General features: G+C 43.8%; 2 protein-coding genes and 1 long non-coding RNA gene across 3 annotated transcripts; 2 read left to right on the plus strand and 1 right to left on the minus strand.

Moving 5' to 3' along the window:
• The first annotated feature begins 5,457 nt into the window (after positions 1–5,457).
• LOC146189922 (putative sodium-dependent multivitamin transporter) lies at positions 5,458–100,222 on the plus strand. Its single transcript, XM_084605383.1, has 23 exons — positions 5,458–5,568; positions 7,024–7,287; positions 8,031–8,096; positions 11,438–11,489; positions 13,631–13,698; positions 15,038–15,195; positions 17,705–17,845; positions 17,962–18,091; positions 21,532–21,620; positions 26,073–26,182; positions 27,277–27,344; positions 27,481–27,567; positions 29,856–30,012; positions 33,886–34,017; positions 34,787–34,881; positions 38,038–38,134; positions 75,095–75,186; positions 77,082–77,201; positions 77,675–77,713; positions 83,676–83,730; positions 83,814–83,866; positions 86,342–86,586; positions 99,769–100,222. Exons 1-23 carry the CDS (start codon positions 5,458–5,460, stop codon positions 100,220–100,222), a joined length of 2,883 nt encoding a protein of 960 aa, XP_084461509.1.
• Positions 100,223–106,109: 5,887 nt separating this feature from the next.
• LOC146189923 (uncharacterized) lies at positions 106,110–109,101 on the minus strand. Its single transcript, XM_084603346.1, has 2 exons — positions 108,835–109,101; positions 106,110–106,438 (listed from the first exon to the last, which is right to left on the minus strand). Exons 1-2 carry the CDS (start codon positions 109,094–109,096, stop codon positions 106,164–106,166), a joined length of 537 nt encoding a protein of 178 aa, XP_084459472.1. The 5' UTR covers positions 109,097–109,101; the 3' UTR covers positions 106,110–106,163.
• A 19,029-nt stretch (positions 109,102–128,130) lies between these two features.
• LOC146189924 (uncharacterized) lies at positions 128,131–133,406 on the plus strand. The gene is made up of 3 exons (XR_014707323.1): positions 128,131–128,291; positions 131,124–131,178; positions 133,147–133,406. It is a non-coding gene; the product is annotated as an uncharacterized LOC146189924 (long non-coding RNA).
• The last annotated feature ends 10,773 nt before the right edge of the window (positions 133,407–144,179 follow it).

Raw genomic sequence — 144,179 nt, forward strand, 5'->3', positions numbered from 1 at the left:
AGTTGTGTGATTTACAACACCCCTTGAAAACTGCCTCATGGTCTTGTTTTTTTCTACAATTCAGTACTCAACACCTGTGGACCGAGAGAAATTTTTGGCTGTGGAAGCCCAGATCTTTACTGCGGAGAAAAGAGGTGCGATGATTTCCTTTTCCCTAGAAGACCTCCATGCAAGAAGAAATGCGTGAAGAAATGTTGGTGCAAAGTGGGGTTCTACCGACAGCACGACGACAAAAGTTGCGTACCTTTCAAGAAATGCGCCGTCGAAATAGAGCTCGGCAAAAAATAAAAATGAAATATTTTCTTTTTACCTCAGACGTGCTTCTATTTGTTTCACGCGCACAGAGGGGGCTATCTACTTTTAAGGATCGTCTGTACACACGCCGCAAGACTAAATGAAGCCTGAAAGAATATTGCGACGTAGCTTTGCACTGCTTGTTCAAGCTCAACACCATCGGGATGAGGGTTTGCCACTTCTCTTCCTGCGCAGGATGAGATGAGGTTTTTTATTTGATTTAATAACTTTTTCTCAGAGAGCAATAGGAGGAAGAGCAAATGGCAGAATAATGCTATACACAGTTTGGCATGACAGTCATTGCATAGATAACAATAGTTTTCACATTACCAGCAGGCACGCTTCACTGCTTTATTCATGCAGATTGTTGCAGAAGCCTGCGTTGTCTTTATCATGATGTTTGTTTAGCTGCCTAAATAAAATGCGGCTCGAAGGAGCAGGTATTCTGTTCAACGAGAACTATCGATACCTTTGTTGCTGTCACTGCCATTAAATCCTACGGTTCTGTGAGGGCTGAAGCAATGATGAAGGCAGCCAAATGAAACATTTGATTCACAATGTTTTTCATGATTTACTGAGTATCGAACTGCCGGCACCAAATATTAGGTACCTGGTCGAGGCTTAATGCGCTCCAGGGACAGACTCTGGCTTTGAATGTGGCCAAGAAGACAGCCAAGCTCTAAACAATCGTCATCTTCTAGAATTCTTGTCGGAGTACGGGTTTGTAAATAAATTCTCTCGGCTTAAACAGGAAGGCACATATACATTCATGACCAAATATTCTGTACCCAGTGCTGCAATTGTCATGCAGCCTTGGGTACACCATAAAATTAACGGTTATTTTGGGGCCGCCCCAGGGAAGTGGTTAAATAATTTAGACCGTGTGGCCATTTTCAACATCTTGGACAATAGCAAGAAACTACGCAAAGTTTTCTCTTCCATGAATGGATATGCAAGATTCTGGTATTTAAACCAGCAGCCCGGCCGAACGGTCCTGAAAACAATTCAGCGACAGTTAGGGAAGACGTTCCCGAGTATTGTGTGCTAGGAGAAGGTGGCGCTACTTTGGCGCGGGCGCGTTTAACAGCCCAGCGTCCTTCACAGTTTAAACTGAACCAATGAAAATTCTGCTTAGGTACCCTGACCCTTGACATGTCGTAGAAAAAATGAAGTAAGGCTGTTTATGCAAATAATCTAGAAGCAACAGCTTGCTGGCCACGTCCGCAACCCTCCATAAATAATTACTTTAAGAAGTGGCGACTGTAGGATAGATTCTCGACGCCCGAGTCCACCAACATAACCGCCCTGTCAGTTCCTGTTATCCAACGTATAGGAAGTCTCCGAGCAGGCAGAACTTGAGGGACGTTATTCGTGGGGTGTTCCACGAAGAAGAGTGCCGATGACTGCCATTTTGAACAAAACGTGAAATGGCCCCACTCTCTGACACCACTATAGATTGTTCAATACAAGGAAATAGATAATTATACGGCAACAACCGTTAAGATATTTGACATAAAACGAATTAGGCATTGAATTTAATCTTGTTAAGGTTTATGATACACGCGGTGGAAGATCGAGAAGCTCAAAATTATTTAGGTTAGTTGAAACAGGTTGTTGTCCATAAGCCTTTTGCGGAAATGGTTACTTGTAATAGTTAGTCTGGTTTGTGTCCCTTAGCACTGAAGAACGGATGTAAAATAAGTGGCTTACTTTTCTCGTTACGTTAAGTAGGTGAATCTTCCCCGCTGAGAATATCATAAACAACACGCATTGCCGCCATGAAAACAATCACACACCTGCCAAAAGATATTTCACCGCGTCGTGCTGTGGAATCCTACCGTTCGTGTAACAAATGACCACCGTCGCTCAATCTGCTTCTATTGCTGTGAATGCGGTAACATCTCCCGGCATTCTCAATGCCGAAAAGAGAGCTACTTTGACTTTCTATATGAAGAACTATGGTTATAACTATGTATCGACCTAGACTTTTAGTTGCGAAGGAAACCTCCAACACATACTCTTTCCAGCCTTGCCTTCTCGTCGGTGTTGTGTTGTGAAGTCACTTAACGATATTTAGGTACTTACCTTTTCGTTCTGTTTTAGGTGATCGGTAATTGTTCATATTCTTCACGTTATTTTCTGCAGCGTTTCTAAAAATATAGAGTGACGAGAAGTCAAATCTGAGATGTAACCTATACATTGCGTTCGGTTAAAGTGCGACACCTGTGTTTTCCCTAGTAGGGGATGTTGATCATCCACAAGTATCCAGTCAAATATAACCACTGTATGTTGTAAGTAACCGTATTCTGTAAAGAGACAGGGTGAGCCCCACAACTCATGCAAAACTCATTTGAGCTGTACAGATGTGATTCCTGAAAACGCATCTATTTAAAGTGCCCTTGCGGAAGCAACATTTATAAAAAATTATGAAAATAAGTGCAGGCCTTCCATAGTTAGGGACACAATCATTTACGAATAATATTTATAGACCAGCTATTGACTTAAAGATACCTTTAGCTTTCTTTGCTACCAGGTTGCACATCCTTGGTGGTGAATTTTCAGTTACAGTTTCGCTTGAAGTTAGTTTCTACGGTAGCAATCAAAATATGTCTGATTCCACTCCTTGAGGCTCTATAACTTGACATTGATTTCAGAAGTTGAATTGAAATGAATAGGTGCGAGAACTGCTCGGTATGCAAGACTGGAAGGAAAGCACATTTTACCCTACTATAATGACCGTAGTTAAATACTGACGGCTAGCGTGGTCTTGCACATACGACGGAGTTGCTCGTCTTCCTCGATGGCTAGAAAAAATTCGTGTAACAGCGCTCGAACCATGTATTTTCGAAAAAAACAACAACAAAACAACAACTCTGAAAGCAGTGATAGATTATGCCAGCGATGCAGTGCAATGCATAAAACGACATGGTTATTTGCGCGCTTCTTTAAGGCTAGTTAGCAACCCTGCTCTTGCACGGTTTTCATTAATCTCACCAATAGGCTCAGGCGCATACGAACGGAGCCACCAGACAATAAAACCAATGAATGCATGGGGTAGTTTGGCGGTGTTAATCCATGTGAAATAATACTGTTCTCATTGAAAACAATTGGTTAGAACTTACGACAACAAAAACAAAACAATCACACACCCGAACAAAATACCTCCGAATATCGCGTCCGCAAGTGATTGAAGGCGACAGCTGCCCAGGTTTCTACTTTTTGTTGGCATTCATGTTGTGCGTGACTCGTCATTGACAGTGTTCATCATGAGAGGAGTGCAAGCAGTCGGCCTTAGTCTTCACTGACGTATGGCGAAGCCACGTATCGCGTGTCGCGAAGCCATGGTTACACATGTCCGAAGCCCTCATCTGTAGTGCACAACAAAGTGGAAATTGTTGCTTCCGCTCACAATATACCAATAGGTCTTAGCAACTTTCTGGTACGTGGGCTCCACCTGTCCTTTCAAGGAATAATTACGAAAGGGCATTTTAAGGTGTAGCGATGATAATATACGAGTGATTAGTTTTTGCGCTTTTTGGATAGGATCGTGAGAACGTAGAAATATTGACAAGTGTACTCCCTACTATTACGCTCACCTACACTTTCGATGGCATGGCTTCAGCACGCTAGCAATATGCAAGAAAAAGAAATGGGCGATGAATAAGTGAACCGAAATAGGTCCTATAGCAGGGAACGCACTCTCCTGCGTAGGAAGGTCTCCCATTTTGGTTTCTGAGAATCACCGTGTTATTTCCAATGATGCTATCGGCGAAAAGGCATTGCGCCGCCACCGCCAGCCCATTAGTAAAATGTTTCATCACGCAGCGATGTATATAAAATGGGATGGAGCCTTTATATACTGCCGTAGAAATTATCTAGGTGACAGCTGTTATTTCCGGTTGTTATCATTTCCGGTGTGACAGCTGTTATCCTCCTAGCATATGCGACAAATATCACGCCTGTCTGCAACATCACTATCAGCCGGACTATACCCACCGCAGGGCGAAGGCCTCTTCATATTGGGCCACTGTAACGTAGTTAAAAACCGCTTAGCGGCCTTTATATTTATGAATTACTGATTTATTTTGAAAACTAGGGTTCAGTACAAGCAACAGTTGGATGGGCATGCCGTCCTTGACACTGGGAAGGGGGTTGTTTGCAACAAGCGAATCAACGACCTGCTATACAAACAACGCGCTTAGTCTTAAGCAGCGCTACTCACCTGAAGAGAGAAAACCACTTCCGGAAACCATTTTAGTTTTCATAGCCAATGTCTCTGCAATGAATACTTCTCACTATTTTCAGCGCACGAGTTGATGAGCAAAGGAAGCCTGTTAACTGCATATCCATGGTAACGTCATGACAGAGAGATCCAGATGCCAAAACAACTCGGCCCAAAGCCGCCGCCGTCGACGTAACTGGCTGGCAAACGCACCTGGAAGCAGTTTCGCTACAGAAGCGCGGAGGTGTAACGTCAGCCGCTAGGCGACGAACATAATGTATGTTTATAATTTCCTTCCTCTAATGGCGCAGCTGCTTTAGCGATAAGCCTGCCTCGCGGCGCACATGAGACTAGTTCAGTAAAAAGGGGCAGTTAGCTAGCGCATAAGGGCTCAAAGTGTCACAACAGACGTCAGCAACGGAATGATGCTCGTACTCGAGAAACGCTGACTTCGGTAGAGTAAAACGTAGAGAGCCCAAACTCTCTCTAATGAGAGACAGACCGAGGACAAAATGACTTATCACAGAATGTAAGTACGAAGTTCTTCCGAGGAAGATAAGTTTTGCAGTATTGATCAAATATTTTAAGGGAATACTTTAGGGAAAATTGTATAGCTCTCCTTTGTAGCCGTATGGCTACACTTTTGTGGGTGTCAATCAGTAATTACTCTCGTATTATAATTTTTGTAGTCAATCCATCCAAACCTTCATCATAATTTCACTTAACAACTGCATTTCTCTTAGCAAGAGATCTACTTTGATAAGCCAGCCGTTAAATTTTGATCCCAATTTCCTGAAAGGGGGACCTACCTGCCATACATTTTGAAGTAGTTAGTGGGGTTAAACGGGAAGCCTAAAATTTATGCTTAGTGAACTTACAGGAGGGATCACCGTGAAATACAGTCACCTGGAGAGGAGTTGTAGGAAAACCGCGAAGAGGATATGTCTTCATCCAAGAGCCTTGAGTTCGCCGACAGCGTCGTCTTCGGTATTCTCACTCTTCTGGGATACCTGGTGGGCCTGTACGTTTCTTTTGATCACCGACGTAAACAGGTGCGTCACTGAGCTCTGTGCTATTGTTTTAAACAATGTAATCATTTTCTAAATTTTTTGACTAATGGCTAAGTGGTATTGGCGCTTGCCTATTTGTGCTAAGGCTGGAGGGAGCGGGGGCAGCGGAGAGCATATCGATTGCAGCATGTCGAATTTCTATAAACGCTAAGCTTTCAACTGCAGCCGTGTGTTGTGTGATGTCAGCGCGTTACAAGGAAGGAACCCAAAATGTTTCATTCAAAAGTGGCTGTCTGCGCAAAATTACTACTAGTTCGTTAAAAAACCTAATCACTTCAGCCCACTTCAATGATAGATGCCACGTGCTACTAGTTCAGCATTTCTCAGTGGCTATTGTTGGTATATCATTTACGTGCTATTTAAAGCCATCGTGAACACCTAATTGGCTTTATAAAGTTGAAGATACAGGCAAAACGTCGAAAAAATAACTATACAAGTGAGCACTTATTTATAGAAGCGTTAATAGTATTGGTGTTTCTTCAATCCTAATGCAAGTACTTTGTTGAAAACGCTCCTTGAAATGAATGGACACATCTTTGTTATTATACTGCACAGTTTAACGCGCACATAAAAATTTTGCTTGCAGTTATGTTATCTTAAAATCGTGCATGTCATATTGCTGTTTATGTGACATATACTACACTTAGCGGCGGGGCCAAATACGCTTCTGTGCATAGGACTCTTTATTAAAAAAAAAGTGTTTAGCCCCCGCCTTCAATTACCTACTCACCCTTGAAATTAAGAACCACACAATAATGGGAAAACATAGGTGAAAAGGAGAGAGTGTATACATTTTAATTCTTCTTGGTGATAAGAAAAAATAAAGTGTGGCACTTTGGACCACTAAAGTGCGATAAGACGAAAGCCTTTGTTTGAAACTTCGCTGATTCGTGGTTGTACTGCATCTGCAGGCTGTGTGGTGCGGCGTTCGAGAAAACATCAAATGAAAGGCTCCACACGACACGCCTGAATTGGTATGACTAAATAGCGTAAGCTACCAGCCAACATATAATGCCGTGCTTTGACCAAGCCGTATGAGCGTGTCTGCGCGGCCTAGGGATAACTTGAATGCAAGGATCTTGACAGGCTGATTTTGATATCATCCTCTCATGTGAAATAAGAGACCCGAGTTGGCAGCGCCTGTCAAACGATAGTGCCCTGTGATTGGTCGATACCTCTATGATGTCATCCTCACCTCCGCCAATCAGAGCGGCGCAAAAGCGTGACGCTTTTTCTAACGACAACGATGAGCCAATAAAGGCTTTCGCCTTAAAAGCGTTGTTTGCTCTTACTCTGAGAACACGCTGCCCTTACGTCGAACCATAGCACATTTAGCAGATTCCGTAAGACGTAGTCTGCCTATTTTTATTAAGCATATATGTATATTTCAAGAATAATTTTACCATTGCGTCGCATCCATCATTTTAGGCGAAGCAGGTGCCCACTGGTGATCCCAACAGTGATTCTAAAGCACTCCTGGAGGCGTTTCTCGGCAGCCGAAGCCTTCCGGCCAGCGCTCTCACGGTATCCGTTCTAGCCTCCCTTGCCAATGGTATGTCCATCGTGGGCTTTGTGGGGCATCACTACGCCTACGGCTTCCACGTGGTCTGGGTACTTGCGTTGTGCCCAGTTGTGATTGTGGTGACTTCTGGCGTGGTGGTCCCGCTGCTGTACGAATTGCAGGCAACGTCTATCTTTGAGGTAAGCCGCTCAGGGGCTCGGGATATTACACGCACATTATCTTAGGGGTCGAATAAGGAAATAAAGTTCTGCCTTTTCTAGGAATATAATTCTAACTGAACACATTATCGCAGAGCTCAACGTGGGCGATGCTTAAAGTTTGGTGCCACTCGCTGAGGACGAAGTATAAAATTAAAGTACATCTGCCGCTTATGAGAACTATCAAGCAATAGTACTTGGTGAATCGTAAAACATTTTTCGCTAATTTTCGTCCCACTATAAAGAAAATAAATTTTACAGGCTTAGGCATGGCTTGAACCTAGTTATAGAGCGAAAGCTGCGAGTGTTGCAGCGATAGCCTCGTAACACCTGCTTTTCTTTGAATTAGAGTCGAAAACGAATGCGTTCCGTGGGCAGTGTCAACACCGCGCCATACGCTACAGTTAGGAACAACTACTACCATTTCTATGTATTTGCGTAAAGAGTTGAGGGTTATGGTAGTGAAACATCAGCGTGGAAAATAAAAATAATGGAAGTCAATTAATAACTCTTATTGTATAAAATTGTATTACGAAGAGCGGAAATCAGTGCTAGGCCTGTCACATTTTATTTATTTACGAAGATTTTTCTAGGAAGATCAGGATATTTAACTATGCAGATTGCTAGCGCACACTACTTTAGTGGACTTTAGTGGTGTAAGGCATGAATGAACAATTTCACATATACGATGATGCGAGTCTGTATCCCCTTTCTCCAATTTTCAGTACCTTCGTATGCGCTTCGACAACAAGGTTGGGATTGCGGCCTGCCTCATCTACTTCTTGCTGAGTGTAAGAACGTCGTTTTTTTTTTTATCAATTCTATGCTACTGAAGTATTCAATGTGCAAACTGCAAAGTGTGGGTCGAAATTGTAAAGACAAGAAAGTTCAATTACAAAGCAGATTTGCCAAGCTTACTGCATGCCGTTGATAATTTGTCTCAAACAGAATATCACAACATAATTAAAAAAGGTAAAACTTCCCGTCATATATATTGCCTTGTTTGTAAACTGTTTCGCACAGTAGTATTGCAAATCGTTCTGAAATCTAGCTTTTGATGCCGTTTTTGTTTGATTTATATATTTGATACTCCCCTATCTTCAACTATAATATGCAAGATGAACTGAGAACTTGATCTTTAGAACGGTTCTTTATACGCAGCCCCCGCAGGAGAGAATGCAAGACACACGTTGAATTTCAAATGAACTTTTACTGGACGTTGACGCTGCAATAATGCCGTTCAGTCAACACATGCAATGCAGGCACCTCGTCTCTGTACCGGGTTTGACTACTACCGGTCCCCCCTTTCTAAGTGACACCCCAAATGTCTCTGCATCTGAAAAAACAACGATAAAATTAATTCTTATTGCCTCGCCGCTATGGTTCAGTGATTGGGGCACTCGACCGCTGTGTCTAAGGAAGCGGAACAGAATTCCAGCAGCGGCGGCCGCTTTTCGATGAAGATATCAAAGCGACTCATGCTATACGAGACGCCGTAGTGAAGGGCTCTGGAAATTCAGACCACCTGCTGTTCCTTAACGTGCACTGATTTAACGTGCACGGACCACCTGCTGTTCTTTAACGTGCACACGGGCGCCCTGCTTTTCGGTGGATGCAAAAACAGGGAGCCCTTGTGCTGTGCACTGTCGGTGCACGTTAAAGAACCACAGGTGGTCCGAATTTCAAGAGCCCTTTATTACAGCGTCTCTTATAGCTTGAGTCGCTTTGACACATTAGGCACCACAAACCAAATTAAATGAATTTAAGAAGCCAGTGTGACTCGTCGTCTTAATGCATATAAGAGAAGTGAACGGTGTCTTCCGGAGTTTATGTCGAGGTCGCTGAATAAGTTATCGGTCAGAGGGTTGCAATGTCAAGTGGCCAGTTGGCATGGTCTACTCGAAATAAGCAGTCAGTATGGGCAAGCTCACTTTTGTATACGATTGCATGAGTTGGGAATTGAAATACACAGAGACTCTTTATTACTTCCGGTTTAATAGTCGCAGCCTCGCCACATCACAAGCACGTCTCAGGGAGATGACTGAGGCGTGTGGATATGCTGATCATTAGACTATGTGTGTCCCGTTGAGCTCTACATTTTTGACTAGCAAAAGCATGCGATTACTGGGCATCTTCTTGTCAACGGTAAATTATTCAGAAATGAGTATTTATGTCTGCGTAATGTTGTTGACAAAGGGGGAAACATAGTCATGTAGCATGTTATAGGAAAATAACGCACAGACGTATCTGCCACATTACTCCTAACTATCAGAATCAGTAGGGCGGCCATTTCAATGCACGGTGATTATGAGTGCGATGGGCCATTTTCCAGTGCTAGCCGAAAGAGAAACTCTTGTGATTTTTCGAGGCTGCGAGACTTTGAACGGGAGTCGCAGAAGTACCTGTGTACTCGATTCCCATCTGACTCTTGTATAATACAGGGGAAGCTCAGGTGCGCAGCTCCTTAAAATTCGGCTATGCTCTGTAGTCTTGTGACGTCACGTACCTCAGCAACTAATCTAGTCCTGGCAATGTCAACTGCCAACTACCAACTGCTAAAGGCATGCCCGCCACTTTTCGAGGCTTCAAATTTGGTTTGAAAAGGTGCCGGCATGTGCCACCTTATTGCGTTCCGGGGGCATTTCCGTATGCCTTCGCGGCCGCGAAGCTAGAAATATTCAATGCCACCAGACCTTTTTTTTTTCTGACGTAGTATACGAAAGGTGTCGCGTTAAAATTCTGCAAAAGACAAGCCCCTTATTTTAATTGCGTAAAGTCATTTTTTGCTGGTTTCTCGTCCGTTTCTCCTTCGCTCTGAGATTCAATACGGTGGCAAAGCCACGTGACCATAACTACAGCATTGCAAACATTGTTTTAGCTACCAAGTGACGACCCATAAAATGGACTCCATCACCCTGGTCCTCCCTTTGTGACATCATGATTTCCCAATGACACGTGGCCGAGGCGTCGCAACAGCCGTCCTACTCCACCGAAACGGTAGCGGGTGTAATGCCGGCCTACAACAGATAAAAATATGGGGGCAGTCTAGCCCCTGCCGCAATTGGCAGTGACCTACCAGTCCCAGTCCGGTAGGACCAGGAGCAGTCACCCCACCGTCCCCCTACTTATTATCGACCGGCCTTACGCATTCTCCACCTGATAGTGGGTGTGTGTGTGTCGCCACTTAAAAACACCATTGGTGGCAAAATTATAGTGTAACGGCTCAAGCTACAGGACTCTGAATGGTGTCAAACGAAGTAGCCGTATATGGCGCAGAGAACTGTTTTTCGATCTGAATCCTTCGCACAGAAAATTTTTGGCCTTCGAAATTGTGATGAGTGCGACGTTCGGGGGTCGTGGTGGGCGAGCCAGCGGCCTTGGAGAGGTGCGGGTGGTACCAAACGAATCGTTGTTTTCTAATGTACAAGCTGGGTTTGTAGAGCTCGAGCTTGTTTTCTTAGTTGTACACTCGCGGCGGAGCTGGCCTGAGAAGCTTCGAACAATTAATGCCGAGACCGAAGGGATTTTTTACGACATAAAAGTATTTCAAGTCAAGTGAAGTCAGGTTTATTTTCTTTCCTGCAGGGAAAGGAGGAGCCAGGACTAAAAGCTGTGGAAACAGCTTGACGGGGCCCTGGCCCCTTACGATTATTGGCAGGACAACAAAGAGGAAGCTAGTTGGTCTACAACCTGTACAGCAAATCTATACATAAAATTAAATGTAACATAACTTTTTACATAACAAAATAAGACACTCAATTCAACACAACACGCTCTCGGGCTAAATAACTCATTAGTCTTTTACTGACAGACTAACGGTGGGGCATATTAAATATATTGGGGACTCTTAAACATCCTTGAGGGTATGAACTGAGAGGGTTAATGGTTCCCGTCTAAGGATGCGCTTTTGGTTCTTCGTTCACGTTCATGTAGTTGCTGTTTGTTAATACCAATCGCTTAACCTATGCCTCTAATATCTGGTACATTCTTATCGCATAGCGTCTTACGCAGCCACATTATACAATAGCTACCTCCTGAAAACGTGACTCTGTAGCCCTCTTGTTCTTCGTTTTCAAAAATTTGCTTTTAAATTATAGTCGCCTATTTAACTTTACTTTCTCTTTATCTACAGCAAATTCTGGGTGCAGTGGGAATATACAGCGCTGCTATCGGGATTTCAACAAGTACGTATTTGCGTGTCTGTGTTATTTTCAATGCGAGAAATCAATGATTTGGTGACGTTTCTCTGCAAAGCGCATAACAAGCAGACTGAAAAGAAAAAGACAATCTTTTTGCTTATAAATTTACCATTAAAGACATAATGAAAACGATTTTTTTAGTCCTCCATGTGTTTACTCTGCGCAAAGAACATTCAAGATCACTGATTGAAATTAAAAAACCTATTAAGATCTTGCGCTGTTTTAATTTAGCACACAGAAGAGCTTCCCGCGAATGATGGCTGCATGAACAAGCGATAGTACACGCGGCAATAACTCACGAAAAAAACAACAAAAAAGCCATCGTTTTTCAGACGGGATAACTATATAAAATTTACAAATTACTACCACTTTGCCCAGTACAACATCACTCACCGAACGCTAATTAGTACAAAAACCAATATATAATAGCTTTCCTGTTTAGGCTCTCACTGTTGAAAGCCGACAACTGAAAAATAAAACCAATAAGGTGTTTTGTTATATCTCTTCAGATATGACACATGACGTTACCAAGGTCACGTAACAGATGACTCAAGCAGACAGGAGCTCCTGTTCCTCAGGGGCAGACGCCGACTTCAAGGCATAGCTGCGTAGTTTCGATTTACTTATTCATTAATAGAAAAGGAGTGCAAGAATGACAGAAATGGCATCGTTTGCGCTCTTCTGGGAGATAGTGCCCATTTGTTCAAGCGGTTGTTCTGCAGGAAATCTGGTGTTGGCATTGTGAGCGAAAATTCTGTGCATGCATCAGGAAAGGAATACACAGAAGTCAGGCAATATGGCCTAGCGCTGATTGGTTCTTCGGTTGTGTGACGTCATCAGAACACTGTCGATGACAAAACTAGCAGAAGCTGCCACTCGGGTGCCTCCTTTGAGATGAGAGGATGAGATGCGCATCCAATCTAAGACCCTCCAATGCTGACCCAGATAGATGACTTCCAGGCCGCGCAGGCACGTTCGTATGGTTTGGTTGAGGTGACCTTTACATGAGATGGCACTTTACACGTTGTGTGATGTATGCTATACATTCATGATGTTACAGCAATGAGAATTGTGAGATAGTAGTGACCCAAATAAGTGATTTAGAAAGTACAGTTGCTCACCCTCTCTGTATCAAGAGTAGATGTAAGTATGAAACTATAATGGGCAAGGAACCGTAGCGCCATTCTTGGTGTCCGCGTGTTAGCCGCTGTTTTCTGCAGCGCCTTTCAGCCTTGAGTGTTCTTACCCTTCAGCAACTCTCTTTAAACTACCCTGATAGCCGACGGATGATGTTGAAGTGTCTAGTGTCATGCGTCTGCCTTTTTCGTGGAGTTATTAGAAATGACAAATTATAATTCAGCATATTGAATATACCCAGATAAATAATGTTAAGGCGAATACAAAGAAGAAATTAGAAGCAATAATTTTTGAAATTTGTTTGGGCCGCATCTAGCCTTTCTAAGCCGGTTCTGCGCCAGAGTAGCAAACTCTGCTCGGTTAAACTTTTTCCGTTCCCGACTGTTGTCGTTTTGGTGCCCGGATGACGTCTTTCGATTTCGGCTCTATGTGATCTCAAAGTCGCCGACTGCAGGACCTAAACGCAGTTTATGCTTAAAGCTGCATATATGAAAACGATTATCCGCATGGAGCGTATGCGAACGGTGGCCTTTAATACTATTGCGTCATACACTTAAGTGTGGAGCTAAAGTCTCCTGCATATTTTCATGATATTAATTAATTGGCCCGTAATGCAAGTCTGATGTAGAGTAATTCTAAAACTCCAAGTAATAACTTCGTAGAAATCGATTACTAATCCTAGGATGCTGGCGAAGATAAGGTGGACGTTCGCCGTTGACACATGGAAAAGCCAGATGGGCATATTGTTGCATCAACGCATTTATTACATCGCTAGGTAAAGTCCTCAGTCCATAGAAGTTCATAGACAATGGCGTCCAGCGTACGCTGGCAGTTCACGGCGGTGCTGACAAGGGCGACTTCTCACTACTGCTTTCTCACCGTGCTTCAAATCACAATGGGCCACGTATAATGGAGTAGTTTTGAAACTTGGAAGTTTTATAATACCCATGTCGCTAATATTTGTATGAAATTCGAATCCACCTTTTCAGTGTATTCCGTCCCACTGCTCTACTCAAACATCGCTATTGGCCTGGCGGGCACAACATACACGACACTGGTAAGGCAAATACCTTCTACTTTGTGTATGGCAGAATGCACATTTGATGTGGTTACAATAGTGACTCCTTATAAGCAAGAAAACATTGTGCAAACGAAATTGGGGTCAAGGCAGGAGCGCGGGAATGCAAACGCGGACGTCCTAATCTACGATCTACTGGAGCGCCTCCCTCTTTGCGGATGTCGGGCTGGTATTCAAATTGAATCATGTGTTGGCTGCATGTCTGCACATATAAAATTTTGCACATACGACATAGCAGGTATTCACAAACAAAGGAAAATATCTGCTCTACCTACGGCTTGAAGGAGCAAAAAAAAGTTGGCACAAGAAACCGGATCTGACTGGTATCTTTTCCAGACAGTTTAGGCTCAATGAGGTGAAGAGCAAAAAAAATAAAATAAAATAATATAAAAAAGGCAATAATTTGTCGCCTCCATGCACAGGAATGCCTTTCAGGTGGACCTTTGTGGGGAGCTAAGGGGAGCAGAATTAACTGCAATTTATATTAGTCGAAGACCTTCGATATCAAGTCACTTGCCTTCCAAGCAAAATAAAATAATATTGTGACGTCTCTAAGTTCATCTTCGCGCATTCTGTGATTTGGACATCGAGAAACTTTTAGGCACTAAGTAATGGAGGATGTAAGTATTTGTGTGGAGGTGCGGCAAGGAAAACGCATCCTGGTGTACGAGATTTACTAAGCTATAAAATGACCGATAAAGCAGGAGATGCCATTCGATCTTACAGACAATTCGCGAGCTGGGTTTTTGCCGAAACCGCAACTGTGCAAAAAAAAAAAAAAAATGCTTCAGTTTCTCAATTCGCTCTAAATGTAATTGTTCAGGGCAAAAATCCCCCTCAAGTGGATCATACACGTTTAAGTTTTAAATAGACTTGTATAAGGTACCGAATTAGGAATTACTCTTACCTTAACGACATTTGGCAGGCAGTGATGACATTCAATATCTGCAAGACTGATCACATCGACATGAAGAAGCAAAATGTTCAGTCTTCCCAGTGCAGCATCAGTGATCCTGTATAACAAGTTCGCCTTTAACTTTTTTCATACCGCTCACAGCCATTTACCTCAAAGGCGCGAATTAATCTTGGGGCACATCATGATGCCAATCGATACAATCAGCCACTTTTAATTAAAGCTACCCAAAAGAGATTTATTACCTTGTTTGTTTTGTGTAACGTCACCAGTAGGTTTTGTATGGACAGATTCCCTGTACACATAAAGATATAAAATGTCATTATAAGAAGCAGTTGATAAAGCCTTCTTTCCCTTTAGAATTTGTTGCCGCATGTTTGAGAGCCTTTTATTATTCATTTAAAGGGAGGACTCCGAAGCGTCGTATGGGCAGACTGTGTTCAAACATTGGTCATGCTGGCGGCGCCATTCACCATCATTGGGAAAGTCCTCTACGACAGCACCCGAGTTTTCCCACCACTCAGGCCTCTGAGCCATGTTAACCTTACGGATCTTGCATTTCGGTGAGAATTGTTGTCTTCTAGCGACGATCCTTAGCTTCGATAAAACGAAGTTTTCTAGTTGCTTCTCTATAGACTCAATGAAATTCAACCACGTGGGGACTGTCCGAAACGTATTTGATGTAGTACTGAGAAATGACCTTTCTTTTAAGAAGTACAGCAAATAGAGATTTGAACGAGCTATCAATGAACATTTAGTTAGGCTCATGGCCGCAATGTTGTTTTCTGCGTGATTCTTTATTTAATCACAAGACGTAGTAAAGGAATACGGGCGAGCCCTTATAGTAAACGCTAATAACATTATGCCTTCATTCACGTTAATGTCAATGTTTGGGAGCGCAACAAAATGAAAAGAAAAAGTCGAGAAAGTGCTTTAACATTTTCCTTCCCGCTTACGTCACTTGGGAGCGTCTAATGAATGGCTGATGACTGCAATTCCTGATGACGTCATCGGAAATGTTTGTAAGCGGGGATATGTCGCCCAATCGTTTGAGAGCGTACTGGTTTAAATTTATGCATGAATTAGGAGCTCTACGCAAAGCTTTTGAACATGACTTTAATACTCACAAATACCGTGTTTGTGGATCTCTTGCGTTAGAATATTACAGCAAGTACTTTTCGTGGGTCATTTGAGTGTTTCTCCAGTTGACATAGGCAACTCACTTTGCGGTTCGTCGAACTCCTTTGTTCAATCCTAAACGCAATGAATACATTTTACTGGTATATAATCATTAAGACAACCAGCAATGTTCTAGGCTCAAAGTTTGTTTTAGGCTCAATTGTTTAGGCTCAAGAGTTAGGGTACTTCGAATTTTCGATATTTTTGCAATGTTTATTGACTGCGTTATTACCGGCACTAAGACGTTTCCTGTGTATACAATTAGCGGTAGCCACCTGGTGGGGTAGCTTTAGTAGCTTTTTCACTCGGTCACTAATCCAAAAGACGTGGCTTCCACACGGGCAGCGGCTGGTGTTTTTTAACCAATGTGGTACTTTAGGACTCGACAATCGGTAATTTGTGAGGCTTTGTAATATTAAAATTCCCTAAGAATTTCCAACGGTTCCACCCGTGGGACGAATTCTGGTATACATTACTGCATTTTAAGTTCCTCCAAAGGTCTCTTTTCCCCCAACCGAAAATACATGCACTTTGAAAGCAAAACAGCGCACTTCAAAACACAGACACAGACAGATGATTTACCAACTAGCCCGTTCCTTCACCCTTGCAAATACATGCGCTCAGGCCATGAATCGGGGTCGCAGTAATAACCTGTTATTCAGTAATAACCCCACGCAACGTTAAATTCCTTTCCTTCTAAATATGCTTTTACCGCAAAAACGTCTGTGCGCAGATTAAAGAAAAAAGGTTCTTGCTGAAGGCTGTACTTTCATTCTTTTAACCCTCTTTAATACGTCATCGGTGGGGCCTTTATTGTACAAGGACCTGTACATAGAAGCTGGAAAGACAAGATCACATAAGTTCGTTCTAAGCCCACTTCTGATCCCTTTTTCCTTCATTCAAATCTTTGCTTGAGAATCGTACAAATTGTTATTGAACACTGTCAGGAACTTCTCTTACAAGCTTACGCAGTCTTCAGGACATGCCTTCTGTTCCTACAAATAAGCCTTGGAAAGTTGTTAATGCCACGTGCAATAGAGGGGTACCTATAGGGAGCGCGTTGCGCTGCGTATAACAGAAAAATAAAAATAAAACAAATTCAACAACTTTGCTTGAACTGTTAGTGGAAGCATAAGCTTCTCCGAAGTTTTCAACTAACTCAGGCGAATAGCTGTTCTGATCTTCGTGACTGAGAATAGAATGCCACACATATACTACACAGGGTTACAGTACCGAGGACTACAGAAGGACTATGTACGTGTTTGCGTAGAGGTAGGTCAAATATATTACAGAGCGTGCTTCCGCTTGCACATTTTTTGCACACTTTTCAAAGCAAAAAAAAATATTCTTAGACGCCACAGCAAGAGGACCTGTATCACATGTTCATTAGGTCAGGCCTGTACCACATGGTATGAACCTGCCAAAACAATACATCTAGTGATCTAAACTCAGCGCAAACTATTGAGGGTGGAAGCCTATCTTATCCATCCCCAAACTCGAGGCCAAAAAAGCCCTTGTGACACTCGCACGGATAGCAACGGCAGCAGCTGGAGTCCCGGACTAGAGACCCAACCACGCATCCCCCACCCATTTACTGTCAATAAATTTTATTGGTGAGTCATGTAAGATGTGAGAACTGTTTGATCACCGAAGCATGCTAGGTATCATTATGAATATATACGAAGAGGTCCACGAAACCCTAATATTTTGTTTTAATGTCGTAAATGTTTTGTTTCAAAGTCGATAAGAGTAGGAACTTAATATACTTTACCTTCATGATGACGTCTATCTTCGTATGGGCAGTGGTGTGTGCGAGACACCAGTTTAGAACAACACATTTATGCTTCTTTAAGATATGGAGCTCCAAGAGAATAATTCGTATTTGACATGCAGGGCGAGCTTCGACGTGTCCAGTGACGAGAACTTATTTAGTGTCCTGATAGCTGCACTGCCTTATGCCCTGGTTCGCTCGGGGATTGACCAGATGGCAGTCCAGCGATTCATGGCAGCCAGATCACTGAGAGACGCCAAAAGGTACAAATGATTTCTCATTTTCAGCGCTGTACCAAAAAGCAGCGCAAAAAGTCAGAAACACACGTAAGCATTGAAACCACTTTGGGTTACATAAAACTCGATCATTGGCATTTCAGAATTGCTGCTGGCGGCGTGATGTCCATGGTTGTTTTTTTCCTAATTGTGGCGATGTCGTCTGCATCCATTATTTATTGGTACAGAGACTGCGACCCTGTTCTTCGCGGTGAAATCAAAAGCTACGATCAGGTGAGTACCTCAGCGAGATAGTCTATTGTCAGATTGCAAGACAAGTGTTCAGAAACTAAAATAAAAAATTCCGAGAGCACTGTGGAGTCTGCACTGCAGAAATGCTAAAGCCGGAGCATTGCTGCTGCACAGAGTGCCAAAGGTTTGCTCCGTTTATCATTATCAACTAAATGCACCATCATTATCATTACTACTATCATCATTGCCATTATCACTGATTGTAGTGTCATTCTCATAGCTACTATTATCCTCATGGTAGACAAGAATTATGATATGCGTTTTACACTAAACCCGGGCGTGAAGCAGTTGGTTAAAGCGCTTGGCTGGGGATCTGAGGGATGAAGGTTGGATTCCAGGTGGAGACAAGGTTATTAGCAAGTGGCACATCAGCGCACAGATCCCATGCACAGATACGACGCACAGATAACGCGCAAAACTATCGCGCATGAGGTTTCGCCTTAAATAAGGAATGTTTCTAAATGGCATAGAGAACAATGTGAGCAAGGCTGGGTGGAGTACTGGCTATGTTTCTCAGAACTATTAGATCCTGCTCAAGTTCGAAAACCATCAAAGGTACTGGCAGTATAGCTAAACTTCATAGCTTTAACACAGAAATATCAGGAAATAGCTCCTCTGTTTAGGTAGAACTTAATAATAAAAATTACCTGGTGGTTTACCTTTGGTTAAGCCTGTAGGCAACGAAAGCTTTATGTTCATGGCTAAGATTATTGCCAAGCTTAGATTAAACATATCTTGTTTTTCTCTATGTGTAAAGCCCGTTCTTGATCGGTCTCTTCGGCACGCCGCCTTTCCTCATTCCGATGTGCCTTCGCTTTTCGACGTGCTTACTGTAGCAGGGTGTTCGGCCTCCTTCATCTTGAGTAATGTTTTTACCTAGGCAGAAACCCGGGGGCTTCTATTTATGCAAGTTTCGCCCCTCTACTTCCACGTCACATTGACATAACCTCATGTGACATTGACCTTGACAGTGGTCACGGGCCACTTGGTGGCCTACGTGCATGCCCCAAAGTCCATGGCGACCAGCAGGCGTAACACAGAAGTTCGACCTCTAAATATTCCTCAAGTTGAAAACCGTGCATACGAGACGGCATCTCTCGTGACCTTGACCTTGAGAGTGGTCACAGACTGTTTTGGCCTATGTGACTCCGCTCCGAAGTTACATGGCGGCTACCAGGTCACGTTATCTTGACATTGACCTAGACAGTAGTTACTGGCCACTGGGTGGCCTACGTGACTGCCCCAAAGTTGCATAGGGACCTCCAGGCTTAGCAGACATTTGATCTCTAAATCTCCCTGAAGGTGAAAAAAGTGCATAATCGACGACATTTGTTGTGACCTTGACTTTGACTGTGACCACGGGCCACTTGGCGGCCTATGTGACTACTAAAACGTCACATGGTGGCACCAGGCTTAACACAGAAGTTTGACCTATAAATCTCCCTCAAGGTGAAACCGTGCATACCCGACGGCTCTAGCTACCTGGTGTAGTGAATTAAGCTTTCGCTTGAACTATAATAATTGGTTCACTGTATCTGTCACACTTGTTTCTGTGGACACATGAACCGCGCCTTAAGGGAAGAGAGGAAGGTGGCAGTGAAAGTGGAAAGAGACCCAGGGGCCGTTGTGGAGGACTTTGGAGTAGTTTAGACCACCTGGGGATGTTTACCGTGCACTGACATCGCACAGCACACGAACGCCTCTTTGTTTCACCTCCAGCGAAACGCAGCCGTCGGCGGTCGGGATCGAACCAGGCTACTGATGCACAGTAGTCGGGCATCTTAACCACTGCACATCTGCGGCGGAGCTAGGTAGAACTTCTCGATGTAGTATTTCGTTTATCATGTTTTGCTCGCTTATTATGTCGAGACAGAAAAAGGAAATGTCTTTATCCTTTCGATTCATTTCTTGCTAACAATTTTACGATTGAATATTCGGGCTTAAAAGTGTGGCAACTAATCCTAAGTGGTCTTCATTGGTGCTGGGATTAGCAGTGCGAGGTGATTCTCTTTTAGAAAAGGAAAGTATGGGATTAGCAGTGCAAGGTGATTCTCTTTTAGAAAAGGAAAGTACAGAAGTTTACAAAAGAAAATGTGCGCGCGTGGCAAGTGCAATCATGAAAAGAGGTAGAGGTTCTTTGGCATATTTCTCTTTGAGCTTATTTTATAGGCTGACGCAGCACCGCACCGTTTTATTTTCGCATGCGGCCATTTGCTTCTGGCTGAAAGAAAGTCGGGTGATGGTAGTGATTTGTTGCGCTCGGCTGTCGGCTGTTCCTTCAGACTCTTTTGAAGCAAAATTGCAAAATTAAGAGAATAGTTTTCTTTCATGCGGCCAATAAAGGCTGTGTTCAGAGTTTTGAATAGTGTGTAGCTTTCCAAGTGCAAATTGTGCGTGAGATGATCTGCATGGCGCATATGTTTACATGACATACCAAGCCACTGAAAGCGCACTATTAGCTCTTATGCCCTAGCAAAATCCTGGTTTGCATAGCATCTTCGCCTTTGTTGCTGTCTGCGTTGTTTCACGAGTGTGTGGCACGTCTTACACCACTTGACTAGGCAGCGTAATTGACTGTCAGCAGTAAACATACTGGGGAAAATGATGCAAAATGGTAATTCAGTCATATTTGGCTAAGGAATCATAACTAGGTAGAAATAATGTGTGCGTCGCAGGGAGAGAATCAATCGCACCGAAAGCAAGAAAAAGGAGAGCAAAACAGAGTAATGCTACGGAAGGGGAGGGGAGGGGGGCTGTTATTCGGTAGGACAAACTTGTCCGATACATGACTCTGAACGGAGCAGTGCTTGGCAGATTTGCATCGCGATCATTACAGCTTCCACACTCCGAGAAGGTTGATTTCGGTTAGCGGGCGTGGATCAAGACGCTGTGGCGGACTGCTTAAGGACTGCCTCTTGACACTGTATGCAAGGACTTCGCAAACTTTGTGTTCAATAGCCTCGTCCTATTTGCAGATGTCACTTACTCGGTTATTAACCAGCCGATAAAAAAGGTATACTGAACTGTAAACATTAAAGTTATCCGCTCTACTGAAGCTTCGCGATCAGTTGCGCTAACGCAGGCTCTGAATCTACGCGTGAGTTGTCTTTCCGTTTGGCATCATTGAGCGTTGCTCAGCGTCGCCTGTCCCAAATCAATGAACAGGCTGAATTCACCACTATAATGGATCCATGTCCGCTTGAACTGGTTTCTCAAACCATTTCTGGCTTTATTTTTCCGGGGACTGCGTTAATTGCAGCAGTAGCCAAAGTTATGAAATTGCAATGCTGACGATGCACTTACACCCAATCGTCTTAGAAAAGTGCTGTTTAAAAGAAGCGATTACTGGTATTGTGAAACGGAATGCTGACTCCGAGACGTCAGCTGCCACTGCTTCCATGAAATTTCTTGTTGCTTTCCAGATTCTCCCATTATACATAAGAGATAGCCTGTCCGATGTTACGACGCTACGAGGGTTATTTCTTGCTGGACTCCTCGGCGCGTCCACAAGGTGAGAGATAAGATAGGAAGGGCATATGTATAATAAATTGTGAAAGCCAAATAGTCCTGAGTTGGTCTAGATGTGAAGGTAAATGTTTTAACACAGCTGGTTTGCTGCAGAAATTGCAGGTTTTTCAATAACTCGATGAATAAAGTTGGAGTAAACAAAACCTTATCTCAATTTTTTTACTTCCTTATCTGTAGATGAGCCATTATAGACAACGGCGTGTGTACAAAGCCAACGACGAGGTTTTAGGTACTGCAGTGCTCGTATAGTGGAGTAAATATACCAGAGCTCTAGCGTCTTAATGTGCTTCCAGCGAGAGGTAGTGGGCATGATAAATATATAAAGGGGCTTGGGAAGACGATGAAGAGTATATAAAATATTTGTCTTAGGAAAAAAGCGCTGTGTTGTCATTTCTCTCTTTGTCCGTGTGTCACGAGAGCGCTGTTTTGTTTTCCTAAGATGAACTACCAATTAGCCCGTTCTTACACCCTTGCGAGACATAATAGTTGAAGGCGAAGGACATTAGCTCTAATGCCTGTCGTTGCGATGTCATTGCCATGCTAGAATCCCCCACGCTGTACCATCCAATTAGCACAAATCTGAAAACTCCTGGCCTCTTTTGAAGAACCAACATTCTTTTTTATTACTAGCTCTGCACTTACAAGTAACACTGCCCCTTCGGGCACTATCTGATGAAAAGCAAAAGAAGGAGCCTCATCATACTAGTAAAGAAGCTGCCGCAGCAGCTCCGGAAAACAATGTTTGCCCCAAGAGCTGTTAAGTTATGTTGAAGCATAGTTTAGAATAAGTCTGCACTCATATATTTTCTATTCCTGATAGGCTTAAGTCAGGCTACGCTGGCTTGTTCATCCTACAAACTCTTCACCATCCGGAGATATCTTACTGCTTGGAGCAAATTATATTTATAGGAATACGTGAAGCAAATAGCCAAATTATTTCCACCGACGTGACACAAGACAGATACAATTCAACGCTTGCGTTAAAGGAATACAGGTGACGGTGACTACAAGACAATATTGCAGCAATGCTATCACTTTCCTCCTTGAGCCCAAGGAAGCTGAAAGTTTTTAAATTTGAATTAGCACAGTTATCAATTTCAGAACCCACAACGAGCGTGATAGGGATTCAAGTGGTGAAGGCTCTGATGCACATATTATATATTGCACAAAATATGCCGGTGGTTTAAAGCGAGTTCCTCGAATAGCAATCTGCTCTTGCGCGCGATACCTGAAAACTAAGAACATTTATTTTACATCCACCATCCCTTGACATCCCCGTATATTAAAGTGAAAACTAAGCTAATATCACATCTAAACCAAATTCTCTACCTAGATGACATGTGGGTATTTAAAGAAATCAATAAAGCCACCTGAGAATTCCGTACGGTGTAGACACTGTAATCATGTTTCTGCGAACAAAACGTGCATTCCTCACTATCCTGAAATGTTATGAAATATAGTGTGGCTAGTGGTAGGATAATCTTTAAGACATTACAAGGCTCAAAGGGCGGAAACAGGCGGCAGCAAAATGCTTCTACACCTGACAAGCGTGTACTTACATACTGTACTTTTTCACACAAAAATCTTGAATTTTTGTCAGCTTGACATTCGTTTGAGTGTGTATTGCTGCAGCATCATGTTCAACTAAAGTCCCCACCCCGTATAGTGTGAGGAAGATATCACCTCCCGTTTTCATCAAACTGTGTCCTTGCTCTGGAAATCGCCGTTTACCAATAAAAAAAACAAATTTTGTAAGCTCTATTTCCACTATGACATCAACTGAGGGAAGCATAACTCAAAACACATATTTCCCACACGGCGCCACTTACTCCACTTGTGCACAATAAATCGCCTAGTCTATTAGTGTCTGCCCAGCCTTGGCTCACAGGTGTTGCCACATATTTTATTTATTAAACCACCTGCTGGCATCACTATCTGCGTGGCGTGACAAGGTATATCCCCTTTTTTCGTGTAGTATGGGAACCATTTGGCTAAGAACACAGCCCGAAAATTTCAACCAAAAGCAGAAGCAAATGCGGTGTTCAAGGAATGCGCTGCACGAAACTCGAGACCACTGCTAAGCAAATTAAGCAGTCAAGCAGACGCGAAAAATTACCACACCATTTTCCAGCTAATCTCTCAAGCGAGAACAAAGTAAATAATTTCCGGTTTGATATCTGTACACCTGCATTTGCTCAAAATATATAAAAAAAGATAAGTAGCTACGAGAAACTGAACTGTCTGAACACGGTGGAAGATGCATACAGCCTCATTGCCGCCTTTATGCCAGGTGTGCTTGGTATGAGAAGGTATGCCCCCTTTTTAAACGTAGTATGGAACCCATCTGGTATGGAACACCGCCTCTACATTCCAGCCACACGCCGTGGCACATGTGGTCTTCACGATATGCGCAGTACGAAAAACAAGCCCACGGTTAGGCCACTCATGCAGTCAAGTTCCTGTGGAAAATTTCCACACATATTTTCTAGCGACCCTGTCACGAGAGAACAGAGTAAAATATTTGATAATGATGTGTGTACACCTGAAAATGCCCAAACAGGAAAGTAAACTCTGGCAACAGCGGAACGTAAGTACAGCCTCATTTCCCGCCTGTGTGCCAGGTGTGAAAACCCTAAGCGCGAGGCAACTAAACCACTCAGAGAGTAAATGCCGCGAGTGTCCCAAATTTTCGCTTAGCAACACATCAAATTCCTATTTGCAAAACGCCCCTTCCTGTTAGAGGAAGACATAAATTCCGAGAGCGCTGTGGAATGCGAAAACCTGAGAGTTGCTGCTGAACACGGTGCATCAGGTTTGCTCTCATTATGCTTATCAACTAAATGTAGCGCCATTATCATCGCTACTATCATCCTCACGGCACAGCAGGAGAATTATAACGTGCATTTCATGATTCCAGAAGTAGCACGGGTGGTTAAAGCGCTCGGCTAGGGATCCGATGGATGGAGGTTCGCTTCCAGGTGGAGACAGGATTACTATTAGCATCAGCATACAGAACCCAAGCACAGATCTGACGCACAGATCCAGAGAGCAGAATTTCGTTTTATGAGCCTAGAAAGACTTTGCCTTAAAATTCCTCGCCGGGAAAACGCGCTTATACCCTGCACCGAAAATGCTGGGCACATAGCCGAGTGTTCTGAATAGGAGCCGATGCTATTATGGTGAAAGCCTTTAATGGCTCATACTCGCGGCCATGACCCTGTTCGTCCGGCGACGAGAAGCGTCACTGTTATTCGCGAGATTCCACAGGATATAGCGAGATTGTGAATTCATAAGACAACCCATGATGCCGTGAGCTTCCATTCCTTGGATGCCCAGCTGAGCGCTTTAACGAACTGCACTCGCCTTCGATCGTGAAACGCACGTCACATTTCTCCTCGTCTACCGTGAAGATAATAGCAGCGATGACAATTACGCTTCAATAAGTGCTGATAATGATGATATTATTAATAATAATGAGAGTCCATTTGGCTGATAATGATATTGAGAGCGAAAGTGATACACCGTGTGCATCAAGAAGGCTTAGGCTTTCGCCTTTCTGCAGCGTAGATTCCACAACGCTTAGGCTCTCGCATTTCTGCAGGGTAGATTCAACACTGCCCTCGAAATATTTTTAGCTCGAGTTGAGCATTCGAAGACTGGAAGTCAAAATGCATGAGTACGCATGGCACTTCGCGGCACCTGTTTTGTGTATTATATGGTAATAAATCCCTCAACTCCGAAAAAGTTGAACATGCATGGGAGCACATTATAATTTCGTTTCATTCGCCGTTTGTTGCTTCCAAAATCAAAATGCGATTAAGTATGACTTCCACTATTGCTTGTTTTGTTTTAGAAAGCAATGAGTCCTAGTGCTCAATTTGGTATCTCGGTAGAGCAGGTGCGAGATTTAAGCTGCATGTAGCTAAGGGAGATTTCTCCCATTCGCATAGTCTAGGACAACAGAAATGTAAAGTGAACTGCTTTTTTGGGTCCACAATCAGGTCGAGTGGCCCGAATATGGTTTAAAGAGCAGGCTTTAGTCGGGCAACATTGTGAACTGTGAGTTTGCGCACTATGAAATAGAATTCAGTGCAGTTCTGCCTCATTGTTGAGTCGTCTGTGAAAACCATGCCTATTTCTTAATTCTTACACGCAATTTTGGCGTTCAGCATGCGTTACCGTACCACATAAAACTTCCTGTACGACTTAATGCCTTACGAAGGCTTGCTGGCGATGGTGCATTTATGTATTGAAATATCTATAGTAACTATACGGTGTAGACAAAAAAAACAACAACGTTGCCGTGGATATGTCCACTGATTTCCGGGTGTAATAGGCACATTGCCGTGACGAGTACGTGGTCACCACTCGTTGCAAACTCAAAAAACAATAGTGAAGAAGACGTTAATCTGTTTGGTATTCACGTTTTTGGCAGCACCGTGTCATCTGTCGTAAACTCGAACACGGCCACTATTTACGTCGACATTATTGCTCCTTACGTGAAGATGAGCGAGAAAAGAGCTGTGACTGCGATGCGCCTGCTTGGTAAGTACAACTGCACTCGGTGAACGCCGAATGCAACTGCACTTGCATGCGTTACTTGACCAGCCATTTGCAAGCAGTATGCGTAAAGGTCTGAGAAATAGCGCGCATTGCCGGGTCTTGAAATGTGGAATATGATTCCTTCTGGACTCTGCTCTGAAAAACAATTTCTGCACCATCTCTTTATCAGAGCATAGCAGTTCATATTTTTACAGAATAGAAGCTTGAAAATATTGCTTGCTAGAACGTGGTAATAAGACTGACGCGGTGTATTACGATCCTCTAAAAATTATTTCTTTTTCACTTTGCAAAATTTCTAAGTGTATTTTAATTTCATTTCTTAATTGTGAGAGACATGCATTTCCTATTGCTCCAAAACATCTAGTTTTGTAACGCCTCTCCCCGCTTCCAGCCTGCTATTTGATACAGCAAACGTTCTTAGAAAAGTTTAAATGTTGCATTCTTTTGTTGACAGTAAAAAAAAAAAATAGCTATAGTCTTCTATTATCAAACACGCAGTATTTTATACTTCTCCGCGCTCTTTGCCCTGACTGGAAGTATTAACGGAGCCATATTTAGCTTCAATAATCAGAGTGTAAACATAACGGCACCGGCTGAACTTTGCAGGCAAGTACAGTGACTAAATACCCCATGAAGCTTCCAAATTAATATTCTGGTTTATGGCTGCTACTTGAATAATTTGTGGTCTTCGATCAGTGGTGTACCAGTTTATACGTTAGGTAGGCATTCTCAGAGTGCTTCCCCTGAAGGTGCGATCGTAAAAGTCGATGATTTTCCTTGAGCTGCCATCAAGCTTCTTCTACCTTCTTCAACTGTGGGTTACCCCCTGTAGATGCAATGGGTTCAACTCAAAGCCTGCTTACTACTGAGCTAGTTGTGCAGTTTAATAGGTTTGTCCTTGCAGATGAACTTGAACGTCGGTTCAGGCAGTGGTTCAGGCGGGGGGGGGGGGGGGGGGGGAGTGTAAAGAATGGACAGACAACAATAAAAGCGCGAGGTTGAATACATTGACATTGACACTCAGTCTTTTAGTTTGTGATTTAAAAATGATTTTGTGAATCACAACTTTATTTCAGCGGTAGCCAGCGGCACAACAATGACGTTGTTTGCCATTGCCGTTCCAATGCTGGGAACAGCCACGAAAGTATGTATTGTCTCTTGCTGCAGCACAAAGTTTCGCTTTCGATCTCTACTTTCTCACCTGTTGAATAATTGTGCCGTAGTTTCACTTCAAGGCTTTCTTACTAATGGAGCAACTAGCTTATCGACTTTCTGCGCAGCTGTTCCTCTCTCTGTATTCATCCGCTTCTGGACCATTCATCGGACTCGTCCTTCTCGCTGTATCGTCACCGTGGGTCAACGCAAAGGTATACGCAGCCCTCCTCTGACTTTAAAGCTTAAAGGCCTAAGTAACGCCGCCTACAGTATGTGCCGATAAAATACGCACCTTGACACATTCATCAGAGCCTACGTTACAATACAGGAGGAAAACACAAGGAACCTCACGGACGAATGAAACCAGACAAAAAGAGAAAGCGAAATTGGCCAACTGGTAGGGCACTTTGTTAAAGCGCAATATGAGAGCGGCTGTTCGGTTATTTCAGGTTTTCGATACGCTGAGTTAAAAATTTGAGACATGTTTCTATGTATTCGAAAAACTTTACCAGCGCTGCCTACTCCATATTAGCCCTCCATAAACATCGTTCAACTGGCACGCTGTTATTTACCAGTCTTCGATTTTTATAAAGGAAGTGCTTTCACGATACCTGCCCGCGGCGCTGCGTATTTCCACTATCTCGCCTCGAGTTACGCGCGTGCGATGTCGACATGTTTTTCTCCTGCTCAAAAGAATTTCAGCGCGAATAGTTTGCGCATACCTTAAGCTCCGCCTTTTATTATTATTATTATTATTATTATTATTATTATTATTATTATTATTATTATTATTATTATTATTATTATTGCAGCGTTATTATGACTGACGGCTGCTGCTCCACTCTCTAATTTACTGCGCCTTTCATCCGCTGTGCTTTCTGCTAAATCACAACTCTATTAATTTCTGGCCTTAGGATGTCACACGTCATTTCAAATAAAAAGCATACATTCTTAAGCTGCCACATTATCTGAGGGGACATACTACGCCGACATATATGTGAAGTCCGCTTTAACCCAAGCCGTCCGAACGCCCTGCGTAGCCTAGGTTTTGCGTATCGTATTCTGAATCCAATAGTCCGGCTGGGGTCTATTTACATGTCGCCATCACAACTGACGACTGTCGAGCTGTCGATCTGGCAACTGGGTACTCGGATACTCGTGAGCGGTATAGTGTGACCACGGCATGGAGGAGAATACCGCTGCTATAGAAGGTCAAGATGGCATGCGTGCCTAGGCAAAGATGTTTATCGAGCATCACTCTGACAACTCTCTACACAGCGCGAACAGATCGAGATAGGAGAGGAGCCGTACATGCGGCGCTGAATTATGAAATGAATTTACAGCGCAGAGGCCTCCTTATATTAAATGCAATCACACTATTCACCAAAACAGCGTTTGTAGATGCCCCAAAATAATGAAATAAAGCAATGAAAGAAGCTTATCGTGGAGCGACTTTGAAATTTCTCCGAAATTTCTAACCACGTTTAGCATCGACCCTAGAAAGTAACAACTGAAACTGAGAACATTGAGGAAAAAGCTCCATCTGTGAGGTAACCCTCCCCTGCGGTCTCACCCTATGCTCATTGGAAGTTCCGGGTCGGGATTGCCCCCACTTCTGTCGTCACTCGGACTTGACCTCTTTTGCGGCCTTTATATCACCGCCTAGGGTGTCCCATAGGCAAATGCGAGAACATTGAAGCCGACATTCACAATTTTGCTCTGGGACTAAGTAGCACTGAGACGGACAAGAATGAGCCACCAATGGTAGTGGGTATTTCATCTAGGGATCATGCTGTATATATGGCCTGGACTAAGATGCTAGATCATCACTCAATCATGGACTTCATGAAATCAGCAAACTTCTTTCCATTTGTTTATCATTTCATCAGCATTCATTACATAACCCTCTTATGTCACGAGGAAATAAATATCATTCATAAAAAACAATCTGCTATATTTGGGAAAAGTGCTGCAAATACATTGCGCAAACGAGCAGGTACCTAAAAATACGGCTGTGCCTGCACAGAAAACTAAAAAAAAACGGTTTGAAAACCAATTGGGAGGTCACGGCAGAAATTACTGGCAGGTAATGGCGGCGAGGTTTTCAGCAACGCAATTAATCCTCACGAAGATGGCGTGAGAATAGAATTGGCCGTAGGATGACATAAAATATCAGATAAAGGCAAGCATGCGTATCAACTATCGATGCTTCTGTCTTGCAAAATACTCGTTCTTATCTTTACTAGGATAACCACTCCTCACGAAATGTATTTTAAATTTGCCTATTCCTTTCTCTGCTGTTGCTTTCACTATTGTTTTTTTAAGTACCTGGATATAAAAGCAGGTATTTGAGCAATAAGAGTAATCGCAATTCAACGCTCAAAAAATACTGTTCCTGTTTACCCTCTTCCTTGTCCTGTTACGACTGGGTCAATAATGATTTATGAGCAACTTGCCCGAGTTAAACGCTGGCCAAGACACTGACGTCTTCAATTCACAGGGTGCTGCCTGGGCAAGCCTGCTGGTTTGTGCGCTGCAGCTATGGCATGCTGTGGGGAGAATCGTCTCTGGCGACGGCCCACCACCTTACCTGCCTAAGACACTGGACCGTTGTCCTGCACACTCCAATAGCACCGCTGTTGCATCTGACCCTGCAGGTGCACTGTACGCACTGCGCCATCACAGTTTGGACTGATATGTATATTAGGGGTTTTGTAAACATTGCACAAATATATAAATTGCAATGATAAAACATAAAACAAGACAGGCATATAAAACATATATACGAGATCAAACTTATGCGGACGTTGCTACTTTCGACTCCCCTTTTTCCAGCACTATCATTTACCTATCAGTTACAAGAGATTATTACAATATATACATTATGTGCATTTTCTCCATCATTAGTTACCACACTGCGTTGAAGGAGCGGCAGCCACATAATTTTTCACTGTATGCATTTGCTTTTTTACATGCTTTTAATCCAATTTTCTTCTAAGTGGTAACACATTAGCCAAAAGTCCTTCACTATGGTCGGAATTGTTTGGGATTTGTTGTTATTTAGAAAAAAAGTCAGTTGTTTTGCCACAGTTCAGATAATTAAATCCTCAAAAGCTCTAAGAATAGCGTTTTTCAGTCTAACAGCGCAAATGGCTGAAACAGACATAGCAAAATTGCTGCCACTCATTGAGAAATGGTTTTGTTGGTATTTTTTTGTTGATAATTTTTTGATAATTTTTGTTAGTCTTGTTTGTACAATGTGCTACACAGTTTCAAATGTACGCTGAGGAGCAATTTTTGTGGTGGTCTCGCCGCTTGTTTTTATGATGACGTATCTATCTGCGCATTATTTAAGTCTCCTTAAAAAATAACTATACAATTATTCCAGCAGTGTTCAAAGCCTTCCTCGAGAATTCTCCCGCTAGTACTTGCCCGAGTGACGCGTTCGCGACTCTTGTGGGTGTACACTGGCTAGGAAAACAATTTGAGCAATATAAGTTGTAATAGGTAATAACTGAACATGAAAATGTAACCTCTAGATGTTGCTTAAGAAGGCAGTTTGAAATATGGAGACACTTCGTAATGATCAGCTTACTTGAGAACAACGTGGTAGCGATTCCTTAGAAGCGCACGCACATTTCAGAGCACATGTAGGCTATGTATAACTGAGGTGGTTTATCAGCTCGCCAACCAAACATATTCACTTCTCCGGTTTCCCTTCGTGGGCTTCACCTATCTTGGGTTTGAATAAATAAGCAATAAAAAAAGAAAAGCCCTCGTTCTAAAGGAACTGAGCAACCTTCCTTAACGAGTAATGAACTCTTGAGGGATACCTGAATTACACTTGATAATAATTCGTGTACCCATGAAATAAGTGCGAAATATAGTATATGTGATAAATCTGAGAGGAAGAGTTTTGATAACTCCTTGCGTTAGAGGTTCTGTTCACTTTTAAGAACATTTAACAGCGATCTTGTAGGTGTACTTGAGCGTGTAATAAGTACAATTTAGAACTTTCTGCTCAAAAGGTGAATTGCTTTTTACTATTATGTGATTTAGCTTTTGCATCGCGGCTTTTGCCATCGAAGCCACTTCGTGCGTCGCAAAAAAGAAAAATAAAAGGCTTTAAATATCAGGTAAAATAAGCTAGACTGAAGAATAACCGTTTATATAGTAGTGTATCTTCACATTGTCCGAAGAAGTATTGCTGACCTTTTGGGTTCAGAGCGCTTACGTGTGTGTTCCGTGTCCTCTTTTCTTTTTGTCGTATATTTTTAGTGCTTTCTGCAAGAATTTCGAGCCAACTCGCCCACCAGTATATGCTTAGAAGCTTTCTATTAAAACATTTCTATCATCAAACTTGTGGAATGGCGATTACATTTACTTATATTCCAGCCCAGAAGCAAGGCAATGAAGCTCTGCAGATGTATAAGAATTACGTAGCAGCTTGTGGCTTTAATTAAACCTCACTGTTCCTTCAGATTGGTATCACAAGCAATATTCCTAATCTTTTTCTCAGCCTTTCTTCTCACTAGAAGAAGTAAACGTTAATCATCGATGAGCAAAATAAGTATAACCTAATAATTTGGTGTTGCTAAACTTTTTGTGCATAATCATACATTTCTGTCCCCATACAGCGAGTTGAATGTTATGTTTTTCATCTCCTTTAAATATGATTGACTGCGAGGTGAAGAAACCTCTCCCACATAGGAATTACACGATTGAAAGGAAACATCCGGACAAATCACCGTCGCCTATACTCTTATTATTCTTAGCCCAAACCTATGACGCAGATTTATACCAGAAAATGAGAGAATGGTATTTCAAACAATCATATTTCATCATAAGGCCTACCTGCGTGTTCGAAGGTTTTTCCAAGTCTTTTAATCAAACCGCCGCTGTGGATGCATGTGGCGTTTTATAATTTTGGCTAGTCTAAAGAAGAGAGAATACAGATGTCTTCGATCCTTCTTGCTCAACATCTTTGGCTGACGAAATGTCATCGACACAGCCTTGCGAAGTATTCACAAATTTGACGCTTGTCATTCTCGTTTTTTACATGAAGCTGTGTGGATTATGTCGGATGGCATTAGTGTGAATTAGCGGAATTAGTGTGGTAGACGGAGCGCGGAATTGATAGGACTCTTGCCATTGTCCAGAACAGCAACCTGGTGCAACTCTGAAACCTGAAAGGAATGGTTTTCCTTATTTGAGCAGCGCGTGATGCTCAAGCATCGCCCCTTTTTTCAGAAAAAAATTGAAGTTTTTGAAGGCTGTGTGACCACGTGGAAAGGGGCCTCTTGTATTAGCAAACTATTCGTTTTCTAATTTAGCCAAGATATGTACGAGCCATTCTTTATCCAGTTTTTGTCAAAAAACACATTTTCTTAATTCATGATGGCGAAATTTAGTGCTTTTGGTTTCGAATTTGTCTTCATGATGTCTTCTCTTGTATTTATGTGCTCGCACCACAACTGTATTCAGTTCTAGCATGCCAACGCTTGTGTGTGTCCGTTCACCTGTACCCGTTATTTAAAAAAATTCGAGGACACTTTGGCGACTAAAGTGATGAAAGGCGAAAGCCTGAGTGCTGCATTCTGCTACGCGACTGTTGCACATGTAGCGATCAATGCTGCTACGAGTGAAGTTGAGCGACTACTGTTTCACATTTTGTGTGTGCACGTAAGTGAATTCTGCTTGGCAACGACGGGATCACGCTCCTTGCATCTTCACAGTTGCTCTACGTTTACTGTTGTGTGGTTGATTTTACCGGGTCCGCGGCCTTAATTAGTAACTAATCATTATTTTGCGCAGCAGCCACAAATAAGTAATATTTAAGTATGCAATAAATAATAATTAGTAAATAATTGGGGATTGTTTAGACACAAATTAGTAATAATTATTGATTAGTAATTGCTTACTAAGTCAATAATCAGTAATTAATCATAGATTGGCATATGGAGATATAAGGCACGCATTCGCGCATACTGTGGTGGTGCTCTGTGATTGGTCGAGACCTTCGTGAAGTCATCCCTTCTCGACCAATCAGAGCCGCCGCAAAATTGTTACACTTTTGCTGATGACAACGATGAGGCAATAAAGGCTTTCGCCTTAAAAGCAGCTTTTCATGCCCATGCTACAACTGTATAAAGTATTAGTCACTGCATGTGTGCTTGTTTGCCTGTCTTAGTGAAACGCACAGCAATTTTCCAGAAAGTTGAAAAGTTATAGGCGAACATTTCCAAACACATTGGAGACCCTCTATGTTTTCCAAAAAATATGCACGATCTGATGGATATAAATATTAATTATTTCATATTAAAAAAATAGTAGCCAGACAAAGTCCATATATCTTTGCACTAACTAGACTAAGCTATATTAATTAACACACTGCTACAATGTTCTTCATGTGCTGCTCGTCTTTTGTTCTTGCGATCTCTATAATTCATGATCGTCTGCATCCTCTACTACCATATTCAATTTTGGGCGCTTTTTGCCTTTTAAAGTATGCTGATAAAGAATCATGATAGCGGCATGCTTTGACTTGAGAACCTCATGCAGCCCAGGTGTGTTCCCACTGTATCGGCTGTCTTTCTTCTGGATTTCTTTCATTGGAGCCTTCCTGACCATCGTGCTCGGAACCATACTAAGCTTCTCTACAGGTAAGTACAGTGACGTTTATATTAGAAGTTTCTTGTGATGATATTTTACATTTCGGTTTAACGTGCGCTGAAGGTAGACTGACACTTTTTCAATACACAAAGCCAATATTAGTAGGGGAAGGCTTGGAAATTTGTTCCTTTGTTGAGAAATAAAAAATATGATTTAGTCAACTCCTCACTCGGACCTGTTCGCAGGTACCAGGTCTGCTTATGTTGCGTGTTGCGTTTATTGTACATGTTGTATATGTGTGTTGTATATAGAGAAATGTTACGTGTTGTATATATTGTAGACGACTGAACTCATTTTAGAGTTGCAGCCTGTGTTATGGCGCCTGTATTGTTTCCGATTGTCAAATACGTCAATCATAAATATTAACTCTTTTTAAGGTCAAATGAAAAAAAGGTTTCGGTTGCCTATTTTGTGCAACCTGCGCAGAAGCGCTCAGATTCCAAAATTGGGCTGTGGCCATTTGTTTATAGCATGTAATATAAGAAAAAATACGTTCAACAACAAAATGGGCATTCACAAGTCTCGCATGCTGTAGAAAACTTGCCAAGGTAATTTTATCTTCAGCACCACAAGTTACCTTTAACGTTGTCAATTTGGCTCTAAACATTTATTGACAGTTTTTATGAAAAACTGTGTGTAAATTGCATGGAAAGTTAGACCGCCTGACGCATCTGAATCTCTTTCTATGTTCAAAAAATTCGGAATAGTCTGATTTTCTCTGCACAACTCTGCACTAACTGTTTCGACTTCTGTCGTAAGGTGGCATTCGTCAGTCCAGAAGAAACCTCCGCCTCACCAGCCCCAAGTTCGTGAACTTCTGGAGCCGGTTCAAGAACCTGCATAATTTGCTGCAAGTGAGTGTAAACAGGAACAATACGAGTAGACAAAGTAACTAAAACTGCCTAGAGATCAATCTATTCAATAGATACCTGTTCGTGATGAAAAAAAAAATGCGGGTGGATTGCTGCATTTATTTGGCATTACTAGAATATTCATGGGAGAAGTACCTTCGTGTCCCCGTGTGCATGTCAACTGGTCGGCCGTAGTGACGAGAGCGAATGAATTCATTGAAAACTTGGCCCCAGGATAAGCGAAAATGTAAGCGCTTCAATATATAAAGATTCCTTTTCCTGCAATAAAATTTACTTTGTGCGCAAGATGACGATGGTGATATCCTGGTTTTTATGTGCTGGTTTTCTTGTGTTCGTAGGATCTCTGCAAGCAGGAACGACAGCGATTTCAGGCGTCGTAAAAGAAAGTTTTATCGCTCCTTTACAGTACGTTGTACCGCATTCATAGGATTTCCCGGCCTTCAAAAGCCGATACGGGTGCACCTGGCCGCTCGGAATCATTCGTGCACTTGCTATTAGCGCATGGTGGCAGCACACGGTACCGCTGCGCATAATCCCTTTTATGCCAGGTAAATTTCGAGCTTAAGGTAATCTGGTTCTATTTTGTAATATGAGGCATTGACAAATAGAACAAGGTGTCAAAGCGTGTAGGCCTCTGCGAAGCTCTTAAAGCGACAAGTAAAGGTCTCCTTAAGTAGAAGGCTTAGCGTCGCCTTTGGTGTAGTGAAAATCCAGATTCGCACGCAGGGTCGTTACGTCAAATCTACATGACCTCGTACAAGTAATTCAAGTAATCGACAATAAAGAAACAGTATAACAGCAATGACGCCACCGTGAAATTTCTGACCGTCACGCAAAGTTGTCCCGTCATTCGACCACCATTAAGTAGTGCGTTTAAGACAAAAAATGTAAATCATCATGCTGAAAGCTAAACGTCCTGTCAGTGCCTTGAACCGCTAACCCTCGGCCACATAAAAAAGGGCGTTGGGTTCTATAGTTCAGGGACATTATGCGAACGCTTCATACTGCATTGTTACCAAAAACTAAAAAAAGAGGAAAATAAAACTTGAAAAAGTAAAAGAAATAGCATGCGTGCTCAGACACAAGTTATATGCAGAGCTGAACTTTAGGCAGCTCGAGGGAGGATCTAATGTGTGCCCAGAATTTACGCTATTGCTTCCGAATTTAATGTTAAGCATATTCCTTGAAGGCACATCTATAGTAGTTAGGAACCGGCACATGCGGCGGAAATCTACATCGCCGTCGAATTCTTTTATGGTGAATGCTTACGGATATATGCTTTGGGTACACATGTCAAAACTAGCATTCGAATAACACCGAGCCCGCGGCCGCGTACTCTGGGTACGAGTGCAGGGGACGGTGAGATGTCCAAGGCGTACCGTTTCAGAGAACTAGCAGAGTCCTTTAGACAAATCGCTCTGTCTCCGAGGACAAGTGCTTCCCTATACACCACTGTACTGCTCACCGGTACCGCCTTGCAGCTTTCAGTGTTTGTCAAAAAATGAGCAGATTTACACGCTTCATACATGCCAAGAATACTTATCAACCGGTGATGATCTCTGCGTCCGGCAGGATGCGTGTACAGAATTGCAAAGAATTAGGCTTAACCTCAATTTCATCTCCGATTTGTCACGGAATCGCCACTCTCACCTGATGCTATTGCATTGGAAGACTATTGAATGTCACTGTCACTGCTAATGATCTCCAAATGCGCTAGGCTGCAAGGCACAGAACGAGGACGCATCGGATGAATACAGGGTATCAGCCCGAAATTCGTACTCAGGGGCTGAACTCTCCCTTTTAAACGGAAAATTTATGCACGTGTCATGATCACTAGCACAACCTTTGCTCCCAACTGGCACCATACACTCTTATTAGAGAATTTTACCAGTCGACAGCTACACGCCAAACGCCTGTGCAAATGGATACCGGTGTTCTCCAACCATCCCATGGACTCACCTTGAAACCTTTACCTCGACGTAGGCCTTCTTACAGTCAGCCAAATACTGTTGGAATGCGCGATTGATTCCCATACCCTGCACCCCCTCACCCTCTTACCAGCCTCGACTCAAAACGAGGACCAGCTTCGATGATGATGATGATGTCCTGAGACAAATTGGCACGTACCCACGGCGGGGAATTGGCCAGGGTGCATTGTAGTTTGTAAATAATTATGTTCAAGGACTGGAGTATTCAGATAAATATGGATCTTTAACTAGAATTTTGAAAAAATAAAAATGAAAAGAAAAATTGAAATCGTATCTAGCATAGGAATCTACCTGTTGAAATTATGTAATCATGAATGAAATTGCAAACTGGTTTTAAGGCATATCCCTTGACCCTTCTTCCCTTTTTGCGTCGTACCGCATTCCATAAACGTTTTCGCCTTAAAATTCCGAGAGCATCGCAGAATCTATTGGGATACCACCAAGTGCAACATTGTCACAAAACATTTACAGGCTACGTGTTCTATAACAAGAACGGGTTAATTGGAGGAAAATGGGAGAGGCCTTCGCGCTGCAGTGGCTTTAGTCCGGCTGAAAATTATGATGATGATGATTTTCTACGGAAAAAATTGTTGTAGCGCTGCTGTCTACTAGTTCCCCCTTTAATTTTATCAATGGGTAGAGTACCCATATCTGTTATATATTCATAGAGTTTGAAGCTGTAGTCTATGTCCGCACGGCATAATTGATTTTTACGCTTGCTCATATCCCTTAAACTTTGGTTCCCAGCAGTAAATCCTAATGCTGCCATTTGTCTTAAGAGAAGGTGGTTGGAAAATTTGAGTGATATTATGAAAGGAGCATATGCGTAACAAATTAGGCTGGTGCTACTTTTAGTTTTAATGACAAAAGACGGTTAAGGCACCACAGAAGGATTGCATCATACAGAAAGAAGCTCTCAAAATTTGCGTGTAGAATTTTCCTACTATGTACATTTATATACTGCTGTACATTCTTATTGCATACAAAATGATACCAATATGGAAACATATTTTGGAACTCTATACCCACATTTTCTTCCTAAATTTTATTTATATGAAATTTGCTACCTAGTTAGTTTCTGGCAAGCGGTTATAAGGCTATAAGTTTAACTACACAATGCAGCAAATCCAGTTTTTCTCTACAATTACAGCTGGACAAAGTGAAGGGCATGCACGTCGTGAGCACATCAAAGGAAGTTGGAGGCGACGACGACGACGACGACGATGTCGGTGCAGCTCCCGATGCCGGTCGGTCCTGTGACGGTGAAAGCCTTCACCTTCTCTCTGGTTCATTCGGAGGAGGGCTTAAACGTTTTTGCTTAGAAAGGCGGACTCAGTACGGGAAAACATTAAAAAAATATGAGAATCATGATCACACTCTTCTCAAGATGAAACACCAGTTATCAGTTAATGCGATTTTTTCATAAGGGGTATATATACTTAAAAGTGGCATTGTAATACATTGCGATCAGTTCCTCTTATCACATCAATATGTAATGTAGAAGGGGAGGAGGCTGGGAGAGGGGAGAAGGGTGACCAGAGCCGTATATCAAGTTACTGGAAGACATATATAGTGACTGCAGGACCGTCATATTCTACCGCAAAGACAGCAATATAATATCGAAATGGAAGTTTCTTAGAAAAGAGAGCACTGCCTCTCCAGCGCTGTTCACTGTCATTTTGACAAAAGGTATTCAAAAGTCTGGATCATTAAGGTTTTGTTTAACAAGTAACCGGGAATACCCTATTAAGCATCGAATCACTGAAGGCATTCCTGTGCTAAGTCAATCAGGGGATGACGTTTGAAGTATTATGAACAATACGAATGTAGTTAAGCTCTGAATGCGACAAAGGAATAATCCTAATGGTAGCGAAGGCGAGTTTAATGATATTGCAGTAGAAATCGACAAGAAGAAATGGCTAGAACAGAGCATATATTTTAAGTCAAGATAAGAGGTGGTGGCTAAAGGTGACAGACGTGATTCCGTGAGTGGGCATGCTTGGAAAGGGTGGATGAGATTACGATGTCTGTGGGAACCAAGTAGATGCAGCTAGCAGAGAGGGCTGGGTTGCAATAGGACAATATGAGAGATGGGAGAGACATTGGCCTTGGAATTTGCTTAGCTAGCCTGATGATAACGAAGACCTAATGCAAAGCTGTTCGCCATTCGCACAAAAGATTTACAGACAAGTCAAATGATAATGCGTTGTTGAAGCATCATAATATAGGTAGTTTAGGAGTTGGTTCGATAATGAGATGCTAGTCCTAAGCGTCTAACACTGTGGCTTTGATCGCCTAAGATTTTTTTCTACGCGATCAGTTTCTTTGTATTTTAAAGATCCTCCATCCATCTGTCTGTGTTTGCATATTTACCATCTCGTTCCCTTCTTTTTTGCAGAACCTCTGCATGTGCTTCGACATTAAGATGTGGATAGCGGTCTGCCTCAAATATATGTACTGAGTCTGAGAACATCACTTCCCTCTGGCCGATAAGGTCAGATGGGAAATAAATGTGTGATTGAGATTGATGGGACCAGATTTTTACCATACTGCGAGGCCAGGCGAAAGGATTGTCACTCGCCTGATGGTACGCGTTGCCAGATCCTATGTCATGGTTGACGCTGAGGAGACGCGGGTGTAGGCGGAGCACAGAGGAGTGGAGGTCTACTCTTGCATGTCCCTACACTCGGAACTCGGGGACAGGTAACATAGGACAATCCTCGAGCAATGCAGACTAGGAAAGTTTAATAAAACTTGGGTAGTAAACAGTTGTCATTTCGCGCATCGTCTTATATCTCTTCAGCTTTTTTCTGCATTGTGAAAATTTAGCACCACATCTTCGGCGCGTTTATAACGTGCTCATTGTCAGGACATTCGCCATCCGGCTGAATAGAGAACAAAATGCTAAATATAGATCAAATAGTGGAGACCCGTAAGCGTTCGTCTTATCTTCCTGACTTTTTTGTATAGTTTTTATGTGATGGTTCTGCAAATTAGGTGAAATAATGAATATAGAGTTATTTATGCGGAGGATGTGAAAATGTCGAGCTTAAAAACACTTACAGATGCAGAATCTTTTTCTCAAAGAGCCAACGTCCGTACAGGCCTTAGTGATCACTCTATGATAATTTGTCTCACGAAATTCATCGTCGGATGACTCTAAAGAACTTGCCACCAAATTATGTACGCGTTATAAATGATGGTCATCATGAATCTTTCAGACATTTTAACAGCCAGCAAACATGCATGCATGCATGCATGCATGCATGCATGCATACATACATACATACATACATACATACATACATACATACATACATACATACATACATACATACATACATACATACATACATACATACATACATACATACATACATACATACATACATACATACATACATACATACATACATACATACATACATACATACATACATACATACATACATACATACATACATACATACATACATACATACATACATACATACATACATACATACATACATGACGAACAAACAATGGGGAAAAAGTTTTCTGTAATTTCATTCGCATCTGTAAGGGTACATTTGACGGCCACTTCCAGAAGCAAGAAGTGTAACGGACGACCAAAGCCCGAATGCCCACGATGACGAATCGTTTTATCAAAATGATCGGATAGAAAATGCACTGCTTGCTCACTTTGTGCCCAGTAAAGATAAGGTTGCGTTTGCTTAATTTACGTAATTGAGTAGCAAAAGTACAAGTCCACTAAGAAAGAATAAAAATAATTGCTTTACGAGCCTTTTCTATGCCGAAAATATGAAGTGTTCCGATGTGGGCTGGAAGGAATTGAATTCTTTACTAAACCTGTTCGCACAGCAGACTGCCACTAATAATTTACTATATAAAGGGCACCTGCTCAAAGCAACTTCCCTTGGAGGCGCCTTTGATAGATTTTTATAGGGCTGCCTGATGAACGCAATGGCTCACACGATAATGTTGACTTCGACTGTAAAAGCAGTCAGTGCCGGATATTTCTGGCCAGTCCATGCTTCTTCTGCCACGTACCATTCTGAGGTATTCACTACTACTAACATGGTAAAAAAATTGTAGTTCTGAAGATCCAGACGGCATGAAGTTCAACCGTTAAACATGTCCTTGATATCATATGCGCCAGCTGGCATACACATACATAAATATGAATTCTTACCATAAGAACGTTTTCGAAGTCGATCAAATTGCACTTATTATGCTTGTTTCGAAACACGGCGATAACAAAATTTTCACCAGTTATTCTACGTTTTAGATTCCCATCCTATATTTTCCAAAGTTAAAGAAAATATTGTACACGCAAGAATTGCGTAGTTTTTCAAGAGGCGTGGGCTGTTTGACCAGTTCCAGCACGAATAGAGAAAGTTCTGTTCAGCGGAATCTGCTCTTGCAACTCAAACAAAGATCACAAGCATTTAGCGAGAAGAAAATGATGGAGATGTACACAGATTTCTCACTCGTAAATAATAAAATTTTTGATGATTCATTGTTAAATCAATATTGTGTCTGTGGAGCAGCTTTAAACATATTACATCCTATTGGGAAAATAGGCTACACTATGTGGATATCGGTGGTACAGGGCATTCAGAACAAGCTATTATTATCGGTGCGCCATAATGCATTATTCTTGGACCACTGGTATTCAAAATTTATGTGAATTATATTGTTGCGAAGAAGAAGATCGGCAGTGGCGCGAGAGGAGACCATGCGCTACACCAGTCATTCAATCAACCTTCACCCTGTCGCCGTGTTGTGCCGTCTTCTTGCTTGTCGCCGCGTACCATTTTGATTAGAAGTGCGGGGTACGTCATCCACATCCTCACCTCAGAGCCTTGATGTCATCCATAAGCCGGGACCATCGACCGAGAGGCCGTGGACATCGCCGCGCGGCTTCACCCCAGCCCTTTCTGCCCATACCCGACCAGCCGCAACTACCGCCACCCCGCCCTTAGAGAGAGAGATAGAGAGAGAGAGAGGGAGGAAGAGAGAGAGAGTAATTTAATGAAACGAAAGGTGGAGAGGTCGGCTGGCGGTTCAGAGATCCTGGCCTGCTACTACACACTGGGGAAGGGGGGACCAGATCTGAAGACAAGGCGTGCAGACGAACTGACCAGAGACGAGAAAAGAGCAAAGACCAAAAGGACCCAAAGGAACCGAAGGACCCATAGGAATCGAAGGAACCGAAGGACACGAAGGAACCGAAGGAACCGAAGGACAAGAACACGCAGCCCCCGCCCAGCCACCCGACGCAACCTCAAGCCATCGGTAGCATGGATGCTTTGGTGGCGGATGGCTGAAGGAGTCCAGGGGAGCCAGATCACCCAAGAATCACCATGAACATCATCATCGTGGCGGCAAGCAAATCATTTTCTTTTATTGTTTCTTCAACATCCTCACCGTCATGTCACCACCGAATTCAACGAACCGGGGGACGATCGCTCGGCGGCCCCGGGAAGTGTTGTGAAGAAGATCGGCAGTGGCGCGGGAGGAGCCCTAGTTCTAGGCCAGCCAATAAATCACCCTTCACCCTTTCGCCATGTTGTGCCGTCTTCTAGCTTGCCGCCACGTAGCAATATATTGCATGTGGAGAAGTCATGTGTTTGGGGTCTTATGCTGTGGACACTACATTGTTTGTGACAGGGAATAAATGATCCGTAACTGAGCAAAAAGATTATTTTAAGCCATTTGTCTTTTTGGGTAAAACTAATCACTTGAGAAATAAATGAAATGAATCGAAGGCAGCTTTATATGTGCCAAGATTGAAGCAACAATTATGAAGTATTATCATAAGTGTTGAAACGGCACTTATTGAATTGGTTTACTGCTTAACGGTGCTTGGTGTAGTTCATAGATTTTGCAGCGCGTAGCCGGACAAGGACGAAGACGGAGGAACACGTAAGACGCATAGGCGCTGAGTGCGTCTTACGTGTTCCTCCGTCTTCGTCCTTTTCCGGCTACGCACTGCAGAAACTATGGAAAACCAACTAGCCCGACAGCTTGTCCTCTTGGGGTAGTTGTTTTCCAAAAGCATGACTTGGAATAAAAGTGTAAAGGGCCTTACATCAAAGCTATGATCACTTGTTTGTAGAACGATGCACATGTTGGTACCAAAAGGTGAACTCTGGATTTATAAGGCATTAGAGCTTTCGCTTTTAGAGATGTAATTTTATCTTGTTTACCACAGTTCTTGCTAACCTGTCCGAATTATATTTTCTGCAGCTGATGTACCCTATTGCAATCTAACTAGTGCTTTGCTATTAAAATTTGATATTTTTCCAGTGTTTTATTTATGTACTTATCATGGAATGTTTATTAAGGACGAAGCTTTTTAAAAGATAAAATATTGTTATCTCTTTGGCCAAACTCCGGGAAAATCCTTCTCTCCCGCAAACACGACTAGAGGAAATTGATTTCATGCTTACGCCTCGAGCGCAATACAACTCACAGTTTTCATAATTAGGTTGACTGTTTTGTTAAACAGGTTTACAGAGGAATACTCTGACCCGGGGACGTCAACCTAACAAGTATGTTAGGCGTTTTTGTCTAATATTATTCCTGTAACCAATGTACGATGCCATTGAAAACATATTACTTTTCTGTGCACCTTAGAGGCTGTTCGATTTTGTTCATTGCCTTTTATAGTACGCTTTGACGTGAGAGTTTTGTAATGGCTGCTTTGGCCTTCGGTCTCGTTGCATTTTAAAATCGTCCTAGGTGCCAGGGCTCTCATCACGCTGTACAAAATTGTTTTCAAGCCCTGGCTCCTTCTTTGTAGAAAAGAAATAAACAAACCGATATTGAAACTGAAAAAGCCAAAACATATCTACGCATCGCGCAGTTGACGTCAATGACTCTGAAACACACCTGCAAAAGCTAAGGTTAGCATGTAGAAAGGTGATGGCGACTATAGCCCTTGGGCCACGGATACATGTAGCCTAGTTTCGTCTTGTTTTAAAGGCGCAGCTGCTGTAGGAATAACCTTGGCTAAGTAAGCTCACGAACGTTAGTTTAACCAACAGGGGAGAGCAAACCGTCGCATAGGTGTACCAGATGCGGCAACAAACCTCAGCAAATGATTAGTGCTCCCGTACGGGAAAAGTAGACTGCGGTGGAGTAAAAAGAGTGTAGCCGAATACAAGTCCTGCTTGATAGCCTGTCCGTTTTGAAGAGTGCAGTTTAGTGAGTGGAGCTAAATGAATAAAATAAATTTATAATTCTAGCGGATCAAAGAGTAGTGACCTCTAAACCCAGATAGTTCCAGAGATTTAAAAAATAAAAACCGTCGCCAAAGTGATATGTCTTCATCCAAGAGTATGGGCGTCATCGACAGCGCTGGTTTTGCGGTTCTCACTGCAATAGGATACCTGGTGGGCCTGTACTTTTTTTTTTGTTCGTCGCCGCAACCAGGTATGCGACCGAGCTGATTCCTTTTCTTTTTTAAGGACGAAATAGTTTAGTGCTCTTCGTGATTATTCACTTGCGGTGGTGGCTTATTGATTTCGCACTTGTACACTGGTCCCAAGGCTTCAGCAGAGAAAATGCCGGTTTCTGCGACTGAATTTGTTCAGGAATGAAGCGAAAAAACTCGGTTGTATGTTGTTTGATATCCGCGCACTGTAAAAAACTCCAGTGGGGTATATTTACACAGACCTCATCTACGGTGCATCTCTAAGTGCGCGTGCCACTTCGTAACATTGAAGAGTACTGCATGTGATTCAATACTCATGATGTACTACTACTAATTACGGTGCACAATATGCAAAATATAGTGTTTCCAGTTGAACGTCTTTAGAGTAAAATTTTACTGTCACGTTGTGACTTATAACAGTATCCACGGAGGCATAAAAGAATAACAAGACTTGCAATTATTTAGGGTATTTTCACCTCATATTCGCTTTCTTAAAAGCGCGATTTCTAAATCATCTGCCACCGTGACCGATGTATACTCCTACGGTTGGCAATATACGGCAATATACGGATATACAAAGGAAGTTCTATACGTATGACGTAGTAACGTAATAGGGGTGACATTCAATAGGTAAAAAGTAAGACACAGACAAAGCACGTACTCTTGTGCTGGAGTATGGAGAGAGTTGGAGCTAATCAAGGGAAAGCTATACCGTTCTGAGACAACGTGCACGTATGCTTTTTAGCACGCCCGACGGACGGTCACATATGCAGGCTCCGTGAACATATGAGGTTTACAGAACAACAATTCAGTGGTTGCAATTAATGCAACGTGGGCATATAAAATATTCCACCTATTCTATGACAAAGTCGTGCATGAAATTATTATCAGGGTACGACGCATAGTGTATCAAGGACAATCTAGCGCGATGCATGCAAATGGCATTTCGACAGTGTATGCAGGGCGTTCACACATAAGCCCAGTGCTCTGGTCGGGCCCGCAGTTGGGACATGCAGCGTTATAAGCGATGTCAATAAGGAGGGAGTAGTGACTCGTTAACATGAAATCTTCACGCACCACTAAGGCTTCATGGTCTTATCTAACGCACACGCTGAGTCTTTATATTGTATACGCGCGAGTGTTGTATTTCCTTCTGAGACACTTCTTGTGAAGGTTTAAGTCTCTTTGATCAATGAAATAACTGGACCAAAGTGCCACTTTAATGAGTGCAGTTTTCATTTGAAGTAAATTTAAGTAAAGTATGTGTCTTGTTTTTTCAGTTGGATTCATTATTTAAGGCTGAATGCTTTGCTATTCATGCTATTGACGCACTAATGCTGCTCGCTCTTCAGAGGTCGAATTTAAAAAGGAAACGATTGCTGACATTAGAGATCTTTAGCATTGCGTAATCCGCGATACGTTGCCTTAAATTGTCATCGTGCGTTCTACTGCGCATGCCGAGACCACTTGACGGAGCTCGATGTCACAAAATATATGAGCTGGATGTTCGCACGCAAGTCTGTCGTGACGGGACCATTCACCGCGTACGGATTGGCAGCGCGCGGTAGCGGTTTAAGGTGGCGGATTGCGGATTGCGCTAGGCTAAAACTCTATTGTAGAACAAACCACTTACGCCAACAAGCCTGATGTCACTGCTTTCCTCCATTTTTTCTTGTACTGCAGGTTATCCCTTTGTATATAAGGGACAGCCTTTCTGATATTAAAATGCTAAGGGGGTTATTTCTTGCTGGTCTCCTCGGGGCTTCGACAAGGTGAGAGAAAATAAGGAGCACAAATGAAAGGCGGCGGTAAACTGTACGAATGACCAGGCCTCCGTTGCAGAAACAAATGCTTTTCTCATCTGCTAGCTATATACCTAGAAGGATAACTGAACCATGGAACAAAAAGCCGGAAAAAAAGAAAAGAAAGGAACCCCGCCTTACGAGCAAAGAACCTCCCGCTTCTCCCAAATTTAAGGCACATGCCCCAACAACAATGTTGAAGCATGCTTTATTAAGTCAGGTGTAATATTCGTTTTTATCTTTAATGCGACATAACTTTGTATCCTTCGCGTAGAAAAGTTCTCACCATGCTGTGATTTCATTTTACTTGAAGCAACCAACTGTGCTCAGTATATTTATGAAAAAAGCAAAGTTATCGTTCCTAATGTTAAAATCAGAAAGGAAGATTACAATAGCTTATAGTGGAAACAGATAAAACATAATTGCGGGCTTGGTTTCACAAGCACAACCGCTTACTTTCTTAATCCCCACGAAAGAACAAATTTCGTGAAAGTTTTTAATTTGAATTATCGCCGTAGACAAGTTCGTAGGGCAGAATGAGGAGTGGTTATTGTTGACGTGACAAAGAATATGCTGAACTTTTTTTTTTCGACAAGAATATGCTGCCGCCTCAGAACAATTGCCTCAAAGTACTATGTTGTTTTTACAAGCTATACGTTAAAATCAACATCACTTAGTGGTCGTAGTTATTTCGGAGGCCCCCCCCTACCACATATCTTCGTTCGCTTCCAGCTTCCTCTCTTCCCTTAAGGCATGGTTGAAGTGTCCATAGAGAAGTTTGGCAGATGCTCTGCCTTTCATTTCCCAATAACCAATTTACATTCACATGCAATGTTAGTGTTGGGGTGTGCTTATTTAACATCGCTACAGTTTCGAGGTCGTTCAACCTGAGCCAGCAAAAGTTGTCGGTTGTGCTTAGAAGGGTAGAGATTTCGCAACAAACACGTAAGATGGTACAACTATATGCCAGTCGTAGGATGACTTAACTACAAAAAAATTACAAAAACAATGGATGTAGGCAGGATCCAGCTCATTGCTTCTACACATGATATGCGCATATATGCCATGAGTTTGCACATATAAATGTTCACAATTTTTGTCAGCTCGATTTTCGTTCTACTGTGTAATACTTCTTATCGTCTTCACCTAGAGTTAAGTCACCTATTATACCTGGATAACGCCTCCATTCAACACAAACGAGGCCCTCAGTAGTTCTCCATGCTTGTTGACTGCAAGTGGCAAGCTCTTCGCAATAATGCATGAAGCGCCGTGAACATAACTAAAAGCACACGTCACCCTGTGCTCAACAATCGGGACTTCAGCGCAGAATGCCTCCGCTAGTTGATCAGTGTCAGCACAAACTTCACCGACCGGAGTGAATCGTCAGCCGTACTCAAGATTCATTTACATCGCTAGCTGTGCGCCGTGGGAATGCGTATGCCATTGACTGGAAACATTGTACGGAGCCAATTTGGCTACGGAACCCCACCTGCGCACAATAACAACACGGAGAAGCACATGAGGTCCTCCCGCATTGCACACCACGAACGCATGTCCACTGATAAGCGCTTCATACATTCAAGCTGCCATGCAAAATTATCATATGCCTCTAGACTACCCTGAAAAACAAGCCAAACGAAAATATTTCTGGGTTGATATGCACATGCCATGCATATGCATATCAACCCATATGCATGTGCATATGCATATGGGTTGATATGATATGCATATGCACATGATATGCACGAAAAAGCATTTGACTCAGTTGAAACCTCGGCGGTGATGCAGGCATTGCGAAATCAGGGGGTAGACGAGCCGTACGTGAAAGTACTGGAAGATATATATAGTGGCTGCACAGCAACCATAGTTCTACATAAAGAAAGCAATAAAATTCCCATAAAGAAAGGTGTTAGGCAAGGAGACACAATCTCCCCAGTACTATTCACAGCTTGTTTAGAGGAAGTATTTAGAGACTTGGAATGGGAGCAGTTAGGGATAAGGGTAGATGGAGAATACCTCAGTAATCTGCGATTTGCTGATGACATTGCCTTGCTAAGCAACTCGGGGGATGAACTGCAAATAATGATTGATGACCTAGACAGAAAAAGTAGAATGGTAGGCTTGAAAATCAATATGCAGAAGACTAAGGTAATGTTCAACAGCCTCGGGAAGGAACAGCAGTTTACATTAGGTAGCGAAATACTGGAAATAGTAGGCGAATATGTCTACTTAGGACAGGTAGTAACCGCAGATCCAGACCATGAAAAGGAAATATCATGAAGAATAAGATTGGGATGGAGCGCATTTGGCAAGCACTCGCAGATTATGACTAGCAGCTTACCGGTATCGCTCAAGAGGAAAGTGTACAACAGTTGCATCTTGCCTGTACTCACCTATGGGGCTGAAACGTGGAGGCTAACCAAGAGAGTTCTACTTAAGTTGAGGACAACCCAGAGGACTATGGAACGAAAAATGGTAGGGGTAACATTAAGAGATAGAAAGCGTGCAGAGTGGGTCAGAGAAATAACTCAAGTTAATGACATTCTAGTGGAAATTAAGAAGAAGAAATGGACATGGGCAGGTCATGTAGTGCGAAGAGAGGATAACCGATGGTCGCTGAGGGTAACAAACTGGATTCCAAGGGAAGGAAAGCGTAGCAGGGGGAGGCAGAAAGTTAGGTGGGCGGATGAGATTAAGAAGTTCGCAGGGGTCAAGTGGATGCAGCTAGCACAGAACCGGGTTAAGTGGAGAAATATGGGAGAGGCCTTCGCCCTGCAGTGGGTATAATCAGGCTGATGATGATGATGATGATGATGATGCACATGCCCGACTTGGAGCATATAGCAGGGAAAAGAATAGCAGGTGTAGGAACGTACACAATGAGGTCGTCGCGGAATGCAGGTTCATATGCCGCCTTTGGGGCAGGTGTGCAGAGTCGCGATTGCAGAGGCAACTAGGCGCCTAGGAAATAAATTCAGAGTACATATAACATCTGCCTCAGCTTTCGCTTCGCAGCACATACGACGGCAACGTTATTTCCTCACTTCCGGAAGGGAAAAATGTTGTTTCGAGATAGCGGTCCTACACATTTTATTGACAATACCGAACACATCGAATAGCTGTAACTACAGGCAGATGAAATTCCGGGTTTAGTAGCGCAAATAGTAAAAGTTGTACATGGCACGCAGCTCATCCTCCTTCAACTGCTGCACCCCACTTAAGTTAATATGTAGCAAACAGTTGTATGGAGATTGAGAGGCTCGTTATGCGATACACACGAAGGGAGTCAGCAGAAACTGACACTGCGGAAGGCTTAGGAGAAAGGAATATATCATGCTACTGTAGACAGCATAACGAACCCAGGCTACACAAAACAACGTTGAACTTTTATGCACGGACCAGGTAATTGGGTCGTATGTGATTTCTCTTTGTTAAACGACAAGGGAAATATTTTCATGCACGTACCACATTTGCGAACCATATTCAGGACAGTATATATATATATATATATATATATATATATATATATATATATATATATATATATATATATATATATATATATATATATATATATATATATATATATATATATATATATATATATATATATATTATATATATATATATATATATATACAAGATGCTTATATATGACAAGATGTTTTTCCAAGAACTTACATACCAAAATATTGAGCGCCGATAGTGTTCCTCTTTAACAATAATTGAGCCTACTGTACTTGCTCCTAGGCCAAGCAGTATTATTTTCTTTACATTGGTGTTCGTCCACATTACTTTAACAGAACATTACTCGATGCTTATATATTTGAATAACATTACTGAGCCAAACATCACATGAATGACCATTAAAATGTTTGTAAATTCACAATCGGGTTCAGTATTTAAATACCATTTCAGCAGTTGCCAGTGGAACAACGACGCTCTTTGCCATCGCTGTTCCAATGCTGGGAACAGCCGCGCGAGTATGTTTTATTTCTTGCTGCAATACAAAATTTCGATTTTGTAGTGAGTCCGCTTGTTTCTAAAGCGTTATTGTGCAATAGTTACTCGTCATTGCTCCTTCAATAACGGCAAAAGATGGCTCACCAACTTGTTGTGCAAAGGTTCCTTGCTCTGTATTCTTCTGCTTCTGGGCCATTCCTCGGACTCTTCCTTCTCACTACATCGTCACCGTGGGTGAACGCTAAGGTACGTTGTTCTCCTATGATGTCTGTACCTGGAACTTCGCAAATAACCCTTGCTGCGGCTGGTGGCTGTCGAGCAACGCGTTGAATGCTCATCACGCATTGCTAAAAAGAAGGACAAGAAAAAGTCTTCAGACATGGCTCCTGACTTAGAAAAGGAATATCTAGGCATGCATTGCAGGGGGCCCCAAATCTTGTCAAAATAACCCAACAGAATAAAATGAGGCAATTATTGAAACTTTTCGACGCAATGCTTTTACGCTAAAAACGAAAATGAACAGCCTTCTTTGATGGATTAAGCTGTAGTGGCGCACTAACACACGTGATTTTTTTACCTTATAAAGCATGCCCCAGGCACTTCCCTCTCGGTACCTTAATCGCGGCCACATTTACGTTACAATTCTTGTTAATGTTAATACGAATGGCATTCACTGCATTTTCGGCACTGGAATGTCAAATGCCCAATAAACCATCGTTAGGTAATTTTTAGTTCATGCAACCGGCCATTTAGGTACTTACCAGTTTGTTCAATGCACAATTTGACACATTATAAAGGAATAGAATGTATTATTGCCTTCCTTGTTAAGGTTTTTCTCACAAAGGATGACTCTCTTGGGTACAGCACTGACGTCGTTCCATATTTTCTACACTGTTACAGAAAAGAAAAAACAATTGTGACTCATGACCTGTATCCGATTATTTTAGAAATTGCGCCAATACCGGATAACTGCATTTTTTTGCATCTTCACTTTTTATGACTCGCTTACTGGCAGCTTAGCTTGTTTTGTTTCAGTGTAAATGTTCATCTACTTTTGTAGCTTTTGCAACTAAATATAGAAAATATGAGGAGTAGCTTGCTTATTTTAACCGATTGCACTCTTTGCAGAGATAAGTCGCATACACCGTAGATTGTAAATATGCCAACAAAACAGTCAAATCACATGGGTATAGCATTCGCATAGCATTAGCATAGCATTCGCATAGCATTCGCATACCATTCGCATACCATTCGCATATTATAGGAGTGAAATCAGTGTACTGAGTGTCTGAAACAAATTTCCTTAGGTTCGGATGCTAATCGAGCATATTATAGTTGAACATTTTTTCATGGGAATGCTATGATCAATCACTCAAGGCACATAGTATAGTCACCTAGTTACCTGCACCATACTCCGCAGCAGCTAACTCGATTAAGCTTGTGCACAGTGCATGAAGTGTCGAAGTTTTGTGTATTCCCGGTGATGATCGATAAGCTTCTGCTGTGCAGGCCTACGAGCTGTGTACTTTTTGAATTGGACAAACACGCCGGGAGGTCTTCGAAAATCATAGGCTTGTCGTGTGCCAAAAGGTTTTGAAGCTGGAGGGGCGACATCACAATCACGTCATTACCTGTAGCCATTGGTCCACGTGAACAATGCCGCTCAATCGCGTCCAAGTGCTCCTCACAGACATCCACTTCAAATGAGCCCGATTTGACAGCCACCGGTTTCTTACAGTGATAAGCGCGCTAGCATACACTCGGCATTTCGCTTCTATCACTAGGTCACTATGCTGGCAGAAAATTGCTCCTGTTATTGGCGTCTGTCACTAGGTCACTATGCTGGCAGAACATTGCTCCTTTTCTTTGCTATCATTGTATCCGTAGTGACACCGATGCTCGCAGTAAGCGCACGACATCCTTTTCGACATTCAGGCCCCCCACTCTGCACACAGTGCAAAACAGAAAGAGAAAGCTAACTCACCCACTAACTCGCCGTGATACTCCGCACTGAAACGGCAGCAGCCTTCGCTGCCGTCTACCTAATGCCCTCAAACTGTACGCCGCATCCCGCCGCGGCTGCAGCTGACAGCGCACAAAGCTCTTCCGTGGAGTTATGGCAAAATTTTACGACCAGACAGTAGTAAAATGATTTGCTTTACCTTAGAAAATAGGTGCTTCATTCGTTTCTTCACAGAGGCCACATACACATCACTCTGTGGATAAAACGCCTATTTAATAGCTACACACGCTCTTGAGGCAGAAATAACGCTATGACAAACGAAGAATTACACTTTCTTATTAGTTAACAACATGTGCAATGAAAAATGGCATCCTACTTACATGTGAGTGCTCGGTTTCCGTGAATAGTTTTAGGTTTACTTGCTCTCAACGTTTTTTTCTTCAGAAGAACGCATTAACGTTCATGTGTCATGACTAGACGTAGATAATATATCGCGCTCTTACTGAGAGTGAGCTTTCTTCTTCTATCATCAAATATTACTTTGGCTTTGATTCATGTCAGCTTCTCCATTATCAAGGCGCTTCGTAACGCCGATGGCTCTCACTGACTCATCGCAACAAGTCCTTTCACTCAGCTATACAGCAGGTTATGGAGGCTGTTCGGCCATGCCTCGCCCCTCTTACATATGCATTGGCAGAACATGTATCTATCTTGTTCCTTGATATCTTGTTGAAGATTGAGGAACAACAAAACAGAACAATAACGAGGGCAAAATGATGAAGAAAATTCTTGGTCATATAAAGGGCATGGGCTGTGTTAAGCCAATGTACTTTTTTGCCGCTTCGGAGAGTTGCCGAAAATATGAAACCGTGTCAGGCATAAACAAAAAGAAGTTGTAATTTAAAATGATAATCATAAAAAAGGCAATTATGTTCATGTGAAGCCAAATTGAGGCATTGAACTCCCTTAGGACGTGGCAAAAATACACTGGGCGAACGCGCAGCTACCTAAAAGGTCAGATTTTGTGTAAAACTTTCGGACCGAGCCTGTCTACCAGCTGCCTGTGAACATCCAGCGAATTTCATCCAAAGTTTGAGCAATCTAAAGTTATTTCGAATCAGAGCGATAGCCCCAGAAAGGAACTGATTGTAGCGTGAAACATAATATCGCAGAAAAGCCATAGGTGCGTCGAAATTAAAACGGAGCACGAGAGCGATAGAACTGGTAAAACCTGTATGCCAGTGCGCTCTATCAGTAGATGCGCAGCAGAAAGCGATGGTGTGTTGGTCGGCACAGGAACACATGTGGCTGACCCATCTCTCGCGTTATCTCTGGCACGAGCGGAGACGCGCTGTTACTATCCCTGCTCGCCAGAGGCGCTTTCAGTGATGTATGCAAGGGAAAGTAATGTGCAAGCATCGTGCAGAAAAACTGGGCTTCCGCGGCGTTAGCTTCTTACCTCATCAGGAATGATGCCATTTTTAGTTTGCGTGAACGCCATGATTCGCACTTCATTTGACGGCGAGGTTTTATGCGCTATGGAACGTAAGCGCTAGTGGATCGATATGGCTAGTAAGATTCGAAATTTTGCTTGGCGCATGGCAACACGGACAGAGAATATTATGCATGTATTGGCTGCGTCATCTTTGGCACAAACATATGCCCTGTGGCATAGCAACTGTGAGTCTATTAAAGTCCCTTAATTGTTTCGACACATCTTGGCTTTCTTGCACTGGAGAAAATAGAGTTAAACAAGATTTAATAGAAAACAAGGTTATCATAGAAAACCAATGTTTCTGTCCATGAACAATGCGATGCGTGAGCATTTACTTTCTTGAGCGCAGAAACTCGCCGCGATGTGGAGCGCAAACTGTGGCGGTTACGCAGAAAAACAGTGCCATTCCTGACCAAGCTTACGCCGTCGAAGGGCAAGATCTTTCTGCCCGTCGTGAGCAGCCAATAATTGCTCGAATGACTAATTGAAAGCTGTCCTGGCGAGCAGCGATGGTAAAAACGCGGCTTCTCTAGTTCCGGTGGTAAGGAGAGCATCGGGTAATCAGGATGGTGAGCCGGATGGGCTGATTCCCCCTCACCCTATGCTGCGCATATGCTGATAGAGACCACTGACACGCAGTTTTTTTTTTTTTTCATTTTAGCCGCCGTTCGCGTGCGCCATATTGCGTTTGATGCAGCTGTACGTCAATCAGCCGTAAGGGTTTCTTTTTGGTGTGCGCGTTTTTCTTTTTCTTCAAAGTTCAGACATGCCTTACGATAATTTTTTTACTATCTCATTTCTTCCTATTATGTCATTTTCACTAGTATTTTTATTGTTGCTGCTTCTGGGTGTGCAGTAGGCTCTTGCGCGCCCTTGCCTTTTTAACGCTGTGTTTAGAGTCATCGTTCACTAACTCGCTCGGGCTTCTAAATGGGCTACACTGTTCATTATACAGAGGGGTTCCAGATATAAGGCAAACAACAGTGGAGACAGTGGACATCCTTGATGAACAGAGGATTCCAGTGGTATTGGTTTCGTTAGCTCCTGATTAACAATTAGTCTTGTGTACGAGTTCATATAGCACACCCTTTGAGCAAAACGTCACCAATGTTTGCATGCTCCAAGACCGCGAACAAGAAATCGTGCCGAACTTTATCAAACGCCTTGCGCCAGGTCAATTTGAATCAGAGTTACTTGGCCCGTCTCATCTGATACTGTCTCGATTACTAAACGTGCAATATGCATGTGTGTTTGAAAACTGCGCCCTCTGATACCACATACCTGATGCGAACCTATCATGTCCATAATGACAGGCTTCAGACGGCATCAAAGGACCTTGTATAAAAAATTTTGTAATCAGCATTACAGAGGGAAATCAGACAATATCCTTCAACAGTTTTCAACCGATTAGTATCTTTGCTTTTGGGAATTAATATTGTGTGGCCTGAATAGAAAGTGGGAGGCTGGAAACCCACATCAAAAGATGCTTGGAAAACGTCCATCAAAACAGGCGTTAGGCAAGGGGAAAATGTTTTATAGAATTCGCTAGTAGTGTCTGAGCCATGCGATTTTTGGCTCTGAAGGTCTCAAACTGCTGATTTAATTTCGTCCAAAGTGATGGGTCCCCCTACTACACCACACTTCCGATTGTCTAGTCGAGGAAAGTTCTCAATTAAGGAATTATAATCGGAGTTGTGATTTGGATCTTCACAACTGCCGAATGGCATTCGATAATAATCATGGAAAGCAGCAAGAATACTAGGAGCATCACTGTATGTGCATTCACCATACTGAATTTCTAATATTTCCTTCGTAAGGGCATTCTCTCTTTCATCACGCAGAGTCCGACGTGAAGGTTGCTCGTCAAGAAACCTTCGAGTCCTAGATCTTATCAGGGCCCCCTTCTATCTTTCCGTCGCAAATAGTTGAAGCTCTGCCTTTACGTTAATAATTTCTTTAACATAGGCACCCGGGTAAACGTTCTTAATCTCTAGTAGCTCAGTTAGAGTGCGCCCAAGTTCACGAAGGTGGTGTCTCTTCAGGAACACAATTCTTGCAGAGGCTTCATTTGCCAAGTTTTTGGTCTCCAATTAACAAGTCCCATTTCTGAAAAACTGACAGACCCGTGACGTGAACACATGGCTTTCAAACAAGTAGGTATAGCATGCATAAAGATTTCATCTGAGAGCACAGTTATTCATCTTCCACAGCTCCCACCGAGGGAGAAGTATGAGCCCACTGTACCTTCGCACCTGAAGAGATACCATACAATGGCCACCGAAGAAGTTGGGCTGCACCCAGTAACCAAACAAATTTGTTAACGTGTCTGCAGAAACATAAAGTTTGTCAAGGCGGGCATTTGAAGAGAACTGAAAATGAGCGAAATGAATACTGTCGCCTTTTTCCTGCCCCACATTCACAAGATTATATTCACAAGCCAAATCGTTAAGTAATGCAGCACTAAGGTCATATCTCTTACATAACACTGATCGGTCCTCATCCCTACAAAAACAATTAAAATCTCCCAACAATATAATTTTGCGATCTGTGCACAAATAGTTAACTAATGACAAAAAGAAATGCCTTCTATATCGCTGCTTTACGGGGACGTAAACACAAATAATTCGCCACTGCACACTTGAGATTGTAAGGTCACGGCATATAAGTCGACCCTCGTCATCTATGCAATAATACATGGCTGTCATCTCTAGCGTTTTGGCTAGGAATAGCATGCACCCTACGGGAAAGCCTCTAGCGTTGCTAACAATAATGTTACATTCCGGCAAAAACGGCTCGAGAGCAGCTTCCGTTTCTTCATCGCAGGGCAACTTTATTTCCGGAATTGCTGCTACTGACACATTCCATTTCTTTAACAGATGCCTTAACTGCTGCTGCCTCTAACGATTACGCATACCCCTGACGTTAAGGGTAGCGACTTTATATGCTGTGACGCTAGCCATTTTTGGTACCATTCCTTTTAATCTAACAAAGCAGAGTTCCCTGTGAAAGGACTTAGGTGCATGGTGTTCGACCCGGATACAAAGAATGACAAGGTTAAGCTCCTTTGGCTTCCCCGCTATATGGAGCATCGGAGGAGTGTGGAAGCTTTAGAGCCTTATTGAACGATTCAATATGTGGAGCGTGAAAAATGGCGGTGCCCAGGAATGGAGCATATGGGAACGGCGAACCGTGAAATCTCGCTCACGCTCAAGGACGGAGTGTCAGCAAGTACAATTCCTCACACTCTTAATTGTTATGCGGTGCAGGCCTTATTTCTTATCCCAGGGAGACCTCCACTGTGATGCAGCCGAATAGGACATGTGCGGCGTCAGTGCCGGACGCCGCGATGCACCCAGTGCAGGCGCTTTCGCCATAAGGTAGAGAACTGTGTCTTAAGTTATGCTGATAGGCTGCATCAAAGCCAGTGGTCACGAGAAGATGACGTGGCGTCCGAAGATATCATGAATGTGTCAGAGGTTGTCGATGTCACCAGTGAGTTAAGTCGCGTACCTCAAATTGATGGGGACCAGAAGCCTTGTGCACCTCACATCAACACAGAAGAATCTGCAGTGACTGGCCATCAAGAACCAGCGTCTATAGAGCCAAAATCGCTGGACCCGGGCCCACCTCTGAGTGCCACTCAGAGTGCTGTGCTTGCTGCCAAGAACCACCTGTCACTGAAGGACGTCTGCATATGCCTCCTTTGGAGCCAATGGAAAGGATACTGCCAGTGGATGCTCGCCTGTCTTCCTTCGTCGTTGATTCTCCTTCATCGTTGGAGGGTAACAGTGAGCCGTGTATGGCGCCGATCTCTGGCGTGTCCGGTTCTCTGTCGGCTGTCAGTGTGGCAGCGAGCGATGTGCTCCAGTCAGGTTCGTGGGCCGAAGCCTTGAGTGTCTCAGAGGAGTACATGGACAACACAGTGCCTTTCAAGCGTCCCGCAGATGATAAGGTGTGTATCGATGGTGCTGGCCAGAAGGCACACTGTGTAGAGGCCACAGGAAGGGTGACTTTAAAACGGAGGGCGATGTCTGCCCGAAAGGCCGCCAATTTCCAGGGGGCCACTCATTCCAGGGGATGATGTTTATTCGGCTACGCTGAGATTTGCGACCGTAGGAAATATTTTTGCATTTTATGTCAAATTCGCATTTATAATGAAACTACACGTTTCGAGGTGCACAGGCCATTGCTTCCGCTCTAAAAACTACAATTTCTTGACCAGCAGAGCTTGCTGGCTGCTCTCAGGACTTTCAACTAATGTTCTAAATACTTATGCGCTGGCAAATTTAGGAGCGCGGGCTCTTCGGTCATGCTCTGCTACCGTGGACGTAATTTTCGCTGAACACGGAACTGTAGCACAAACAATCAATGAAAAAAGTGCGACGAAGCTTCAAAACCGGCAAACGCAGCAGCGAAGACACTAGTTTGTTGGTAACTAAATCTTATTTGTGCGTAAACATTTCGGGAAGCGTTGCGATCACCGACGGGTTTGTGTGTTTATAACGCAGTGCGAGAAGGAGCGCAAAAGTTTGCGAAACACGGAAAATATTGTGCATTACAAGCGCTCTAAGTTGTTTTTTCTTTGATGGGCTCATCGCTCGGTAAGTTACTCTTTTCCTCGTTGTATCATTTTTTTCTGCTGTTTATATTGGGCCATGGTGCAGGCTACACTCTATGATGCGTAGGCCCTGTTTTAAGCCTTCAGTGAACATTTTGGCAGTAATTATCATGTTAGAGTGGCCTCAAGAACAGCTATGAAGATTGTTATGCATGTAGACCACATTATTCAATTCTAGATTTACTTGCACGTTAGTCGCCAGTGTGTTGAGACAGAGTCGCGCCAATCATCGTCTCTCTCGAAACGCTCGAAACGACGTAACGAAACGTGGACATTCTCGAAAAAAGGTACCGTCGAAAAAAGATGCACAATATAGCTTCACGGCCTCACGGCATCGAAAGCATTTCGGCTGTGGCCGTCACAATTATTGTGAGCCAATGGTTGATTGCTCGTACGCTGTTGCCATGTCGGTCCCTGAAGGATGCTAACCGGTCGACGCTGTAGGCCACGCCGGCTCAACTTCCTCGCCTTCCTTTTGGCTGATGATATCGGCGGGAAAAACGATCCAGCGGCAAGAATCGGTCCCGGACCAATTTGGCTTTACGCCAAGATTTCCAGTGGGTTCTCTCCCGTAGCAGCGAAACTCGCTCGCTCTCGGCGCCGAATGCTCAACTGTGAACGAGCCATAAAGCGCGAAGCAGAAAGACGCATGCAGACATACAATTTGCTGGAATGGCCCAGTCACTCGCGCTTCGCCTATGTGCTTTCCAAACTTTATGCACAAACATAAGCTTTTTTCTAGTATGACCATATCACTGCACCCCTTCAGCTTGTACTGAGAGCGACATGCTCAAAATCAGCTGCGCTATTGTGCCGGGTTTGCTTACTTTTACTTGTTTTTAAGTTTGAAAACGTATTGATTACCGGTAGTCAATCACATAGAAGTAATTGCATTACCCAAAACGTTACAGTTTGAAAAAAGTAATCCAGTAATTACAAGTTACATAAAAGAGTAATTGATTGGAAGCAATGAATGACTTGTAACGCGTTACTTAGAAGTCTGGTTTTTTTAAAGTGAAGTAATTGATTACAGGTAATCAGTTAAAGAAAAAAAAATTCTTCAAACATATTGAAAGAAAATAAAAAGAAATTTCCAAACTCAACGAAATACTATATAATTAAAGTAATTATTTACACATAACTCTACTGCCAGCGGATTCGCGCTCTCATTCCTTCGCTGTTCGACGGATTGTTATCCTTAGCGTATACGAAACGAGAGGGCTGCGTACATTCAGTTTTTACCGAATATTAAAAGCCGGAACAGAAGACGGTTTTATCCCGTGTTCTTATTAACGTCATTATTCTGTGTTAGCTTTCGCTCACTCCCAAATATCGCGTCTTTACGCTAAATGTTAGGCTCGGTTTAAGTGGCCCTTTGCTTAATTTTAATGTAGAGGAGTTACCCATATGCGCTGGATCACAGTGCATCACACTGTGCCGTAAGGTAGCTAAATAGTTCGCCGAGTGAACCCGGCGCACTCATCAGCTGCTGTATTTTGCTCTTTGAAATTATGACGAGATTAAAACAATTGTTCGAATTGTACCTTTTAATGTACCGAAGTGAAAATAAACAGATTTTTGGAGCGGAAATATATACACAAATACTAGACATAGTATACTATTTCTTTCACTGCTTACAGCAGATAATGTTTTGTTATGGCACAGAACATCAGAATTCAGGCCCAGGCACTGACACACTGTCACTAAGCGACACTGGCGGATTGCGGCTAACTCGACATTCTCTAGAGCCGTTTCTTTCAAGTTTTCGTGGCATTTTTGTAGCATGCTGGTCTTTTGTACATGATTATTCTTAATGTGCAGTGTAGTGTTCGTCCCGAGTGCGATTTTGGAATAATTATTAGAAGCACTTATTCAACAGAAAGCCTGTTTATTTCTATTCTTATGCCTTTACGATTGCTAATAGCGGTGAAAAAACTGCAGAGAAAACGATCTCCTACATAGGTCTTGGTTTCGGGCCGGACGGGTTCAGTGATGGTCGTTCTTCAGGATAAGGAAAGCCCGGTGGTCGCGTCCATCCCTCTTTTCTGCACTGGCGCCAAGTAACACAAAAGCCATTTCTGTTCCTGTAGTAGCCTTTTTCGCAGAAGCATCCGCTACTGCATTCGAGGGTGCAGAATGGCCCTATTTGAGGATGCCAGCACGTCGCCTCGGCGCAGCTTCTGCCGACGCAACTCTTGTACACTTCATTTTGCCTCCTGCACACTAGAAAAACAGAAACATGAAATTTTAACACGTTCTTCAAAAAGTAGGTGACAAATCCAGTGTTCTCAGGGCGCCACCTTCGATATAACAGTCACAGCTGGTTCCGTAACGCGCATCAGGGTGCCTCAAACTGTCACTCGTGCAATGCTACCGTCATTCCCCTGTGGTGAAGATTTAAAGAAATTTAGGAAAACATTTGAAAACGCAGACTCTCACTACATAATGCAGTTTGCCTAGCTTCGCGTCTTTAAAATATGGATAGATCTCGAGGCAATCACAAATTTGCAAGCATATTTGCGAATGCAAAGTTGTCACAAACCTTGAACTTTATGGTCAACAAAGGCGCGGGATCCCCTTTGCTGTTACCCACCGTACCTCTTACGAGCTTTAAAGATACAGTTAAAGTTAGGCCGGTCAACACGTGAAGTACGTGTATCAGTGTGTGATTGAGGAATAAGTCCAAGAAAGTCACATTTTTTACAACAATTAGATAATTATAGCCAGCAGTTCAAATTAGACTGCATAATAATCGACACACACAAAAAAAAAACGTCACAACACGATAGTGATAAACGACGGCCCGGTAAATTACAAGGCGGTAAAACCGACAATGAACAAACACTGGGATAAAAGAAGGCTATAAAGATAACACAGCAAGTATTCCAGACATAGTATGTAGGGGCACGAGTTACGCAGAAAACACAGCGTAAACTAATCAGCCAGATCAAGGTTTACAGAAATGCGAAAACAATATTCAATTAACCGACAGTTTGTGGCAAAAAGGAATTCTCGCGGCTTTGTGGTTCGATGAGGTATCGTAGTCGCAGAGTTCATCGCTAGCAGTGGCCGTACAAAATACGGAGGAAACGATGAGTTGATCGCGGGGTGGATGAAAAAAATACCACCTTCCCAGAGCTAGCGGCCGCGAGAGTGGGCTAAGACATTGCATCCCCGCAGAGCGCACTGCCGCGGACGTGCTGCGATCTGCCTTTTTATCCTCTCGGCTAGTTGCCCTGGGGCCCATTGTCAAGGACGCGAGCTTGCCGGTCGCTGCTCCGGAGGGTCACGTCGAAGCAAGCTCGGAGAAACGAGGAGATCCCGTAACTTCCGCTCTATATATGAGGCAGCTTGTGATAAACGCCTACATTTACTTTAGGATAACGCGTGTGATTTCACCCTTCCCATAGTCCCAAATGTTATACACGCTCCTCTTTATGCAATCAACGCTGACTACATTCTTTTATAAAGGAGCGTTTGCAGCGCATCTCACTGAAACGCTACCAAATTAATTAGTATGACCAAGCAGACGCATTTGTTGAGGTACTTTCCTGCGCACTAAGGGTAATACTACTCAAAATAGAAAATATTATAAAAGCAAGTCTGTTAAAAACATGGCTTTTTATTTACTACTATACTTTTGAATACAAGGTAGAAAGGAAGCGGCTCGTTTCCCCCCAAAAAAATTCTCCAGCCAAAGAAATTGGCTGTTTGCATTGATCTCGGTGTGGCTCAGTTTTCTTTGCTTAATCGTATAAACCTAGTAGCCTCTGGTATTGTCACGCTATAAGCCATAGGGGATTACCAACAACGCCATAGAGACTGTCCTTGCCATTGGCTGGATGGGCACCATGGAGCTGCCTTACTGGAGCTGGTTTTGAGTAGCATCGATTGAGCCCCTGGGCATTCACATAAAACCTACATTTTGCTGAATGCAACCAAGTGTTTATAAGTCAGTGAAAACAATGCAGAATATGCACGCACATTCATCGCCCTGTATTTAATAATGGTGCATCCCGTGCAGCACATATATATTTCCACATAAAAACTGCCTTACAAACCTATATCATACGGTACACATGTAAAGAAATGGTGCAAACTGCGAAGAAGCATGTACTCTATTGTCTGTTATAGATCAGGAAAATCTCATTCAACTGCTCAGAAAACCCACCTGCCTACTCCCTGATAACGAACACTTTCCACATGATATTGCATGTCAAAATCACGCTAAAGGGATTTGTTATTTTCTCTGAATGTTATTATGACAGCCTGTGCAAAAGCATAAATATTGCCACCTAGCGTTGCCAGGTGGCGCATGACTGAGGTGTGAAAGGAGGACGAAGTTGAAGAGGACGACAAAGTGTCGCTTGCACGTTTGCGTCTGTGCTGCTGTGTTCTTGTGTCTGGGCTACCCCCTGCTATCATTGGTATCCCTAGTCACCGTGTACGTGACAATATTAAGTTTAATGTAGGTAGTGAACCGGCCATGACGCCAATGCCGCAGGAAAATGACGAAAAGAATGATGAAGTGCCGCCCTGCTGCTCCCGATCGCTATGAGGATTAGACTAGCCGCCTTGTGCGTTGCTCTCCTTGCCCACGGTTCAGTTGACTGAAAGCTTCATTCCTCGGTTTATGAGTGCGAAACCCTTTTCACATTTATATAGAGGAGGTGTGTACTTACTGACGCCCTGGATTTTTGCAACCGTACACTACCGAACGCTACCATGGTCGAAGCTTCCAACCCTAGTTCAAGACCCCGCCGTCACCCGTCATCTGCGCTGGAGCTTTACGCCAGCAGGATCATGTGTCTCCAGCAGAACCAGAGACCACGACGTCAAAGATTGGCTGACCTCACATGAGCTGGTACCCGTAAGCACCCGTAACAAATGCCACGACGGCCTCAAACTAAATACCGACATATTGTACTTGACGTATTTTGTGATTTTATGGTTCCGGAACCAGAAGGCGGTGCGCAGTCTGCTCGGCCAAATGCAACTCCTCGGCAAGAATTTCACCAAATATATAGAAGATGGCGCTGACTTATGCAAGCGCGTGTATGCTCAATGCTTGAGTGCGCCACGATCGCCTAAATACAGCGATCGTCATCGACGTCATCCCCGTATATCAGGTTCCTTCCTCCTCTCATATCCCGAGGCTGTTGCGGTTTTGACGCCTGGCTCTGAACAATCGCCCCTGCTGGTACACATCAACCATGTCTTCTGTGGAAGTAGCTGCGTGTCAACTATCTCTCCTCGACCCGCGTCTCTACGCTGCCTCTTCTCTGGCGCCGATGCCGCAATAGATCATCAGCGACAAATTTTCAGAAGCGCTTCCGTCCCTTCCTGAAGGTCTTTCGTTGCTCCTTAGACGTAAGTAGGAGAGCCGGCACATTAGAGAGATTTAGCTTACCGTGATCCGCGATCCGCCACCGTGACCCTCTACCGCGCGTGGGCGGGGCGCACAAGCTGATTGGTCCCGACGCGGCAGGTCTATGTGCCGACATCAAGTATGTGGCGCCATCTATCGGCGTCAAGGGGATCTGGGCATGCGCAGTGGAAAGCACAGTGGCGGATCACGGTAGCGGATCGCGGATCACGGTAAGCTAAATCTCTCTATTATAGCAAACCTTTGTTTCCGCCACCTTGGAACTATTCCGCAGTGGCTCTGCGGCCTCCGTCTATAGCATTGTCACCAATTCAACCTCTACTGCGCTAGGCCCCTTCTCTTCGAGCAGCTAAATTTCACCCTCCCATCCTGCGAAATTATAACCCTTGGCGTACCGCGAACAATCAACCTTTTTGCTATTCCTATGGTTTTCCTGGACATGTTGTCCGCCTGTGTCGTCATCGCTTTATCGCTACTCCCAAAGCTGCATCCTTTGCTTGCTCATACCAAGTGCTTCATTTTGAGCCGTCGAATGCGTGCACCAAAGGGCGACGTCTGCTACGACTCAGCGTTCTCCATCTCGACATTGCCTTTCCTATCAACCATGCGCCTTCGACATACATCGTTGGCGAGGAAAACTAAGTTCGGCGGTTCCTGACGAATGAACTGCGTCCTCTGCGAAAAGCTCAAGGCCTCATATTTTCTCCGCGAACGTGTCAGCGATATATGTGGATGATCTGCCTCGCTGCCATGTAAGTGGTTCACGAGCGACTCTGCCTATGTTTATGCAAAGTGACTATATCATTTCTTAGTTTTTTCTCCGCACCGCTAGCGGAGAAGAGATCGCCTCTTTGACAGCATTCACAGCGCGGGTCGTCATTGAAGATATTTTGTATAGTGTATAATGTTATTTCTCGTCTGCTGGTTTGCATGGTGTTAGATTTTTGTTTATCAAAAAGAACGCCGTGATTTATTTCACCCACGCTGAAGTGGTTTTTCCTCCACTGTGCAGCGAACTGCCCGACGATAGCCATCCCGTGTGTCCACAGAAGCTCACCGTGTCGAGGAGGTTGACAGCGCTTCAGTGCTTGTGCCGCTCTCATGTCCTGCAATGTCAGCCATCACTGCCTTATTTACGCCGTCTCCTTCTTTTTGCTCAGCAAACACCTTTTGCTACCGTCCATTATTGACGCTCACGGAAGTCTCACAATAATGCTAATCTACAATTCGTCGCCGTGCCCGCTTACTCTGATACTTGGCAGGTCATCCTGTTCCGTAGAACCTGGCCAACTACCTTGTTCCACTGTCGCTCATCACATTAAGGTGGATACGCATACACCTTAGTGACAGCGGTCATAACCTGTCTCAGCGGCAGAGCGTTGCGTGATCAAAGGGAAAGTTGACGGGATGCTACAACATGGTGTCTTCCGTCTATCTCAGAGCCGTTGGGTTTCGCAGATCCTCATGGAAGTTTTCTGCTTTGTTTGGGGCAATTGTATTTCAATGACAGAATGGGAGCGAGAGTTGTCTATTCCAATGGCTGCGTGGGATATAGTGTCCTCCCGGATCGCTCCATGGAGCAGAGATGATTGCTCCGCCTAAATTTGAGGAGATGACTGGAAACCCGTATGACGTTTCTCTTGCTTCCGCTTCTGTTCCCTATAACGCCACATCCTTGCTTCCTGTCGTCGCTACACGGGGATCCGAGCAGCTGTGGGTGACGTGAACGCTGCGCCTTCTGCTTCCTGATCTTCAAGGCGCGAACTTTAACTGCAAATTTGCCGCGATGAAAACTTGCGCGGCGGGGTGCGTCAAAATCAAAGGACAATCCTCCAAGCGAGGAAGAAGATGACGCCGACGGCACGTACTGCCATCACGCCAATCGCAGTTGGCAGCCATCGCAGCGACTCAAAACAAGCGACTACATACTACTTTGGAATAGCAAACATATCGACAAAACAATGCGAAAGAAAAAACGCGAACGTACAGGTGCGGACATAAGTGAACGGAGCACGCTTTTCCGTTAAAATTAAAATCACGCCTTCTGCACTAGAGATAAGAAAGCAATATTTGTCTAAGTGAAAGGGCATTGGCGTCTACTACAGGTTCGCACATACCACGACTGTCAGTTGCAATTGCGCAACGCGTGAAAATTTTAGAAGCAAATAGAGTGCTCTGTTTACTTTTGTTCGGGGGGGTACATTGTATATTTTGAGTAGCAGCCGGCAAAAGTACCACCTGACCACCAGCCACGACGTATATTGGCTGTTGTCTCACGAGTTTGCTTATATATAAGCTTTTCTTTCATGCTTGCCTTACAAAGAATGCTATGTGAGCTATACACTTGACTCTCAACGTTGTTCATGCACGCATTGGCTGCAGCAACGCAACGATATTCCGCAAGCAGCCATGGCAGCGTAGATATTCCAGGTATATTTTTTCGAATTGGTCTCATAAATGGGTACGCATCCCAACTGACATGAAAACAGTGTTTCTAAGCATTGTTTGCGTTATTTTTATTAAAAGAAGCGAGCCTCTAGGTTACCTCAGGGAGGAAAAACTAGCATTCACTTCACTTGAGAGGCCGAGGCGCTGCCGTCGGCATCTTAGCGTTTCTGATGAAGCATAATCAAATCTATCTTGGATCATAAACATATGTAAGCTTTCATCCAACGTTTTATTATGCTCTACCTGAAACGTTATGGCTTTATGCGATTAGATATGCTTGTATTGACGCAAGCTGCAAAAATGTGCTCGCAACAGAGCGATGGCAGCTGAAGGGCGGTGGGGCCACGAGAACCAGTCTTGCGCGCTGACTGAATTACGTCTACCGATGCGCATGCTGTTGTGGGAACGAATGCATTCCAATGGCAAATTTGAAGGAAGGGATTTCGATCGCAGCAATGTACTCCGTTTGTTTTCCGGCCAAGCGCTCGCGAGTTATCATTGGAATGTAACGGCTTATGTAACTCATACTTGTTAGCAGGCAGAAAATAAGTACACCGTTATAACTTGCCGTACGCATACTGTTCATCTGTATCGAACAATGACATAGTATACAGCAGCTTATTGTCTTTATATTTTGCGTTGTCTTTTTTTACTTCAGTGTCGCCTACTGCTTTTTTCTGCTGAGTCCTGTGTAGTAATGCTGAGGGCAGCATCGGAACCAAAATGGGGATTCCACATTGTTTATGAACAGCAGATTTTATATAACAGTCATTCTGTATTTTCTTGCTTTGTGCTTTTCCTCATAACAATCTGCAGGACAGTTAAGAAGATCAGAAATGTTATAAAAATCACCCCCACGGTCTACTGAGATCTGTAAGAGAAGGAGTGCTAAAGATGGGAGCCTTCCCCTGCCCTCCTTCCTGCTCGAATGCGTTTGGCGGAGTAATTTTTTAAAACCATATATATGACTGTTCTCAACGGCCACCCGCCTGCTATTACAGATACTATCCCATTGAAAAACGAGAACATTTCTTGCTGAGTTATGGATTTCCTAGTGCTACGCTGAAGGCCTATAAACACCTCTTCGGAAGATTTCAATTAAGCCACCAATTACTTCGCGTGGTATATATTCATCTTGTGTGCATAAATTCTTTTCCATCATATTGACAGTGTTCGTCGCAAAACTGTGGATTTTTCTTGCATGCTATTGCGTAGGATGAAGAAATTAGTTTAGCTGGACCAATACTGTATTATTCGCCGGTACTTACGCCTGTTCCAGGGTGATGGGCCCGGCCACAGCCAATCCTCAGGATACTGCTCAGGCCAATTTTCAGGATAATTCCCAGGCCACCACCCAGGCAACGGCCCAGCTCCTGGCTGCTCCCAAGGGAAGTCATTAGGCCCTGGTTTTGGCAAGAGGACGACTCCGGGGTGGTTAGGAGGTCGATGAGATAAGGGCCGCTTAGTGCTTGCTTGCGGAATACAAGCAAACGCGGAAACCAGCGCAAAGACGGCCAGTGTAGCCATGTTTGTCATGATGGCGACTGTGCTTTAGAGGGTTAGACTTGCGTTCGGCGTTGTTTATATATGAAGAAAAACAATGCTCCAGAGAGGTTATTTTTTTCGAGCAGGATGTCTGAAAGTGGTATATCGGTCATTCGTGCTTGGCCACAGCCATACACTGGCGTTTTTTCTTGCTCAATCGCATTGTGCTCTACACACACCATACACATGCTATAAGCAACTCGTTTCTCCGTGGTTCAGTCGTGTTTCTCCACTTTACCAAACACTATGACATCACATTGTTTGAATTTTTTTGAAACCGTTGTCAGCTAAATATAATGCACAATCGAGCTAGTTGGCGGGTCACGATGTTCAGGGTCAAGGCGTAAAGTGAGGTCTGGCTGTGCACTTCGAGCATCTTCAGTGCAGCTGTGCTGTTTCCTAAGCCGAGGGAATTGTTTACTTAACAATAGAGAATTCGTGACGACTTCTGTAAGACCCTTTTCTGCGTAGAAATGGTAAAACAAGATTTTAAAAAATTCTGCTTCCGTTACAAGTTTTCTCTTTCAGGCGCAACCTAGAAAGACAAGCCCTCTACTTGCAATAGTTCTTATGGAATAAAACGGCTTTCCTTCGAGAAGGGTGACCATGATTCTACTATATGGTGGTGAGATTCAAGGCTTCATATAAAAAATATAAAATAGAATTGTTGCCCTGGTACTGCAACCATTTCAATAATGGCATTTACTTGGTTCTATGGCGACCACTATTGTGATAAGCAGTAATCTTCCAAGGTTGAAAAAAAAAAAAAACTCAGCCTCTTCGATCGTGACAAGCACACCTCCACCTGCAACTTTAATTCTTAAAATTGAAGCTTTTCACTCGAAAACACAGCCTCTATTGATACTTTAATCAGTTTGATCGAAATCAGTTTCAGTACAAGAGATTTACTCTTTCGCGCTTCCTTCTAGAGAACAAGAGAACAGTTCCCAAACGAATAAAATTGTACTTTTCTACAGCGAAGCGCTCCTTATGATTTCTGTTTCAATTTAAATTTATTTCGAATTTCTTTCTCTACAGAAATAAATGCAACTATAAAATGCAACTATAAACTATATAAATGCAATCCGCGATGCTATGGAGGCCATAAATAAAATAGATTCCATAACAGAAGCCCACACCTATACAGACTCCTTAGCCGCCATAAAACAACTGAAGAAAGTGACGAAGACGCTATGTGTTACCCAGGAAATCCACGCACTCAATAAAAAAAACAAAGATAAGCATCCAGATACATTGGACACAAGACAATGCTGAGAATGCTGAGCAGAGAAAAGTTGACCACCTCACACACGAAGTTCCAAACACTAATGCGCCCCCCACCAGGCTCCCTTTCGATGCCCGCTCCACTGTTCCCATCTTAGCATCCTCTTTAAGGAAAAGTACACGTGCCCTCATTCCCCGTGTACATTCCCACTCCCTCGTAACTTAACGAGATTGGAGGAGGTTTCCCTTAGAAGGATAAGAGCTGGGGCGGCCCTTACCCCGTCGGTAAAATTCCGATGGGAATCGCAAGCAGACATCGGACCAACCACATGCCCTAAGTGTTCCACACCAGCTGCAGAAGTGGATGTTCGCCACCTGCTGTAGACTTGTGCAGGGACAAGGGCATCAAGGACACAGAAGGACAACAAGGGAAGAGGACTTTTCTAAATGGCTCACCGACAACGCTAAGAGCGGGATCCTGCTCCGGTTCCTCACGGAAAACCATTTACATGAGTTTATATAATATGCCTTATGGCAAGCTTGCGTGCAAAAAAAAAAACAAAAAAAAAACTATAAAAACCTTGTTTTGAAGAAGCTTGAGATCGATTATTTGTTCTTTCGGTAGCAGATATCTTGAACAAAAAAGAAAAGATATAATTTAAGCACTTACGAAGAAAAGAGTACATATTCGACAAAGCAATTAAGTGGTAAAAAATGCAAAATAATAAAAAGGAGTATATAACGGAAATGGTGTACAAGTTCTCATTAAGAGGAACATTAACCGTAATCATTAATAGCAACATACGCTCAGGGACATCAAAATGGGCATGTGGGTATAAAACTAAAGTTCGACTGCTACATCGGCAGACATAGAACAACGTGCCACCTTTTAGTTCAAGATATGTGATGCAACGAGACATTGTATTGCAAGCCCGTCAGACTGTATTAATGATAAAAAAAAAAACTTTATGGCATTGACGGTATAGTTATCAAATTTTCACTGAATAAATGCTTGAAGGGCTCATTTCATACAGTGTGAATGTCTGTACTTGAATTATCACAGGTCTTGAGAAAAGAGGATTACTATAATGAATTGGTTGTATTCTGGCTATGATGTGTCCTGAAAAACTACACCAATCATATTGCCTTGCGCTTAATTATGCGGTACGGCACCGCTGTGTTTTTCGATATCCGAGCTGCACAAATTCCGAAAAAGTTCACGAATACATTGTAAGGTCTACTTATATTTTAACAGGAAGTTCCTGTCGTATAAACGTTGGATAGAAACTACAACGAGTAAGGATAACAGTTCACTTGCGTGAGCGTCCTATGGAAATTATAATATGTCACGGTGATCCACAACAGCGCGCCAGACGGGACATAGAAGGACGGACGGCAACACAGAGCGCAGCGCTCTGTGTTGTCCGTTTTTCTAGGTCTCTTCTGTCGCGCTGTTATGAATCACCCTTTACACCAACTCGCCCAACAACTGGTATTAACGATAATTTGTCAAGAATGGCTTTTTGCAAAGAAAAGCTTGTTGGGTGTTTCTAAGTGATGTAGCTCGCTATACCGGATTACAGTATAAGAAAAAAAAAATTACACATGATAAGTGAGATTCATGCGGCATATAGACGAATTTAGTATTGCTGCATGGGTGCAGCCATCTTAGCTTGATGATGGCACCCCGTATTAGCCGAACGAGGGAAATCCGCTCCAGCTCCTCTTAACGCCATCTTGGCCTGTGCTGTGCGTGTTGATGCTGCAATGAAGCAGTGTGAAAGTGTGGTTTCGCGGTGCTGGTGAAAGCTATTCGACACCTTGGGTTTAATTTGTGCTTTGTTTGAGCGCGCCAGCGAACCGTATACCATCCGTTTGGTATAGCGCAGCGGTTGGAAACAGCAACAGCGGCTGGTGCGACTGCGAAGGACTGCGCTCCGCTTCCTCAGGCCGAACTCGTCGGAGCTAACTGTGAGGATGTATCTGTTGTATCTTTCACATTACATGTATTTTGAATTATATTTTATAATCACAACGGTAACTGCACACACAAATACACCGCGAATGAACCGTAAGGGCAGCTATGCTTTTGTTCCCCAGCCGTCGGCGACAAAGCCAAACAATCCAAGGAGCAAGTTTTTACGGAACGGACACCCCTACGCTGCCGCGTCAATTGGGCGTGTAGTCCTTCGCAAGAAAAAGCCACAAGTTATTTCCCCTTCTTTGGATGATACAGTATTATTTATGAGATACCGTTGACGGCCCCGTTACCTTAAAATATTCTTCCATGGCACTCAGCACCGGCTTTGTGTACGAAAGCGAAAGCTCGGTCACGCAGTCCCGCCACATTATTATGCTCTCTCGTCCGGCGTACGCCATACCGTAAGCGGTAGCCGGGTGCCCACTGTACTCTTTCTGCTTCTCTGACGGCGCCCTCACTAGTCTTGATCTTCCGCTGATAATGCCGGTTGCGTTATATATCGTGGTGTTGTCAGGTGACTAGGGCGCGCTGTTTGAAGTACCATTACAGGTTCGTATCTTTATGGAAAACTGGATTAGAAAACGCATGTCAATTAGGCAGCAAAACGCTATGTCACCGATCGGAACAAGGCTCGAAGAGCTGTTATTTCAAGTGTTCATACGGAAGAAGGCGAATTTGTGCCACATGGAGACTAGCTAGTTGTGCCTTACGAAGAAATGGGGCATCAGAGGCAACAAGACGACGGGAGGGGAGCCCTGTAGCATGACTATATTTTGTGCCTGCCATCTGCCTACTCGCGGTCTGGATGGCTCGACAACGGCTGGCGTCACAAGTGTTAAAGCAACGCTTACCTGAGTAATGTAAGACGGATGTCAAGCGAACAGCGAGTTGAGACGGAATTTTTCCCCTCTTGCTGTGGACTTTTGCTGTTTATGCCATTCCTAAGCATTGTAACGCTTTTCCCTTAACACTTGGCGTCAGCGCCGACATTGCGAGCGAAAATTCACTAGCATGGATCTGGCAGATAGTAGTCACATTTATGGTGATGTACTGATTCTCCAGCCGGTAATCTGACCCGCCAAGAACACATGGCATGGTCGAGTTGGCAGGAGTTGCTACTTTGCGTAGCTCGTTTGGTATGGCATGGTTTGATATGGGAGTGTGAAATTGAACTAAAACCCTGCGGGACCAGTTGAGTGCCAAGTCAACCACTCTACACCCGAGCTCTGCAGGCACTTTGCTATGGCTTTAACGGGGTTTTTAAATCCATGGCCAGGGTTCGTTACATGACGTCATCGCTTACAGCTGTATCCCAAAGAGTATGCGTGGCGTATTAAAGGCAAACACAAATCATTCCCAATTAAGTGGTAAGCAGCGCAAGCACAGCTGATTGTCAACTTTCAGTCGTTCAAATTTTTTCAATATATATATATATATATATATATATATATATATATATATATATATATATATATATATATATATATATGTGTGTGTGTGTGTGTCCGTGTGTGTGTGTGTGTGTGTGTGTGTGGAAAGGACCGATGTCATCTCTTTTGCGTGGTTGGGGGCTTGATCATCCGTGGCCCGGAAAGAGAGTTCTCGGGCCAGAGCATGAACGCGCTGATTACCAGGGATATTACCTGCCTTATTAACCATTCTGTCGAGAGAGGTGACTGTGGCAAGAATATTATGGGTGGCCGGTGTCGCCACACCATTGAGGCAGTGGCGGTATGCAGCCTGAGGATCGGTGCAAATTTCGGCTATACCTTTATCAATGGTGGAGTTGGCCGGCGCATTTCTACTGCAGAGGCTGTTCCTTGCGCCTTTGCAGGGAGAATTATTTCGGATAGTGACAACGGCCCAAACTCTACCAACTTCGTAGGCTGCGACTTCCATGAAAATATTATTTTAGAATTCTTTGCCGCATCGTGCGAATTTTTAGTGTAACTGTTCATGTGTTGTATTACCGATGAAGTTTACATATACAAATAAACTTTTTGTAAACACAGAGGGATCGCAAAAGGAATTGAAAGCGAACTTATAAAAAGGTATAGCACAGCACCTGCATGGCTGCAGAAAAATCCGTACGCAAGCCGTACAACGTTCGTTAACTGTATGATAATAACAATTGGTTTACAGGAAAGCAAAGGCGCAGCATCCGTCACACTTTTCTGCAGACACCTGAACCACACCGTAAGGCAAGGGAGGAAGGTCGGAGACCATTTAAAACAATTCTGCCGCCTCAATCGGAGGATTATTTTGGATGAAACCAAGCACAAAGCATGCCCCTGTCTCATACCTTGTGTTCGTCTCGTTTGCGCTTACATTTCTCCCGTAGGACAAAGCATGTGCGTTGTTGAACCATTTGTTGCGTATTAAGTTTGACAGTGGTGGTTACCTGGTTCAGCCGCGCGTTAAGAGAAGCCAGATCCGTCTGTGAAGGATTTGAGGGGTGAAAGATACGAGCACTGACTTTGTGGTGAAAGTGTGGTTTTTGGTTGTGCCATCTGTTGTCGCTGGAGGAAAACGCCACGACAGAAAAACCGCTGATGCGAGCAATGCGAGCGGTTAGATCAGATTGCGCCCTTCTACTCATTTCGTCTGCTTCAGCTAAAGCGCTTTGAGTATTTGTCGGCCAACTCGTTTCAAAGAGTATCAATAACGATTTGGTGACTTGACGTTGATTTGACAGTAAAACATATTTTGCCCATTTTCAGGTCAATGTTTCTATCGTCTGCTTTCATGGCTCGCTGTAGCAACAGAAGTCATTGCGAAAGTTTGGTCCGCATTTTAATTTCAGTTGACATTCTGATTTGTGGGACTGAATGATTTTCGTCTCTTCTGTACATGTCGTCTTTGCATCGTACCCCTGAGGTATGTAGAATGGCAATGTGGTGATTTACACCGCCAAAGAGAAAGCGGCGGCTGTAGAATAGCTGAAACAATCGGACTCCATGCGCAATGTTCGCAAGCTGTTCAAGCTGTAGCTTCGGCGACGCCTACTTTCTCGTCGTGCAGTTTCCAGATGGTGGCACTAGTTTAAAGAAACTGTGCCAGCCAGGAGGTAGGTTATGAGCTATAAGAACAAAACGCACTGCGACATCGGCGACGCATTCAAGGGCGAATTCGAATGCGATCCCGTATGACATCCACCCATCCTGGGCGGATGTTTGACGTGCATTCATCAACCGTGAGTCGAGATCTGAGATACAAGTAATGGCTGCCTTTCAGCGTGCAGATGCACCAAATCCTGGCCAGGCAGGTAAAACCATACTTATTTCATTTTCCAGTCGTGCAGCGAATCGCAGAGGACAATGGACGCTTTGATTCCTTAGTATTCAGTGAAGAGGCAATGTTTAATCTTGACGGACATAGAAATAAACAAAAGACATGTTTTTGACCGATGAACAACGTTCAGTTTATTTGCACGAAAGCCTCAAGCTGCTCAAGCATTGTTGTATAGTGTGTAATTTGATTTGAAGGAGTAATCGGCCCGCTTTTCTTTAAAAACACAGTCACTCGCAGTCACTGCTGCGTCGTACTTACACCTTCTGAAAGACTTCCTGCCGAAGCTGGTGAAGTGGCACATACAACAAGCAATATGCACTTTTCAACAAAATGATGCCCGCGTGCACAACGAAGGTAAAGTGCCTAAGTGATTGGATGAATGGTTGTCTGATTGTTGGATGGTGCGAGGGTAAGCCAATATGTCGTGGTCACCAGACGCGTCAGAGTTAGCTGCCGGTGATGTCTCCGTGTGTTGTTAATAAAATCAAACGTCTACAGAGGTGGAAGCCTCAGCAGTATAGAACAACTTATTAAAAGAGAGTTCGCCACAATAAGGAAAGATATGTAAGCTGTAGTGTTTGACGAGCAGGCTAAGATGCTGCAGCGGTGTTTCGACACTGCAGGCGGCCACTTCGAGGACTGAGCACTTTCTAGCACAAACTTGCTGCCTGTTAATGGCTCCACGAATTGCGCTGTTCTCCTCCTTGACGACTGGGTATATAGCGCCATGCAGTGACCTATTATTGTCGTTTTTCTTTCAGCTGCTGAAGTATTCCCTTTGGGATAGCGTAGCACGCATGTTGAAAGCATATTACTATTAGGTCGCGTAACTGCTCCTGTGCTGAAAATGTATGCTAATTATTTTCATTATGTATATTATCATAAAAAATTCAATAAAAAATTGTAGAGATGATATGAGGCTTACACTCTCGGCACTAAGGGAGCACTAAAAACCACGCCAGAGACGAAAAGACCAGAACGGCGCGTTACATTCTGTGCACGCGCATTGTTCGACTGTGGTTTTTCTGTCATGGCGCTTTCCTCCAGCGACGACAGAAGGCGTCACCAGTTACCTTTGCCGGAACCCTGAAGGTATCTACAGGCGGTTCTGGTTTCTGATGATGAGCGGCAAAAAACGGGTAAGGACCACTGCTAAACTTAATAGGCAGCAAAAGGGTCAACTACCCACCAGATTTGTGCGCTGCTGCACGGCAAATAAGCTTCCGGATGAGGCAACCAAATTTTTCATATCATACCTCGGATATTGGAGATCGAAGATCTGTAGAGGTCTCCAATAACGGTGCAGAATCTATACTTTACAACCGTCTGCACAATGAAGCGCTAAAGAAATTGAAACAAAAAAGCTATAAAAAGGTGTAGCACCGGCATCTCAAGCAGATCATACAGCTAAGAACAGAAAAGCCTTTAGCGTTCAATAGGTATGTCAATAACGAGGTAAAGAAACTCAAAGGAAAGTTGTACCTAGCCTGGTGTGCTAGAATAAAAACCCAGTTGGGGGCACCGAAATCTGAAGCAGGCCCTAAAAATGTCTTCAGCTAAAGAAATATATAGAACGGGGTTAGAAAATTGCTACCTGATATCTTAAGAAAGCCATAAGGTGAAGGATAAAAACGTTTACAGCTGGCCATAGAGTATGCTAAAACCTGCAGTACACAGACAACCAAACGTCCACAAGCGAGGTTAACGACTTCTACAGCATGGCCTATACCAATAACTAAAGAATGCCATAGGAATGGCTTCAGCTGTTGTTTAGGCGAAATGCTTATAGCAGACCATTCAAAGGGTGTTCTGTACCTGACCATAGGATATTTCTGTATGGGAAAGATAGCTTATGCGGCAAGACTCTGAATTTCCCATTCAGAAATGTACACAGAAACTAAACTGCCAGATTTAATTTTTATCCGATTTCTTTACGCATCTTTAGGCTCTTTGCCACAAATTTTTATTTCGGATCGAGATTGTTTTCCATGCATACAGGAGTGCTGACAAAGCCTGGGAGCGTACTGTTAGTACTAATGGGGTATCACTCATTAGCATTTAGTAATAAAAAGAAAAGTAGAAATGAAGTGAACAAGTGATGTGTCAAGCTGTATGAGAAGAGAAACCCCTGGAGAAATTTCTCTTGATAAGGCTGCCAAAAAGACGTCTACGCTTTAGTACTGGGCGTTGCCAGAGAGAGCTAGATCTGGAAAACAATGTTTTGTTACGACAAGTACACGGTAGTGAGATCTGGCAGGGTACGTTTCCAAGCTTAATAACTGCGGCTCTTTGGGCACTTCTAAATAACAGTATCTTAGAAATGTTGTGAATACATTTTTTAGCACTAAAATGTTTATTTGGCCTTTTTACATACGTTCTTGAAAGGGCACAAAAGTGCTCTCTCGAATGACTTACTACTCATCTAGGCTGAGCATACCAAGGGTACGGTGGCATCGGTTGTCCAGGGGGATATGGCCACCATCCACCAGGTGGCTTTGGCCAACCTGCCTCTTTGCACTTGTGGAAACGAACGCATCTGCCATAGTCGTTGCGGTAATAGCCTTTCTTGCAGAAGCATCCGCTACGGCAGTCTCTTGTACAGCGGGGTCCCACTTTTGGCTTCTTACACGTGGCCTCCGAGCAAGTGCTGCTCACGCATTTCTTGTAGATTTCGTTTGATCTGCACCCTAAACAGCAGGATAAAATTCACGCAGGCATCAAAATGGATAGGGGTAATTTGAAGCTTCGCAAACATACTGTATGGTGAGGAGACCCAAAAATAATGAACAGGAGATTTCATCCCGCTGATTGTATCCCGCTGCTATTACTTACGTCTGCCACACATGATATTGTAGTCCTTCCAGCATTTTCTTCGCGTGATATATGCGCTGTTTAGTTGTGATCATGTCGCAACGTTCGATTTTTCTTCTATAATAAGGGGTATTGTCTACATTATTGCTAAATGTGGAATAATCAAGTAGTTGAGCTGAAGCAATTACTGAAATAGGGTAATAGTACGTACTCCTGCGCCCAGGCCAATGCCAAGGCCAATGCCCAGACCAGTGTCCAGGCAATTCCTCAGGCCACTGCTCGTGCCAGGACCCAGGCCATTGCTGATTCCAATGTTCAGGATCTGGATGCTCCCAGGATCTCGGCAAGAGGACGCTGCCGGGATGGTCAGGATGCCCATAAGCTGGTCGCAGTTCTGCGCTTGTTTTCAGAATAAAAGCACACGTGGTAACCCAAGCAAGAAAGGCCACTGTGGCCATGTTCGCTATGTTGAACCGGCGTTCTTGATTTCAAGTATTTATTTGATCAGCATGTCCTCTCTATTATCAGCAATAACAATACTTCAAAGAAACGTTTTTTGTTTTCGTGAATACTGCTTAACATTGAAGTGTCGCTCCTTCTTGCTAAGCTATAGCTGGTCAATACCATTTTGTTTCTTAGGCCATCGGACAGTGTTCAATGGCTGACACCGCAAGTGTACACTAAGCAGCCATCATTTTTGTGTGCTTCGCGCCGCCTGTCGCCGCTACAACAAACTCTGTGACATCACATTGTCTCAGTTCTACGCAACACTTATGAACTGTGTAGAGTACACAATAGATTCTGTGTATTTTGCAGCTAGGTGGCGGATCGTATTGCGACGAGGAACGACTTGAGGTGAGATCCGGCAGCACCACTAAGGCTTCGTGAGTGCAGCTGCAATAGATTCGAAAAGAGAGAATTGTTTACCTAACAATAGTGAATGCCCAAAACTTCTGTGCGAATCTTTTCTGTTGATAGTCGAAAAACCCCGTTTTTTAAATTGTACTCATCTGTTACCACGAAGGTCGGGCGCCCTTGAAAGGAAAGCCTTTCTGCAGAATATATAAGGGACGTAAAGTTTTTGCCCTGCAATCAGACAACTACAACTCCCCTTTAGCGCGGCGGGGGCCCGAACTCTATTCAAATCAGAAATTGTTACGCTATTTATGTGCCTCACTTGCAAACACATGCCATCATTTGAGTCCTATCTTAACATATGACAAGTGCAAGGAATCGCAGAACTCAATATTTTTTTACATAATAGTTCTACACCAATTGAAAAAAAGTACGAATAGGCACACCGCTACAATGATTTTAGCACGCTGTCTGAGGAGCACTAGCGCCAAGCTTCGAAGAATGACGTTTTAAAGCAAGGTCATCAATTTTTGTTTGATTCAGCAAAAATAATGAATTCACACCAGGCTTCAACATTGAAAGAAATGTTAAACTGTTTATTGTTTAATCAGGAATAGCTTCTGAACAAAAATTGTGGTATTGTTTTATTGATTGTTGACATGTGGCATTTCAATAATGAATATATAGTTTTTCTTTTCCGGGAAAGAGGCCGTTTCAAGTTTATCATAGTAGATCAACTAAAATTATTACACTTCCATACCAGTCAGCGACTTGAGGCAATTAAATGACTGAACTATTTATACACTCATTGCCAATTTGTTGAGTTAAATATTTATGTAATACACAAAACCATTTTTTTTTTCAGAAACCGCTTATAAAGTTTGCTTGTAAGGACAGACCAGTAAACTACACCTCATGGAAAATGTTCTACCTTCTTCATTTCAACTGCGGACATAAACCGACGGTGGTGCACCTAAGTATACTACGCTTTATTCTTGCTCCCGGTAGAAACAGGAAAATGCGCTCATAGCGGGGGTCGTTGGTGTCGTTCTGCTGGACGCTATAAATACGTGGTGGTTTTCTGAAAATATTGTAACCAGTAAAAGACAGAAGACGCTGATGGGACCAGTATGGCACCACGCTACACCAAACTTCGTCCTCGTTTTCTTCTGTCGCAGACACACGGCACTGCCCCCCTCTTCGGAAGCGGCGGCTCGACGCTGGCAGTGAACACAAACTGGGTACACACAGGATGAACAGGGAACACAAAGCTGCACAAAAAATTGTCACTCCCTTTCATAGTACATCTCCAGGTGATCAACGGGAACTTTTTCAGTACTTAAACGCCAGCGTGGTGAGAATTGTTGATCACGAGGAACAACTTCCTAATTTACGTCAATAATAGGCTGAAGGATCTTGATGGGCAAAAATAACAGCTAATTAGCTTTTGGGAGAGTCCTTGACGGCGCACTGGTGTCCAGACCCACACAAGCTCACCAGGCTTATAATGAACGTCTCGCTTTTGGAGGTTGTTCCGACTGGCATCGTGGTGTTGTTGGCGTTGAATACGACACCGTGCGAGCTACCGCGCTTCCTCAGATCGTTATAGAAATATACCGACGTCCGCATAAACTTTGGTGGAATCGTCGCCGGGATCTATGTGTAGCATAGCGTCCAACATTGTGGCGACGGGACGACCGTAGACCAGCTTGAATGGCGCAAGACGCGTCGTCTCCCGTTCAGCCGTAATGTGGGCAAGAGTTGCATACGGAAGAACTTCATCCCACGTGCGATGGTCAATTCCGACATACAATGACATCATCTGCACAAGTTTTCTATTGAGGCTTTAAGTCAGTCCGTTCGTTTGCGGAGGATAAGCAGTAATGTTACCATGATTTGCGTGAGTTTAGATGGAAGAGAGCATGAATTAGTTCGACCGCAAATGGCTGTACCGCAGTCCGTAATAATAACCGATGGTGCACCGTGGACCAGTATGATGGTCCTGAGAAAAAACTGGGCCTCTTCAGTAGCAGTTGCACGGGGATGTGGGTGGGTCTCGGCATATCGCATAAATAGCCCGTTGCCACTACGATCCATCTGGTGCCTGATTCGGATGTTGGGAAAGAGCCCAGAATATACATTCTCACTTGCTAAAAAGGGGGTCTGTTGGTGAAAGTATCGCCTCAAGAAGTCCTGCAGGTTTCAGTGGAGGCGTTTTCCGCCGCTGGTAATCTAGGCAGGTCTCCATGTAGGGCTGGACTGAAGGCAGCAGCTTAGACAAATAGTATTTTTCTCAAATGCGTGTGAATGTTTGCGTGGCGCCTAAAACCCTAGCTGAAGGCTCATAGTAGCAAACATTCAAAATTTCCGCTCAGAGGTCGGATGGCACAGTACAGAGAAAAATTTCCTTGTAGTACTAAACGTTTCTCTTGTGTACGACAATGCTGCGAAGGCTGTAGGAGCATACACCCCGGGCTAATGTACATAGAACAGTGACATCAAGGTCTTCGAGATGCTCAATAAGTGGGCATAAATCGAAGTCAGCCCGTTGGCGCTAAACAATAGCGGGGGTCGTGGCTACAGGAAGAAATGGAAAGTCGCCTTCGGTGTCGGGCTCGGTAGTATCAACAGGTGCACGCGGCAAGCAATCGGCGTCGTTGTGCTTGCGGTCGCACCTAAACAACCTTAATGCTGTATTTCCCCTTTGCATGCCGTCCGAGGGGTCGTCAGGTCGGCTACAAAGAATAAGGAGTGGCGGCCACTCACAACTCTAAAAGGGCGGTCGTACAGGCGGTTGGAACTTGCTTGTCGCCCAAACTACCGCTAGACATTCCTTTTCCATGGCTGAGTAGTTTTCCTCTGTTTTTCAAAAAGAACGGCTCGCGTACGCTATAACGTTCTCAATACGGTTTTGCCGCTGAATGAGAACGGCGCCGATTATATTAGTGGCAGCGTGGTAATCAAAATGGCCAAGTAAAAGGTTGCCTCAAGCTGCCTGCTAGTTCGTTGTAGGCATAATTTTGATCAACGCGCCATGCAAAAGGAGCGTTGTCTCAGGCAAGAAGAGTAAGAGGCTCGGCAATCGGTGAAGAATTCTCTAAGAAACGCCTGTAATAGGCACAGAGCCCCAAAAATCTTTTAACTTACTTCTGGTCGGTTGTTCGTGGGAACTGTTTTACACCGGGAGTTTTCTTGGGGTCCGGTTTCACTCCCTCAGCACTAATAGTATGGCCAAAGAACGCGAGCTCCTTGAATCGGAAATTGCATTTCTGTGGTTTTATCCTGAGTTAGATGTAACGAAGTGCCTGTAGCACCGTTGTGTGCTGCTAGCACCATTTTCAGATTTTGTTTATTTTGCATTGTCGATGTTTTGCGCGTTTTCTTTTTCGAGCGTCTGCATGGCTCATCCCTTTTCTCGTCTTCATGCGTTTTTACTCTTCTTAACCTCACACTTGAGTAAGTGCAGGTTCTCTGATATATTGTTGGCTGTTTCCAGCCTGCGAATCTTTGTCTGATGAAGCCATGCGTTGAAATCACTCACTAAATCACTCACTGACACAATCTCTGACTGACTGACTGACTGACTGACTGACTGACTGACTGACTGACTGACTGACTGACTGACTGACTGACTGACTGACCGACCGACTCACTCACTCACTCACTCACTCACTCACTCACTCACTCACTCACTCACTCACTCACTCACTCACTCACTCACTCACTCACTCACTCACTCACTCACTCACTCACTCACTCACTCACTCACTCACTCACTCACTCGCTCACTCCCTCTCTCACTCACTCACTTACTCACTCACCCACTCACTCACAAACTCACTCACTCACTCACTCACTCACTCACTCACTAACTCACTCACTCACACACTTTCTGTCGGTCAATCGGTGGACCGCCGGTTGGTCAAACAGACAAATCGAGAATCTTTAAAGGTCAGTAATGCTTACGACTAATAAGGGAGTAATTACAACTGGCATCCACTCAAGCCCATTCATATGGCTACAAGGGCTACACAGGGTTCTCAGGAACTTCTCAGAACAAATCTACTCTACTTTGGGAGATTTCTCTAAATATTTGACCAATGCTGCCGAGAATACTACATATCGGCGCATAACACAACTTATCCCGACGAGCGAGAAAAACAAAGAATAAAGAAAAGAGCAGAGGTCATATGGCTGGCTGCATACGCTGAGCCTGGACTACGGCTGATACTTCATCTTCAGCGGCATTCAGCCGTGGCTGTACTCTCCGCTTTTGAGATACATTCTTGCGACTAAGGTAGACAGAGGCTGTTTAGATTCAGGTTGTATCCTAATTCCAAACACACATATTTCTAGGTATGTCTGCATACAACTTGGTGCAGCTTCCAACTGATACAGATCCTGCTACCGCGTTGGGTCACGTCATTTCAGCACAGTCACCACCAGCTACCAGTACACTAACGAACTCGCTGCCTATATACCATGGCGAAAAATGGTAACCAATTACAATTTTATTTCAAAAATTTGTAGTGGCGCTATTTTCATGTCTACTCTGCAGCAATTTTAACTTTTCACGCCGCAAATTGTATTTTGGTTTGTTTACGTTGGTGCTTGGAGAAAAAAACGCAGTGTCTTTCTAGCTTCTCGATGGACACCTACACATACATTTAACGGCATACGATCAGAGGCACATATGTTATCGCTTTGCATTTTTATCGCAAAGTATCCTGTAACCTGTTAGAGACTTGCTAAATGAGAAGCAAAATGACATGTGCTTTTCCTGAACTCTCCACGGAGAGCGCTGCATAGGAATGTTGGCACGACTTCTTGTGTTGTTAACTGATTTCTATTCAGTACACCTGAAAGATTATCATTTCCTTGCTTCTTGCAGAAGTGCGCCTTACAAAGACGAAACCGGGGCCCTTACGCCATCGCCTGTAAAGGTGGGCGATGCCCGTACCGGTGCTGCAGCTGGAAGCATTCTCTTATTCTCGGCGTCACACCTTCTGGTATTAAAATTATTCCTAACATTGCTGCTTTGTCATGCTTTCTGCTCTAGGTAGTCATTAAAATGTAAATTTCCCAGAGAGGGTTGGAATTTCAGCCGGAAGTCAGCAGTACAATTGGTATCGCGATTCGGACGGTGATTGCTTCGCTGTTCAGTTAGTGGCCGAATTATTGTGCAACATCGGGCACACTGCGATGAATAGCTTGCCTGCCGTACAGAACTCAAGAAAAGAAAGCGGTTACAACCTTCACAATCTCTTGAAGCTCTTGATTTTGACAATCATTCGTATTCTTTACTTGATTCTCATGACTGAATATTGCTTCTGCACGCCCAAGATTACAAACTTGATGGGATAACACATGCCTAGCCTAAACCATTTCGCAAACGTGCTCGCTTATAGGCCGTTATATCTCAGAACGTTAGACTCCTGAAAGTTAGCATAAGATTCGGCTGACGTACTCTACATTCTACAGCGCAAATTGATTGTTACTTCGTTTTGCTATTTAAAATATTTGTGAAGAGCAACGAATAGCTAGACGACTGCTTTCCTATATAACATAAAGAAAGCGCAGCGATTTCTTATATCGAAATCAGGAATAACTACTGTAAGTAATCATTTATTAAGAAAAAAAATGTTTTCATATGCATGAGTCATCTGCAATGGAATCCCACCCGTGTAGTTGTTTCATATTGCGGAGAATGTCAAAGACGGCGCCCAGAAGCGATGCATGTTTAGAGTAAGTTCCTTGTAAGAGGCAGGTTCGTTTGGTAAGCGATCAAGCTTAGCGTCATTTGTTCTTTTGGGTGGGTTGTCACGAATGAAATAGGCTGGAATATTTATATAACAGAGATACACTGCGAAAACAGCTAGCTGTTTATTTCACCACTTTTTACGTAGACAGAGAAGACGACAGTGTAAAACTGCTCTAATGAATGCTCCTTATTCCTGTCTAGGTTGACCGTACGCTGGGTTTTGTGATGGGAGATGCCGCATTCAGAGCGCCGATCGGTGGGCGTGGCCAACTTTCGCGTAGGCACTGGCGCCAAAGGACACAGTTGCCCCTCGAATTCCTGTGATATCCTTTCTTGCAGAAGCATCCGCTTCGGCAGTCCAAAGTGCAGAAGGGTCCAACATGCTTCTGTTGGCAAGTGGCCTCCGCGCAGCTGCTTCCCACGCAATGCTTGTAGACTTCGTGTCTTCGCCAGCACCCTGCACAGAGAAATTTATTTTTTACGCGTTATAAGGATGCCTCATACTCTACGGTTCCTGCAATATACTATCTGCAACAAACTTACCATAACGCCAGCCAACAGAATACGTACAACGCATTGCAGGTTCCAACATTCGATTCTTGGAATTATACAAAAGGGCTGGAGGCACCACATATGCGAAATAATAAAAGGAACTGCAACTGTAATAAAGGAGCTGTAAATGTTCAGCGTATAGCACACGTGCTTCCCCCCCCCCCCCCCCCCCCACCCCCCTCTGACCAGCTGCCACTTTACATGTTGTGAGCAACCTGAAACAACTTTCTTCTGATCGGGACATGTTCACATTGGTGAGTAGGAAAATAATGTTTCACTACATTAAATGGCCACGTACGTTCTTCGCCAATTTGCTATAATATATATTAAACACTGGTATTAATGAGACGAAAAATATGTGTAACTGTATTCTTTTTAAGGTATAGCTACTTATTGCAAACAATGTGAGACCGCAATAGGAGGTGCTCATCCAATGAGGTCGTCTAGCCAATGGCCACGACTAATTGCCACAACATCGTGGTGAATCTGTTATCTGGCGCTAATGCTGCAAAACTACTAATCTATGCGATATCGTACTACCACGTACAACGTCCACGGCGAAACAAGAGCCAGTCGACACGATTGCCTGGATAGGCAGCTAATTTATAGCGGTACCGTGTTGGCCAACTTCAGCTCTATCGAACTATAAGTATTTTCAGTATTACATATTTTCTTCCATGTAAGAGCTTGTACGGGTTAAATACAAAGCTGCAGTAGCAAACCATGTCTTAGAGTAGACATCTTAAGCCATTGCAAAGTTTGTTGTCAAGCGTTCTAATTATAGTATTTCTTAACGAGAAAAAAATTTACACTCTCAGGTGCGCTTAACAATACCTGTCTACATACTGATAAAGACAAATATCACCAGGGTTTGTCATCTAATAACCAGGCTGGGGAAATTTTTCACTCCTTTGATTCTCCACCTTAGAGGCCTCGTTTGATTCCGGACAAAAATATAGAGAACATTCAGTCGAATAATATTTTCAGATAAAGTGTCTTATACATGCACACCTGCCAGTATAAAGTTTTATATAACCAATATACTTATTTTAAAGGAAAAATAACTATATCGATAGTATGCTATGTACATGCAAAGCCAGCCCATTCAAGTTTATCGACTATGCAGCAGTCTCTTTTACTGACATAATCTCGTCTCAATTTTCGTCGGCTACTAAGCTTTTCATAAATTCTTCTGCGTCCCGCCGGGGTGGCACAGTGGTTACGGCGCTCGACTGCTGTTCCCAAGAATGCGGGATCGAATCTCTTCCTCGGCGGCCGCTTTTCCATGGAGGCGAAAAGCTAGACGCCCGTGTGGTGTGCGATGTCAGTGCACGTTAAAGAACTTCAGGTGGTCGAAATTTTCGGAGTCCTCCATTAAGGCGTCTATCATAGCCTGAGTCGCTTTGGATGTTAAACACCACAGACTAAACCAAACTAGACTCTTCTGCGAAGGCACTTGAACAAGTTTGATGCACCGAGGTAGCGATTCTGTAGAGCTTTCTCAAAGTTGTAGATTATCAATACTAGTCGCACCTATTTTGCTTTTTCCTTTTTTTCACATAATATTTGTTCAGTATCAACAGTGTTTGTGCAAATAATTTAGACAAAAGCGCTGCATCTTCATATGAGGGACAAGCGAATAAAAGGGTGTCCACTTCCCGAATAGCCTGTAAGCCCTGAGCATAGCACTTGTAGGCCCAGCTAAGGAGTAAATCTGAATTTGCACCGGGGCGGCAATTGAGACAATTCTTCGTTATTTGTTGAGATATGTCACGTCAGCTGCTATAAAGTGCCGTGCCGAAGAGAAAGGATGCTGGAACACCCACCCTTTCATTCGGCTGTTCCTTATAAGGTGAGGCCACGGCTTTATGCAAACTGTTTAGTAATATGCACCGGATCTCCTTATAATGGGCAGGTACATACAAGGATATTTACCTGTCAAGCTTTAACTCTATGAGACAGAATTCTTTTTAGCACCTGGAGAGACACATCTATACCAACACACGGACCTTATGTCAAACACCACTGCAGGCAAAATCCTGATTATTTATTGCTTAGCTAGGCCAACTGAACGCTATGCTCAGGGCAAAACGCCGGGCGTTTTACAATTCAGGGCTGCTTGTCTATGGATTCCAGTCGCATCGGTATTTCCTTCTTATGCACCCTTGTGAACTGACGCGGTACCGATTCGGTTCTAAAATATGTTTGATTTTCATTCCCGAAACTTTTTTTGTGCTTTGGTAATGCTACGAGCGAACAAATTATTTAGCTGAACACGAAGTCAGACAGGTTGCCGCACTTACTCCTGTGGCCAGGCCCCGGCCAAGGCCATTGCCCAGGCCATTGTCCGGGCCATTGTCCAGGCCATTGCCAAGGCCACTGCCCAGGCCACTGCCCACGCCACTGCCCAGGCACCCAGCTCCCCTGCCAGCCCCCAGACCAGCTCCCGGGATAGTGTCCAGATGGGCTCAAATCCGCTGGCAAATCCAACGGCAGGCGGACACTTCCAGGATGGCCGGGAATTCCATGAGGTTGTTGCAGTTTTGCACTCGCTTGCAGAGTAAGCGCACAAGGAATGACCAACGTTAGGATGGCCAGTGTTGCCATATTGGACTGGCCCTCGTACCTTAAGGTAATAGATTTGTCACCTACTCTGTTTTTATATACTTAAGGACAATAGTCCACAGAAGCATTACTTTTCGCGCGCATGTTCGTTTAGATTGGGACATCGGCCATTCGTCTTAAAATACAGAGAAAGACTCGCATGGTGGCTCTTACGCCATTGCATTGTGTTGAGAGCACAGCACACACTTACTCTAGTTAGCCTGAGTGTATGTGGGCTTATGACCTCATGCCTGTCACCACTTGCATTTTCTCAGCCTCAAGCATCAATTCTGAACAATTATACACAATCGAATAAGCATAACCTGCACATACTCTGTGGCTCACAAAGGGTTGGGGCACAGCTTAAGTCAAAGTCTGGCTGCCCAGTTCATCTGTCTTGAGAGCAGCTGCACTGTTTCAGAATGAGGGGGAATTGTTGGCCTCTTTTTTTGTCGATGTTGAGAAACAAACGGTTCATGAAAGTTTTCTTTTGCCACTGAGTTTATCGCTTGTGTGGCAACCTTGAAAGAAAGGTTTGCCTGCACTAGATATCATGGCATAGAAGGTATCTTTTCGCCTACTATAACTACTATAACTACGTAATTCAACCACACGATGCGAGACAACGGCACCATTTTTACATTTCAACCAAGAACTAAAAATGGGCGCCCTTCGAAGCTATCCCAATTTTGTCGGCGTGGTAACATTTGTTCTCTAAAACAACATTAAGGAAAGGTATGAGGAAGGCATGGGTCAATTTTCGTGGTCTATATTTATGTCTAAATGAATGAAACCTGCTTAGAGCAAGCCCGCCGCATACAATACTTTTCAGCCTGCTGTAGGTGAAGCGTTAGTCTAAAATGTCGAAGGATACTGATATAGGTTGAACACAAAGACATGAAATTTCCCTTTAACAGCAGGAGTTTGATTAATTATTGATGGTTCAAGATTGAAAGACATTTATATTGTTCCACGACGTTGGATTGATAAACTTTGCAGCTTTCATTTATCGTAGTCTTGAAAGAAAGGTGTATATATTACAGGAATAAATTTCGCGCTATCGACAAAGGAAAACAATTGGAAATCAAGACGTTTTAGACGACATAGAATCGATGCTGTGTCTGTGTGCACGTTCTATGTGATACTTTAAATAAGAAAGCAACGATTTTATGCCGCTACACCCATCATCTTCGTAGCTTAAAAACTACATTTATGAATAGGCAAAATTGTTACAAAAAAGTGTTTTTAAATATACATCAGTGTTTTATTAAAAAAGTTTTGGGAAGTCGATTTTTTGAGTCATCATCGTGCTTCATTCATTTGACTTTGCTGACTCAAGCGTTTAATTGCAGACTCATCCTTCTTTACACTCTTTCTTTCGGTTGATGGTCGAGAATGTGCATTTACCAGTGTTATCATGATTCAGATTTTATTATATATTGTTATTTGTGTAGTGTAGCTGAGTAGAAAAAAAAACATACGTGCTTGTTTTTGAAGCCGCGGTTTTTCCTCAAACTGGCGAATGGCAGTGAGTGAGGGCCGGGAAAAATTTGATGCTATGCATGTAACTCGCCGTCTGGGCTTTTCTGCGTAAAGCGCTTCGACGCGAGTGTCACTGTTTACGTCGGCCAATGGATTGTTGAAGGTGTGGCTGTGGCATGGCAAAGATTTGTTCGAGAGCTTAATCTGCACGCCATGAGCCCACCTGCCTACACATTAAAAGCATAGCAAGCGTGTTCAAAAGCCATCAGAGCTTCGAGGCTGCGTGTACTGTGCGCTAGCCCGTCGGACTGATGCTGCGGAAAATGATGCAGGTAATAAAAGTGGCCATACAGGGTGTCTTGCTGCTCATTTTTTCCTTCCATGCCCACATGGTACATGGATACAGCACGCTAACCAGATAATAAATTCTGCTAACCGCGCTCTAGGTTATATACGACGTAACCTTTCCATAATCATCATCATCATCATCATCATTAGCCTGATTATACCCACTGCAGGGCGAAGGCCTCTCCCATATTTCTCCACTTAACCCGGTTCTGTGCTAGCTGCATCCACTTGACCCCTGCGAACTTCTTAATCTCATCCGCCCACCTAACTTTCTGCTGCCCCCTGCTACACTTTCCTTCCCTTGGAATCCAGTTTGTTACCCTCAGCGACCATCGGTTATCCTCTCTTCGCACTACATGTCCTGCCCATGTCCATTTCTTCTTCTTAATTTCTATTAGAATGTCGGTAACTTGAGTTATTTCTCTGACCCACTCTGCACGCTTTCCATCTCTTAATGTTACCCCTACCATTTTTCGTTCCATAGCCCTCCTTCCATCGCTTCTCCTTATATTAAACAACTTGCTTTCCAAACTTTTGTGCACCCTAAACTAGAGTATGCTAATGCTATTTTTGACCCATACCAAAATAACCTTACTAATGTCCTCGAATCAGTTTAGAACAGAGCAACACGATTCATTGTGTCAAATTATTCATATTATTCGAGTACCTCAGCACTAAAAGCACAAATAAACTTACCCTCTCTAGCCTCACGGCGTAGAATCGCGCGTCTTAACCTTTTTCATAATTTTTTTTTATTCTTTGCCATCAGATAACCCGTACATAAAAAGAGCCCACCAAAGCTCCCGCTCGAGCCCCATTAACGCAGTGTACCCCCCTCAAGCGCACACTACTACTTTTCAGCAGTCATTTTTCCTGCGCACAGCTAGCACAGGACTGGAATGGCCTGCCCACCAAAGTCGCTACAATAATCGATTCCAAATTATTTAAAGCGGTTCATAGAAAACATATCATTTTGATCATCGACTCCAAAACTTCAATCAGCTCATCGGAAACATTTCATGATTTTTGTTACACTTATTTGCCCTGTAACGCCCACTCCCTCATGTAATGTCTCATCAGAGACCTTTGAGGATTGAATAAAGAAATAAATAATTAAATAAGTTTGCAACAATTACATGCTTAAGCTACGCCCGATTAATAAAGATTGCACATCAGGTGCCAAGCGGTTTACGTGACTCTGTTTAGAATTAAACGCTGTTAGCTAGTGACGTCGACGGTTTCTTCAGGTTTGTGAAGATGAAAGAATACCTCACTATTTCACTATTCGCAACATTCCACTCTTAAATGCCCATATGAACATCGGAGGAAGCATAATGCACTACAGTTGACTTTTTTCTGCCAATGTGCCATGAAATGCCCATAATATGTTGTGGCAGCCACGTCACTAAAGGGTACGTGAGTTCACACTATGTCCGGCTAGTGGAGAGGAAATTGAAGTAAAGTAGTCAAACATTTGCTACTGAAGTAGCTATGTCGCACCTCTGTAAAATAAGAGTTCTGTGACCTATTGCTTTTTAGTCTAGCTGCTTCTTGAACTAATAAAATCATCTCAACAATTTTATTCATTAACTATATTATTTGAAAGCGATGTGCCTTAAATTTGACAAATTTGCATGTCGCCTCTGTCATTCAGGCGGATGACTCGTGTAATATGCAAAGTATAGACACTCGGTTATATGGTACACATTTATTATGGGGAAAATTCAGATTTAAACAAAAACACTTATTTGTGACTACAGGGCGCCGTAATCTTAACTCGCCATTGCTGCGCTCCGCTCTCCTATGATCTGATATTGCTTTGAGGTAAAACCTGTTTGTGAAAAAAAAGAAACAACTATAAATACGACTACAATACTCCCTGCGAAGTGCTAAATTCGCGCACCGCAATATAAGCGATATATTGAGGCAAATAATTTGAGAAAGTTTTGGTTTCACGTATGTGTAGTTACAAAGCGTTCATTTTTCTCGCGACCAAAATAGAACTTGGCAGAAGAAGAGAAAGCAAAGCCACGAGCGAGCGGTGCAGAGGTCGTGGCTCTTTTTTCTTTTATTTTGAGAAATTCTCTTGAACTCATGACAGTCGTTCGCTCTGTTACACCGGAAAAGACACCATTGACGACGCGCCGAATGGGCGCATAAGGGCTGCACTTTATTTAGCGTGCATAAGACTGGCTTACTGGAGTAGCGATCATCACGTAACTTGAACACCAAAACGTATATACTAGGGCGGAAGAAAATACTGGAAAAGAAAAAATAAATGGGTGGTGTAGAACCTTGCTAAACATAGCTAGGCAAAGCAAAGCATAGTTTACATGGTGTCGCTTTGGTTAGGGTTAGGTTATGCGGGCGCCGACATTCTTTTTCAGTGATTAAATTGCCGAGACTGTGGAGTCAAGGGCATCGTCAACTACAAGAAGCAGCGCATGATGTGCTATGTGCCGTCAGAGGTGAAATGTCAAGGTCAAACGTTACGCGCTGATACTTTGGTTACACTATAAGCCACACTATCACCTCTGTCTCGTTGAAGGTCAAGCGATCGGATAGGTTGACCTTGCCTCCTTCTCGCGTAGTCAGGCTTTCATTTCAAAAATTATTTCAAGTCATTACCTGCGAACGGAATAAAGTAAGTAACAAGGATTGTAAAAAGCAGAACGTAAAGCAAGAATAAATGAAGTATATAAGCAGCACGACAACACCGAAATGAATAAAAAGCATATAAAAAAGACAAACTTAAAGGCGACGTTTCAAGTAAATATTGGTCTTGGTTATTTACAACCTGCTTAATTTGAAGCACACTTTTAATGAAACTGACTGCTGGTCAATGTATAGGAGGTGTTTAAAAGGCCTCGCTATATGCACGCCGAAGACAAAAAAAAAAAAAAGGCTGCGACCATCGCAGTCACAAGTTGCTATTACTGGTATTATACAAAAACTAATAAATAAATAACTGCCTATGACGTCAGCTCTGGGTCAATTGAACGCCCATTGAAAAGGCACAAGTAACAAAGTTATTAATCTAGTAGAACGTTGTTGTGGCCTAGTAGGCTCTCTAGTTGGTTGGGGCTCTGTTTTGTGTGCGTAATGAAAGCAAAATGCTGATCCTGCGTGTGTGAACTTCATAGTTTTGACCCTCTGTCAATCCATAGTTTGCGGTCGTGGTGTCGCGTTTCTTTCTATGTCTCTAGGGTTCTTTGTTTTCGCGCAATTTTATCCCTATTTACGGTATACTCTAGTATGCGCTGATTTTGGGCTGCTCTTCGTTGTAGCTTCCAGCAGATCCCCCCCCCCCCCTCCCCTTTGCCCACGATTTATTTCTTGCCCGTCTCTATTTTCACTGAAAGCATTCGGTCCTCACCTCAACTTACGAAGGTGCCGAGACATGAGTGTGTTGCCTTGTATAGCTGGCTCATTAACGGCACACAAACTCGAGAACACAAATGTAGCGCCTAAAGTTTGGCACTAGTAACGACCCGCCGTTATAACGAAGCACGCATATTAACTGAAAACCAGCAAAAAAACAAGCACAAAATTATCACAATGGCAATGAGCTTTGAAGCACCGGGTCCTATACAAAGCAAGAAGAGAGCAAAAAAAAAAAAAAAGAACAAAGAAAAATACCAGAATCAGAAATCCCGAATGCATGTGAATTGTAGCTAAAACAACACCACCTGGGTATCAGCAAGAAAAAAAAAACAAAGCTCAATAACTGAATTCAGTTGTCTCTCCAATATATTTGCTCGCTTCTTTAGACATGGTATCATGGTCGTTCAGAATGGGCTAGTGGCTGTATTGGCTCTGAGATGTTTAATTTAACTTTCCTTGCCCCTCAGCTGTACGTAGTCTGCTGTAATAGGTGAACAGACAGCTGAATTTGCGTGCCAGCTATTAGCCCCTATAGAGGAAACGTTGGGTTATGATTGCTCCATAGAGACTAGAAGAACCAGAATAATATAGTTACAACACTCGAATCAATTTAAACTTCAGAGCTATGGTTTCTATTCGAGAGCATTTCCAGTCGTTGTCCCAGCTCTTTTTCGACAGATCGGCGTTTGGGCAACTGCGTATATTTCTTAACCTCAAAAATAACACAATAGCCATTTAGAAAATACGTCAGGGCGCAGGGCTGAAATGACGCAGGGTTAACGTCATTGCTGCTGAAAACATTATTTTGCCTTTTAGTGGTATACGCAATGTATTTTTTTGTTGTTTTTACGCTTAAGATCCCAGTCCCCAGTGTGGTTGTTTGTGCTATTTCGACCAAGCCTAATATCAACTGCAAAGGCAGCTTCGTCTTTCGCATGTGGCAATGTAACAGCACAGAGTACCTCCGATTTTCTCTCCGTAATTGTTTAGGAGCTACGTGTGCGTAGGGCACGCATATGAGAAGCATTGCGTCTTGCAAATATTTATCCGAAAACAAAACGGCGCTAAGGTTGTGGGCGTCTTCTGTGTGTCGTTGTCGAGAACGGAAGCTCTATTCTGCTTACATGGGCAATCCAAGCTATATTCAAGTGGCTTTGCATCGTAGGCAATATCTCAACTTGAGGTTTTCCCTGTCCAGAACTTTCTTCTTGAGGTAATTTAACATCAGCGTGTCATTGAGAAGTAGTAAATAAAAAGAGCGTCGCTCATCCTAGCTATTATTTTGGTGTGACTGCGGTTGAAATCCAAACAAATTTGTTATAAAAATAGCAGTCCTGACTGTAGTCTTCGGTCTTGTCTGGTACTTGGAGATTTCCCAGCCCAGTCCCAAATACGCAACACGGATAAACTTTATGTCTACAAGTGCGCTCGTGTGGCAGAGTATCCTATGTCATGTTACGTATGTAATCTGCGTATTGAAGGAAATGACTGTTACTGTTATCTAGACGAGTGTGTACCTAGGACTACACTCAGATGAGGTTTAAAAGGTGGCGGAAAACCGTCACCACAAAGTTACAACGTGCGGGCGCAAAACAGATGAATGCCAAATATAAACATTTCGCAGCGTCTTTTTTTGACTTCGAAACGTAGACATAGGAAGTGAAAAGGGCTAATTGTATTTCGCTTGTTTTGAAAGACTGCCGAAAAATAATGACGTTTATGCTACCTATATCAATTAACATAAAGCGAAGATTTCGAGATGTAAAGTAAGAGTAATAGATTAATACACAGATGTCACCTCTGCCAGCCACTCAGTAGTTACGATAATTTATCAAGTAACACCAATAGCCTCTGTTCTGGTACTCTCTCAAGCTAACTGCGGTGCGTCAGGAGAGTCATAGGGCACAGGTCACAGAGGCTAGGCTATACTACAATTCGCTTCCACACCGTGACTGACATGAAATAAGTTTAGGTCTTGATGTCATAATTTGTACTACTTTGGGTTACAGAACCATGGATACCATTTTGACGTCACGTATAACTAGTGCGTACGTAATAAGCCAGGACCGAAGAGAGAAGAGATTCAGTCGATACGCACACTAAGCCTGGTGGTAAAAAAAAACAATGAACTGATTCAGGCCCACGGTGATCACTTATTTCTTGTTTGTAATGTGTTGTTCTTCTACCTTTTTGTATTTAGATAGACGTTGATGTTGTTAGCGAATCACTCATGCACTTCTCTCCTGTGCAATGAACAACTAGAAAGCGGATGACACTCACCCAACTCGAATAAAAACGTGACATTTTCTTCTCATAATAGAAAATCGGTGATTGTTTTGGCCCAGATAAAGTCGTTGTGACGTCTACGGATGGTTTCTATTTAGGTCGTTGTCAGCATTCGCCACACGCAGCAGTAATAATTTAATAACGTAATGAATGTGATTTAATTATGCATAGTTTTTCTAAGTTGTATGCGGAGCCACATAGGAATTTAAAAAGCGTCGCATAGCTAGGTCTCCCACAGGCACCGACATAGAAAGAAAGCAGGATTTCTGACGTTGTTGCTACGCCAGTAGAACATTTTTTGTGTCTATGAGATAGTATTGTGAACTAGAATTTCTCTTTGGTTCCTTCATACACGCAGTTTTTTACAGCGGAAACGAGCGAAGAGAGGCGGTGTAATAAAGAGGTCTTCAGTGACAACAGCCATGACATGTATCACTGCGTATTCTAAAACAAACGTTCTATTAGGACAAAGTAGTGCATTTCATTTAAAGACCGAATAGTGTGAGTGGAGAATTGCATGGCGCGACACGAGAAGCGTGGTTTTCCATACGTGCTTCATTTTTTATTCTTTTTAAAGACAGCTATATACTTATAAACATGGAGATTTAGGAGGCCCCCAAGCATTCGTTTTTGAAGAAAGGCAGCTGTTGGAAGGGGCATTGTATTCTTATTCCAGAGTACATGACATCTTAGCCGCTGTGTGGCGCTCAAGTGGTCGCTACAACCATGAAACGCATTTATATCACGCTGCCGGCACGTTGTCCGTAACTATGACTACTTAAGGAACAGATAAAACAGTGCGAACCTGCCGTAAGTATGAATGGGAACCGAAAGAACACAAAGGCTAGCGGAAAGCAGAACAAGAAGGTGAAAGGAACAATACGCAGACGAACCTAGACGTCCTTTCGTGGGTCGCCACCTGGCGGCTGCATGTAGTACTGCCGCTTGAGCGACGCATGCGTCAGCAAGTGCATTCCATGTTCTGTGGTGTGTAAAGCCAGTGTGCGGTGCAACAAGTTCAATCTCTAACCTGCAAGCCAAGCTCAGCTTGCACGTTCTTGGCACTAGAGCGAGATGAAATCTATGCTCGTTAGCTGCCGTGATTTCAAGGAGCACGTGACGGTCAAAACTATTTACCTCAGGTCCCGTGACACAATCAGTGTCAGCATGGCTAGTAAAGATCTTTAATTTCTTAATGCGGTTAATATTTGAAGCCGACTCTCACTACTTCGTATGCACTAGCACTGAAACGAGGTTAAAACCATTCTATGCTTCCATAATGTTTGGTCAGAGGAGAAGCAATGACTTTATAACTGTGCGGGTGTCCTGACACGCACAATTTTCAATTAGAGAATCGAGGCCATTGTATCGAGCATAAATGGGATAAATGCAGGTGAAGGAGGATGGTATGATACTTAAAATCTTAGAAATAGTTCCAAGCAGGAAAGAAAAAAGTTGTGATGTTTTATTACATTAACAATTGATGATGAAATATTGCTAACCTACGAAGTCTGCTTCTCCTCCTTCGTTACTGCTCCTCGTGGCATACGCTGCGCATCTATAATCAGCATCTTCACCTCAGGCGACATATTTCCGTGCTACAACTGCAGAGAGTTTTCGCTATAGGAAACACATGTGATAATATTTAACGGGAATGAACGGGAATTGTCATGATAGAACGAGGCTTTGTATTACATAAACAACCGAAACTGCACTAGATAAATAATCCTGACGTTTACATTCTGTACTGGTTCGAGAATGTTGGCGAGGACGTATTGATGGGGCTCCCCATGTGGCTAATGCGTACACTAATGTTGCTCAAACGAGCGTTATAGGGCAGGACGTGGTGTAAGGAGGTATCTGACAAACTTATACATGTCTGCCCTGTCGTTGTCTACTGCAAACTTGGATAATGTGATGAGGTTCTCAAACCAAGGGCTGAATAGTGTCCGTATTATGTGGGCCAAAATCTGCTCGCATCCTGTCAGACGCCCTGCCGGAAAAAACTACGCAATGGACACCACTGGCCCGCGAAATAGATGCCTAATTTTCTACAGCGCCATTTTTTGTTTGTTTATTTGCAGTCATGCAGGAACGCAGCTTAAAATTACCCAGACTGAGCTGGTATTTATTTGGTAACTGCGTCTGAATTGCTAACTCTGCATAGTAATGTACCTCTCTACATTGTGGCACAGTTTCCAAAGACATTTTAAAGGTATGGCCGTAGCTAAAAAAGTGGAAAGACGCGACTCTTAGATGCTCAGGACAAAAAACTATATTTTTCGGTGATAGCTTGTTCTTGAACGCCTTCTTTGCTGTTGTCTTTTGTACAACATTTTGTAGATCAAAAGAAAAGCTATCAGGTCTGTTTGGACAAAGGGAAGAAAGATCCGGAATGCGTTGCATGCTTTAGCGAGGGCATTCTGTTTGCGCTTTGGCAATTGAATCCCGTCTTTGACTATAAGGATGCCCTGCAAAGTTGAGGAAAAAGGTATCGCTGCATAGCAGCGCGAACTGTGTAAGGACAGGATGACGACATAAACTGAGAAAAGAGCGCTGGCTACGAGCGATGCAAAAACAGAGGGATGGAGTGTACACATAAAGAGCCCGATATACAAGAAGTGTATTCCAGAATAGTTACTTGTTGGGCTAGTTGGCTCATGGTATCTTATACAGTAGCGTAAACACTGTAGGGAACAACGACGACAGACCCAGAAAAAAAAGAGCGGTGGCCTCCAAGGATGCAAAAATAGATGGGCGGAGAGAACACAGAGAGGAGCCCAATCTACTAGAAGTGTATTCCAGAATAGTTGGGTGTTGGGTTATTTGGTTCATGGTATCTTTTATAGCAGCGTGAACAGTGTAGGAAAGGACGACGATGGTCACAGAGGAATAGCGGTGGCTGTCACAGATACAAAAAACAGAGGAATACCGAGTACACTGCATAGAGCACGATGTACTAGAAGTGTCTTGAAGAATAGCTGTTTGTTGGTCTAGTTGGTTCATGGTATCGCTTATAGCAGCAAAAAAAAAAGATAACCGCGTGTGTTCTCTCCATCCCTCCGTACTTGCATCGTTGGCAGCCAGCTGGAAAGATTGCTCTTAGCGTCTTGCACGTATTTTGATATTGCTTCAGCAGGAAACACAGCAGAGGCTGAAGTTCTTGGCATCAGCTGAAAACTTTTCTAGATGAAGTATTCGTCATTGCGATGCACCTTTTACTGAAACTGAATAAGTAGGCGTAACATGAGAAAGCTTTAAAGGAATGAAATTAAGAACCGGGTCAATATGCTTCTCCGTACCTCGCGTGCAGAAAATTTTCGCACACGTAAAATATAGATGTCAAATTACACGGCGAAGACCCCTAGCAGTCATTTCCAATGCATTGCTCTCTTTTTTTAATGATACTCTAAAGTCAAAGGATACTCTAAAAATGATGTGCTCGGGCTAATCGAAGTGCTCAGGTGTGTTGGAATGCAGCATACAAAAACATGATTGGTCTATTGTACATATAATCTGGACACACGATTAGGCCCCAGTGCATATCCTCAAATTTGCTGCAAGTGGAACACTCTGCGGAGTCAAATTTCACAATTTATTTAAATACATTCAATGATATATCTCAGTGAATACAGCAAATCTGTGTGACTGTGCAGGACTTTATCCTGAACCAAAAGCTCTTTGCCGTATTTAACCGTTTAGGACGGGTTTGCCGAGCTTCTGGCTAGGCCCAGCATCTGATGGTAACGCCTCTGATAAAGTCCGATCCGAAAGATGACAAAAGGCATTCACGTTAAAGAAAGGCAAACATCGTTGGAAGCCATTGCCGTTGGCTCCTTTTGCACCAGCACCACTCGTCGTATTTTGATCGAGCCTGTAGTTTTCGGGGATCCATTCCAAATACTACTTATTGGTTATAGCAGGGCACCATTGAAAGCGCCGCCATTGAGTGCACCCGCCATCGATGCGGTCAGCGTAGGTGCATAGTGTTAAAATGAGTGAAAAATTGTTTTTTTTTTCTTTGGCAGATGGTAGTAGACACGTGATATGGCTGTGCACTGAGTGGTCTTCGGGGCGTTAGGTCTCGATGGCACATGACATGACCGAGTGGGCAGGATGCGTGCAGTCTGGCAGCTCATTCGGAATTGGTGTGTGATGATATATTCGATGCCTCCGGGAAGCTTGGATCCCGATTCAGACAACTTCACCTAGGTCAGGCAAGCAAGTTTGTACGGTGGGGTTAAAACGTTAACATAATGGTGAAGCTTACAACTGTGTACTTATGAAATTATGTGAGGTAATAAAGGCATAAAGTAGTCAAATAGGGTATGAAGAGTAAATAGAACTGATTCGAATAAGGATCTACTCAGATAGAAGTCATTACAACTGTCTCGTCTTACTCTTATAGGTAGACCAGTTAGCTCTCTCGTAAGTTTTCATGAACGAATGGAAAGAGCTCATTGGATGCCTAGTAAGGACTTCATTATGTAAATATATACAGCCTTTGGTAGACTTCTTTCAAACTCTGATGAATTTCCTCCCTATGTGTCTCAGGCTCAGCAGCTATTGTTGATGTTGAATAATGTTGTAAATGAGTTGATGGGTCACCTTCACACTTAGTATCACAGGTACTCTATATGCCTGTGCTGACGGAGATCTACAGGTGCACAATATCAAAATAAATCTTATCTTCCAGCCAGACATACGACAAAGCAAGTAACATTTATCCCCTAAATGGTGCCAAGATTACCTTGGGTAGGGTAGTGGTTTATTTCTAGAAGATCTTAATTGAACTGAAGCAGGCGTAGCAGCACTCGCTGATCAGCGAGACCAGCCAGGCGCGCGAACAGGCGAAGACCACGCGGCTAGAGCACAAGCTCATCTTCTTCTGTACAATGTCCCCCGTCTAGTTGATGGGTCACCTTCACACTTGGTATCACAGGTACTCTATATGCCTGTGCTGACGGAGATCTACAGGTGCACAATATCAAAATAAATCTTATCTTCCAGCCAGATATACGACAAAGCAAGTAACATTTATCCTCTAAATGGTGCCAAGATTACCTTGGGTAGGGTAGTGGTTTATTTCTAGAAGATCTTAATTGAACTGAAGCAGGCGTAGCAGCACTCGCTGATCAGCGAGACCAGCCAGGCGCGCGAACAGGCGAAGACCACGCGGCTAGAGCACAAGCTCATCTTCTTCTGTACAATGTCCCCCGTCTACAAAATAAGCTACCCTGGCGACGTAGGGCGTGGAGACCACGGGGTACGGCTAGAGGGGTTTGACGTGGACTGTTTCGTGCCGCGGCGATGGAGATCAGGAGACGGCGTAAGGGGCTCAATAACGTAAGTTACCGGTGATGTCCACTCCAAGAGACGATAGGGACCATGATATTACGCAAGAAGTTTCCTGGAGAGGCCCGGTGTACTGGGAGATATCTATAGCCAGACGAGAGAGCCAGGCGGAAAACGTGGGGCAGGTGGATCTTCTGCGTTGCGAGCTTGTTGGAGGCATTGGGCGGCAGTGAGTGGCGGTGGTGAGAGACCGTACGATCTGGCGACCATCGCAAGTCCGCACGAAAAGCGCAGTTCTCGCCTCAGGAACTGCGACACTTAGGTTACTTCTTGGGTTGCCAAGGGACGTCGTCGCATCGGAGAAATGGAACGCCGACGCGGCGAAGGTGAGCGGCGACGAGAGGCTAAGTGCTCTGCAGAAAGTTGATGGCTTTGGGGTGGCTCACCAGGTGAAGAGTACCGGCGTTGGTTACAGTAGTCGGAAACATCAGAAGGTAGACGAGGGACGTGTATGCGTCGATGGCAGCTCCGCACCACTTGACCTTAGAAGCCGCAGAAGTAGCAGATCGGACGATTGTCAATCGTCCGCCAGGAGCTTGCCGCTTGAGCAGGAGATTGAATACATTGCGCAGGTTCTCGAGCAGGACCAGGAGGCTGAATGTATGCAGATTGTTGAGGTGGTGGTCGGGCAGCAACGGCCGCACATGTCAACGGGGCCGCGACAAGAATGGGTTGAGGGGCTAGAGGAAGAGCTTCAGCTAGCTGTTCTTCATAATCTGGCCCAGACTGAGGGCTAGGTGTGATGAATGCTCTTTATGACGGGACATAAGGGAGAGCTATCGAGAAACTTCTTCCTGAATGAAGCTCTTGATTTATGGCGGAAGCGCATAACGTTAACCTCCATCTGTAAAGTCAGCAAGCGACTAAATGTGCATGGTACTCGCATGAGTAAGGGCCCTTTGCTTGCGCAGATCATCAATACTTTGACATAGTGTGACAAGTTTTGCGACAGTGCGGAGGTCTCACGCTAGCAGCATCTGAAAGGCGTCGTCATCGATGCCTTGAAGAATATTGTTAAGTGAAACTTACACAGCGGTAAACGCCAGATAACTCTCAGAAGCACCCACCACCAGCACGAAACCAGCTTAGCCTGAGCGTCGTCTTCTTCACAACACCGCACCAGTGCGTGTCGTCATCTAGATATTGCGCACCGTAACAGTATTCCCCGCGCGGGAGAAGCACCGTCCCGGTGTTGCCTACACAGGAGAACTTGAATGGTATGGTTTTAGACGGGCGACGTGCACAATTTCTGGATGAGGGGTTGTGGAAGAATACTTGGGCTGTAGAGGGGCGATCTTATAGGTCACATCGGTGACTTGTCGCAGGACGCAGTAAGGACCCACGTAACGAGGCAGAAGTTTCTCGCACATCCCCACACGGCGGGCCGGAAGCCAAAGAAGCACGAGGGAACCAGGAGGGTAGTGGACGTCTCGGTGATGTAGGTCATAACGACGCATTTGTGAGCACTGAGACGCGCCAAGCCGGTCTCGAGCAATGTGGCGGGTGACATCAGCGCGGGCGATGGCGTCCGAAGCGTAACTACAGGAAGAGTTGTCAAGAAGCAGCAAGGTGTCGAAGGGGAGTAAAGGGTTGCGGCCGAAAAGTAGATAAAAGGGAGAGTATCAAGGTGTTGAAGGGGAGTAAAGGGTTGCGGCCGAAAAGTAGATAAAAGGGAGAGTATCCGGCGGTACCATGGCGTGAGGAGTTATAGGCGAACGTGACGAAAGGTAAGGAGATGTCCCAGTCATGATGGTGATCGGACACATACATAGATAGCATGTCGGTCAGTGTGCGATTAAGACGCTCAGTAAGACCGTTCGTTTGCGGATGGTAGGCCGTGGTGAATTGGTGACGAGTAGCGCATGAGCGTAGAAGGTGATGAACCACTTTAGAAAGGAAACAGCGGCCCCGATCTGTGAGCAGTTGACGCGGAGCGCCATGAATCAAGATTACGTCATGCAAAAGAAAGTCCATTTGTTTCCAGACGTCGACGTCGGAAAAGGCCCAAGAAGATCGAGGCCCACACGAGAAAATGGTTCAGTCGGCACTGAGATTGTTTGCAGGGGCCCACTAGGTTGAAGCGATGGTGTCTTACGGCGCTGACATAGCTCACAAGCGGCGACGTAGCGACGGACAGAGCGGTAGAGACCAGGCCAGAAAAATCGTCGTCGCACACGGTCGTACGTGCGTGATACTCCCAAGTGTCTTGCTGTAGGGGCGTCGTGAAGTTGGGCGGGGACAATAGAGCGCAGATGAGCCGGAACAACCAGTAAAAGGTCCGCGCCATCTGGACGCATATTGCGTCTGTATAATGTCTAGTTATGGAGCACGAACACGCTGGCGGAAGAATCGTGGTTGTTGCGCAGCTGGTCTATGATTGGTTGCAGGGCAGGATCCCGACGCTGTTCGGAGGCGATATTTATAAAGTCCGAGACGGACAAAATGTAGTCGTCAGCAGTATGGTCGGACAAATCGGGAGGATCTACGCGATGGCGGGACAAGCAGTCAGCGTCTTGGTGTAAGTGGCCGGACTTGTATACCACAGTCAATTCGTACTCTTGTATTCGCAAGGCCCAGCGACCTAAACGGCCAGTGGGGTCCTTAAGTGAGGACAGCCAACACAAAGCATGATGGTCTGTCACTACACAGAAGGACCGCCCAAACAAATAAGGGCGAAATTTGGTCAGCGCCCAAACAGGTGCAAGGCATTCCCGCTCTGTAATTGAATAATTGCGCTCAGAGGACGAAAGCAGGCGGCTGGCATAATCAATGACGCGGGAGGACCCATGCTGGGATTGGGCAAGGACAGCACCAATACCATGGCCGCTAGCGTCGGTGCGCAGTTCGGTATGTGCAGAAAGATCGAAGTGCGCCAAAACAGGTGGTGTAGTGAGGGCGGAAATAAGCGTCGTGAAGGCATACTTGGTCACAACCCCATGTGAAAGGTACTTTTTTCTTCAGAAGAGAGGTAAGCGGACGAGCGATGTCTGCGAAGTTCCGAATGAAGCGGCGGAAGTAGGAGCAAAGGCCGAGGAAGCTTCGCACGTCACTTGAGCTACGCGGGGTAGGGAACTCGCGCACGGCTCGAACCTTGTCAGGGTCGGGCTGAACACCATTTGCATCAACCAAATGACCCAGGACTTTGATTTGGCGCCTACCGAAGCTGCATTTTTTGGCGTTCAGTTGAAGACCGGCGCGGCGAAAAACGGCCAGGACTGTAGACAGTCAATCAAGGTAGGTTGCGAACGTGGAAGAGAAAACTACGACGTCATCTAAGCAGCATAAACATGTTGTCCACTTGAAGCCACGGAGGAGCGAGTCCATCATGCGCTCGAATGTCTCAGGAGCGTTGCAGAGTCCAAATGGCATCACCTTGAATTGATAGAGTCCATCGGGGGTGACAAATGCGGTTTTCTCGCGATCCCGTTCGTCGACAGCAATTTGCCAGTAGCCTGAACGCATGTCGATGGAAGAAAAATAGCTGGCACCATGCAAGCAGTCAAGCGCGTCGTCAATTCGTGGAAGAAGGTAAACATCTTTCTTTGTTATTTGATTAAGGTGACGATAGTCCACACAAAATCTCCAACTTTGGTCTTTCTTTTTGACCAGTACGGCAGGGGACGCCCAGGGACTGCAGGAAGGCTCAATAATGTTTTGCGTCAGCATCTTGTCAACTTCTTTCTGTATAGCATGCCGCTCAGTAAGGGAAACACGATAAGGCCGTCTGTGGATGGGGCTGGCGTCACCCGTATTGATTCGATGGGTCCCAACGGATGTTTTGCCCAATGGTCGGTCCCCGAAATCAAGTATATCAGCGTACGACAGCAAAAGGTCGGAGAGAGCTCTGGCTTGGTCATCTGGCAGATCCGCAGGTATCATGCTTGAAAATAGGATCGAATGTGAAGAAGCTGATATATGCTGCTCCGACAGATGCTGAGGCGTTAGAACAGCAACTTCGCAGTCCGCCAAAGGAACTAGATCAGCAAGTGCGATGCCATGGGGTAAAACTTGGGTCGAGCGGCTGATGTTAAGGACAGGAAGAGAGGTGCGGTTAGCAGTGACAGTCACAATGGTATGAGGGAGTATGATGTTGCGACTCAGAACAACATCGGTAATCGGGCAAGTGACGTATGTGCCGTCAGGAACTGCGGGGAACGGGGCCAGTGGAACATAAATAGCTGCTTCGGGTGGTAGACGAACAAATTCGGCGGATCGGAGGCGGGGCTTGCATCGGTGTTTTCGGGGCAGTTGGGCAGGTCTAAGCGAAGAAGCGCCAGTTGAGCAATCAATCAGGGTAGAATGGGCCGTTGAAAAGTCGATGCCGAGGACCACGTCGAGAGGGCAGCGGTCGATAACAGGGAAGAGGACAGGGGTAGTACGACCGGAAATACTGACGCGCGGAGTGCACCGTCCCACGACGGCAGCGACGCTTCCATCGGCGACACGAACGGCGGATGAAGCGGCGGGTGTGACAACCTTTTTCAGACGGCGGTGAAAGGATGAGCTGAGGACTGAAATTTGGGCACCAGTGTCAATGAGGGCAATAACAGGGGCACCATCCACACAGATGTCTAGAAGGTTGCGGCGATGAGCGAGGGTCAGCAGAGGATTTTCGGGCCGGGTCGTCAATGCAGCATCACCTCCGGGAGCTGCATTGGTTAGTTTTCCGGAAGAAAGCCAGAGAAGTGAGGAGATGATGGACGGTGAGGTAGGGGCGAGCGGGACCTCCGGGTCTGAGGCGACGGTGAGCGGCTGGACATGCGCGGGGCTGGCGAGTTAAAGTCACGAAAGCGCGTATCCCGGAAATGGTTTGGGTGTGGATATTCGGCGCTCCCAGCACCCAGCACCTCCACCAAATGTTAAGGGAAACTTACACAGCGGTAAACGCCAGATAACTCTCAGAAGCACCCACCCCCAGCACGAACCCAGCTTAGCCTGAGGGTCGTCTTCTTCCCAACACCACACCAGTGCGTCGTCGTCATCTAGATATTGCGCACCGTAACAATATGCTTGATCTTGTCGGCCTCTTACATCTGTGGGTACACGCGCTAGCACAAGTCGACAATTCGATATAACTCGTAAAAGTCTCGCCAACCTGCTTAGAGCACGCACGCAAGCGCTGTTAATCGAAGAGTTTTTCTCACAGCCGGACGGCTGAAAACTTCATAGAAGCTGGCTTTCAACACGGTCCATGATGAAATGTCCGCTTCGTGGATCCGCAACCATAGATTTGCTAAGCCGATGATATAGAAAATGACGTTGTTTAGCTTGTGTTTCGCTACCCATTTGTTATATGCGCTCATCCGCTCATAGGATGTGAGCTAATCCTCGATGTCATGGTCGCCAGCGCCACTGCAGGTGGAGGGGTATAACTGGTCGAGAGAGCCGGGACAAGTAAATGCCGAGCCAACTTGTACAGTTTGATGATTGGCATCTTCAGGCATCGCATGACGCGGTAACGTGGGGCTGCAGAGTTCAGGGCGAGAACGTGAATCTTAGCAGGAACCTCCACCAAATGTAACGGGGGGGTTTATTTCCAGAACAACTGAACTGGGAAGAAATGAAGCAGGCGTAGCAGCAGTCACCGATCAGCTAGACCAGTCAGGCGCACGACCAGGCGAAGACTACGCAGCTAGAGCACCAGCTCGTCTTCTTTTTTACACTAGATTATACTGGGAACATGCAGGATACCGAAGGCTGGTCCTCCACACACGACGACTTGAATGATATACAAGGGCATAGCGTGCATGGTGGTAGTCAAAAATATGTCAGCAGACTGCACCTGAAAAATGCGTCCGGCAGCTCTATACCAAGGTTGTAATTGAGTGATAATGCGGTGTCGGATACGAAGCATGAATACAAAATGAGTAGTTCATAAATTACATTAATGAGCGTAGCAGTCGCATAGTGATAGCAAATGACCCGGCGATCGGCTTTATTTTTTGTTGTGCAGCGATACGGAAAGACGCCTTCTGCTTGCCTCCTTTCATGGATCGCTGATATGCCATACTACTAAATCCCCCAATCGAAAGAGTTTACACAGTGAGGAAACGTGAAACTATAATTATTAACTTGTTATTTTTTCATATAGTAATTTTAGAAAGCCATTGAGGTCAATTTTCTTAGCAGGTCGCATTGCTTTATTCACGTGAATGAGCGCTGATAAAAAAAAAAAAAAAACAAGAAAAACATGAGCAAGGTCTACTAGTTGTTTTCTACTAACCGCTCATTTGACTTAACCTATACGGAATAAAATAAATAAGGTATTCGAAAACGTACGGTGTCAAGTTACACAAAACACCGCTCTGATTCTTGACACATCTGCATCGAAATGCTGCCGAGTAAATACAGTATCGACGGGCGTCAGAACTACAACAATACTGTGAAATAACATAGAACACCACTGGACAGCGTTAATTATTACGACGACGTGGAGGTGTTAGCGCTGAACTTTCGTAAAGAGAGCCAGCTCTAGAAAATATTGTGTTTTAAGCACAGTGTAGCGACATCTGGTAGTGGGAATCTGTAAGCTTAAACACCGGGCCTTATGTTACTTGTTCTGAAAGCATTACGCTGGAATGTATATAAGGATCACATTTTTCGGGCAATAAAATGTTTATTCCCTCTTTTTGTGTGACAGTTTAAAATGACGTGAAGGTAGCTTTTAGGATCTATGCATCACTCAGCTCTAAGGTTAGGGTTCTGCGGACTCTGTGGCCGCGGTTGAGCTGCCAGATATGGCCACCCAATTGCAGGTGGCATTGGCCTGTTTCCCTGTTTGCACTTGTGCCAACGAACACATTTGCCAGATTGACTCCTGTAGTAGCCTTTCTTGCAGAAGCATCCGGTACGGCAGTCCTTGGTGCATCCGGGTCCAACTTTGGGCCTCCAGCATTTGGCCTCCGCGCAGCTGCTGCCTACACATGTCTTGTACACTTCATGTCGTGGGCACCCTAGGTAGTGGGATGAAAATTTCCCGTACTCATCAGGTGGCAGATGAAGATTACTAAATCCACTAGCCAATGAAATCTGTTATAAGATCAACGTATAAATTAAGGTCACAAGAATATTAATGAAACATTAAAGACTTGGGATGGCACAAAGCATGGCAACTTCCAATTTTAATGATGTTAAATTCAGTATGCTGCTTAAGCCTTTTGTGACCGACCATGAACCTTAACATGTTACGATCAGGGCAATATTTTGTAAAAAATGTCACTTGCATTTTCAATCACCGTATTCAATGAGAAAGTTTCACTAACCCTTTGCAAGTAGATTCGTTTGCATAAGCAGGACTCCGCGAAATACTGGAAGATCGTTGCACATGAAACCCACCTTCACTGACAAATAATTCTTTGCGCAAGATCTATTATTAGTGAAGAGCACGAAACTGCCAGTAACACAGCTGCGCTGATATCTTTCCCGTCCGCTAAAATCTATGATTGCCCCATGAGCTACCATTTTCTTCATATATCTATTTACAAATATTATGAATCTTTTATGAATTATTTTATGAATCTAATCTCCTTCGCGAGTAAGGAATGTGAAGAACGTTCCATAATGGCACGAAACTAGAGACTTATACTGATAAGTACATTGGTATTGAGTGGTGGATATTGTTTCACTTTATTTTGTTCCCTTTGGAGAGTCTGCATGTGCGGTAATCATGAACATGAGCCCTGACAGTTGGTGCGCAGCGTAAATAATTAGACAAGGCATTACGCAGTGTCCAACCTTGCTCGATGAGCTTCAGTGCGGAAGTGCTCTACGAAGTCACGACCGATCGAATAAAGAGTTCGTCACTAGTTAGTTAAAATCTATTACGTGAGAATGTCCTATTTGCACCTACTGCGTGTTTAGTGTCATTTCAAACAATTTGTGGTCGATAGTCGCCATATTCTCCAACAGCAGTGCTAGGCATGAGCCGCTGCCCTGTGGGCAGGACAGAAAAATTGCTTATTGCCTGAAGCCGTAGCGCCAAAAGGGAATGCATCGCATTTGCCACTATTGCCATTCTTGCCTTCTATCTTGCGTACGGTTGTAGTTACCGCAGTATCTGCATTTACCATTGGACGGTGCTAAACCACCCTATCATAGACGACACGTCCCGTCCATTTTAGAGGAAGGTCTCAGCTTATTTGTCCCCATTTACCAAAAGTTTCAACTATTTTCCAAAGAGATCAGGCAGAGTGGAGCGCGGGTTTTCGGAATCCTGCTTTGTAGGAGTTTGTCGCTGCCTAGGCGATTTGCGGTGGTCTTTTGAGGAGGCCGACCGTGGACCGATTTGCTCGATCAATCACACCACGGTGATATTCCGCTGTTAGTAGTTCTGGCCTCGTAATCGTCCTGCCCAAGCAGCATATGCATGAGTTTTGCAGACCGGTGCTTTAGCGCACGGTTTTTCTTGAAATCGATCATCAGCAACATCGCCGTCGCCAGCGGTTGTGTATCATTGACGTTAGATTTGATGGCGTCACAATTTGGGGGTTGAGCCCTTATACCTCAATTTATGCGGGAAAAAGTGTCTAAAGGATTCTCGATCAATATAAAAATTATATTAGATATGTTCCCTTCAGAGCCTCTGACCGAGACGCTGCACCGAATCTTCTTGCGCCAATGAAACTAAGATATTTTGCTATCCCTCAAACTCTATTGTGAGTGCCCCTTCATCTATCCGCTAAGGAGGCATATATAAAGGCAATATGTTTATAACGCATATAACCGCTTGAAAACAGCGTCACATACTCTATTGTTTATACTACCGTGTGCAATGGGGCGCAGACCTTCTCTGCTCCACCCAGATTGGAGGCGATTAAACTTGTCTCACAGATGTAAATTTTTTATTTTAGTCAGTCCTAATTTTTGGTGGTCAAAATACTGTGTACTTGATAGATATACTATGCCTTAAAAAAGGAAAAACAAATTTCCAAAATCATCCGTAATAATTTATAGAAACATCCACTTTAATTGCGAAAGGGTAAGGAGTCATAAGAGCATTCTCCTCTCGAAATAAAAATTGACAAATTACTAATCCTCATCCAATGTGACAACTTTCAGAAAATTATCTCAGACTCCATCTTACTCAAAAATGAGAATATTTTTCGCTCACTTCCATCTGTCACGACCAGCGTTTAGGACCTATAAGCCGGCTGTTGTACGCCTCGGTGTGCCGCGACACGATATTGCAGCAGTGGCAGCGTTTTTTTTTCGCATGTAACTGTTTGTACTTTTGGTAACTTCATTCCGACTCGGATCCCATGTTATTTTTATTGAGAGAAAATACTTTTTTTTTCATGTTACTGCAACGCTCAAATATGAAGTAATAATTAAATGGGTTGCCAGTACTTACGCCTGCGACTAGGCCACTCTCCAGGCCAGGGTACAGGCCAGGGTCCAGGCCAGGGTCCTGGCCATAGTGCAGGCGGGGATCTAGGCCAGTACCCGTACAAATGCTCGGGATCTTGTGTCTCCGATGGCAAAGGCCGTGGCAAGAGGACCTCTCCAGGATGATCCGTAGGTCCATAAGCTGATAGCCGTTGTGCCCTCGCTTGTAGAATGAGCGGACACGCGGTGAACAATGCAAGGACAGCCAGAGTTGCCATGTTCGCCATGTTGAAATGGCGATCTTGATTTTAAGTGCTATAGACGCTCGGTATACTGTTTTTATATGAATAATAACAATACTCTAGTGTGCAAAGAAACGTTTTTCTCCTTCTGCGCGCGCTGCTTTACATTGGTATATCGATCATTCTTGCAAACCTATAGCTTGGCATTAGCTTCTTTTCTCTTATGCTGTTGCATTATGTTCAATAGCGCACACTACTTGCATACTCTCGGGAGAGTTCTTTTTTTTTTGCGCGCTTCTGACCTCACGCCTCTCGCCGCTGCAGCAACCTCTCGGCCAGCGTATTGCCGCTCTTCCACGCGACACATATCCCTTGTAGTAGTGCACAAAAAATATAAATGTAATATTTTCGTACAATTAAGTCTAATATAATCTAGCCTAAGCGACCATTTTGCCATTTCTAATTTTTTTTTTGTGGGTGGGAGGGGGGGGGGAGGAGGAAGCAATAATGCCCGTCTCTTCTTCCAGCCGTTGTTTGGAGGGGGGGGGGGGGGCGCAATTGTCGCTTTATAGATCATTTGGTTTAACATTGTATGTTCATGGGGGCTTCTAGCTGCATTCATTTCCTGCTTGTGCAAAATTATTTCTAGCATTCTCTCCCTTTCAAGGGATTTTTCTGCGCATATTTCTGTAAATGAATAATTTCCTAAGAAACGGAGAGCACGTAGTCACCGCGACTCCTGAAAACGCTACTACGTATGGGTGGATGGCTTGGAGGAGGAACCATAATCTTTCAATGCCTTAGGAGGAACAAATTGGAAGAACTTGCATTTTTGTACGGTATAAAGCTAAAAGGAGCTTTAAATTTTCGCTGTTTACCGGAACAGACCAAATATGTAAAATAGTCGTTAAAATAGCTATTTTGGCTTGAGCCGAAAAAACTGGCGGCTTTGTCTAGTCGACCTTTACGAACATTTTTCCTTGTTATCAAGATCTCAAATGGCCCCAATGGAGTGTGAAACGTCAAGTGCTATATGTTGACGAAAACGAATGAAGCGCAGCTCATTACCCCTATACCTGCGAAGAAATCTGGATTTCAGGATGATATAGGCAAAACACCTAGCGTGAATAGGTAGCGAATGGAAATCAGTGATATTATTAGAAGAATAGATGTTCATGGGTATGGACATGATATCATTCATTGTGCGCTTTCGTGAAAACGCAATATAATATAGCATTGTCATTCACTCCCCTGATTTAACCATACATAGTGAAACATTACGGCGCAGGACTGGTTATTCTTTCGTGGAGTTGGCCTCCTTTGCCAAATTGCCTCTATGAGGAAATTGGTATAAGAGGAAAATTTAGAAAATTATGGTTCCTTAACGATGCAAAAATTCGGGCTGTGTATATGAGTTGAAAAAGAACTGCGAACCGAAGAGCTCGTCTACGCATGTGAGAAATTGGTAGAAAAGGCGACTTGAACATATGAAGTGGTGTAGCGAGTCTGCTTAAATTATTGGAATCAAATACCTGAGTAAGCTTCGTCCGTAGTTGGATGGGCATAAAAGCAAGCATAGTCGAGAAGAATTTTGACCAGACTGTGAAGTAAGGAAACGTAGCTTAGATGGGCACTGACAGCTTCCTCGGCTCGGTGCCTCGACTTTATCAATCAGTGGCGGGAAAAACGGCTTGCGTGCGAATGACTTTTGCGCTTTATTGTGAAAACAGATATTATTTAAAGTTGGTGTCAATTTTTTATTGAACACTCATATTATCGCTGATTTTTTCACGCAGTGCAAAAAACAGGCCACAGTAATATTTCCTGCCTGTACAAACTGCGGCGTAACATTGTAATGAAATTGGCCCCATATATGTGTTCGGGTATCACATCGCACCTGTTTTCTCCGCAAAATGGTCCCACTCCTATGCATCCAAATGTTTAGCTTAGTCTCCAGTAAGTATCTGGTAAACAAAAATACAAATTATCATTATCATCATCATCAACAACAACCGGACTATACCCCCAGCAGGGTGAAGGCCTCTTTCATATTCCTCCTTTAAACCCTGCCCTAGCTGCATCCCCGTGACCTTCTGCAAACTTCTTAACCTCCTCCGCGCAGCTAACTTTCTGCCACCCCTTGCTACGCTTTCCTCTCAATGGAATCTAATTTGCTACCCTTAGCACCTACGGCTTATCCCCTCTACGCACTACATGCCTTGCCTATGCCTAGTTCTCCGCCTTGATTTACATTAGAATCCCATACGTAGAGTTGTTTCTCTCACCCTCTGTGTGCGCTTCCTATCTCTTATCCCCTACCAGTTGTCGTTCCATACCCCTCTGCGTTCTCTTCAACATAAGTTGAACCCTTTTTTTTAGCCTCCACGTTTCAAGCCGAATGGTGAGTACAGGTAAGATGGAAATGTTATATACTTTCCTTTTCAGCGATATCAGCAAGCTGTTATCATAATCTACGAGTATTGGCGAAATGAGCTCCATTCCAATCTCATTCTCCTAGCTATCTTCATTCTCTATTTCCTGGTCCTGATCTACGGTTACTACCGGTCCTAAGCAGGAATTTTCGCCTAATACTTCTAGTGGTTCGCTACGCATTCTAACTGGTGTTTCATTACGAGGCTCTTGAACGTTACCTTAATCTTATGCCCACTGCATATGAAAACGCAAAAATTCTGAGAACACTGTGGATAACAGATAGATAGATAGATAGATAGATAGATAGATAGATAGATAGATAGATAGATAGATAGATAGATAGATAGATAGATAGATAGATAGATAGATAGATAGATAGATAGATAGATAGATAGATAGATAGATAGATAGATAGATAGATAGATAGATAGATAGATAGATAGATAGATAGATAGATAGATAGATAGATAGATAGATAGATAGATAGATAGATAGATAGATAGATAGATAGATAGATAGATAGATAGATAGATAGATAGATAGATAGATAGATAGATAGATAGATAGATAGATAGATAGATAGATAGATAGATAGATAGATAGATAGATAGATAGATAGATAGATAGATAGATAGATAGATAGATAGATAGATAGATAGATAGATAGATAGATAGATAGATAGATAGATAGATAGACGGATAGACAGACAGACAGACAGACAGACAGACAGACAGACAGACAGACAGACAGACAGACAGACAGACAGACAGACAGACAGACAGACAGATAGATAGATAGATAGATAGGTAGATAGATAGATAGATAGATAGATAGATAGATAGATAGATAGATAGATAGATAGATAGATAGATAGATAGATAGATAGATAGATAGATAGATAGATAGATAGATAGATAGATAGATAGATAGATAGATAGATAGATAGATAGATAGATAGATAGATAGATAGATAGATAGATAGATAGATAGATAGATAGATAGATAGATAGATAGATAGATAGATAGATTTATGATAATGATGATGATGGATTGATAGATGAATGGAGAACATTGTCGAATCTGTACAGTGAATAAATGCGAACGCCTGAGCGTGGCTGCTACTCATGGTGTATCTCGCGTGCTTATATTATCGTTATCAACCAAATTCTCCGTCATTATAATGCCTACTGTCTTAATTGTCATTATCACTAATTACAGCATAATTGTTATCGCCCCATCATTCTCACGGTAAAAAATGAGAATTGTGTTGTGCGCTTCACGACCCCGGGCATGGCGCACTTATTTAAAGCGCTCGGTTAGGCATCCAAGGGATGGAGGTTTGATTCCCAGTAGAGACAGAATTTTTATTTTTTTCAAGACGTCATCGATATGATTTACTGCTAATTTCTTCCTCATACATCCGTTATTAGCAAGTGACAATTCAGCGCCAAGATTCGATGAACAGAACCGGCGCACAACTCTCGCGCACGGGATTTGATTTCATTCCATGACTAGAAAAGCTCTCGCGTTAAAAACGACGATCCGCAGCTACAACGGAGACATGCGCGTAGAGTACGTATAGCTTTAGTGCATCATGTTCTGACAGCAAAACCACTTCGCAAGAGGCTCGCTTGTGTTCCTCAAAGGCACTGCGTTCGGTCGCTGCGTTCTGTCCAATTTGCTGTGTTAGCCACCGAGCTATGCCCGAGAACGCCCTGGATCTCCCCCTGTCAGGGCTCCCTGATATATTTTATTTGTGCCGCTTCTGCTGCATGCCTCGTACCAACTTCTGCCTTGTCCGGCACGGTGCCGAGGCTTGTGACTCAGCTTGGCGCGAGTGGCGCAGCGATGGTCGTCCCACCCTAGAGCGAGAGCCGCGCAGAGCAAAACAGTGGCGAGCATGCTTAGTGTAGGTGACCAAAATTTGAAAATATATGGTTCTCCATACCTGGAGCAAGGCTACTATTGAAGACGACTGTTCGTAAGCTGGCCACGTACCGTCCTTGGCCCCTGCAGCAAGACAGGCGATCGAAAGCATGCCACTTTTCGCTGCTTTTAGAAGCTTCCAAAGTCGACCCACGGTGTTCAACATCGTCGCTTGTAGCCCCGTCATCCTAAACCAGTTGCGGAACATCTGCCGTCATTAAGTTGTCCAGCTGTGCGTACGCCGGAAGTTCACTCTGGGCTATTTCCCTCACTGCCTGGGAATGTCTCGACTCCAACCGTGCCATCCTGTAACCTCTCTCATCCCCTATGAGTCCTGGCGTTTAGAGCTCGCTGCATAAGCTTTCTCAACACCGGTGAGAAGAGCTGAGAAGCCTGTACTGCTCATTCCGATCCCAGACATGCCACGCTCTATCTCGCCAACCTTCACAGCAGAGCAGCGACCGACACAAAACACACGCAAGCGATGGATATGCAGCAGCTGTGGCTTATTTAATCTTTGGGTTTCATTTCGGACCTTCAACGATGTGCAGCATCTTCAACTTCACATTGCCCCCATCAAGATGGCATGTCTTCATCGTCGCCTATCACTACATTACCACCCAGAGCCCACGTGTCAATATCCACACATGACCCCACGCGTGCCATAAGCTTCGCGCAGGACATCTTTTCGACACCACCCTGCGCATTTGATTCTGGCGCTCGAAGAGGGGCATTTCATCACCGTCACTACTATTCCTTTTACGGCTGTTCAGGCACCCGCCTTCTAGCTTCTATACTGTCAGGTACTTTCATTCCGGTCACCGCAAATCAGCACTGGCAGGCCACCGGAACACTGACTCTCCATAACAGGATCACTGTCATTCGCCTAGTCTTTGACACTTTTCTGATATATACTATACACTCTATCCACCGCTCTATGCGGGTATCTCTCTATAGTGGGAGGAGGGAGGCAGCGTAGACTTGTAGTGCACCTCGCACCACGCTCAGTCGCGCGCCACAGCTGGGCGCCGTGCCAGGAAGAAGTTGGTAGAAGCCGCGGCAGTGCGAGCTACGAAAGTTAAACGTAACACTTCGAACCTCATTGCCGTTTGATCTGGTTCTTCATCTTAGCTCAATTTCTCCCACTGAGACATCGGTGTTCGCCTGGAATGCATTGAGAACATGTTCCCAATAATCAGATATCAGGTAACGTTGAACTTCAACCTGGCCTTAATTGCGAACCTCACTTTCGTCCATTCATTGACCTCATTCGTTGTTGGTTCCTCGGCAATAATGTCAAAGACAGCAGCTTCAGGATAGCTTTAACTATTTTCCAAACACTGACAGGGGCTCTGTGCATCCTTAAAGTGTAATAAGCCCCTCCGGCCCACTGCCTTCCCTAGAAATGATATCTGCGCAACATCTAGAGTAACGACAATTACATTACATCGGCAGCTTAGCTTTGCATATCTCCAATTAGTGCGCATAGCGCCTTGGGCATCGGTGGATACTCGCGCAGTCAACCATTCTTCAAGTGTAAGTACCACGGATTCGCCTCTGGACTGTCCGCGAGGTTGCAGGTCTGGTTTGTGGAGTTTAAGGTCCCAGAGGCTATCACAGACGCCGTAGTGAAGGGCGCCGAAGACCTCCGGCGCTGCATGGTTATACACAAAAGACAATACACACACAAGAGAATTAAACCAGGACGTTAACCCAGATGATGCGCTCACTACCAACTGCCAGTTTTCGTGGTACGAAGAAGAAAGCTTCACACAAAACGTGGGGTTACAATATGAAGAACAAGTAAACAAAATATTCAGAAAAAGAAAATGCGAAGAAAGTCAGAATGAAAAAATTAAATGAAAATAAAACGAAAATAATGACTAATTAGGTCTAACTTCTTGTCGCATTGTCCAAACGGAGATGTATCACCTCCTTGCTGTTGAACGCCACCGACGGAACACTCACGCATTCCCCTTCTTCCCCCAAAATCATCTTGAAGGCTTCAGCAATCTCTCTTTTAAAACTGTTTTTTGCGCCTGCCAGCACCTTGGTTTCGGTGAACCTTGGTACACAATGGGTGCCCCTCAAGTCCTGTTTTTTTGTCATCCGTTTTACACCGGGAGCAATGGGTCGCCAGGTTTCCTGGAGCAGACCACCTGGGGTTCGCTGACGTCATATGACATCGCACAACACACCTTTCCACCTAGCGATTCAAAAGCGAGTGCCGAAGCCAGGATTCGATCTCACCTCCTTGCGTTCATTAGTCGAGCGCCCTAACTACTGAGTCGCCACAGCGGGGCCGAAGATGGAAGTCGATGGAATTATGCCTTTAGTCAGCGTACCGAACGCATTAAACCGACCGAGCTCATTCTTAGCCATATGATGTGGTTTGACCCTAGCTTATCAACAGCTTGATGTGCAGCGCTCTCTCGTGTTATCTTCGGCTTCTTTAGCTCCTTCATTACATCGCCTTTTGAGTGAGCCAATTTACGTGCGCTACACTTCCTTCATGCACTACCTTCAACTGTAGCGCCTTTTAAAGATTCCTGAATAAAAGCTAGCTCTTTAGCTTTGCAAGGTTTCTCGTCCTACCTGAGCCTAACCGACGTCTCCAGTCTTTCATTAAAGCATTTATTTAATGGGCAACAGCTTGCATCTAACGATCTCATACTTCCTAAGGCGACATAGCGTCCATAGCGATATAGCGACATGCGACATGACTTCTTTAGCAGCCGACAGATCTAAATAATCGTGGGGGCTCAGCTGCAGACATATATAGGGGCTTAGGACACATCATGAACTCCAGTCTTGCGGGTGTTAGTCGCGTTGACAGGTGATTACTGGGAAAGGAATCTGGCCCCGAAACTCCTTTGGCCCTCTGTAAGGCTCGAGCATTAGAGTGATTAAAACAAAGTGGATACTTCCGCAGCAATAGAGAATTCCTCAATTACACCTGCAAATATTTTAGTGTTATTCCTCAATGCCACCCGGCTACCTTGCGGGTCTTTTTCAGTCGCTTTGTTAAGAGAGCTTTTTTGATTTACACCCTTGGGTGGCATAGTTAAGCATTTTCATGCCACATATTTAACGTTCTGAAAGATACGTGTAGAAGCTATCAATCCAATAATCGACATCTTCGCTGTCGACTTCTATGGCATCTGAAACTTTGGGTATAGTTACATCATAAACGTTGTCAAGGCCGTCTTTCTCGCCTTATGCGCTTTTTAAAGCCGTAACTTTATTGGCCCCGTTCGGAAGGATATCTGGCGTCATTGCCGGCATTTCGAGGAAACAATCACGAGCATGCACTGGCAGGGGGTAGTTGCCAGCTGACATGGCCGCGCACTGAATGGATATAGAGTTGTTGGGCGTTACCTATGACAGAAGCTGGCAAACTCGGATTTCTCGGTGTGATATCAGAAACAGCTTGCCAGGACCCTTGCATTTACGTTGCCCCTAGGCCAAACAGGCACGTTGATATGACCTATTTAAAGTTAGGTTTTGTAAGCAGAGGGGCAGCTTAAAGGCCCCACATAATGTATTATAGGCGTTTCTAAAGATTGTATACTAGTGCTAAAACAATATTCTGCCTTCCGTAGTATTGCGAGATCAAGTAACCCTGCGTTTACCCAAGGATAAATAAGTGGGTTCGCAACTGGTGTCACTGTCTGACCCGTTGCAGAAAATAAATAATAATTTCTATTACACCTACACTTTATAAAATATAACTTATTAACGTAGTCATTTAGTGCTAGGTAAGCGTAACTCAAGATTACAGAAAAGTAATCATTGTGCGTCTCAAAAAAGATACCACCATTGTGGGTTGCAAAAAAAGATACTCTCTTCTAGAAATGTAGTGCGGCGAAAAAAAAAGTCAGCTTCACTTAGATAATTACGAAATGTAATTTTATGGTAAAATATATTTGAATTATGATAAAACAGCCTTCATGCGTATAACTCAAGTTTAACGGTGCTGATAATAATCAAAATCCTGTTTGAATTGTATACTTAGAAGTACATTGGCCTTCGGATCAGCGGTAACGTTTTCTGGACATACACCGTTGACATCGTGCCAGCTAAAGCCATACACGACTATTTTTCCTCCTGCGGGGTCTGAAGCGTGGGCCCCAGTGTACTTTCAATTCATATGACATCATTATTCACTCCAAGTTAGAATATCGCCTGATAATTCAGGATCCTTTCACTAAAGTAACATTACCAAGACAGACTTAAGCATAAATCAGTCCGGTTTATATACACCTATGTAGCCGCACACCGTTAATTCTCTTAATCACAGCAGCTTGCTTACAGTCTCCCAAACACACCGAATCTGCTGCCTAAAATTTTTTTCGGCTAATCAATTGTAAGAAAATAGTGACACAAGCAATATTATATCGGTTTCCTCTGGATATAACAGAAGACAACGAGGTGGCTTTACAGAGCCATAATTACACGCATGAATTATTTTTTCCAGAACGAATAGACACTGGAATTATCTCACTAAAAATGGAGTAAGAAAATCTTCAGAAAAGTTTAAATCAACTTTCATTTTGCCACATTGTTTTGCACCACTACATTTTTGTGTTTTGTATTCACTTTCGCAGTCGTATTTCTCACAGTTAAGATATCCCTTCTGCTGTTTCAGGCATTCATTTATTTGTCATTACGCCTACCATGGTAAGGTTTTGTAAAATATCGAAGCATTAATAAATACAAATAGTATAAACACTTCACACTTCTTCCCTCTGCTCGTGGTTACCCGATACATCGATGCCAGCTTCTTTGTCCCCCAGGAGCACTGCGCTTCATTGTTGGCGGTGTGAAAAAGCTATTGAATATCGTCCTTAGGTGTTTTCTGGCGAACATCAGATGCCATTTCTCGAATGGAGTCACAAAAACATTACAAATGCGGTTCTATTCTTCTGCCAAAAGCCGATGAATGTTCTTGCGTGGCCCTTCGACGGCAGAGCTGCTGACGTCGTCCGCCGATATCGTGCATTGTCAAGCCGCTAGCCTTTCGCACTATCGGGCGGTCGAACAATTTGACCAATCATAATGCCCCGGACGCTTCGTATTTGTTGCCTTTTTCATTACCAGTAATCATTTACGGCACAATCCTGATTAAATTACCCAAACTATAACTGTGTGTGAAACGTATTGAATCAAATTACAAAATTACACAAATTGATTATTCACGAGTAATCATTTCAGGAAATCAATTACGTACAACTCTGATATGGTGTGAATGTCAGTTCGAAAGTTGCTGACCGTCAAGTTCGCGGCTTTTATGTCTTGCTGATGCTAGCTGCTATCCCGGAACCGGTTCGAAGAAGTATTGTCGCTGTTGACTTCTACTCTGCTACCCGTTGTCTCATTCCGTAACCCTGGCTCAGGTTACGGCTCAGGATGATGAGCCGTAACCACTACCGGATCAACGCAAATGGTGCCCTAAGTGAAGTGTCTGGCTACCCTCCTCCACGTCCCTTGGTGCTGATGCCGAACCCTTTCATACGTAGTTCTGTGTACTGCCGACTATGCCGTAATTATGATTTTGTCCTCCTTCTTGATAAAATTCTGCATCGGTGGCATTAAGTGTCTCGCACGAAAGACAAGAACTGGATATGTATGCTTTATATACACATGCGACAATTTACAGACCAACTGTCGCTCCCCGAGCGTCCTCCCTTTATGCAGATTGATTCAACATGGTCATGATCTTTAGATTTGATACTATAGAAATAATCCCAACTTTAATCATAATAAAAACTAAAGCGCAAAAAGACGAGCACACTAAAGGAAGAGACCACAGAGGACAAGCCCTTACAAGCAACAAAAGAGTTTTATTCCACGCTTAGAATATATAGGATTCACGACATCTACATTACGAAAAAGGCCACCAGGTAACAAGACCGAAAAGATGATTAGCCGTTGCTATCTAAAAAAGGAAGCGCTTTCCCAGTTAGCAGGATAGATGACTTGCTGACGCATGCTTCAGTCTTAGCGATATGGTACGCTTCCGCGATCTTTGTCCTCTGGTCAAGATGCGCAAAGATTATTTTAGTTTGCTCCAGGTGAACTCGGTAGGATTCAACTTGCTCGCGGTGCTTTATCACATGACTTGTAAAGTGCGTGCCAGTGCCATTTTCTAATGATCTGCGATTTTCAGCGAGGTGCGTGCTAATGCAGCGACCTGCTTGGCTGATATACACAGCCCCACATTTTACATGAATCAGGTACACCACATTACATAGGCAGGTGGTGAAAGTATTTTCAAGCCTAATGCCACACGTCTTGCGCGCAACAGTGTTTTGTTGTTTGGACTTATCCACCGCGCGACAAACTTTGCTGAGCTTGTTTAGAGCTGAAAATACAAAATCGACCTTATAGCGTGCCGTGACCTTTTTTAGCTCATAATACGCGATGAATATATGAAAGATTAGCCATTTTATTGCGCGGTCTCGCCTTCGTTTGCCTGTTTAATTTTTTTTTAATTTTCTGGGTCATCTTCTCCCATGCACCGGTAATGACAATGAGGATAGCCAGTGTTTACTGGCCGGAAAACCTGTGCATCTAGGCTGTCTTTTTCCATGTGATGAGAAGTCTTAAATAGTGCTGCTGTAATTCAGGACTGGGCTATCCCATTCTTCCTCAGATTTAAGTGTCCCGAGTTGAAGTGTAGCAGTGGTTTCTCATACCTTGGATTGTCAAACGTTGGATTGCCGATCAGCGAGAACATTGAGCACGTGTAACGAGTGCAAAGTAGCTTTGTCCTGCTAACTGCACTAGCATGAAAGGGCTTAGCGCGACAACATGCTTTGCGCTCTACAGGATATGGGAACAAAGGCCTCTGGAAAAGCGGCGTTGCGGTACTCTTCCCAGCTTCCACCTTGGCCACCACGAAAATCTCCCGCCGACGACAACAGGTCCCTTCTCTCCCTTCTCGCCGCCAGCGGTCCGTGTTTCCTTGCACTCGCCTTATTTGACACTCGCGTGCCACGTGGCCCGGTTGATTCCAATTCCAGCAAAGCCGGTCATCCAGATACCGCATTGTTTGGGGATCCCGCGTTTCACGAAGAGTTTGGGGACACCTTTTCCCTCTCTCTGCGCCGAAGCGGCCGTCGCGTCCTGCACAGCTTGTTAGCCCAGCGCTACGTCGCTGCGTAAACGCGTGGGAAACAAGAGAACGAGGAATAGCTGCGCATTTCGGTGGCCTTTCTGGCCCTACCGTCAATACGTCTGCGTTTCTGGCGCACAGCTCTGAGTCATGGCCTCCAGCTCGGGCGCATCGCGGTTAGCTTACTGCCCTGGGGTGTGGCTGGTAGCGTAATTCAGCGAGTAAGTCTGCCCGCACTACTCTCGCTTCCTTTGCAAGGGAGTCGAGGTTTACAGAACCACGTCCCCGCTAATACGGCTTGAAGCGCGGATGGCCCTGCCCGATCACACCTCAGTCCAGATCATGGTCGCTTGTCGCGGGATCTGCCCTTTTCTGGAGCTACTACCTTGCGCATATAGACTCGAGGAGGCTCTCCTCGGGTTGTCTGGGGCGTAATGCGAGCTCCACAGGCCTCCGGCGCTCAAAATCAGGCGGCAGAAGCATGGTAGGCCGGTGGGCGGCGTCTCCATCGCGCCGCGCTCTGCACATGTGCCACGGGCAGCACCACTCCTAGCACCAAGTCGTCTGGGGAACCCAGTGTAGTCTGATGATCCTTGAGTTCTTGCCAAAAAATCGTGGACTGACTATGCTGCCGTATAGCCGGAAAAGGAGGGGACCTCGACATTTATCCGGGCCTGGTTGGTGCCAGCCACCAAACCGAGCTAGCAGGTTAAGGCCGAGAGCATGTCCCTCATCTGTCGCATTAGTGCGGCCGCGTCAGAAAGCAGCGAATGCAAGAAACCGTGCTTAAGGCTGCCTGGCGTAGCCGAGGGAGGAGTAGGACCGGGCCGCTGCCGGAAGTACTAGCGGATGAGCCCACAGCCGCGCTGTGACCCCTGGAAAGTGAGCGCTGCCGGAGACAGACCTAAAAGACCTTCCCCACCAAGCCTGATGCCTTCGTGATGCCTGACGCATCTGTGAACAGAGCTGCTTGCTGCGCCTGATTCGCTGCTCTCCTAAACACGTGCGCATGCGGTCTACCAGAACCGGACATGTCATCATTGGACGCTGACCCGGCCTCTTACACTGCCTCCAGATGCTGCCGGACCCGGGTGATTCTTAACGGAGGTTCTACCGTGCGAATCACGTGACCTTCCAACTTCGTTTATTTGTTCGCATTTACTTTTGAGCGTGCAGCACCACCTCATGTAATAACGTTGTACTATACATCTAAAAAGATTATTACTTTTACTTCAAAACTCGTCGCCGCATCTCGACTAGGATCTTTCAAATGATTGTTTTTATTTGCTTTTGAGCGCGTAGCTCAATCTTCAGCTCTGTACTATACGTTTAAAAAGAATGACGTTTTTAATGTGGATGCTTGGGCGAGTTGGTGTTCCATTCTAGATCCGCCGCGCCCGTATGTGTTTTGTTTGTGTCCCCTCTAACACCCGGAGCCATTGCGCTGTATGAAGGAATTTTGTTTACCTCAAAACTCGTCGCGGCAACTCGTCTGGGCTAAGGAAAGGGAGACATGCCACTTAGGTTATTGTAGCCGTGACCGTGGCAGGGGCAGTTTCACATCCGGTGTACACATTCGCAGTTAACGTAAGGAGGGGGAGAAATAAACTTTTTTTTCCAACAGAAATAGTGCGCTGCTAGTTGCACATGTCCGCATGACAAGGAAATGTAAGCACATCTAACATCACTGTGATGAAGCAACTTCATTTGGACAAACTGTTCATCCAGAAATCGTAGCAAAAATCCACCAGCTTGTGAGAAAGCCACATCATTGCAGGAAGTAAGGAAGTGCATGAGGTACTATGTAGAACATGTTATGTTTGCAAAAAAAGAAAAACCTGATATCACCTGCCGAGCGTTCTATCCGACAAGCAAAGATATACTAAATCACATTCATTATGCACCTAAAAAGCAAAGGTCAAGTAACATCGGTCAAGATGTGGAAGCAATGGTTGAGGCTCTTCAGAGTAGTAGCACAGGTGACAATGTCGAGTTCCAACCATACCACAAAAGAGTTAATTCCGAAATTTTAAACTAAGTTGGAGGCAGTTGCAAAGGAATATAAACAGGCAGTATTATTTTGCTACCAGTAATGTTTTATGAAGGATTTGCTTTTAAAATATGGGCAGAGTGTCGTTTGTTTAGGTTCCACCAACAAGTTAACAGACTATACGCTGTCTCTTTTTTTCATAGTAGTTCCCATATCGAGTTCGTCGGCTTTACCCAAGTCACAACTTCTTCACTCATTTCTCTGTCCATGGTTCAGAAATCCGATATGGAGGTGGAAAAAACTAGACTTGTGATAGGTGGTCCTGTGCATACTGTTCCTTCTTAAACATAGGGGTATGTAGTGTGTGCATAAGCAGCTAAGCGGCACCACTGCTTCCCTGGCTATATATTTGTGTTCGATAAAGCCTGGGGGTCTTTTGCCTGCTTAGTAGCATAACATCTCGTTCGGCGTTCATGCCTGCAGAGGCACATCCCCCTATAGACATGACTCCTCAGGCGTTTCTATAGATTAATCGCTTTCGTCAGCAATCAGAAAAACAATTGTTTCCACATACTGCTTGTCGCTCATAACGTGAGTATACTGAATTCATGATGCGGTCACTTACTGGAGATCAGTGTTGTGCCCTTTAACGTTATTGTTTTAACACCCCTAGTTAGCATAATAAGCAGCACCCTCTTGACGTTTCAGAAGTGAAATACTATTTCTCGTCATGTAAAAATGTACACAAAATCAGGAAACGTCAGTGCAAAAGTTACGTCCACTGCTTTCATGGTTTTGATTGGTGTTTGATTCAATAGGAAAGCCTCACAATTCGTGACCGATTCGAATCGAAAAATTACTATTTGTTCATACTATCGCAAACATGTAGCCTTGAAGGCATGTAGTCTTCACTCACGTAAGCAATATTGTAGGACGCATGAAATGGAGCTGACGTCACGACCCTATCGACCAGAGGTTGGCGCAACGTAGTTTTCCGCTCAACTGGACGCTGAATACTATAGCGTGAATCATAGCAGCAAAAAGTCCTCCATGAAAATACATATTCAGCTGCAAGACCACGATTTCATATGCGATGTAAATGAAGACAGCAGAATAACGCGATGGTAGGACCAGCAAAATTACAGTCACACTGACACCTACCAGCGCAATGAACACCTGACCGGTTCGCCAGCTTAAAGCCAACCCGGAAAACAAATCTACAGAAAAATAAACAAATTTTCCAAAGATGAGGGAAAGAGTAGGTGTAGCACCGCTGTCTGTGTGGCAATAAAATTTAATGTGTTTTATAATTTTATCTTTTAGTTTTTCATGCACATCTGAGCTAGGCGCTCTATTTTTGAACAGAAGTTTGATTTGCTGCTTTGCTGTAGGCAGCCTCCCCATATTACCTCAGCCAGTGACTGCCATCATGGGTACCAACAGCGGCAAGGCATCACGCGTGTGTAAGGACAGCAGTAACAACCCCTAAAAAAGGAAGCCTTTTGAACACTCTGGATAAGGATTTCAATATAAAGCTTTTCATGCGTCATCACCTTTCTCTCTTAGTTCTTCTTGCGCTGGCACTGCACAATGGGAACTGAGTATGTTGCACAAGGACAAAAAGGCTCACAATAGCATTAGCCAAGGCCTAGGCCACACATGACGAAGAGTGTACGTCACTGCTTCCTAAAAGATTATTAAGCGGAGTAGCACCAGCGAAATGTATTTTAGTTATTTTCACACAAGGTCTCTTTTTCTCGCATATGTTGTTTGCTTCTTTCTTCGTGTCGTGCAATGTTGATTAAGACGGAGAGAGTGACGTCTTTGAAAAAGCATCTGCAGTAGCGACTTCGTCATTAAAATGGGGCAATACATCTGTAGACACTAATTTCATTCTTTCATAAGTATTTTTTCGACACCCTGTTTGCATGCACAGGCACATTTCTCACAGTGCATTGTGGAGATAGATGTTTATCGATGAAAAACGATCTTAATATCAGATGTTTGTGCCTTGCTTGTACATGGAAGCATGGCATTACTTCCACTGGGCTATCCCTGATGTATCAGCCCGTCGTTATTGGGCGCGGGATATGGCTGCTCTCTGCATTTTTTTAACTCAATGGATTGAGGCCTGGCGGAAAGAAGAAGTAAGAAAATATAATTGTCAATCCAAAACTACCATTTGGTTTGAATTCTGCTCTTAACGTGAACCACCAATAACTCATACGTTAAGCCATATTTCGTCCTTGCTACTGTCTTCTGCCTTGTCTCCTACGTTGAGACTTTCCAGCCCAGTCCCTACTAGTTAAAGAAGGTAAATTTTCCTTCTAACTAGCATGGTTTGTATACAGTTTGCCCCATTCTTTGCTAGATAGGCAGCGTATTTAACGCAAAGTGTAGACTTTAATGTTGTTTAGGTATACTTGCGCATCCTATACCTACGTGTTACGTACCTCTTGAGCTGTAAAAGGCCCGAAAACGTGTCCAGAAGCGGCGGGCGTAAAAATAAAGTGTAATGTAAATGTTTTGTAGTGTCTATTCTTAACGTGAGAGACGTCACACATAAATTGTACTCAGTCTGTACCGATATGCTATGAGTTGTGATTTGATAGATTTGGTGCATTCATTGGAAAGAAAACATTTTAAAATGTAGAGATTCTTGAAACATGACATGAAGGTCTCACCACAAGTAACCGATTTCGCAATGTAAATGCGATGCTTCTATAGCTTTATTTGGGCGTGTATCTCAGAGGTCAGGCTATATCGCTATTGACTTCCAAGCCGTGCTCAGCGTGAAGAAAGATTCATTTCATTTCACAACAGTGAATTAACTGGATGATAGAACATATGCTAGAATTCTTGCATGGCGGCAACAAGACGTTTGTGAACAAAACAAAAAAGGAAAGAGGAGGTGTTCGTTTTGTAGCCATGAAACTTTGGATTAAGAATTCGTGTCACGAACCGAGGTTTTCTACTACGCTTTTAAAGCACCGAATTTATTTTTTTTTTTAGTTTTTATCTTCAAAGTACCGATGATGCTCCTAGCGAAGCCTTCGTGGGCGCAAATGTGCGATGAACCAGCAGTTGGCGGCTAACAATTATCTACCGGGAAATAAATTTGCCCATTTCTTCTAGCACTACGGCATCCGTGGTTGCCATGTAGGATAATCGAGTTTTCTTTGCTACGTAAGAGTACTCTGTTTTGGCTGTTTCCAGCACTTTCACACATGTACCAAACGGGGATTCACAGCCATTGGGAAGCCAACACTAAATTAGTGTTAAATTTATGCGCTGACGTGATGACGGCAAAGCTGTAGGATATAATTGAAGAGTTCATGGTAATGCTCGCTATTGCTTCTGATTTATATACTGTGTTGCCAGGGGGCCAGTGGGACCGGTGCACTGTGTTAAAGGAGACTCACTAGCGCCTACATAAAAATGGAAGGTACGGGGTGGGATCGGGATGTGTTGAGCGGTCACAACCTTAGTAAAATGTAGCCATATTGTCACGTTAGTGAAAAGACGTGTAGAAAGCCGCAGAGCTGGTAATGCAGAGAGCTGGTATCAGCGTTTCCTAAGAACGTCCGGTCTGATAGCAAGACTCGTCATTTCCAGCTTGGCTTCGTTGTCTTCTTCACACTGGCATAAATATATCACGCACTTTTATAAAATCTTTGCTTGGTTTACAACTACAGGTTTGCACCCAGGAAGCACCTAAGAGGGCCGCGCAATCCGCCGGCAGCCATGACTGACCACATACCGCAAACCTGCACAGGTTTGCGGGATTTCTTTTTCAAATCCATTTCTGCAGGTCTCCCATGACAGACGTTTGCTCAAACTAACTCACCAGACCATTCACTCTGATGTTATTCCTTGGGTGAACGCTTTTCTTGCATGTGGATTCAAGTTCATCTTTGTCAATATCATCTTTCTTGTTGCTCTCCTGTTTTGTACGGTGTCCCCAATGGAAGCGCTCTGGGTCCATTACTTTTTCTAACCATCATTGTCTTACCTGCTTGCGTATCATCCAGGACCAGATTACTTCCAGATTACTTGCAGATCGATGGGGGCTCTCACCGCCAAACTTTAGAAACTGATCCTGATTCCATTAACAATGTTCTGCTGGTTAACTGCCATTTTACGTCTGAACAAAACTTGCCTTTGCCTTCTTAATCTCCCAAGTCATACCTTACCCTATATTTAATAGTCCGGCTCAACTTTCTACTATCTGGAAGTATCTGGTTCTTTGCACTCAGTCATATTTAGCATGGAATTACCACATCAACCATATTCTGTCAGCAACTAACCACTCATTTGGTCTTCTAAAGCTTACCCTCAATCAAACAAGCCCCTTCTCAGCTCGGAAAACTAGCATATATTACCTAAATAAGGCCTAACATCGGGTACTTATCAGTAATCTGGGACCCGGATTAAGCATACCGCAAAACCATGCTGTCAGATCAATATTTTCAGATTAGTGCTCATCATACCAGCTTCATTCTCTTCTTTGTTTCTCTTTGTACTTTGTTCTCTTCTATAAAATTGAGCACCATGGTTTGCCCCATGGCAATTTCTTCCATTCATCGGAATTATTTTCCACTCCGCGATCACCAATTCAAATTTAAAAACATTTCATGGCAGACTTCTTTTGCAAAATGATTTATATGTCGTTCCAAAGTCGACTGGAATAAGCTACCCCACTTAGCTACAAAAAGTAACTTCAACAAGTTTCAGGACCTCACAACACAAATATCTTTCAAGCATTCATCATGGCTTCTTCTAATTATTCATTTAGGTCTATTGTTTTTTAACGTACAATTTTCTTATTCATTTAATATACTCTTTATTGAGTATATTCTGGAATAATTTTTTATGTTACTAATTTCATGCGTTCCCTTTTTTGCTCTCCTTTGTTGTTGTTTGGTTTCCCTGTCAAGCACTTTGTTTCGGTCCGTCATCCTTAAACATAACGGCCACGCGCTGATAGTGGCTGGCCTTTCTCTTCCACCGAACTGCAAATTGAAAGATTATGCATGACGTACCGCATTACTGCTTGCAGTTTGAACTGAGTGCTGGTGATACTCCTGACCTCATTGCTTACATCGCTTCTGTATCGGCGTCTGTTGCGGCGGATCTGTTGCGGTCAGTTCCGGTTTGTTACGAAAAAAAAAATGCAAAAATGCGTCAGATTTCCTCAGCTGCCCGATTTTAGAAAATGTGTTTTTCTTCATTTCAAAAAACAGATACTGTATATTCCTGTTCACGGAACAAACTCCCCATTAGAGAACAACCACAGAACTGCTAACATAAAACCCATTTTAGCGAGATTTATAATTTGCGTGGTAATTAAACCCGTTTTGCAGGCTACCGTTTCTACCGGCACAGAGAGAGTTTTCTTGCAAAGATACTTTTCTATTTTTAACCAACAATTCTGATATCACTTTAATGTTTGAAACATCCTGTGCTTTAACAAGGTGCATGCTAAATAGTGATATCGAAAAGAACTTTGCTGATACCCTTGACCTTTTTAGCATGCCTAATGTGAGCGCGCGCCGATTCCACTGCCGCGTTTCATAAATTTACATCAGCTGTGAACGGTATAGCAATTCATGCAATCCGTCTCTTCCTCAAGAAAATTCGCTTTATTAAGAGAGCAACGTGGCACATGGCGTGTTATAGAACTCGAAGGAACGAGCAGTTGAGTGGCAAGACTAACCGAAGTGGAAAGCATCAAGGTTTATTTGTTCTGCTGGTTATTGCGCTGTTTTTCTCTGTAAGTACGTTCTATACCGTTATATACCTTTGCAAATAGTTATTTGCTTGTTGCCAGTTCTACTCGTTTCAATCGTCGTACAATAATCAATTATGATTTGAGAAACAGCTCTTTACCCTGTAGGCTTTATTTCGCGTCTCCTATGAGTATCTAGAAAAGATAGGCAAAAAGGAATGCATTCCATAAACAGCACTTATGCTGCCATGAAGTTTGGCTTCTGGAAGAAAATCGTGGCAGTGCCTGCGTAATCAATACAGCTAAAAAAAAGGAAATGCTTGCACTAAATTTCAATTTGTTTTTATATGGTGATCGAAATGTTATATTTTGAAGTCGACGAAATGGTCAGGAAAACTAGTTATGCTTTTTCATGGTCTGTATTCTTTATCAACGACCCCTTTAAATAAAGCAGCCACAGCAGAAGCAGCAGTACGCTCCCAGTAAGTGCACAAAATGGGCGATTCTGTAAAGCCAGCGGAGTTTGAGATACGAGGTTTCCAATTGGTAACGAATAAATCTCTCTCTCTCTCTCACACACACACACACACACACACATACAGACACGCTATATCTATATATATATATATTAGGTAGAGGTATAAAAATATTCAAAACTTCATCCTCCAGAAACACCCAATTTTATAGGAAGTTTAAGGAAAAATACTGCTTGGTGCCGTAATAATGATTACCATTCGACCCCTTATAAGTGTCGCTTGGCTCAACAGTAAAAAAATATATCAAATTCAGCTTGTTCCTATCCTTCCGCAGATTATGTTAAGGTCGAAGTGTTTCTTGCATTATTCATGCCATAAACGTAGAAGCATCGCCGGAAAACGTCCTTCGCGCTGGCATTTAAAGAAAAAAATATGTCAACAAAAATTTGAACCACTTTTCTTCCGATTAACAGCTGAGCGCGAAAATCGCTGCTCCGAACCGGGCCCATGAGAAACATATCGCAGTCCTTCTTCTCTAGCGTAAGGATGATAATAGCGATGACAATGGCAGTGGGGTTAGTGGTACTCCTAATATATTAGTAGGGATGGCAGTGACAGTACATTTAGGTGATCACGATGGTGACTATAGCAATAGGGATGATGATGACGATAGTAGCGATAACAATGTCTATGCAGCTAATAAGAACAGTCCTCGAAAGTGGCTTTCACCATTTCTTGCCCTTAAGCAGACTTAATCACATTGCTGTAATTTTATTCCGAGTTTACTATGACCACATAAATTGCATTACAAAAGTAAACAAGTCCATATCGACTAAGAACATATTATTTGCTGATTACGAGACACTCAAGTATAGCACATCACATCACCATATTTTCTTTGAAGACCCCTTTTGGGGCTGTTACACAAGGGGGGGGGGGGGGGGGAGATACCTGTATTCTTAGAATACAGGTATCGAGATCACTTGTAAATTTTTAGCACAGCGTAGCATAGCAATATTGTGGGGAAGGCCGTTCCAGACAGCTTCTGGAAAAAAAGAGATAGCAAAAACGGTGGTGCGGCCACGTGGACGCGAATTTTAAAGAGAATTACCGATGTGATGTGATCTGAGTTGTGGGAGTGCGTAAATGTATGGTTCTTTTTACAGTGGTGAATAAAAAACCTTTTGCAACAAGACAAGACTGACTATACCAAAGCGATTAAAAAAGATTAGGCCGACCTCAGTGTGATTTTAGGGGCGATATGTTCATTTCTGATTACTATGAGAAGGGAATTATTCTCGTGGGTCTGTTTTGAACACCTTCGATAGTATTTGTTAATTATGCTTTTTAGGGTTCCAGATGGGTGATGCGTACTCCAGTTTTGTTCTTATGAATGAGATGTATCGTTGTAGTCTGACGTGTTGAGGGCTTCCCACGGGTGACGTTTTAAGAAACGGTGTTTTAGTAGCAGATGATATCAGGTTACTCACGTGCAAACACCAACATAAATAATGAGAAATGGTAGCACCTAACTATTTATTTAATCGATTGAGTCAACTACGGTGTTAAAAACTGAATTTGAAAACAATAGGGTTGCGATGGCAGTGGAAGGACATGCACGTATATTGGTTAGAGTACACTATCTTCTTCAACTGCAAGGACTAGTCCCTCACGTGGGGTAGGTCTGCCTGAAGGAACCCTTGGCCAGGAAGGTTAGTCACTGAGCGATAAATGACACATTCATCGGTGAACAAGCAGATGCGACAGAAGCGCTGGTGCTAAGTAGTTAAGGTATACATAATCAATAACAAATGATCTAGAACGAAACCCTGTGGGACGCCTGTGGTGACTGGAAGAGGGTTGGAGGGTTGGTTAACAATGATGACTGACTGAGAGCGATGCGTGTGGAAATCTTTATTCCACGTATTTATGTTCGGATGTAGCTTCAATTGAGAAAGTTTGAGAATGAAGCGTTGATGAGGTACTTTTTCGAATGCCTTAGCGGAGCCTAAAAAAAATGGAGTGAGTTTTATATTAATGCGAATGTTTCTCTGAATGTAATGCAAGAAAACGGCTTGTTGAGTTTTGTTGTGATGGATGAAAGTTACTTTAATATAAGAATTGCATAATTTTGGAGCAAATGTTATGTTTCATAAGTTTGCACGGTACGCTTCTTAATGAAATGGGAAGATACTTAAGCGTTTATTCATTAATACCGGTCTTGTGAACGTGAACAACCTTTTCCATTTTCCAGTCGTCTGTTTCAAAGAATGACTCAGTTAAGAACCTTAAGCTATGCTGGTCTAGTCGAATTGACTAACCATTCATGGAAATAACTGCACGTTTGCGCGCATTACACACAATCGTATAGACTCTCACTAATATTCGTAAAATCTTTCAGGAACAAAGAAAAACAATGAAGACCGTCCTATGGATATCTACTTTTGTATTCACAGGTATATTGAAAAATTTTCTTGATGTGTTTCTTATTAAAGTTTAAAGTTGTCTTTCATGTTCCATCCGCAGAACGCTCTATTTTATCTTCAACAAATTAAACAGAGACTACGCGGTTTTATAGATGGCGTCCACAAATAGCTTCAACACATCCAAGACTGCGCAATGAAGAAGAAAATGCGCATAATTAGGTTGACAGGGACCCCTCAAAGCACAGTCAGTTTATAGCATGAAGAAACCGCTTGAAAAGTTAAATCTTAGACGAAACTATAGTCGACAGGTTGAAAGTACGTTTATAACTTTTTTATTGTTATGAAGACATTTCAAAATGACATTTTCAGGAACAAGTTTTCTAAAACATGCTATGCACGTGGTAGTGATTGTGAGCTACGGCAAAAGTGTAACGGAGGAAGGAAAGTATAGGAAAGTTCCTTTTTACCAAAAAAGCTTAGTGCGAACACTAGTTCAAAACGTTTCTTCGTAGAACTGTTGAGGTTTTTCATTGCGGCACCCCCCCCCCCCCCCCCCCCCCGTTCCTTTGCTCACTTCTCCAATTTCTTGGCAATAACGCAGTATCAGCGCAAACCCAAACGTGCCGATATTGTTCTCAATAAAGACATTGCGCGTACCGGTTTTCGACGCTGTGTTCTGAATAACTGGCGCTTGGCACTACATTTGTACGGAAGCTCAAGGGATAATTAGAATTCTAGCTCCCCAGAGCACATTTGAACAGCTTTCTCATATGTACAGGGGCAGTATTGTCGCCACTTAAAGCAGTAAGTACTGCGCCGCAGCGATTCTGCAAGATTTTACCCTGTCAAAACTAATAATGTGATCTCAGTGTTGTTGCGGGGCATGGTAGGAAATTTGAAATTAAAAGTCAAACACTGCTGGTTTAAAATGTTTTACAGAAGGGACGTTAATTTTGCGCAATTATTAAGTGTTTATGCTTCAGGTTTGGCGTCCCCAAAAATTCTCTACATGACTTCGTCGTAACTGAAAGAGTTACCAAAAACGAATGATAGTACTAGAAAGAGGATAAAAAAAAAGTGCCGTCTGTGAAATCGTATGGGTTAAATAGAGTAATTAGGTAATTAGTGCAAAAAACCAAATCAGACTTCGAAATAGCCAGGGAGAGTAAAGGCGACGGATGTAACGGCGCACTTCCGGTCACGTGATGAGTGGTATGGTCACGTGACGTGTGGGAAGGTCATATGACCGGAATTGTTACTTGTCTGCGTGTGTGTCAAGTGAGAAAAAAGCCAAAACTAAAATCTGTAAAATTCATCAGAAAATGGGTAAAGTGTAATGGAAGTAAAGAGGAAAAAGCAATTTGCCCAATTTCTCACGTTAAAGGAAAAAGAAATAAGAAATACAGGGTCTCTCATATGTCTCCTAAGAGAAGAATGGCGAAAGACTACCCTTCCTCTCCTATCATTTGCCTTTCAACGTTTGCTTATTATCGGCGTTCGTCGCAGTGCTGCATAAAATTATAATTGGTATACAGAAAAGGAACGGCGAAGTATCTGCCACACTTTCTCCGTCAAGTGTGTTTGGATAGTACGCTATCGTTCCTGTCGCGTGGCGATCCTTGGCGTGCGTTCAAGTGTGGGATAACAGATGGTATAGGAGCGCTAGACAAGGACGCGTCTCGCGGAATATGACAGATCTCGCACACGGAATTTCGTTCCGTGAGCCTAGAATGGCTTTCACTTTAATACATGCCCAGCTTGCATAAGCACTTTGCACCACAGTGATATCTAATGTTTTTAAACACATCTGTACTTCATAACCTGAACCATCAATCACTAGGCAAGAGGTACACACATGTTCCATTTGTTAATGGTGAATTGCAGTTTTTAAGACAGGCAAGTCGATAAAAACAGTCAATGAATTTCGCAATTCAACACGAGATTAGAAACTGAGAATTTTCAAAATCATTATTTTGATGTTAGTTTTCAATATTTCAGCATTTCTACTCGTGGCAGACGTGCCAGGCGCGGCTATGACGTGTGGAGAACCATCTGAAGGCTGCGCGCATCCAACTATTGAAAACAATGTCACAGTCTACTTTCATAACTACACCACGAAGATGTGCTACAGCGTCCAAACTAACGACTGCGAGGGCTACGGATGGAGCACCGTGATTCAATGTTTAAACGGCTGTCGCATCGTGGGATGACTTTTGTGATTGCCATTTGCTGAAATATAGCAACACCTCAAAAACGCAGTAAGAGGGAGGAGAAACAATTTATTTAAAATGAAATGATCTGGGAAGGGAAGTGCGTATGGTTGTAGAGCTGAGTGGCAGACCCTATTCCGGGACGCCATTGGCCGCCGCCGCTGCCCGAGGTTTCTGGACTAGGGCACGATGGGTCTCCAGGTCCGAGCTGGACAGGGCCGCCTCCTAGCCTTCCCTAGTTGGCTGTTTTATAGCTTTTATTTTTGTATTTTGCTAGCAGGCCCACACTATGTGGTATAGGTCAGCATACTGCCAACAGAATTTGTACCTACCCGTGAATATAGGGTTATGTGTTTTATTATCGCGGGATTTAGAAAACATCCGGTTTGGAGCCGTCTAAGGTGGCACTCCTCAGATCTGTCGAGACCTTTGGCTGGTCCTGGGAGTGCCCTCCTGCAGAGGCATAAATAATTTGTAATGTCCGCATAAATTATCAGTGAGATTGGTATGGTTGCCTTGGTAGAACCGGAGGATTGAGCTGAACTCCTGGGGAGGAACGCTCGGGCAGCCGCGTGAGCGGTAGCGTTCCCTTCCAGCCCCTGGTGACCGCTCACCCATATAACCTGTTTTTTACTAGTAGCCGAATCTGAATTTTTCGTATGTGCCAATAATATTCGGCGGGCGAGTGGCGCTATCCTACCCCGCACGTAATTTCGGCAGGCCTGTTGCGAGTCCGACATTATTTATGCTGTGTCGCAGTGGGTGACGGCCAGAGCAATCGCCACTTCCTCCAACATTAGCGCGTGTTAGTTTTTACTGAGAGCCCGTTCATCTGCCTTCCTTCGTGCACAACAGCGATGGTGCAGATGCCATCCTCGGTGCGACCCGTTTCATCCACGCAATATGTGCCTGTCTTGCTGTCATAGGTAAATATGACCTATTTTTTTCTTACCCGCTAAGTGTGCGAATTTCTGATGGAAAGCTATTAAACATATACGGTGGGTGGCGGTGAAAACGTTTATTAAAAGAAGAGAGTTACATGAAGGTTGCCCTGGGGTCAGGCTTACTGTTCTCTTTTCTCTAATGGAGGTCAAGGTTTCTCAGAAAAATATCTCGCTCATGCTTCTGTGTATCATATACCACAGAAGACGGAGCATACCATGCAACTAAAAAACGCATTGCTAAGGACAAGCAATGCGAAGCATTTAGAAAGAATCATCTCCTAGACTGCGATCCTCTGCAAATATATCCCCGCAAATATATTTGGCGAAACCTAAAGGGGCATTATATTCGCAAGTTTTATTTACAGTTACATAACTTATCTCTCCTGATCACTCTCATTATGTCTGAATAATTTTAGACTGTGAGGTCCATTCTTCTATCTGCAGCTCTGAAAGTCACTTGGCGCCGCAAATATGACTTTGAGTCGAAGGGTGCTGTAGAGGAGGGCTCCCGAAATTTCGGCCACGTGGTTTTCATTCACTGCCCACATGACTATAGGCGGGGGTTTAACAACTGCGTTGAGGGCAGTTGGTTGCTCAGGCTCACCATGGATGGTATGTCCGCCTTACCGCGTGTTTCCACATTTCGGCACAAACGTCAGGCTGATATGAGTCATGCCTTATAGAACTCACGTTCGAATAACATGCGCGAAGCTACCATGAAATCAGCAAGAACGAAGCCTGTGCTGGCAACGCCTGCAATCTTAGCAATGTCGTTTAGTCTCATGACGACGCGAATGACGACGACTAGTTACTCCACAGGCATGTCATCTGCCAGCTTCTACTTGCCATGAATGTGCCCGACATATTTCACTCACAATGCCGATGCAGACAATTCGAACTCACAATTTTCTGAGAAACATAACAGGTAAGTATATCGCCTTATTAAAAGGTATATATTTCACTACAATTTGTGTTTCTGGCTCCGCATTGCCGAAATGTGGCAATGTTACGTCGATCCTGTAATAGTGTGAAGGATAGAGAATTCTATTTTTCAGGTTTAGCTGAGAGCGCAATGTGGTTTCATATATAAACATTTTCACTACTTATACAATATACACGAAAACAGCCAATCCTGAAGATGTCTTCCCTCAAAAGCCTAAAATGGTTGCTGTCAGAAATGTTTTGATGGTTACAATTAGGATGTGTTTCTGCGACAAGGAAAGAAATATGTCAATTGCGTTGCAACCCAACTATGGCAACAGGGAGCAGTTGAAGGCACCCCTACTTGGTGCCAGGCTTTGTTCTAGCTTCTCAAATATATTATGCATTTCACAAGCGCTATATTGGTTCTTTTGAAAGGGATTATTTTTCACAAACTTTTTTATGCAGCAGTTGCTCTTTAGTCTACAGACATTTCACTAGTTACCTTTCCACTGCATTGCATAGAAATGCCACAACACGTTCATCTATATCTAATTGCTAAAAGACAGTGTGGAAGCTCATAAAACTAAAAATTTTGTTTTACAGAATGCCAAAAATATTACACAGCAGCGCATCTTTGGTCAAATAGGTCATCCAGTAACACTTTTGCAGCAGGTTAAGGTAACAAATGCTTGAAATTTCTGGCATGCCTTAGTAGATCTGAAGCATCAGGTATGATGACCCATAAAATGGGTTACTAATGCATGAGTATCCCACCCCACAGATGTTTTTTGAAAAAAAAAAAAGCCTTTATCTTACTAGCCAATTATTTACCCACATTATATGTTCTGAGAAGTCCATATTATCAAAAAAAATGTTTTTAGGAGGGCAAATGCAGAATATCGCCTGGAACGGACAGCTTTGTGCCTACGTTTGACACGAGCGCCCTCTTTCCTATTTGTTCTTTATTCACTTGCACTGTGGGCAAGCGAGAAATAGTTTTCAGAGCCGCAGCAAAGTGCCTATTCTGCGTATAATCATGATAATCGATGTAAAAGAACTGACGATTACTATACTAAGGGTAAAAAATATTTTAGGCGCGAAGATGCATAGCTAAAAAATATAAGACGGTCATTAGCGCGATTTTAACGTAATATATAGTGCCTACAATTACACGCCATTAACTGGCACCTAATTCTTTCCGAGTTCTTGAGACTTATTAAGATTTTACTTTCATGATACCACCCCGCCATGGTGGTGCTGTAGTCAGCGCGCTCGACCGCTGTGTCCAAGGGTGCGCTGTCAAATCCCGGCTGCGGCTGCGGCATTTCGATGGAGGCGAAAAGCAAGGTGCCCGTGTGCTATGCGATGTCAGTGCACGTTAAAAACATCCAGATGGTCAAAATTTTCGGAACCTTCCACAGGGCGCCTCTCATAGCCTGACTCGCTTTGGTTCGTTAAACCCCACAAACCAACCAAGTAACACTTCGCTTCGGCGTCTCTCGTGATAACGACATGTATGTCACATGCCGTCGACTGCTTTGGGACATTAAACCCCATAACGCAAACCAAATCAATCGCTTTCATTACACCTGCCTGTGCCGCCGCTGTGTTTCGGCTGCCTTGCCTTTCTGTGCGTATCTTTTCCCTGGGTAAACAAAATTCCCGCGGTTAATTGTCTCAATCCTTAAGTTCTGCCTTTAGGGGTATATTGTGACCGTGTTAATGGCTTCCGTCTGCGTCTGCATTTTCCGATTTACGGCCCCGTCCATGCAGTTAGCTACTCGCTACATCACTACTTTCTTCATATGCACCCTTATTGTATATAACGTTATCTCAACCAGACCTAACATACAGTCGTCGTCTGCCAGAATATGGGAAGACCCCCCGACACATTTACAAAGTCCTGCTTTGACTAAATCTTTCGAAGGTCCTAGAGTGGCCAAAGGGTAACATATTTGACTCGCATCCAAGGGCCCCTTTTGGCATTGCCATGCAACCTTCCTATCTCAGATCTACAGCTTTGGCAGTTGGCAAATATAGGTTACTACGTGTTTCCAATCCATGTGACCTGCCAATTCACACAAGTAAGTACGCACGCATGGGAGCACGAGAAAGGTTATAGCATGCTAGAGATTTTTTTGCTAAAAATGCCCATCGCCACCACCTATCTTCTGCCTCCTCTTTCCACCTTCCAGTTCCACATTTCTCTCTTACCCCGCTGTCCATTTACAATGCTTGCATATCCTTTCAATGGGGTGGCCTTCTTACACCAGATACAGTGAGAATTTTTCATTTTGATTAAAGTCGTTAGCGTTAAGGAATCCATGAGAATTACAACGCTGCCGTTCACCAGAATGTCAGAGACGTCTATGTTGCAAATGACCATGGCAGGTAGAATAGAGTGTTGCTCCCAGGTAGCAAGGCCAACAGTTATAGTATGGCCACAGCTGCCCATCGATTACGCCGACTGTGCTTAAGACTGAAATGGGCACCGAAGAGCGGCGGTTTGAAAGACTGCATACCTTTAAGGGTATACCGAGGAAGAGGAGATGGCTACACAGTATCAAAGAGCACTGAACAAAGGTTCAGAGGCAACCTCAATTCGCAAGCGAAGCCACCGTTTCGACAAGTGGACCTCTTCATCTGGGCAGCGCGATCATCGCAAGCAGGGATTTTAATACGCTTTTGCTTTCTAAGAAGAAAAATAAGAAAGGAGGAGGGTTGGACAGGAAGACGTAGTTCAAGGAGTGAAAGAATGTTTCTTCGGTATGAATTTTGGAACTTGGAACCGGTGATCCCGTGGTCTGAAAGGTAAAATAAAAATAGGCTGCAGTGGGAAAAGCTGCAATGCGGGGTGGAGGCTAAACCCCACCTAAAGCAGATTAGATGCTGACTCGCCTTTCTATAAGGGGCACAGGCATTACAATTTTCCAGAGGGTCCTGATAAAGTATATAGCTGCATGGAAACAGTTATCAAGAGCTTTCTTTAAGGAGTATCACCATAAAGTATATTACCTATATTGATATTAGGCTTCCGATACAATGAACTAGTGTATAGAATCAATAGGTCAAGCGTTTTATGTGAACCGTGCGCTAAAGGAGAGAGTAAATTATCTTGAAGAATGTCTTGTCGTTGCAAAACCTTATATGTTTGTTTGAAAGAGTACATCACTGGTCCATGTCCTACGTGACCAAGAGCTTCTGGATTGTGTGCGCATTTAAAATAAAGTGCAGATCACAAGCAAGTTAGCGATGATGCACGATGCTAGTTGCTAAAAGGTGGCCCACGATTAAGTTCAATACTAGCTCTTTGGACAGCACACTGCTGAGAACAAAACACGTTTACCTTTAAACATAACACGGCGAAACACTTTTTTACTAAATATGCGTCATTGTCTTCATAACGTCACATCGTTAAAGGACTTACTCTGGGGAAAGTGTAACGTCTGAAATCAAGCTTCGGCTTTAGTGGTGTTTTGAGCACAAAAGCACAGGTATGTCTTGCAACTGGTAGTTCGTACGCGAGCGCGAGTTGGCCGATCACTGAATGGTGGTCAGGTTTTGTGACGTCTCGAGATCACAATACGAGGCCAAGGTGGCAGAGCTGCCAAATCCTACTTTGACTTTGAGATAAGAGAGTGATATCGAAATCCATCTCTCCAGAAGACTTGAATTCCGATTGACACACCTCCATTAGTCCAAAGATGCACGTTCGTACGGCTATTTCAAAAGGAGATTTTATGTCTGCGTCAGGAGGTCTTTTATATAAGGGGATGTCACGCGACTCTATGCTAATCAGTGCGCTTTGGAAAGAATAAATATTAATAAGAGTTTGGCAGCCAAAAGAGTTGTTTATTTCGGCACAGTCGATTTTTGTACTGACTGGCACGGTGTAAGGAACATTTTAGGCAGTGACAATAGGCCAATCTGGGTTGCACTTGTCCCAACGAACGCATCTGTGCTCACGATTCCTGAAATAGCCCTTCTTGCAAAAGCAGCCGTCGATGCAGTCCCTGGTGCAGGCGGGTCCAGTCTTTGGCTTCCAGCACTTGGCCTCCGAGCAGCTGCTGCTAACGCAATCTACATACACTTCGTTGCGTCCGCACTCTGTGCAGTAAAATGAACATTTCACTCATTAGTAAAGTGCCCGGAAGGAATTCTTGGCTTCATTGACCATCAATATCTGAAAAACATATATGCCTAGCACTTGACATGAATATAAATTTCCACCCCTTATTAGCTCACTGGGTGTATACTAAGGTCTTTTTTTTGTGATAAGATACAAACGGTAAAGCAAGTGCAAGAAATAAGACCTGGCATAACGAAATTAAATGAGACAGATAGATTTGATCCGACCAGAAATATCAGTTTGTTATGGTCAGAGCATCCTTGAATTTTCAAGTAATGTGACAAATGTGCTCTCTGCACAGCCAGCTCCAACCCCCATAAAGAACACACACACACACACACACACACACACACACACACACACACACACACACACACACACACACACACACACACACACACACACACACACACACACACACACACACACACACACACACACACACACACACACACACACACACACACACACACACACACACACACACACACACACACACACACACACACACACACACACACACACACACACACACACACACACACACACACACACACACACACACACACACACACACACACACACACACACACACACACACACACACACACACACACACACACACACGCGCACACACACACGCGCACACACACACACACACACACACACACACACACACACACACACACACACGCACACACACACACACACACACACACACACACACACACACACACACACACACACACACGCGCGCACACACGCGCGCACACACACACGCGCACACACACACACACACACACACACACACACACACACACACACACACACACACACACACACACACACACACACACACACACACACACACACACACACACACACACACACAAACCATGAGGCCTCCTACGATTTGTAATGATGGAATGTGATATTATTTTAGTTCTCTGCTGCATTTCTATTAGATATATGACTCACTTTAAGGGCGCGCATTCTCCAGCACTTAATCCGACACTGACTGGCGCTTACGGTATAGGACCCCAAATGTATGAGAGGGCAAATGAGGTCAATCCTGAAATAAATTCCTGGGGTTGCTACTATGGAATTTGACCTCGGGAGGCGTGTGATGTACATGCCGTTATCGCTTTCTCCACCAATAAGTGGAATTTCTTGTCTGACGACGAAAGGGATTTGGTGTGGCGGGAAGGCAGGACCTCGATTTTTCAATAGTCACACAAGGAAGCAATTTTTAACGTGTCAGCGTTAAAGGCCCTCTTCTGAGTTAACTCTATCATCAGCACTATCTTCTTTTTTTGCAGTGGTGATTTCGGTACCAGAGTTTTGAACGAAAGATTACGATCTTGCCGCTTGCAGCTTGTATCTGACAGTGACATATTTGGGCGCTGACTGGCCAGCGGTCTGCAGGGCGTTACGAGACCACGTGACAAATTGAAGTTGGCAGGAGCCTCCAGCTCAGGTAGCTTCTACGACATAGCAGAGAGAGATGGTAGTAAAAAACGAGACTCTTCGATGCCGAGTCAGACAGACAGGTACATTAGAACTGATTGGTTATAACGGGTCTTCGTCTATATCGGGTTGCCTTTCAGATAATGTTGCATCTTAAGACTGTAGGCTAATGAGTGTATGTGTGTCTCATGTATGCGCAGAGTAAAAAAGTTACCCGGCTTTTATTAAGCAAGTAGCGAAGAACATGTACAGGTCGGGGCGTAAGTATAAACAGAGCACACTTTTTCGTTCAAATGCAAATCACCACTTCTGTATTCATAATTATCAGAAATCAGAAAATATTATTTGCCACAGTGGAAGCGCTCTCGTATCTACTATCGGCTTGCACACACCATATCTGCCAGTTTCAATTAGAGAACGTGTGGAAATGTTTAGAAGGAAATAGCGTGCTCCGTTTACTGTTGTGCGCTCTGGTAGGTTGCCGAGGATTTCCAAGGGGAGCCGCCGACACAAAAAATAATAAAAAAAGTGTGAGATGGTCCAGACCACGTAAGACCGATTAAGCTTACCCATTTAAATCGGAAGTCATAATTGTTTTTCTACAGTATAATTCAAATATGCCCAGGCCTACTCCTCTCAACGCACGTGAAGATCCCTTAACGGGTTTTCGAGAGGTGGGTATTCCGTCTTGCTGGCAGTTGTGTTATATTGCACGTGTTTGCTATATTTAAGTACGTGAGCTGTAGACCCCGCGTTCGGTGACTTTGCCCAAGTTTTTTTCTGTCTGGTAAAGCAAACATAATAATAAAATAAAATGAAATAAAATCGCCACTATATGGCGGTGATCGTCGACCGGGTAGTGGAATAATACATTATTGGATTAGTTCAATGCACGATCGCATCAGCCGAACATTAGGCTAGTTTACATGGCAGTCTTACGCTCAGAGGTTGGCACGTCATCCTCTTCCTAAACATCCGTCTGTGCGCAGTAGATGCAGAAGTAACCGCGATCGGCTTGACCGCTTAATGTGCATCAAGTGCCCTAAATGTTTCTTTTGTGCACTGAAGTTGAAGTCCTGAGTCACAGGTCCCATTGGTCTTTGTCTGAAGCTTCGTTTATCCTGTATCTCGAAAACCTAGCCTCGAACCGAAACCGAAGTTACACTTCATGTGCTAGTGCACCTGTCCCGCCTTAGCCGAATCCTTCTAAATCAGCTGCCGTTTTTTATGTGAACGCTAATTTTCTAAACTCAACCCTAAGTTTTCTTAGAAATTTGATTCGAAACAGCGAAAGACAGTATTAAAAAGAACAGCAGTGGTTTATTTCTAGCCCTCTGCAAAAGAAAGGTACATGTTCAACACAAACTGCCTTCCCTACCTTCATTTAGGGAAGACCGGGAATGCAACAGGATTGTGTAAAATCTGAATATCCTTCAATAACTAGCCCCACTCTACGCTACGCTGAGCGTTGCCCTTACGTTCGAGTCGGCCAGTACTTCCACACGCATACTTTTGAACTATTGCTCAACTATTTCATTTCTTGCATACTATTTTTATTTATATTCTAAACTCTCCTATTTGGCTTGCATGTCGGCGATTTATTTAGTTTAGAAGTCATTGTAGTCATAATGGTTGCAGGCACTTACTCCTGTAGTGATGCCGTGGCCACCGTCCACTCTGAGTTCTCGTGGCTATTGGAGGGCGCGGATCATCGCTCGCTTGCACAATAAACGCACCCAAGGCGACGAGTACCACTGCGACGAGACATTCCATGTGGGCCATGCTGAAGAGCTGCTCCCATCTTAAAGCATTAGGCTCTCTCTGCGCAAATACAGAAAGCAAACAAATATAATGCGGTAACCATGATTTTTGCAAAATGTCATTAAACTGTGAGCATTCAGTGTGTGTAGATGTATGTTTTGTCGCGCTGCAGCAGATAGACGCGGCGCGCTCTGTAGAAGAAGGTAGCATAGGGTCGGCAACAGCTCGTTCTGCAGCAGACTTTATCGAAGTATTCCTGGCAGTTCCCGGGACAAACACGCTTTTTGCCAAGCCACGTATCCGCGAAGGATCTGCGCCAATCATTGGGACTGCCACATAGGGACCCTGCAGTCTTCGTACGCACGCAGTGTCTGCTTAGCCATGTGGTGCTTATTTAGTTCTCTTCTTTCTTTAAATGTGGTTGCCAGGCATATCAGCTTATATTGCAACTTGAACTGAGACTGTTTTGGCTTTAAAAGGGTGGTTAGCTCAGCTAGTTGGTACACACGTCAGGTTTTTTGATGCAGCAGAATTAATGAGAGCGGGGACGCAGACACCTTTTCTTCGAACAGCACGTCCTCGTTCTGTGTATTTCTTTCTACCTCTCCGTTCTTTCTAACTCTGCTGCATCAAAAAACTTGATTTTTTGGCATGTTTTGCATGCTGTTGAGAATGCTGTTTTTATGGTATTAATATCTTGGTCTATAGCTTAGCGTAATATCTTCGTTGCAGAGAGTTTCTTTTGTTTATGATTCTTCGGCAACCAACTCATTCCCTGGAATACACCTGACAAAATCTAGACCATCCAACCATTCCTTTTGTTAGTTGCTAGTTCGGTTCCGGTTCAGTTAGTCACGCAGTCGAAAGCATTTCCTGTGAGCCGGGAACGCCTACACCCCCACGCACCTAAGGTGTCTGGGAGTGTACACCCCAAGCAGTGTAGCCTGCGTTTACTGTAAGTGAGGGTGGAGGACACGGTTGACTTAGTGCCTGCACTGTGAGGCCAGAGCGAAGCAGTGCGCAACAGAAATGAGGCAGCTGGAGATGAACATGGAGTGTGGCAACCTTCAAAGAAGCAGGTTATAATGAAGGAAGATTAATACCCACCCTGATGGTGTTGGAAGGAGGATCCGAAGGCTGAATATCGTGAATTCATAAGGCTATGGCGAGTGCGCAGTAGTACAGCCCTCAAAAGGGTGAGAATGAAATATAGAGAGGGGAATGCGTTGAGAGAGTGGGGATGGCAGCTGCGAAAGAGTGAAAGGTAGAAGCGTGAGGCGGAAAGTAGAGGAGGAGGCTATGGCAATGACGAGATGAGGGAGTTGTGGCCATCCTACGCCGGCGGATGTGTAACAGTAACGCTGAACAAACAACGCCTCTTTTCAGAGAAAAAAAAGCTGCATCGGTGCTGTCAGAGCTTTGAGCAAAAATTCCACCCTAATGTGGCTGTTCGATGTTGCCACAGACTGCTGGCATGGAGATGGTACGGAATGCTACCAGAATTGGTCGCTGCCAGCTTGGCAGCGGCCGAATGGGAATGAGAGAGAGCGGAAACAGGAACACTTTGGTCCCGAATCAGACTTGTAACCCGCAGGA

The sequence above is a fragment of the Amblyomma maculatum genome, chromosome 5 (assembly GCF_055883805.1).
Source record: "Amblyomma maculatum isolate TAMU_Amacu chromosome 5, ASM5588380v1, whole genome shotgun sequence".
Taxonomy (NCBI): Eukaryota; Metazoa; Arthropoda; class Arachnida; order Ixodida; family Ixodidae; genus Amblyomma; species Amblyomma maculatum.

Excerpts from the sequence above, each read along its gene's own strand:
- LOC146189922 (XM_084605383.1), top strand. The coding sequence starts at position 5,458 with ATGTCTTCATCCAAGAGCCTTGAGTTCGCCGACAGCGTCGTCTTCGGT. Across the intron at positions 26,183-27,276 it reads GACTGCGATGCGCCTGCTTG|CGGTAGCCAGCGGCACAACA; the intron begins GTAAGTACAACT and ends ACTTTATTTCAG. Across the intron at positions 30,013-33,885 it reads TGTTGCATCTGACCCTGCAG|CGGCATGCTTTGACTTGAGA; the intron begins GTGCACTGTACG and ends GAATCATGATAG.
- LOC146189923 (XM_084603346.1), bottom strand. The coding sequence starts at position 109,096 with ATGGCGAACATGGCAACTCTGGCTGTCCTTGCATTGTTCACCGCGTGT. Across the intron at positions 106,439-108,834 it reads AGAGTGGCCTAGTCGCAGGC|GGTGCCCACGACATGAAGTG; the intron begins GTAAGTACTGGC and ends CCCACTACCTAG.